This window comes from Phyllostomus discolor, chromosome 12 (assembly GCF_004126475.2).
Source record: "Phyllostomus discolor isolate MPI-MPIP mPhyDis1 chromosome 12, mPhyDis1.pri.v3, whole genome shotgun sequence".
Classification (NCBI taxonomy): Eukaryota; Metazoa; Chordata; class Mammalia; order Chiroptera; family Phyllostomidae; genus Phyllostomus; species Phyllostomus discolor.
The window spans coordinates 19942275-20067715 of record NC_040914.2 but is presented as its reverse complement, the minus strand read 5'-3'; the positions used below and the strand labels follow the sequence as shown (position 1 = coordinate 20067715).

The 125441-nt window shown below is 55.3% G+C and overlaps 10 protein-coding genes and 1 long non-coding RNA gene across 21 annotated transcripts; 5 read left to right on the top strand and 6 right to left on the bottom strand.

Annotated features, from left to right (window-relative positions):
• Positions 1–7250: 7250 nt before the first annotated feature.
• On the bottom strand, positions 7251–20547 carry LOC114511480 (galactoside alpha-(1,2)-fucosyltransferase 2-like). Its single transcript, XM_028530175.2, has 2 exons — positions 19806–20547; positions 7251–8453 (listed from the first exon to the last, which is right to left on the bottom strand). Exon 2 carries the CDS (start codon positions 8449–8451, stop codon positions 7447–7449), a length of 1005 nt encoding a protein of 334 aa, XP_028385976.2. The 5' UTR covers positions 8452–8453; positions 19806–20547; the 3' UTR covers positions 7251–7446.
• A 15244-nt stretch (positions 20548–35791) lies between these two features.
• Positions 35792–37596, bottom strand: LOC114511479 (galactoside alpha-(1,2)-fucosyltransferase 2-like; the record flags this gene model as incomplete). The annotated part of the gene is made up of 1 exon (XM_028530174.2): positions 35792–37596. A coding segment is annotated over one exon (1050 nt), but the record flags the coding sequence as incomplete, so codon positions are not given.
• A 7426-nt stretch (positions 37597–45022) lies between these two features.
• On the top strand, positions 45023–50773 carry NTN5 (netrin 5). Its single transcript, XM_028530173.2, has 6 exons — positions 45023–45736; positions 48577–48765; positions 48905–49054; positions 49470–49523; positions 49739–49819; positions 50325–50773. The coding sequence occupies exons 1-6, from the start codon at positions 45106–45108 to the stop codon at positions 50759–50761; spliced, it is 1542 nt and encodes a 513-aa protein (XP_028385974.1). The 5' UTR covers positions 45023–45105; the 3' UTR covers positions 50762–50773.
• A 3933-nt stretch (positions 50774–54706) lies between these two features.
• LOC118497597 lies at positions 54707–59341 on the bottom strand. Its single transcript, XR_004900130.1, has 2 exons — positions 59163–59341; positions 54707–55203 (listed from the first exon to the last, which is right to left on the bottom strand). It is a non-coding gene; the product is annotated as an uncharacterized LOC118497597 (long non-coding RNA).
• CA11 (carbonic anhydrase 11) lies at positions 58266–64003 on the top strand. Of its 6 annotated transcripts, none has more exons than XM_036012502.1 (10): positions 58366–58858; positions 58945–59019; positions 59793–59905; positions 61745–61930; positions 62139–62234; positions 62408–62480; positions 62571–62725; positions 62926–63091; positions 63596–63734; positions 63875–64003. In XM_036012502.1, the coding sequence occupies exons 1-10, from the start codon at positions 58792–58794 to the stop codon at positions 63993–63995; spliced, it is 1191 nt and encodes a 396-aa protein (XP_035868395.1). In that variant the 5' UTR covers positions 58366–58791; the 3' UTR covers positions 63996–64003. The 6 variants fall into 6 exon arrangements, with proteins under 6 accessions (XP_028386222.1, XP_035868395.1, XP_035868394.1 ...); XM_036012501.1 differs by having other exon boundaries at positions 58367–58858; positions 59763–59905; XM_028530421.2 differs by lacking the exon at positions 63596–63734 and having other exon boundaries at positions 58266–58858; positions 59763–59905; positions 63875–63996.
• Positions 64004–64529: 526 nt separating this feature from the next.
• Positions 64530–70495, top strand: LOC114511583 (D-box binding PAR bZIP transcription factor). The gene is made up of 4 exons (XM_028530312.2): positions 64530–65165; positions 66096–66518; positions 68068–68279; positions 69998–70495. Exons 1-4 carry the CDS (start codon positions 65027–65029, stop codon positions 70211–70213), a joined length of 990 nt encoding a protein of 329 aa, XP_028386113.1. The 5' UTR covers positions 64530–65026; the 3' UTR covers positions 70214–70495.
• A 136-nt stretch (positions 70496–70631) lies between these two features.
• SPHK2 (sphingosine kinase 2) lies at positions 70632–78913 on the bottom strand. 6 transcript variants are annotated; one of them, XM_028530344.2, is made up of 7 exons: positions 78709–78913; positions 77613–77758; positions 73940–74414; positions 73091–73240; positions 72902–72996; positions 72692–72807; positions 70632–72288 (listed from the first exon to the last, which is right to left on the bottom strand). In XM_028530344.2, exons 3-7 carry the CDS (start codon positions 74343–74345, stop codon positions 71205–71207), a joined length of 1851 nt encoding a protein of 616 aa, XP_028386145.1. In that variant the 5' UTR covers positions 74346–74414; positions 77613–77758; positions 78709–78913; the 3' UTR covers positions 70632–71204. The 6 variants fall into 6 exon arrangements, with proteins under 6 accessions (XP_028386145.1, XP_028386146.1, XP_035868393.1 ...); XM_028530345.2 differs by having other exon boundaries at positions 78399–78838; XM_036012500.1 differs by lacking the exons at positions 77613–77758; positions 78709–78913 and adding an exon at positions 75791–75904 and having other exon boundaries at positions 73940–74234.
• Positions 78914–78981: 68 nt separating this feature from the next.
• RPL18 (ribosomal protein L18) lies at positions 78982–82602 on the top strand. The gene is made up of 7 exons (XM_028529534.2): positions 78982–79124; positions 80058–80144; positions 80471–80578; positions 80981–81079; positions 81621–81744; positions 81916–81985; positions 82485–82602. Exons 1-7 carry the CDS (start codon positions 79122–79124, stop codon positions 82558–82560), a joined length of 567 nt encoding a protein of 188 aa, XP_028385335.1. The 5' UTR covers positions 78982–79121; the 3' UTR covers positions 82561–82602.
• A 426-nt stretch (positions 82603–83028) lies between these two features.
• On the top strand, positions 83029–93497 carry FAM83E (family with sequence similarity 83 member E). Its single transcript, XM_028530517.2, has 6 exons — positions 83029–83263; positions 83379–85077; positions 86043–86210; positions 86570–86694; positions 90260–90704; positions 92432–93497. The coding sequence occupies exons 2-6, from the start codon at positions 84604–84606 to the stop codon at positions 92705–92707; spliced, it is 1488 nt and encodes a 495-aa protein (XP_028386318.1). The 5' UTR covers positions 83029–83263; positions 83379–84603; the 3' UTR covers positions 92708–93497.
• Positions 87916–89659, bottom strand: SPACA4 (sperm acrosome associated 4). The gene has a single exon (XM_028530519.2). It carries the CDS (start codon positions 88636–88638, stop codon positions 88264–88266), a length of 375 nt encoding a protein of 124 aa, XP_028386320.1. The 5' UTR covers positions 88639–89659; the 3' UTR covers positions 87916–88263.
• Positions 93498–93633: 136 nt separating the features above from the next.
• On the bottom strand, positions 93634–124693 carry SULT2B1 (sulfotransferase family 2B member 1). Its single transcript, XM_028530236.2, has 7 exons — positions 124517–124693; positions 105424–105563; positions 101965–102173; positions 99546–99672; positions 99026–99120; positions 95376–95556; positions 93634–93855 (listed from the first exon to the last, which is right to left on the bottom strand). Exons 1-7 carry the CDS (start codon positions 124585–124587, stop codon positions 93656–93658), a joined length of 1023 nt encoding a protein of 340 aa, XP_028386037.1. The 5' UTR covers positions 124588–124693; the 3' UTR covers positions 93634–93655.
• Positions 124694–125441: the final 748 nt, after the last annotated feature.

Sequence of the window (125441 nt, the reverse complement as noted above, 5' to 3'; positions counted from 1 at the left end):
GGAATCGAACCTGTGACCCTTCGGTTATGGGACAACGCTCCAACCAACTGAATCACACTGGCCAAGGCTGTGCCAATGGTGCCTCATTATGCAGAAAGTTAGTGGACGTTAGAGATCCCCCCTGAAAACAAGGCAACGAATGCTCGGTACCATGAGGCAAAGGCGACCTCTGGTGTCTTCAGAATGCATCAGGTAGGATTCCATCCTCACTTTCCAGCTGACATCATTGAAAATCAAAGAAGGGGGGTGATATGCCCGGGGCCACACAGAGCGGGGTTTTCCATCAGGTTAATGAGTCCACGGCATGTGTCCTCAGAGTTGAAAAGACGAAGACCCTCCGTCTCTGCTCTGGTGCAGCTCAGACATTTGCAGAGAGAGAGAGAGAGAGCCCCAGCACAAGGCGATAAGTATTTTCACAGCAGTGGCACATGAGATTGCAGGGCCGTGGCTCCCAGGAAAGACCAGAAGCCGTTGGAGAGGCCCAGAGTGGCCAGGGGAAGGATCTTGCTGACATTTCAAGGATCAGGAGGAGCTGCACAGAGGAACCACCTGGAAGCCCGCATCCTTTGGAGGCAGACCAACATGCAAAGGCCTGAGGCTGTGAGGGTCCAAGCCACGTGGGGAACCTTGTGAGGTCAGGTTCCTGGAGCACAAGGTGGGTGGCTGCTGGGTCTTGCAGGACCCTTCAGGTCAGGCTGACAGCTGGTGGGAAAGGGGTGCAGCTGTCAGAACATCAAGAAGGGCCGTGGTGGGCGTCCTCTCTGTTTCCAGAAACATACTTCTATGCCGGTAACTATCTCCATATTAATCTGTTCACATCTCTGCCGACTCCCTGTCCTTGTCACTGCCTCCACCTGTCCTGTGTCCAGAGGAGGGCAGCCTTGGGCTGCGAGCCTGTGAGGCCTGGGAACAGCCCGAAAGTCAGGGGTGGAGGCTGAGGAATTCTCCAGAAGGTGGAGGTTCCAAAGAAGGGGCAGGTGTGGGAGGAGGTGGGTGAGTTGGACCCCAGAACCTGAGGGAAGGGCTTGGATCCTTCACCCTCCGCTGAGGCCTGTGGCCCACCGGCTTCTGCAGACCTTTCAGACCCTCCTTGCTGCCCCTGAGAAGAAGGCTGGGCCTCCCCCAGGGGGGCGGGGAAAACGGAGAGTTGGCCCAATGTTGGGGCGAAGGGAGCGGGAAGTCGGCTGGGGAGTCTGCTGGGGAGTCCTTAGCAGCCATGGGGGACCCCCTGCACCATGCTGGCCATCCTGTGATCACGAGACTGTGGGAGAATGGACATTACACGTGGTTGGACAGAACGCAATAGTGTCACGAGTCGCCCAGCTGTGCTGCATTGAAACGCGTACTCCCTGACTCAGCAAATTCACTTCTAATAATATATCCTAAAAACGCAGTATTAGCTCGCATGCAGAAAGATCTGTCACACTACAGCCGAGAGGGCCTGGCGACAAGGACGTGCTTGTCGGCATTATTTATAGTAACAAAGCCCAACAAACAACCTACAACCCTTCCCTTGGAGAATGCGTGTGCCACCATCGATCAGCTTGATGGAACCATTTGCAACTACCGAAGGGACTGGAGAGATGTTTCTGACGTGGCAGCTTAAAAAAAGAGAGTAAGTTGCCAATGTTTGCAGGATTCCATATTTTAAACCACACACACACACCCCAAAAATGATATTTGAGCCTTTTACATTTATTAATTTTTAAGTTTTTACAGCTTAAGGTTTTTTTTTTTTTCACAAGCATGCTTTTCTCCCCTAGATGGCTCAGTATTGAGTTTGTTAAGAATTTGTTAAGAATCCATCCTTTCCTCCCAAACTTGTAATGCCACCCTCAAAATACATTAAATTCTCAAATGGGTTTCTGTTCATTTCTGACTTTTCTAGGCAATTTCTTTTCATCTGTTTTCCATGTACTGGGATCACACTGTTTTATTTATTGAGGCTTAACGTTATTTTTTAACATCTGGGAGAGCTTGCCTGGTTCAGCACTCTCTACTTGTGGAATTTCTGAAGTTATTCTATTGTTTAACTACTTCTTCTTCTCCTTCTTGGTCAAAAGGGAAGTTTCTGGCCCCAAAATTAAAAATGTGAAAACCACTTATCTACAGTATGTGAAACCGTGAAATCATCCAGGGAGAACCACGGGCCATGGATAGAACCCTTGGGAATGCCAGTTCATGGAAGAAACAGCCCATGACCATGAACATCACTTAACTGGATGAAAAGGGACAGACAGGGTGACAGCCAGCATCCCACTGAAGTTCTCCACCCTCCCCGCTTCCTCGGACACTGCAGTAGCTTCCTAGGGCTGCCCTCCCCCATGCTGGGTGGTTCAGGCCACAGACATTGTCTCACAGTTCTGGAGGCTAGAAGTTCAAGGTCAGGTTCAAGTTTGCAGGCTTGGTTCTTTCCGGAGTCATGAGGGAGAATCCATTCCCTGCTTTTCTCCCAACTTCTAGGGGTTTGGAGGTGATCACTGGGATTTCTTGGCAGGTAGATGCATCATTCCAATCTCTGGATTGTTTGAAAACAATTTTATTTATTTTTAGAGAGAGGGGAGGGAGAGAGAGAAACATCTATGTGTGGTTGCCTCTCATGTGGCCCCTACTGGGGACCTGGCCTGCAACCCAGGCATGTGCCCTGACTGGGAATCGAACCGGCGACCTGTTGGTTTGCAGGCCATCACTCAATGCGCTGAGCTGAGCCACACCATCCAGGCTGCCTTTGTTTTCATTTGGTGTTCTCCTTGTGCATCTCTGTCTCTGTGCCCAAATCTCCCTTTTCTATTAGGCCACGGTCTATGGCTTAGGGCCCTAGAGACTGTTGCTGAACTTGATTAGGTCTTCAAGGGCTATTTTCAAATAAGGTCATGTTCACAGGTGCTGGGGGTTAGGATTTCAACATACCTTTTGAGGGGACACAATCCAATCCACTCTAAGCTGACAGGCCAGGCCCCAGTCCTACATGGGCTGTGGCTGCCCTCTGCTGGCTCAGGCCCCTGCTGGCTTATACTGCACACGGTGTAATTAAAGATCGTCGATATCTGCAGCACGTGGGCCACATGAGCGTATTTACACTGTCTGCAGTTAGTGTTTAAAAATCTGAAGAATGGGTCTCTGGTCAGTGTGGCTCAATGGACTGAACGCTGGCCTGTGAACTGGCAGGTCACAGGTTCGATTCCCAGTGAGGGCACATGCCTGGGTTGCAGGCCAGAGCCCTGTTTAGGGGCACGTGAGAGGCAGCTGATGGATATTTCTCTTGTACATTGATTTTTTTTCTCCCTCCCTTCCTCTCTCTCTCTCCCTCAAACAAACAAACAAACAAACAAACAAACAAAATCTTTAAGAAGAAGATCTGGAGAGTGGGGTTGACATTGAGGTGACAGAGGATGCAAGATTCAGGCTAGAAGCAGGTGAGACTGTTGCTGCATTTGCTGTCCTCTTAATAAAATTCTATACCAGCCTCTCCACCAGGTGGCTCGGGCACTGAGTGGGCACAGAGAGCCGGCGATCAGCCCGGGCTCCCTAGGAGGTTGGGACAAATCTGCCTCATTTTCCTGAGGTCAGCTGGCAACTCCCCCTCCACACATCCCCCTCTGCGTGATTCTTTTCTAGATGTTTCACCCAGGGGTGGGCGGCATTAGGGAGAGGATCTGGGGGCTTCCAGTGGAAGAGGAGGGTCCTGATGGGAGAGGGCTTTTCAGTGGGGGGTTCTGTTAGGAGAGGGGTTGCCAGCAGAGGAATTCTGGTGGGGGTTCTTTATGGGAGAGGGGATTTGAGGGGGGCTGTTCCGGTGAGGAAGTTTGCTGGGAGAGGGCTGCTTTGTTAAGGGTGTGTAGCTGAGAGAGGGGGCTCCAGTGTTTCTTGTTTTATCGTCACCTGAGGACATGCTTATTGATTTTAAGGAGAAGGGAAGGAAGGGAGAGAGAAGGGAGAAAAACATCCATTGATGTGACAGAGAAACATCAGTGTGAGGCAGATACATCCATTAGTTGCCTCTTGCCTACATCCCAACTGGGGACCAAGCCCACAACCTAGCACATGTGCCCTGACTGGGAATCGACCTGGCAGCCTTTCGGTTTACTGGGTGACACTCCAACCAACTAAGCCACACAGGGCAGGGCTGATTTTTCTTCAAAACATCTAGCCCCGTGCCACCCAAGACGCCAGCCATTAGCCACGTGGGCCTATTTAAATTTAGAGTAAAGCAAGTTACATGCAACTTCACAATTCGTTCCACAGTCACCCTGGTCACATAGCACATGCTCAGTGGACAGAGGTGGCCCATGGCTACCATAGTGGACAGCGCGGGTGGGGGACATTCCCACCACTACGTGAAGCTCTATGGAACTGCGCTGCCCTGGGCCTACATGGAAGCCTCCTTCCCCAGCCTCCCACACTGCAGCTCCAGAGCAACCTTTTACTTTCCATTCAAAACTGTGAAATAGCCCTGGCTGGTATGGCTCAGTGGATTGAGTGCTGGCCTGTGAACTAAAGGGTTGCTGGTTCAATTCCCAGTCAGGGCACATGCCTGGGTTGCAGGCCAGGTCCCTGGTGGGAGGTGCACCACAGGTAACCACACATTGATGCTTCTCTTCCTTCCTTCCCCTCGCTAAAAGTAATCTTTAAAATATAATAAAATAAAATAACTGTGAAAGATAACATAGAGAAAAATGCATGAGGCATGCATGGATATTTAACAAATAGTTCAAAAGTGAAGATGCATGGAACTATAGCTCTTTTTAAAAATTACTAGCCCTGGCTGGCGTAGCTCAGTGGATTGAGTGTGGGCTGTGAACCAAAGCATTGCAGGTTTGATTCCCAGTCAGGGCACATGCCCGGGTTGCAGGCCACGACCCCCAGCAACCGCACATTGATGTTTCTCTCTCTCGCTCTTTATCCCTCCCTTCCCTCTCTAAAAATAAATAAATAAAATCTTTAAAAAATAATAAAAATTTAAAAAATAACATGTAAAAAATTACTTTTTTGTTTACTTTTACTATATTTTTCCCCATTATGCCCTCTTTCAGCTCCACCCGTCCCCCTCCCTGGAAGTGCAGTTCTTGAGGTCCCCTGCATTTTGTCCCTCATCACCCTTTCCTGCCTTCCAGACGTCACCAGTGTCCTGAGTTCTGTCCTGGTCATGCCTCTGCTTTTCCTTACTGCTTCTCTGCCGATACAGGGTCTGGCGCAAATACTGCCTATGTTTATGACACAAAAGTCTTGTATTGTACAGTCATAAGCATGTCAATCTGTAATATAACAATATCACCCTCAAGCGCCCCATGGAACACTTTAGGTGAAATGTTTACATTGAGGTCCACCTCGTGCGAGACACTCACGTACCCCACCAACCACACTTGGTGGCCTGACTTCTGCCGGCCCTGTATGTGGGCACCTAAGCACTGGAGTTCTGGTTCTCCACTTTGGGGCTTTAAATAAATGAGGTCACACTGGTGGCCTATACGGGGGTCTGGGGTGATGAGCTATGATTTGGGTTTTAATAAATACTCGGGCTGCTGTCAGGAGAGCCGACCCCAATGTCTTTTAAAGAATATTTTTGAAATGCCAACAGGTGTGCTGGTAAATGCTTAATAACAGGTTCTCAAAGAAGAAGGAGGAAGAGGAGAAGGCGGTGGGGCAGCTGCCACTCTGAAGGGCTATGACAGCAGAGTGGCTGCGGAAGTGGCTAATGGGCAGAGCCTCAGGCAGAGCTGCTGGGTCAGCGTAATTCCCTAGGCGATGGGAGGAGACACAGCGGTGAGGAAGGGTCACAGGAGAAATCAGCTCCTACCCTAATGGCCTACCACCTGCCATCAGCCTCCAGAACCCTAAGTGACCTCAAAAACAAGCCCTGTCCCAGGTTGTGTGGGGTGTAGACAGTGAGCTGGAAAAAGAAGCAGTGTGGCCAGAGGCCACCAAGCAGCGGGGGGACACCGTGGGACAGTGACTGAGGAGAAACTTAAAAATCTGCACGTTCTCCATGCTGATTGGGTATCATTGTGAAGTGTCTGTTTTGTTTTTTGCAGGTTTTCTAGTGAAAGGCTTGCCTTTTTCTTACTGACTTACAGGCATCCTTTGTATGTTCCAGACACCAGCCTTCGGAAATGTAGATATTGTAAACCTGAAGTGTCTTTTAATGAATACAAGCCCTTACTTCTAATGAAGTCCAAAATATCAAATCTTTTATGGTGACTTTTTTATTATCCCATTTAAGAAATCTTTGCCCAACCCCAAGGTCAGGAACCTATGAGTTATTCTCCTATATTTTATTCTAGAAGCTTTATGCTCTCAGCTTGCACGTTTTGGTCTGTGATTCATGGTGAATTAGTGGTTGTGTATGGTGTGAGGTAGAGGTCAAGAGTTCCTTTTTCCATAGGAATAATGGATTGCTTCCATTCATCCAAAAGCTCTTTTGCCCTGGCTGGTGTGGCTCAGTGGATTGAGTGCTGGCCTGCAAACCAAAGGGTCACCAGTTCGATTCCCAGTCAGGGTGCATGGCTGGATTGCAGGCCAGGACCCCAGTAGGGGGTACTCAAGAGGCAACCACACATTGATGTTTCTTTCCCTCTCTCTTCCCTCTCTCTAAAAAGAAATAATATCTTTTTTTTTTTTAAAGAAAAGCTCTTTCATTCTCCCCACTGAACTGCGTTGATGTCTTTGTCATAAATCAGGTGGTCACATATGGGTGGCCCACCAGAGTCCTTCTGGACTCTGTTTTGAGTTCGACTTGTCTGTCTTTTATGCCAGCACCACGTGGTCCCATAACTTTAGCTTTGTGGGAAATCTTGAAGTTGAATCATCTCACTGATCTCCTGGCCTCACTTCCACGATCGCCGCGCTGCCCCGCCGTCTCTGCTTGCTGGCTTTGTAAACCTGTCAGTTTCCTTCTTCAGGGTGTATTTTCAATATATTTTTTCCAGCAAAGCTTTCTTTTCCTTGTGATCCAGATTTATGCAGACACTCTTTAGCTCTCACCCCGGTTAGCTGGAAATAGAGAGGAACCACGGGAACACATGGAAAGGCACAAGGGGGCTCAACCAGCCAAATTCAAGATGGGGGCACTTGTACATGACAGATGATGTAGTTTCATCAACAGATTCATGGCTTTTATTTTAAAAAAAGATTTTATTTATTTACATCTAGAGAGAGGGGAAGGGAACCCTTCCCTCTCACATGCCCCCTGCTGGAGCTGTGGCGCACAACCCAGGCATGTGCCCTGACTGGGAATCGAACCCGAGACCTTGTGGTTTGCATACCAGTGCTCAGTTCGCTGAGCCATGTTAATTAAACAAGTTCCTTGGGACTTCTGTTACTCGCAGCCAGGAGTATTCTGATGCAAGAGGGAAGGGTCCTGGTGTAGGTAACAGTGTGCTGTTTATGCCTCAGAATGGATCTGGAGAAGGCAGAAAAAGAGAAGGTGATGCCAAGGACAGGCCGCTCTCACTGCTTGAGAAGTGGGGACAGGTCTGCGGCAATCCCAATCCACTCCGGCAAGAAGGCTGCCTCTGGCTTAAAGACTTTGAGGAAGGGAGAGTCCGGGAGGGTGTAGTTGGCGAGGTAGATGGTTACTCCACCCACGAGGTAGGCGGCCCAGATCCCGAAGGTCCCGATGGTCATGATGGTGTGGTTGCACTGTGTGAGCAGCGCAAAGTCCTTGCCCGGGGAGCCCTCGACGCCATTGCCAGCGAACACCACGTCGCCCCGGGAGGCATCGATGTTCTGCTGGCACCAGGCCATGCCATTGCTGGTGACCACAAAGATGGGGGCACTGTAGCGGGCCCGGAACCAGTCCAGCGCCTGCTCTAGGTACCGCCGGTCGGCCACCACGCCCTTCCACACCTGCGGCATGACGTGGATGTAGTCCCCCCGGCGCACGTGGACCCCCACGAAGGTGCTCGGCCGGCTCCCCTTCACCTGCAGACCCCGCAGGTAACTCTGGGCCTCCTCGCGCACGTGGTCGTGCAGGGTGAACTCCCGGAGGATCTCGGCGCGCAGGTGGTGGTAGAAGGTCCAGGAGCAGGGGTAGCCAGTGAGGCGCACGTACTCCCAGGGGATGTGGCGGTGCCGCTCCTCCATCCAGTCGTTTAGGTGGTAGTTCCGCCAGGGGACCTTGCTGGCCGTGGTGTCGTGCAGGACCGGGAGGGTGATTCTGAAGATGGGCGCGAGCATGTTGTGCATCTGCGCGGGGATGAAGGCCGGCCGGCCGTTCATCTTGGCCAGGGCGTACAGGGTGGCGTACTCGCCCATCTGGTTCCCCAGGCGGCCTATCGCGTTGACCGTCCACATGCCCCTGGGCGCGTGGCTCGTGCTGTTCACGGTCGTCACTTGTTCCAGCATCTGTGCCTCCAGTATGGGTTGCATCTTCACTATCCGCCGCTGAAGGTGAAATATGAAGGAAGCCGTGAAGACAAAGAGGAAGAAGAAAGGCCCCTGGATGCTGAGCATGGCTGGCCGGGAGGGAGAGCAGGAGAGTTAGCCAGGGGTGTGAGGCCCCGGGGGTGCTGCTCGCTCGTGGCGGGGCAGCTGCGTGTGCACACATCGTGTAGGTGTGTGTGAATGTGGGTTGCTTTTTGTGTGCATGTGAGTGTGAGTACTCAGATGTGTGTGTGCAGGTTTGTCTTTAGGGTATGCTGTGTGGGTGTGGTTACATCAGGTTCGTGTGTGTGCTTGCATGTGTGGGTAGCTAGGCATGGTGTGTGTGCACAGGGCACTTGCATTGTCTGTAGGTGTGTGTGTTGTATACACAGTGTGTGCATACGGGTTTCTGTACATTGCATATATGTGTGTGTATTGTATACAAATGGACTTGTGTACATTACAGTGATGTGTATACATTGCATACATATGGGTATATTCTATACTCGTAGATAGAGTGTGCAGGTCATTGGGAACCTGGTTTGTGTGTCTATCTGAGTGTGTGTCTATATATGTGGACATACATTATGTGCATCTTTATTGTGTGTTTATTTGTGTGTGATCCATATGTAGGTGTCTCTATGGTGAGTACAAGTGTATGAACCTACTGTGTACTGGGGATCCAGTTTCTAGAGATGTCCATCTTTGCACGACCGGCTGTCTGTATCCTCTTTGAAGGGACATTGGCTAGGCCATCCAGAGCTCGGCTCTTGGCCAGCTCCTACTACTGGGCAGAGCAGACCGAGCGTGAGAGTGCCACCTGGTGGGCTCTGCAGTGCCTTCTCCACTCACTGGCTACAGCCTGTGGCAAGGGCAGGCTGGCTCTGTAGGATGTGTTGGCCAATTCTTTCTCTTGAGAATTTTTACTAAAAGGCTCTAGCCCTGGCTGGTGTGGCTCAGTGGATTAAGTGCCAGCCTGAGAACCAAAAGGTTGTGGGTTCAATTTTGGGTCAGGGCACATGCCTGGGTTTCTCCAGCCAAGCCCCAATAGGGGGCGTGTGAGAGGCAGTTGATTGATGTTTCTCTCTCACATCAATGTTTCTCTCCCTCTCTTTGTCCTTCCCTTCCCCTCTCTCTAAATAAGTAAATGAAATCCTTTTGAAACAAGTTAAAAGGTCCTGGCTGGTGTAGCCCCTTGGATTGAGCACAAGCTGTGAACCAAAGGGTCGCTGGTTTGGTCCCCAGTCAGGGCACATGCCTGGGATGTGGGCCAGGTCCCCAGTAGGGTGCATGTGAGTGGCACCCACACATTGACGTTTCTCTCCCTCTCTTTCTCCTTTCCTTCCCCGCTCTCTAAAAATAAATGAATAAAACCTTAAAAAAAAAATAAAGGCTCTAAAGGCAGTTGGCACATGAGAGTTTTTTTCTCCTCTCTGACTCCAGACACCAATCTCCAGTCCAGGGCCATTCGTACTCTGATTGTAAATCAGGAGTTCCCATGATCCCCCTTCAGGTCTGCTAATTCGCTAGAATGGCTCACAGAACTCAAGAAGGCGCTGTACTGACATTTATAATAACGACGACCAGTCGGAAGAAGGAGCACACAGGGTGTTGGTCTCGAACGGTCCCCAACACAGGAGCGTCTGTGCTGGTGGACTTGGGTGCGCAGCCTCCAGGCTCACGAATGTGTCCGCCAACTCAGAGGCTCTCTGAACCCCATTGTTTAGGGTTGTTATGGGGGTTTTGTTATGTAGGTGTGGTTGATTAAAGCATTGGCCTGCTGCCTTCCAGGTGGAGGAATCATAACGCTTTTCCCATACCAGCATGCTCCCCAAACAATGGAAGTGGTTTGTTCAAGACCTGGCCCATTGCATCTCTTCTTCTGGCTGTTGGTGGAACAAAAAATAAGCAAATCTGATCTTTCTGCAGATTTGGGGAAGCTGCAAAAAAAATGCGAAAAAAGAAAAATGATCCTGCCCTTAGGGTTTGGATGCTCTTATGTGGATGGTTGAATGCAGGAAAAGTCGGACAGAAGAGATGCCAGAGCTTCTGTGCCCTCACGTGGCACTGCCCTCCCAGCGCCTCCATGTACCCCCAACCCAGAAGCTCTCTGAATCGAGTGAAACTTTCTATGTTAGGTGTCATTTAAGAGTGACTTTTTTCCCTAATATTTATTTACTTATTCATTAATGTTTTTTAGAGAGAGGGAAAGAGAGGGAAACACCGACATGAGAAACATTGAACGGTTGCCTCTCGTATGCGCCCCAACCAGGGACCAAACCCACAACCCAGGCGTGTGCCCTGACCAGGAAAGAAACATCATTGACCATTGGGTATTAACTTAACCTTCGTTCCCACTCCCTTCCCCAGAGGATGGGGGGTGGCGCAGCAAGTTTCAATCTTCTAACCAAGACTTGGTGTTTTCTGGTGACCAGGTCCCATCCTGAAGCTATCTAGAATTTCCTTATTAGAACAGAAGACACTCCCATCATTCTTATCACTTGGGAAATGCTAATGATTTTATGAGCTCTCCTCCAGGAACTGGGGACGAAGACCAAACAGATATTCTGTGAGACCACAGCGGGTGTAGAAAGAAAGGGTAAGGGTTGGAGTGGCTGGGACGAATCAGTTTGGGGCTGAAGCAGGAGCTGGCAACCATAAAATACCCGGATGTGTGTGCAAAGTCCTCTACAGAGCTGCACGTCTGGGCCTCGAAATCCCAGGATATCCCGTACCTGTGAGCAATTGTGCCATCTGTTCTTATCAGCTCTGATTCTAATGGAAATCATTTCCACGAATGGGGTGGCTGCATAGCACAGAAACCCCAGGAGCACTGCGGACTCACTGTGGCATCACGGGAGTGGGGTTGGGGCACCGGGAACTCCCTGTCCCGGGGCATCAAGCTTGAACCAGGGGTTTGTAAAGTGCAGAAGTTAATCAGTTTGTCCTGGGAACCCTTAGGACAAATCAAAGGCCCCAAAAGGATGAGACTTCGAAGCTGTGGTTGCTGAGCCACAGCAGAGCAGGAGCGGACCTGGTTCTGACTCACCATTACGAGGCCAGGAGCCTCGGCGGAGAAGTAGCACTATCATCCCTGGGCATCATAGGGGTCAAAGAGGTGAGGGCCTTCAGCTCTTCCAAAGACTTCCCTTTTCCTTTCCCGTAAATGTGACGTTCCCACCCACTCCTTTTTTTTTTTTTTTAATTTATCTTAGAGAGAGAGAGAGAAACATCCATTTGCTGTTCCACTTATTGATGTATTTGCTGGTTGCTGCTTGTATGCACCCTGGCCAGGGATCGAACCCACAACCTTGGCGTATCTGGACGACACTCTAACCCACTGAGCAACCCAGCCAGGGCTTCACCCACGCTTTAAAAACTTTCTCAAGAACAGGCTTTAATTGGCTGGGAATCTGGGAGGCTCAGCACAAAGGCAGAGAAGAGGCAAAAGACTTTCAGAAGGTCAGGCTCAGGGCCTGCGTTTCTGGTGCAAGTGCAGAGGGACGCTGGTGCTGAATGAAGCAGGGTGTGACCTGGTTGGACTTTGGGAGCCGCCAGGAGCTATGCAGGTGTGGTCCCTTAGCGTTCACTGTGGCTAAGAACAGTTGGCACGAGATCTGATTCAGCAACATACCTGCTTTTGTGTTATAGTCCCCCAAACACTCAGAGCCCATTAGGATCAAGTGAAAGTCATCTTTCTACAAGAAGCTCAGGTTGGTCGGCTAGGTGCCTGAACTTGAACTTAACCAACTTGACTGGGGGTGCTGAAGCCCCACAGAAATAGACTCCTAGATGGTACCACCCCTTCCACCCCTTGGACTTGAGTGAAAGGAGCCAGAAAGGCTGGGTTTGCTGAATAAGGTTCAGGTCATGGCTCAGCAGACGCCCACGAGATCCTCTTATGGCCCACGCCTACACGTTCCAGGTGGGGTTAAACACACGGACTTTAGCCACGAGCTGCCCATGCCAGGCTCCCACACTCATCAGCTGTGTGATTCTGGGCATGTGACTTCATGTCTCTGAGGAACAAAACTGCCTGGAACATGTACCTGCCAGAAGTTTCTGCTATTATCACATACAACGCAAAAGGTGCTCTTCTGTATGGATCTGGGGCTGGGGAGTGCCACTTTTCATATTGGATATATCTGTCATGGTCAATCTAGGTTTTTATTATTATTATGTTTTACTTTTTAAAAAGATTTGATTTATTTATTTTTAGAGAGAGAGGACAGGAAGGAGAGAAAGAGGGAGAAACAGCAATGTGTGGTTGCCTCTCATGTGCGACCTACTGGGGACCTGGCATGTGTCCTGACTGGGAATTGAACCAGTGAACCTTTGGCTGCCACTCAATCCATGCAGCCACACTGGCCAGGACTTTTTTTTTATTTTTTAAAAAAGATTTTATTTCTTTTTAGGGAGAGGGCAAGGGAAGGAGAAAACCGACATGTGAGAGACACATCAATCAGTTGCCTCTCACACACCTACAACTGTGGACCTGGCCCACGGTCCCTATGACCTTTTGGAGTCAAAGGCTGGTGCTCAACCCACTGAGCCACACCAGCCAGGGCTAATCTAGCTTTTTGACCACAGAGTTCACAGCACAGGGAGGAGCCACACAAGAAATTATGGGGGGACTCAAAAATAGGTAAATTTTAGTTTTGGGTAGTAGCTAATAAGCTTAGTAATCCGTGTGTGTAAAAAGCTATTGTTCCAGGAACTGAAGGTGACCTACCCCGACTGCAGGAGACCAGAGGCAGTTCCACCTTTGTGCCTTGGGAGGCCTGTGAGCCCTCAGGGCAGAACTCAAGCCTTTGCACCCTGGGGTGAGAGGACTGCCACCCAGGACACAGCTGAAGACCACCGTCAGAGAGAATGCTGCAGTCTTTTAAATCCAATTAACTTTTCCCTGAATTCTAAACCCCTTACCTACATTTTGTTCTTTTTATAAAAAGGGCCATTTTTAAATGGAATTTAAGCCCTAGCTGGTGTGGCTTAGTGGGTTGAGCACCAGACTGCAAACCAAAGGGTCACTGGTTCGATTCCCAGTCAGGGCACATGCCTGGGTTGCAGGCCAGGTCCCCAGTAGGGGGGAGCATGAAAGGCAACCATCCATTGTTTTTTTTCTCTCCCTCTCCTTCTCCCTCCCTTCCCCTCTCTAAAAATAATGAATTTTAAAAATCTAAAATAAATAAATAAATAAAATGCAATTTAAGACGGTCTGTGAGGGTACAAACCCACCGTCTTCTCAGATCGCCAACCATCTGAACAAAGCGCCCATAGAGATTCAATCAGTGTCTCTCTGCTTATTGGGTCTGGTAAGTGACCAGCAGCACGAACGCGGGCTGTTGCGGTTTCAGAAGCAGATGGGGACAGACCGGAGGAGGAAGCAATCTCATCCAGAGGTCGTGAATTCTGAAACCAAGAGAGGCAGCCCCCAGCCCTCAGAGGTGGGTGCAGTGGGCGGAGCTCACTTTGGGGATTGTCCCTCAGGGGCCGGTGAGGACTCTGTGATTCTGAGGCTCGCTGCTGAGCTAGGAGAAGTGGACTAGGGAAGCTGAGACGCAAATTTAAGAGCTAAGCAGTTTACAGCCCTCTTAACTTCCCGAGCTAAGGACACTTCAGAGTAAATGGTTTACACCTCTGCTCCCAACCAGAGGGTAAAGACCTTAAATGACCTGACACTGGGAGTTCCGTAGCAGAAATCCAATTAGTGCTGCTTGCCAGCCGCACCCAAGGACAGAGGAAGTTGGAGGAATAAACCCCACTTTGAGACATCAGCATAAAGCTGATGAATATTCTATTGATCCTCCGCTAGAATTCCCACCTTTGGAGAACAGATAAAAACAAGTGCTTACAACTTGTTTAGTAGGTCTTCCAGTCTTTACTGGAAGGGCCGCCTCTTTAAAAAGAGGTAAGAAAAAGGACCCAGCACGCATGCTCTCCCTCTCTGGAGCACTCCTGCGCCCCACTTTCTTTCCCTGGCACTCTCTTTCTACATAAACGTGTGCTTATAGTTTGAGTTCCTTGGCTCTGAATTCTTCCTTTGCCAAACTCAAGAACGGAGGTCCAGTCACCGCAAACAGTTGGTGCCGTTCCACCACGCCAAGCCAGTTACCCCAGTGGTAGCTCTTCTGACACCTCCCGCTGAAATCCCGTCAGGGTGGAAGGATCGCGAGGCCCGGCTTTCTGGGTCCTGGTTCGTACTGAAAAGCGACGTGGAGGGAGCTCTAGCCCTTCTGCTCGGCGGAAGGTTTCTGTCCTCCGTGAGCTCGCCTCAGGTCACCTGCGTTACCGTTTGACAGGTGGAGTTGGTGTGGGGACAATGCAACGCTTGGTGAATTCTGCTTCTCAATGATAGCAAGAGCCGACATCGCAGGATTGAAAAGTGACCTCATGCCCTGGCTGGTGTGGCTCCGAGGATTGACTGCAGGCCTGCAAACTGAAAGGCCGCCAGTTCGATTCCCAGTGAGGGCACGTGCCTGGGTTGTGGACCAGGTCCCCAGTTGGGGGTGTGTGCAAAAAGCAACCGATTGATGGGTCTCACACATCAGTGCTTCTCTCCCTGTCTTTCTACCTCTCTTCTTCTCTGTCTAAAGTAAATAAATAAAATCTTTTTTTTATTTTTTATTTTTAGAGAGGGAAGGGAGGAAGAAAGAGAGAGAGAGAGAGAGACAGAGAGACAGAGAGAGAGAGAGAAACATCAGTGTGTGGTTGCTGGGGCCCGTGGCCTGCAATCCAGGCATGTGCCCTGACTGGGAATGGAACCTGCGATGCTTTGGTTCACAGCCCGAGCTCAATCCACTGAGCTATGCCAGCCAGGGCTAAATAAATAAATAAAATCTTAAAAAAAAAAAAAAAAGAAAGAAAAGAAAAAGAAAAAGTGACATCACTATGAATGCTTGGCCACCATGGCTAATGTTTGATTTTTTTTTAATGGGGTTGAAGGTATGGGATAAAGAGTATGTGTGGTGGGCAAATGAGGGGTGGACTGTATTATTTAGTTACTTATTTATTTATTTTTAAAGAGGCGGAAGGAAGGGAGAAAGAGAAGGAGAGAAACATTAATGTGTGGTTGCCTCTAGCGCTCCCTCCACTGGGGACCTGGCCTGCAACCCAAGCACGTGCTCTGACTGGGAGTTGAACTGGCGATCCTTTGGTTTGCGGGTCTGTACTCCATCCATTGAGCCACAACAGCCAGGGCTGGACTGGACTGAAGTAGCACATTTTTGCTCACCCACCCCACAGACCTTGTTGCAGCCTATCACAGGTTGCATTGTGCCTCTAGAGAGGGAAGGCATATTGAAACCCTAACTCTCAAGGCCTTGAATGTGATCTTAATTGAAGATAAGGTCTTTACCAAGGAGACTAGTTTAAAATGAGGTCACTCTCAGATGCATTCTACTCCAATAGGACTGGCACCTTTATATATATATAAGACAAACAAACAAACAGACAAAACTAAAACGCAGCCCATGGTGTGTCATTTGATACTGGCTCCAGGATGGCCAGCCCATGATATGCATCAGTGGGTCCTGACTCAGGAGAATAAGCCGCACCAAGCAGGTGCTGTCCCTTGGGAACTTAGGGTTAGAAGCACCGAGTGGGGGTGACATGCTGATTGCTGGCCTGGCAGCTAAAGGGTCTTTTCGGGTCCAGCCAGTGTGGCCATGTTAAGCCATATCTAAGTTGACCCAGAGAAATCCAAGAGCAGAGAGAAGTCAGCCCTGAGAATAAGTTAGTAGGCCCACCCCAGCTGGTATGGCTCAGTGGATTGAGTACTGGTTTGTGAACCAAAAGGTCACCAGTTTGATTCCCAGTCAGGGCATGTGCCTTGGGTGCATGTGAGAGGCAACCAACTGATGGGTCTCTCACACATCAATGTTTCTCTCCCTCTGCTTCTCCCTCCTTTCCATCTCTCTAAAGAAAATAAAAATAAAAAGGTAAGTAGGATCACACGAAGGAGAAAGTATCGCTGTGCCCATACGGGCTTCCAGGTTCCTGTCCTCTCCAGGCCACGTGTACTTTCATTCCTGTCCAGGATCCCCAGAGACCCCACCCCAGACCCTGGGTGGAGAGAAACTCTCTGGAGGTTGGGAAGCAGGAGGGAGCTGGGGGGAGGACTAGGGAGCACCCAAGCTGGGAGGAGGAAGAGCTGCCTCCTTCTTCCTGCTTCCCCTGGGCGTTTCTCTCTTCTTTTCTCCAACTAGACTGTGAAGACTTGAAAAGCAATGAGGAAACTTGGCTCCTCTGTTTGCTCCTGATTTGCCAAGTACAGGACATGGAATAGCCAGAGCCAAAGGGAATGGTTGGGAGAAAGCTGAAGGATGAAGGGGAGGAAGGGAGAGAGGGATGAAGAGAGGGAGAGAGAGAGGGATGAAGGGAGGGAAAGAGAAGGGAGGAGGCAGAGTTGAAAAAAGAGAAAGGGAAACAGAGACATAAAGAAATACAGAAAAAGACAGGAGGGGAGAGAGCAGGCAGGAAGACAAAGACACTGAGGCAGAGAGGAAAAGGAGACAGGGGGAGACAGAGACAGGAGTAGGAAGGCAACAGGAGAGACAGAGAGAGTGAGAGACCAAAGAGAGAGGCAGAAGGAAGGCAGGCAAAGACGGCCTGCCTCCAGCTGTCCCATCTTCAGCCCCTGCTGTGTCCCTGCTCTCGCTTCCTCCTTCTCCCTTTTGGCCTCTCTGGGTCTCAGTCTCATACACACAGCTCCGTGAAGAGATGGGGTCCATTCTCTTCCCTGTGTTTCCCCCACAGCCCTCGGAAACTGCACCAGGCACACAGTAGGTGCTCAGGATATATATATATATGTGTGTATATATGTGCATATACATATATATATGCAGAAAGAATTGTTAAAAATAAGGCAACAGGCTCAAAAAAGGCATCACTTATGCTAAGCCCCCTGTCACCCAACAGAGACCGACTTACTCCCCGATTCGGCCCCTCCCAGGTCCCTCAGGAACCTCCTGGTCAGCACCGGACAGGTCCTGTGCTCCCAGACCCCTGCGGTCCCCCAAAGGAAGGTGGTCCTGCCGCAACCAACCCACTTTTTGCCTCGTGTAACTTCTCTCGTCCCTGCTCCTTTCTGCCTCTGAGTCTCTCACTCTGTACGGCGCTTTGGACCTCCTTTCCCTCTGCTTGGGGGGGTGCTGGCCGGCCCACGGCTCATGGCCCACGGCTCACGGAAGGACACCAGTGATATTGTAAGTTTGCTCCGTGGAAGGTTTTTTTGGTTTTTGCTTTTTAACAGAATACAGCTCTCCACCTCTATCACTTCCCCATCTGGCTTCATCTGTGTTTATTTTTTTTTTTCTCCTTCTCTCGCTGAGTCTCTGCCAGCATCTCCTTGCCTCCAGTTCCTCATTTCCCTATATCCTGGGGTGGTGTTTGTTTGTTTGTTTCTTTCTTTTTTGTCTCCGTTCCTATTGCCCTGTAGGTGAAAAACTGAATATTGAAAGAACTCAAGTTCGAAATCAAACATCTTGATTGCTGGACTGGCAGCGGGGGCCCCTGAGTGTCCCCCCAAAATTTGTTTCCAGGAGACAAAAAGACAATAGGGGTAGTTTCTTTGGGTGAAGGAAAAAAAAGGCATAATATTCTAGAACAACATAGGTCAGCCTCCTTATATGCTCCCCCTCCTCACCCAGGAAGGGGGTGGGCCACTGCCAAGGGGCCTCCAGTGGTGAGTGGGAATCGCCTCTGGACTCTGACCCGCTGACCTTGACCGAGGCTGGAGGGAGAGGAGGCACCGGTGGGGAGAGCCTCACAGGAGAAACCCAGGGTCTGGGAGTGGCCGCCTTGCAGTGAGCCTCTGAAAATTGTAAAGCGAAGGAAACCGGGACTCAGAGACTGATCAGAGGTGGTGGGTGGCAAGCGAGGGGAAGGCCAGGGCTGGGGGAGGAGCTGGAGGGGCGGGGGAGGGGCAGCGGGAAAGCCCCTGGCCCAAGTCCCCGGGGCGATCTTGGGGCGTGCCCACAGCGGGTGCTGCAGGGTTCTCTGTTGCAGGGACCGGGGAGTGGCTGCTTTGGGTACATGGGAGGGGCCTGTCATTCCCTTAGCCCTCTGGGGTCAGGAAGTCCACCTGGATACCTGCCCTCAGTCCGTCCCTACAGTTGCCCCAGGCGCTCAGGCCCAGTGCGGGGGAGGCGGTGAAAAGAGGGGTCCGGTCCCCTGGTCCCCTGGGAGGTGTTTTTGGGACATCACAGAAGGGCACAGAATGGAAAAGGGGCCCAACTTTGGATGGAGGAATCCGGCCTCCAAGGTCCGTCAGAAAAGTCGGGCCACCACATCTGCCGCTAATTCCCTTAAACTCGCTCTTCTCGACCGCTCTGTCTACCCCAGTCCCCGCCGCGTCCTCTCCCCCTCTGGAGCCTGGCCCCGGCCTCCCGCCTCCCCCACATCAGTCCCCACCCGCGGAGCTGGCCCTGCCCCTCCCCAGCCCCCAACCCTTCCTGCACTTCCTCTCCCCGCACGCCAACCGCACCCGCGGCCCGGTCACCAGCCGATCCCGCAGAATCACCCCTCTCTCTACTGCCCAAGCGCATGGCGGTCACACCCGGTCACTTGCGGTCCGGTTCCAACTGCTCTGAACGCTCCTCCCCACCCCGTTCCGGCCTCCACCGGCCAGGAAGGCACAGGTCCCCAGATGCGGTCCCGCCCCCGGCCCGCTGCCTCCGACGCGCCCGGGGCAGGTCGGCCCGGTTCACCCCTGCTCCCCGGAATGGGCACTGCGATCACAGCCCGGAGACAGAGCCGAAGACACAATGTGGGGCTACCACTTGCAAGTCCCCGACTTTCCTCTCTGGCCTAGGACAGAAGGGGCGGCTCAGGATGCGGTCAGGGAGCGAGAGATCGGGGCGGGGCTGCGGTGGGGGTGGCCGGCAGGGGCTCCGAGAACCCCTGGATCCTGCGGTGGGTCCTGCCCGCCCTCCCCGAGGCCGGGGAGCAGACCCTAACAGGGGAACCGGATACTCTGGTTCCCACCACCCAGCCCTGGGCATTTCCATCCGCCCATTTATTCTCAAGTTGGCAGCAGGAAACGCGACAGGAGGGACGCGGGGCGGGGGCGGGGCGGGGGGGAGAGCAGGTGGCCTGGGGTGGAGAAGGTGGTAGAGGCGGTGGGGCTCATGGAATCGGTCTGCAGGGAAGAGAAGGGACTGGAGCTGGGGAGGGTGCGGAGGAGGGTGCCGGCTTGCAGATGGCTGGGGTGCTGGGGCGGGGGTGGGGTGCAGGACAGGTGGAAGCTGGGGCGTGAAGGGCTGGAGGGAGGGCTGCTTTGGGAGGCCCCCCGTGGGCACACACCCCAGAGGGGATCAGAGACCAAGGAGGGGACACCTGAGTCACCAGTTGCCAAATCCCTGCACTCAAGTCCGTTCTCAGCTCTCGGCCCCAAGCCAGCGGAGTGTGGGCTCTGGGCTGTAACCTCCCCTCCCAGCTCTCACCTGGTTCTCTGTTGCAGGGACCGGGGAGTGGATGACAGGTGCCTCAGAGGGAGGCTCAGCGGGCTCACTCCTCTTGGGGTCAACTCTTCACGCATAAATCTCCAGAACCATCCTTCCTTATGGCAGGTAAACTCCGCCCTGGCCTCCGGGGAGCTGATGAGAGGCGGGGTGACTGGGCTGCTGGAGCTAGGTGAGCCCGTCCTCCCTGGGCACCTGCCTGCCGAGAGGCAGGCCTGGAAGACAGCCTGGAGGAAGTGGGGCAGAGTCTATCTGGGCCAGGTTCTTTCTGACTCTTAGCCCTCTCGGGGTCCTGTCTTTCTTTATCCTGGCAAAAAACTGTTAGCACTTACCTGGTCTGCCAACCTCATTCCATCCTCACAGATCTGTGAGGTACACACCCTTAGTAGCCCTGTGGTACACAGGTGGAAGCAAGGCACAGAGAGGTGAAGGAACTTGCCCAATGTCACACAGCCAGAAAGTCACAGAAGCTGGAATTTGAAACCAGGCAGGCGGGAATCTTGGAAAAACACTGGGCAGATAGCAACTTTTCTCAGTTTCTGTTACTTCAGAGAAGGTTCTCTTGGAAAATGACCATTTTGCTTCCCCTAACGGTACATCATGGGTCCCGGCAATGCTTGTCTACCACGGCCAAAACCGGGACCCGACTGACGAGGAGTTTCACTGGGGGGCATGAAGTGGGCACCTCCAGAGCCCTCAACAATCTTAACATTGAGAGAGGGACAAGCAGCCCCTCTGGGCCCCCGAGTGAGGTGACAGGAGGTTCCCTGCACCGTCCAGGAATCTCCACCCGATTGCCACCCACCCACCTCGCCCTCCCCCCACAAAGAGCTTGAATCCAATCAAGCCTCTCACTGTAATCACCAGTTTTCAGAAAACAGGAGGATAAAGTTGCCAGTGAATCGACACCGCGAGCACGAATCAGCCAAGTCCAGAATGTGGGACAGTCTACAGGATCAATGACCCGGTTTCCCCAAGCCGGGGAGCTGCACACGCACAGCAGAGTCTGGGCTCAGAGACACAGAAGCAGATTTTTTGCCCATAAGGACATCTGACAGGGTATTCAAAAGCCATGGGGAGGCAGGACAACTCTTCATTATGTAACTTAGTCACCCTGGTCTGGTCACTAAATGTGGTGATAGCTTCGGATGGCCACGGTGACACCTGAAAAACACACCCATGAATTTCCCAAATGCCCCTGGGGACAGTATTCTCCAGTTGAGGCCCAGCCTTCTGCTCTCCTTTTCAGGACCAGGGATGGCTGGCAAATTCTTCACAACCAGGTCTCTGGAGGGGGATAAAACCCCCCAAAACCCCAAACCTGGCTGGTAGAATTTGCAAGTTTCGGAGGAGGCGTAAATAGTGGCCAATTTCAAACAACCAGCGGTGGCACCCCTGAGCCCAGCCTCGGAAAGAGACGCACATCTGCACACACAGAATATTCCTCCGCACAGATACAATAGGCATGAATTACCCCAGAGAGAGGTAATTGTCAAATGTAGTGAGACACTCCGGGGGCGGGGTGTGTGTGATGAGTTTTGAGCATTCATGACCTTTGTTTTTGATGTAATGTTTTCAGTGGTGAGTGATACAATTTGACTCTAGAGGATGGTCGTGCTTCATAACCAGCTTGCAATGTTCCTAGGAATTTAACGCTCAGCTCTGGAGAGAGGCATGTGCCGATGCAACATAGCAATGCTGTGAGTCTGCCTTCATCTTCGGTGCTTCTGAATGGAGTGGTCAGCAGGGGTCTGTCCTCTAGGTCCCTGGAAATAGGTCCCCTTGCAGTGCGGCCAGTGGTGGTGGGGGCAGGGCGGGGCTTGATATCTCTGTCACGTTCTCTTCCCCAGGCTACACCCTCTAGGAGAGGGTTTGTTTTTTTTTTTTCCTTCTTTTTTCCCCTCACTTGAGGACATGCTTATTGATTTTAGAGAGAGGAAGGGAAAGAGAGAACAGAGAGAGAAACATCGATCAGTTGCCTCTTGTAAGCACCCAGACCAGGGACCGAACCCTCAACCTACACATGTGCCCTGACTTGGAATAGAACCGGTGACCTTTCGCTTCATGGGACGATGCCCAACCCAGTGAGCCACACCAGTCAGGCCTATTGTTGTTATTTACTGCTGTACATTATCAACAGCCACAACCCACATGACTCTCCCAACTCCAGGAGGTGGTGACATCCAGTGAACCCCAGAGAGGGACAGACACTTGCCCGAAGCCACACTGCCTGTCACCAGCAGGCCTGGGATTAGAACCCTGAGCTCAAAGTTATTTTCTAAAAAATTTAGGTAAAATACACATAACACAAAATTTGCCATCCTAACAGTGTTAAGTATATTTAGAGTGTTGTGCTTTTCATCTCAGGAAACTAAGACTCTGATGCATTAAACAGCAACTCCCGATTCTCCCCTGCCTCCAGCCTCGGGCACCCACCACTCTACTTCCTGTCTGCCTGACTTGACTATTCTGAGCACCTCGGGTAAGTGGAATCCTACAGGACTTGTCCTTTTATGACTGGCTCATTTCACTCCGCAGAAAGTGCTCAGGCTTCATCCGTGTTGTAGTGTGTGTCAGAATTTCCTTCCTTTTTAAGGCTGAAGAGGTCCCATTGTCCGTCTGCAACCTGCGGTGTTTATCCTGCACCCCCTGATTGGCACTTGGATGGTTTCCATCTTTCGGCTGCCGTGAGTAATGCTGCGATGAACAGGATGCAATCAGAAGTTTTACAAGCCATACTTCCTGCCGTGGCCGTTGTGACTCAGTTGGTTCGAGCATCATCCGGTACACCAAATGGTCGCAGGTTCAATTCTCAGTCAGGGCACATACCTAGCTTGTGGGTTGGATCCCTGGTTCGGGTCCGTGCCGGAGGCAACCTATCCATGTTTCTGTCTAACATCGATGTTTCTCTCTCTGAAATGAAAATAAAGAAAGAAAAGGAACACTTCCTGCTTCTTTAGCACATGAAGCCACTTCAGCTAATAATAAACGCTCAAAAGTGCAGGTTCACTGCACGCTCAGGCAGGCCTGGTATCCAAATGCCTGCACAGAACATGCGCTCGAGATCCTCTTCCTCTTACAGAGGAACCGAAGCAGACAAGCCCTTCCCAGGAGACCACCGCTGAGGTGGGCGGAGCGAGGATCCGAACCCAGGATGTCCTGCCTCAGGGGCCCTCGCACTCCTCCGGGCTTCCTGGCATCCTTCCACCCAGCAAACGTGGAAGTGGCCACCATCTGCGTGGAGTTTGCTGCAGACCAGGGCGCTGCCCTTCAGTAGAAGGGCACGCTGGGCACCAGAGACCCAGGTTCGAATCCCGACTATGCCACATGCGCGCTGAGGGGCTCTGGGTGAGAGTTTGACCTTCCTTGGTCCAAGGAATTGCCAGTGCCTGCTTCAGGGGGTCCTTGCGGATAAGCAGGGAGGCCCATAAGAGAGGCACCAGCAGGCAGACAGTCACTAGTAAGCCATGACGATGACTCTGTAGCCCACTGTGATGGGTCCTGATTAGGAGCAAGGTCCCGCACAGACACCGCCTACATTTTCTTGAACACAGATACCTGCTTCCTGGGACTCCAGCCACCCCACTGTGAGGAAGTCCGGAGGGAGAGAGGCCCACAGGGGAGTGTCCCCACCCTGCCCCCTGCCCAAAGCAGCTGCGAGCTGCGAGGGAGACCTCAGATGACACAAGGTGGAGAGCACCACCCAGACAATCCATATTGTGAGAGGGAACAGATTCTGCACGTGAAACCATTCTGTTTTGGGGCAGCTTGCTACACAGCATCTGCCAACCACAACACCTCCCACTACAGTGACAGTTATTTTGTTTTCATTTATTTTTACAGAAGGGAAAGGAGGGAGAAAGAGGGAGAGAAACATCAATGTGTGGTTGCCTTTCGCGTGCCCCCTACTGGGGACCTGGCCTGCACTGCAGGCCTGTGCCCTGACTGGGAATCCAACCAGCAACCCTTTGCTTCCCAGGTGGGCGCTCAGTCCACTGAGCTACACCAGCCAGAGCTGGTGACAGTTCTTTGAGAGCGGGAAGTGCGACTGACTTGCACCCTACTGTTCCCACTGCCTAGAACATTTCCTGGTGGATAGCAGGTGCTCTGTACATATTTGCTGAGTGAATGAATGAAGGGATTTTCAGAACTCCTCATCCGGGGGTGAAGTCCGTGCAGTGCAGGTGGATCCGGTAGTGCCCCACCAGGCTCTATTTATTATGTATCTTCAGTGCGTGTTTAGGTGAAGTGTATGTATGCTACCTAAACACACACCATGAACACGTGCTCTGTTTTTAACAGAGCTCTATGGTTCTAACTACCTCTTCTCCTAACTTCCTTTTTTTTTTTTAATTTATTTTATTTTATTTATTTATTTTTAGAGAGGGAAGGGAGGGAGATAGAGAGAGAGAGAGAGAAACATCAATGTGCGGTTGCTGGGGGTTATGGCCTGCAACCCAGGAATGTACCCTGGCTGGGAATCGCTAACTTCCTTTTCTCGTCTACCACTTCATGCCATGACTGGTGCAGCGGATGCCAGAAGTTAAGTAATAAGAACTTGTCCTGCCCTGGCTGTGTGGCTCAGTGGATTGAGCGCTGGCCTGAGAACCAAAGGATCACTGGTTCGATTCCCAGTCAGGGAGCATGCCTAGGTTGCAGGCCAAGTCAGGTCCCCAGTAGGGGGCGCGAGATAGGCAACTACACCTTGATGTTTCTCTCCCTCTCTTTCTTCCTGCCTTCCCCTCTGTCAAAATAAATAAATTAAAAAGAAAAAGAACAAGAACTTGTCCCCCATGGCCATGGCTTTTGACCATTTTGCCAGACGTGCCTGTGGGTGAAAAACTTGTTTATGAGTATCTGAGCCCAGGCCATGACCACAGGGCTAGAGGGCCCCGGGCTGTGTGTGGCAACGTGGACAGAACTCTCCCTGTGACTGCAGGGAAGGTGCATGGATGCTGCTGAGCTGAGAGTGAACCGCTGGGGACTCCTTAGACCCCTGTCATCCACGGGGTCTGCACCCATTGGGAGATATTCAGCAAAACTGAAAGGCCATTTTGAACATTCTTCCAGCCTCTGCCGCAAAGCTTACCCATGGATTCTGCCATCAACTGGCACCCCATGGGGTGGGAACTGGGGCTAGGCCACCCTAAGCTTGTCTCCTGGTGCAGGACCTTGGTGAATTTTTTTAAAAAGATTTTATTTATTTATTTTTAGAGAGAGGGGAAGGGAGGGAGAAAGAGAGGGTGAGAAACGTCCATGTGTGGTTGCCTCTCACGTGCCCCCAGCTAGGGACCCAGTCGGCAACACATGCATGTGCCCTGACTGGGAATCGAACCGGTGACCTCCTAGTTTGCAGGCCAGCTACTCAATCCAGAGTCACAGCAGCCAGGGCGAATTCTTTAAAAAATGTATTTATGGAATTTTAATGTAACAACACGCACAGAATGAGAACAGCACAACAGCCCCATCGCTCAGTCTTTCACACGTCGCCAGTCTTGTTTTATCCGTGTCTCATCCGTATTTAAAGATGTGTAACAGCTTGCTCTCCCTCCCCGGAGCACACCCACACCTCCCCCTCTCCCTCTTCTTCCCCCACAGGCACATATGTCCTAAATGCTGAGGGACCCACGAGACCTCCAACCAGGGGAGTGATGGGCAGCGGCAGCTTGTCCCGGGCTCACCCCAGAACCCGTCTCCAAGGCCCCCCTTTCCCTGACTCTCCAGTGAACCAAAGCAGCCCCGCCTGGGTTCAGTTCTCTCCCTGTGACATTTCTCAGTGAGCCAACAGCAGCCCCACCTAACTTTCTCCTGTTGCTCCTTTTGTCCTAAGCCCTTCCTTGTTTTAACATCCCCAGTTTGAATAAACAGACATTCACAATTTAAAAAAGCCCTGGCTGGTGTGGCTCAGTGGATTGGGTGCCAGCCTGGGAACCAAAACGTTGTTGCTAAGACTCCGCGTCAGGGCACAGGCCTGGGTTGCCTGCCGGTTCCCGGTTGGGGGCGGGGCGTGAGAGGCAACCAATGGGTGCTTCTCTCGCACATCGATGTTTCTCTCCCTCTCTTTCTCCCTCCCTTCCCCTCTCTGTAAGAATAAATTTTTAAAAGATCTTTAAAAAATGTGCAACAAACACTATGTCATTCCTAGGGCTAAACATTAACAGAAATCTTAATGTTATATAATACCCCTTAAATTATAATTTCCCTGACGATCTCAGAGCTGTCTCTTTTTTCCCCCTCTTTTAACCACCGCCAGCACACCCTCCTGTGAACATGGGAATCCACTGGTCCCTGCCTCAGAGGTGGCAAGGAGCAGCAGGCTCTTCTCTGGGTGTGAGAATAGCCAATGCTCACCACATGTGTCTATGAACCAGGTGTGGGTCAATTTTAATAAAAGCTTTATTGAGCTTGGTAAAGGCTCACCGGAACTTTAAGCAAACACAATCAGTCAACAGGGTCTGTGGGAGGAGCTGGATTTATGGCAGTATTTGTACTCTGAGGTATCACGAGAACGCTGCAGGAAAAACTCTGTTTATAACACAGCTCTATGGTTCTAACTTCCTCCTCTTCTAATTTCCTTTTCCCATCTATAAATGCCCCTTCACGTCAGCACGCGGGACTGTGCACCTGGCTCGCCGTGTCTGCACGCCCTGGGCGGCAGACCTTCTTTTTCCTGAATTCATCCTTTTTGGTGACGAAACACCTCATTGGTATGATTTTCCAGTCGACAAGATATAATTCACATACTATAAAATCCACTCATTTAAAATATACAATGCAGCCCTGGTTAGTGTGGCTCAGTGGATTGAGCGCTGGTCTGCAAACCAAAGGGTTGCTGGTTTGATTCCCAGTCAGGACACATGCCTGGGCTGTAGGCCAGGTCCCCAGTAGGGGGCGCTCGAGAGGCAACCACACATTGACGTTTTCCTCCCACTTTCTTCTTCTCTTCCCTTCTCTCTAAAAATAAATAAATAAAATCTTTAAAAATTTTTTAATAAAATATACAATTCATTGGTTTTTAGTGGCTTATAGAGCAGAGCGGGTGCCGAGCTGCACACCCACAGTGGCCATCCGTGTTAGGAGCCGGTGCCCAGAGAAGGCATTACTCCCCATTTCCTCTCAGGTCCCTCCCTCCCAGCTGCAGGCCGCCACCCATCGAATCTGCTTTCTCTCTCTAGGGATTGGCCTTTTTTGGACATTTCATACAATGTGTGCTTCCTGGGCCAGGCATTGTTCCAGTCCTCAGAGAGACGAATTCCAGGACCCACCAGCTAATGCACGCAGGAGCCTGCAGTGGGGAGCTGTGTCCAGAGCGTCCCTGAACCACAGAGTGATGTTGAGGCATTGAGATGGGATAGCAAGAAGCTCGGGAAATTCCTGGGCAAGTGGGCTGGGGAAACTGAGACCAGGAAGTGAAACCAGTTCAAACGGTTGGAGCAACTGACAGCCAGAGGGTGAATCGGGTGAATCTTAAAACCTTATCTCCCCTAACCAAGGGCACTTGAGAGCCAATGGTCCGTACCTCTACTCTCTGACTGGAGGATACAGAGCTTCCGGGCCATACACCACAGAGGTCCCGGGAAGGGAGGAAAGCTAATGCGAAGGAGAGATAAAGGCGGAACGAGGGGAGGAGCTTGGGAAGAAGCAGCGTGCCTCCCTGTCGGCTCCTCCTCCCCTTACACCCAAGAGGAAGGACTCCTCTGTGCTCCCCCTAGGAATTCTCCCCCAAACCCCCACGGTTCCCCTGTAGAAACCTGTTTCTGAGAGCTCGAGGGGAGGAGGATGTTGGGGTTTTTACCCGCCACCTTCTCAGGTTGCCAGCCTCTGATATTAATAACGATGCAACTGCAGTCCAGGCCCCGTCTCTGCCTTTTGGCTGAGCGGGGCGGGAAGCCCGAGCTCGGTGGCCCTCCAGTTTCGACAGGTCCTCCCCAAGTTTTCACGTGGCTTAGTGAAAGGAGGCCTGGCGTTCACTGGCCTTATCTGGAACTTGTGGGCAATTAAGACAGTCTCTGAGCATCTGCTGAACTGTGAAATGAATCTTATTTGGCAACCGGCCTTCCTGGCTCCAGTCATTCTGGTCCAGGGGGGCAGGAGGGGGAGGTGTCACCCAGATGTCTATTTCTGGTTGGACTCCACACCCTCCCGTGACCCAAGCAGTCCAGACCTCCCACCCAGTCGGTTCCTTTCAGGTCCAGGCATGTAGTTAACAAGGCTGAGTTTCTTCTGGAAAGAAAACTCTCACACTATCCAAGAGGGCTCTGACGTTTTGAGTGACTAGAACAGAAACAGGGGTGTTGCCCTGGCAGGCCACTCCTGCGCCACATCTGTGTGGCTTCTGGCAGCTGCCAAGGTGCAGCCAGTGCACGCCCTGCCTGACTCAACCCCAGGGCCATCCTGCTAATGGTCACAGGGCTCCACCGTCCGACCAGGAACCCAGGCCCTGGGCCACGGCAGCCAGGAAAGTGTTGTCTGGAGTCTGCTACTGTGCCAAACTGGGAGTTGAGCAGCGACCCAGCATGTGCTCCGTCTGTTGGATAAACACGCCTTACACACTCTTCATTTCCTAGGGTCTCTGTAATAACATAATACAAACTGGGGGGCTTAAAAGAATAGAAAATTATTCTCGCACTGTTCTGAAAGCTCAAAGCCAATCCATGCCTTTGTCACGTGGCATGCTTGTGTGACACCCGGCATGCTGGTGTCAGGGCCCATTCTACTCCAGTAGGACCTCATCTTTACTCGTGATATCTGTAAAGACCCTATTTCCAGCCCTGGTTGAGGTGGCTCAGTGGATTGAGCACCAGCCTGAGAACCAAAGGGTCGCTGGTTCAATTCCCAGTCAGTGCACATGTGTGAGTTGTGGACCAGGTCTCCAATAGGGGGCATGTGAGAGGCAACCACACGTTGATGTTTCTCTCCCTCTCTTTCTCCTTCCCTTCTCCTGTCTTTTTTAAAATATATTTTATTGATTATGCTATTACAGTTGTCCCATTTCCCCCCTTCTCTCCCCTCCACCCTGTACCCCCTCTCCCACCCACGTTCCGCCCCCTCAGTTCATGTCCATGTGTCATACTTATGAGTTCTTTAGCTTCTACATTTCCCGTACTATTCTTGCCCTCCCCCTATCTATTTTCAACCTGCATTCTATGCTACTGATTCTCTATACCTTTTCCCCCTCTCTCCTCCTCCCACCCCCCTGCTGCTAGCCCTCCATGTGCACTCCATTTCTGTGGTTCTGTTCCTGTTCTAGTTGTTTACTTAGTTTCTTTTGGTTTTGCTTTAGGTGTGGTTGTTAATAATTGTGAGTTTGCTGTCCTTTTACTATACATGTCTTTTCTTTATCTTCTTTTCTTAGATAAGTCCCTTTAGCATTTCATAAAATAAGGGCTTGGTGATGATGAACTCCTTTAACTTGACCTTATCTGAAAAGCACTTTATCTTCCCTCCCATTCTAAATGAGAGCTTTGCTGGATAGAGCAATCTGGGATGTAGGTCCTTGTCTTTCATGACTTGGAATATTTCTTTCCAGCCCCTTCTTGCCTGTAAGGTCTCTTTGGAGAAATCAGCTGACAGTCTGATGGGAACTCCTTTGTAGGTAACTGTCCCCTTATCTCTTGCTGCTTCTAGGATTCTCTCCTTCGTTTTTACCTTGGCTAATGTAATTATGATGTGCCTTGGTGTGTTTCTTCTTGGGTCCAACTTCTTTGGGGCTCTCTGAGCTTCTTGGATTTCTTGGAAGACTGTTCTCTTTGCCAGTTTGGGGAAGTTCTCCTTTATTATTTGTTCGAATACGTGCTCAATTTGTTGCTTTTCCCCTTCCCCTTCTGGTACCCCTATAATTCGGATGTTGGAACGTTTAAAGGTATCCTGGATGCTCTTAAGCTTTTCCTCGATTTTTTGAATTCTTATTTCATCATGCTTTCCTGCTTGGTTGATTCTATCTTCCTTCTGGTCCACTGTATTGTTTTGAGACTCAGATTCCTTCCTTTCACTATTGGCTCTCCTCCGCGTATCTTCCTGCATCTCTTTTATGGTAACCTGCATCCTTTTGTCTAAATTGCGCCCCAAATCAATCAATTCCGTGAGCTTTCTGATCCCCAGTGTTTTGAACTGTGCATCTGATAGATTGGCTATTTCTTGGTCACTCAAAAGGATGAGTCCTGGGGGACTGATCTGTTCTGTTGGAAACATGTCTTATATTTTTCCCTATCTCTCCTTTTTTTTTTCCGGTCTGGTCGCTCTTGTTATGGTGGGGGGTGGAGCCTTAGGTGTTCACCAGGGCTGGGCACCCCAGTCGCTAGATTGTGACGTTATATGTGGGGGCGGGGGCGGGAGCAGGGACAGGAGGGAACACTGGCGGTAGTTCCGTTCTCCTGGGCTCAGACCCTTCTCTGGGATCCTGGGCTGTGATCTCTGCCCTGGTCCACAATCGCTGCCTCACTGGGTCTGCCAGCCGCAGCTTGGGTACTCAGAGATCACCACTGCGTTCTTGCACCCCGGATGGCTGTCGCGCCGATTTCGCGCCAAATTTTCCCCGATCTCCGCGCGCCGCCAACCCGGGCCAGCCCCGCACTCGCCCGGCTCGTTGTCTCCTACCAGTCTGGATGTACGGGTCTACTTCAACTTCTTGGCTGTCCGACTTCGATTCAGATAAATCCTCTATCAGTTCTGGGTGTTATTCTATCTGTAAATTATTGTTGTTTTAATCTTGGTTGTGCGAGGAGGTACGGTACGTCCACCTATTCCTCCATCTTGCCGGAAGTCCCTTCTCCTGTCTTTAAAAATAAATAAATAAAATCTTTTTTAAAAAGACCCTATTTCCAAATAAAGTCACATCCTGAGGTTCTGGGGGTTTAGTATTTCTACATATCTTTGCGGGGGCACAATTTGACCCATAAAAAATGCACCCCATGTGCTCAATAACTTCCGGAGCACTAGGCGCTGAGAGCTGTGTCTTTGGGGTGCTTCTGGGCTTCCTTTTGTCCCCTCTGGTAAGGAGAGCACAAGGTATTTACAGGGTTCGCCATCCTCTACTTTGGACTTGCAAATGCAGTAAGGAGCTTGGTAAATATTTGTGAAATGAATTAGTGTAATTAATTATTGGCGGCTGCTCAGTTTTTGCTTTTGTCCTCCCGAAATAAAAGTTGTGAACTTCCTCTTCTAGATCCCCTTAGTGTTTAGATTAAACAGAACTAAAGGAGATATGTCACGCTGCTGCACACAGCTCCCAGGAGCTGGCCGGTGACCATTCTGGCCACCAGCAGGGCCCCTCCTGGGTGGGGACCTCACGAGGGAGACGCCATGGAGGCTGGCCCTGAGGGTGTGTCTCCCGGATCTTCCCCCAGCGCCTCCGTCCCTCACCCCTCAACCCCAGGATTCAGGACAAAAGATGTAAGAAACTGGCGCTCAGCTCTGCAGCCCCAGGAGCTGGTGCTGTGGTAGCTCCAAGGTTCCCTCCTTGTCCTCCAAGTCTATGAGAGCCATCGTACCTCTTCGTTATTTTCTTTTTTTTTTTTAAGATTTTATTAATTTATTTTTAGACAGAAGGGAAAGGATGGGGAGAGGAACGAAAACAGCAATGTGTGGTTGCTTCTCATGTACCCATTATTGGGGGCCTGGCCCACAACCCAGGCATGTGCCCTGACTGGGAATTGAACCCATGACCCTTTGATTCACAGGCCGGTGCTCAATCCCCTGAGCTGCACCAGCCAGGGCACAACTGGTGCTCTTATAAGAAGAAATCAGGACAGAGATGTGTGTTCAGGGAAGATGGAAAGACAGGGACAGTTTGGCCATCTGTAAGCCAAGGAGGCGGGCTTCCTTCACAGCCCTCTGTTGGAAGCAAACTGCGGACGTGGCGATCTCACACTTCCAGCCTCCAGAACTGTGAGGGAGTAAATGTCTGTGCTGTGAGCCCTCCTGTCTGTGGCGCTTTGTTACAGTGGCCTCAGCACACTCTTCACCAGCCTCCGAGGTGGCGCTTGACGAGTCTTTCCTCCACTGACTATTCATGCCCTCGTGTGGTTTCCTCCCACACAGAGTCAGGGCTGCTCCGTGAGATTCCCCAGCACAAGACAGAAGTAACCGTGTGTAATGACTGGGTGAGGCTCAGTAGTAAAAGGCAGTGCGGTGTCCACCTGGGTCTCCTGAATTTCTCTCTCTGGAGGAGCCAGGCTGCCATGCTGTGAGGACGCTCAAGCAGCCCCACAGATGCCCACAGGAAGGGCAGGGGACTGAGAGCCAGGAGCCAGCACCAACTGGCTGGCCTTGGAAACGAACCCTGTAGTCCCAGTCCAGCTTCAGAGTACCACAGCCCTGGCTGGCGGGCACCTGACCCCAGCCTCACTAGACATCTTAGACAGAATCACCCTTCTGAGTCACCCCCCTGAGTCACCCTCAAACTCCTGACCCATAGAAACGTGTGTGAGGTGTTTTGTTTTTTTTTTTTTTTTAAAGATGTTATTCAGCCCTGGCTGGTGTGGCTCAGTGGATTGAGTGTGGGCCTGTAAACCAGAGGGTTACTGGTTTGATTCCCAGTCAGGGCACATGCTTGAGTTGTGGGCCAGGTCCCCAGTAGGGGGTGCTCAAGAGGCAAGCACACATTGATGTTTTTCTTCCCCTCTTTCTCCCTCACTACCCCTCTTTCTTAAAATAAATAAAAATAAATATTTCTAAAAAGGTGTTATTTATTTTTTAATTTGAAAATTTAAAAAGAGATTTTATTGATTATACTATTACAGTTGACTCATTTCCTCCCCTTCACTCCCCTCCACCCTGTACACCCTCTCCCATCCACATTCCCCCACTTTAGTTCATGTCCATGGGTCACACATATAAGTTCTTTAGCTTCTACATTTCCCATACTATTCTTGCCCTCCCCCTGTCTATTTTCTCCCTACCATCTATGCTACTTATTCTCTGTACCTTTCCCCCTTTCGCCCCCTCCCACTCCCCTGTTGCTAACCCTCCCTGTGATCTCCATTTTTGTGGTTCTGATCCTTCTCTAGTTCTTTGCTTACTTTGCTTTTGTTTTTGCTGTAGGTGTGGTTGTTAATAACTGTGAGTTTGCTGTCATTGTATCATTCATATTTTTTATCTTCTTTTTCTTAGATAAATCCTTTTAAAATTTCATATAATAAGGGTTCAGTGATGATGAATTCCTTTAACTTGACCTTATCTGAGAAGCACTTTATCTGCCCTTCCATTCTAAATGAAAGCTTTGCTGGATAGAACAATCTTGGATGTAGGTCCTTGCCTTTCATGACTTGGAATACTTCTTTCCAGCCCCTTCTTGCCTGTAAGGTCTCTTTTGAGAAATCAGCTGACAGTCTTATGGGTACGCCTTTGTAGGTAACTGTCTCCTTTTCTCTGGCTGTTTCTAGGATTCTTTCATTTTAATCTTGGGTAATGTAATTATGATGTGCCTTGGTGTGTTCCTCCTTGGGTCCAACTTCTTTGGGACTCTCTGAGCTTCCTGGACTTCTTGGAAGTCTATTTCTTTTGCCAGATTGGGGAAGTTCTCCTTTATTATTTGTTCAAATAACTTTGCCACTTGTTGCTCTTCCTCTTCCCCTTCTGGTACCCCTATAATTCAGATATTAGAACAGACATCCTGGAGGTTCCTAAGCCTCTCCTCAGTTTTTTGAATTCTTGTTTTTTCATTCCTTTCTGTTTGATTGTGTCTTTCTTCCTTCTGGTCCACACCGATGATTTGAGTCCCAGTTTCTTTCCCATCACTATTGGTCCCCTGTACATTTTCCTTTATTTCACTTAGTGTAGCCTTCATTTTTGCCACCTAATTTTCTACCAAATTCAACCAGTTCTGTGAGCATCCTGATTACCAGTGTTTTTTTTAAGATTTTAAAATATGTATATATTTTTCAAGATGTTATTTATTTTTAGAGAGGGAAGGTGGGGGGAGAGAGAGAGAGAGAGAGAGAGAGAGACATCAATGTGTGGTTGCTGGGGGCCATGGCCTGCAACCCAGGCACGTGCCCTGACTGGGAATCGAACCTGCGATGCTTTGGTTCACAGCCTGCACTCAATCCACTGAGCTACACCAGCCAGGGCTGATTACCCAGTGTTTTGAACTGTGCATCTGATAGATTGGCTATCTCTTCTTCACTTAGTTGTATTTTTTCTGGAGCTCTGATCTGGTTTTTTTTTTTTTTTTTCATTTGGGCCATTGTTTTTTTGTCTCAACGTGCCTGTTATGTATGAGGGGCCGAGCCTTAGGTATTCACCAGGGTGGGGTAACCCAGGTTGCTGGGTTGTGTCGCTGTGTGTGGGACATGGGTCTGAGAGGGAACAATGGCACTTGCTCTGCTGTCAGATTTCAGTCACTTCCCTGGTTTCCCACCAACAAATTGGGCCCTTCTGGTGCTGATTCCCACGTGGGTGCATTTGTGTGCATCTTAGGATCCTGTGGATCTCTCCAACAAACTCTCCTGTGAGGCTGAGAGTTTCTCCTGCTGCCACCTCAACCCCCACAGGAGTTTTTAACCCATGGTTTGAGGCTTTATTTCCCTGAGTTGGAGTCCAGGGCTGCGTGGTCTGTCATGCCCCCAATTGTTCCTCCCAGTTTACGCTCAAATGTGGGGCTGCCTGCTCCACCAGCCACCGCCATAGCCTTGCCAGGTCTGCTGCAGCCTCTCTCGCCCCACTCCACAGTCCGGCACTGGGTCCACCAGCTGCTGCCTTGCCTCGAGTCCTCTCCAGGCGCCCGTCTCTGCCCCTCCTAGATGAGTGTGTTTTCTTTAACTCCTTGGTTGTCAGACTTCCATGCAGTTCAATTTTCTGTCAGTTATGGTTGTTTTTTGTCTTTAAATTGTTGTCCGTCTTTTGGTTGTGTGAAGAGGCACAGTGCGTCTACCTACGTCTCCATCTTGGCCGGAAGTCACATGCTATCTATCTATCTATCTATCTATCTATTTATTTATAGCAAGAGGGGAAGAGAAGGAAAGAATCACCGGTGTGGTTGCACCTGCAGCCAGAGTCCTGGCCCGCAACCCAGGCATGTGCCCTGACCAGGAATCGAATTTGTGAGCTTTTGGCTCACAGGCCAATACTCAATCCACTGAGGCACACCAGCCAGACCTAGTTTGGCATTCTTATGCAGTAACAAATAACTAATACAAGGCATTCCTCCCCAATCTTTCTCCTGCTTGCTTGCTTTTTCAAAAAATATTTTTTTAGCCCCGGCTGGCATAGCTCAGTGGATTGAGCGTGGGCTGTGAACCAAAGTGTCACAGGTTCGATTCCCAGCCAGGGTACATGCTTGGGTTGCAGGCCATAACCCCCAGCAACCGCACATTGATGTTTCTTTCTCTCTCTCTCTGTCTCCCTCCCTTCCCTCTCTAAAAGTGAATAAATAAAAAATCTTTAAAAAAATATTTTTTAAAATTTATTTTTAGAGAGAGGGGAAGAGAGGGAAAAACAGGGAGAGAAGCATCAATATGTGGTTGCCTCTCACGTGCCCCCTATTGGGGACCTGGCCTGAGCTCTCGGTTTGTGGGGCGACACCCCACCCACTGAGACACACAGGTCAGGGCTCTCCTGCTATCTCAGACGTGGGCCCCGTGCCATGATGACACCATCAAAGACCCATGGAAGCAGACTGAGGCCCCACAGGGCTCTGGGGAGATGCAATAATATTATGACACAAAAGGAAAGGGGCTCATCCTCAGAAGCATGCACATAATGGGGACTCAAATAAATAGAACACTTGGAAAGCTTTTAAAACAGGAAAGAGATGAGATGCGATCTCAGTGCTTCCTCATCCAGTGCACCTAGGTTCGGAAGGAATTTTAAATGAATATAATTGCATGTTAAGAGTTTTTTTAATATCCAAAAAGAAGAATGACACCAATAAAAATGCTAGTAGCTCCACACTTTAAAGTACACTGAATGTCAGAAAGCCAGGAATCCCCCCCACCCCCCCCAAAAAAAAGAAAGGAAAAAAAAGAAAACCAGGAATCACTTAATTTGACCTTTGTCCACACTGGGGTTTCTCAGAGTGGCACTGGGGCCTGTAGGCACTGGTGGTGCCAAGGTGGGGGGTCACCTGGGCAGAGGTGACTGCTGACATGGCCGTGGTCCACCCTCTGTGGCCCACTTGGGTCAGCCTGCTGCTCCTCTGTCCCGTGGACTCTGGGCATCTTTGCTAAGCCTGGGTCCTGCAGTCACTGTGAGGCCCTCCCACCCCACCCCTATTTCAGGGGATGCCCCTGGCCACCAAGGGTCTTTCCATGAGAGATCCCGTTTTCTCTCACGTGTTTTCATGATAAGGCCCCATTAAACCCAAAGTGTGAATTCTTAGTGGCCCCAAACACCCACTCTCATTTGGCTGAGGGCAGGAAGGGCTTCGTCGCCAACCCTCCCAAGAGGTAAGGGCAAAATAGTTGGTCAGCACGGCAAAGGAGACAGTGAAAGTCCGATTCCGTCTTCTCACAGTTCAAGGGGTCCGGGCAGCCACCTACGGGCAGCGGCCAGCACTCACTGGGTTGCCCAGGCTCTGAAGGAACTGGCTGCATTCTTACACGAGGCTGCCCAGCTAAGTTCTGGATTACATTTGCTTTTCAGGCACAGAGCAGTTGAGTCACTCGTCCCAGCTTGCCCAGCTGGGAAGCAGAGCAGCCTGGATTCAAACTTGGGTGCTCACCCCTGAGGCCCCGTGCTGCACCCCACACACGGCCTGGCCCCCGAGGTGGGGACACGTGCGGGGCTACGGGCGGCTTTTCCTGGCCTGCCCGAGGTCGGCAGCAATGCCCACCCACTCGGGCAGGAAAGCCGCCTGCGGCTTGAAGACAGCACGGAAGGGGGAACCCGGCAGGGTGAAGTTAGCCAGGTAGACCACGTTCCCCCCAGCGAGGTAGGCGGCCCAGACCCCGAAGGTCCCGACGGTCATGATGGTGTGGTTGCACTGCGTGAGCAGCGCGAAGTCCTTGCCCGGGGAGCCCTGGTGACCGCTGCCCGCGAATGCAACATCCCTAAGGGAGCTGTCAATGTTCTGCCGGCACCAGGCCATGCCATCGCTGGTGACCACAAAGATGGGGGTGCGGTAGCGGGCCCGGAACCAGTCCAGCGCCTGCTCTAGGTACCGCCGGTCAGCCACCACGCCCTTCCACACCTGCGGCATGACGTGGACGTAGTCCCCCCGGCGCACGTGGACCCCCACGAAGGTGCTCGGCCGGCTCCCCTTCACCTGCAGACCCCGCAGGTAACTCTGGGCCTCCTCGCGCACGTGGTCGTGCAGGGTGAACTCCCGGAGGATCTCGGCGCGCAGGTGGTGGTAGAAGGTCCAGGAGCAGGGGTAGCCAGTGAGGCGCACGTACTCCCAGGGGATGTGGCGGTGCCGCTCCTCCATCCAGTCGTTCAGGTGGTAGTTCTGCCAGGGGACCCTGCTGGCCGTGGTGTCGTGCAGGACCGGGAGGGTGATTCTGAAGATGGGCGCGAGCATGTTGTGCATCTGCGCGGGGATGAAGGCCGGCCGGCCGTTCATCTTGGCCAGGGCGTACAGGGTGGCGTACTCGCCCATCTGGTTCCCCAGGCGGCCCTGGGCCTTGATGGTGAACACGCCCCCCTGGGGAAGGGCCCTGGGGGCCAGGACCACGCGGCGCGGGGAGGCCCAGGGCGTGGGCACCAGAGCCAGGCGCTGGTGGCAGTGGAAAATGGTGGACACCATGAGGATGATGAAGAGGAAGGAGATGGTGAAGGAGGAAGGGCAGGTGGCCCAGAATCTCATGGCAGCTGCAGGGAGGAGAGAGGACACAAATCAGGACAGATGGCTGGACGTTCCTCAGATGTCTCATTCACCTCCCCCCACCCACGGCATTCATTCACTCACTCAGCCCATGCAAGCTCCTCTAGTGGCCTCCACGGCGCAGCTCCAGGCCTGCATCTGCATCCCAGCTCCACCCCTCGCTGCCGCTGGGTGACTCCAGGCAAGTGGCCTCGCCTCTCTGAGTCCCCGGACCTCACCCGTTAAACAAGGACGACTAGGTCGGACCATCTGAAGATGCTGATATCCGACCTTACCCCATCGCACGTGGTCCAGTACAACAGACCTGCCTCTTGGGCCTGCATGAGGACACACTTTCGTTTTTAGCACAGGGCCTGGCACCTAGGAAGCGCTCTCTACGTGCTGGGAAACAAATGCGTCCAGACTAGTTATTGATGGATTTCTGTGTCCGGGGCACTCACAGGCCAGGAAGGTGGCGCAGTGTGGAGGTCGGGAGCACAGGTTCTGATGCCAGACAGCTCGAGGTCCCCTCCTGCTGGCCGGGCAACCCGAGCAGGTTCTTCAGCTCCCCGGGCCTCAGTCTCCTCCTCAGTGAAATGGGGTTCCCCACAGCACCTCCACACACTGCGTTTCAAAGAGCCCCTGCACGGTGAGTGCTTCTGATTACCGTTCTTGAGTGTGGTGGATTCAGGCGGGTCAGATTCTCCACCCACTTCCCTCGGACCTGGGCCAGCCTGTGCCTCCCTTGGCCAATCAAACTCGGCGGAATGGACCCTGTGCTGGTTCTGGGCCAGGACCCAAGGGACTGGCAGTGCCCACTCTCTGCCTCTGTGACACTCTCTGCATCGGCACATCAAGCCGCAAAGTTGTAGCTTTTTTCTATGAATGTCTGTGATGAACGTTTTTCATTGTTTAAATTTTTGGTAATCTATTGAGATGCCCCGTAATGTTCAAATACCATGCAATTGTCTCATTAAAAGTGTACATTGTAATGGCTCTCTAGTGCATTCACAGAGGCCTGTGAGCGCTACAATGTTTAGATCTGTATCACCCCAGAAAGAAACTCTCTGCGCTCCCTAGCCTCCCCGCCCCCCACCCCCTTGCCTGCTCCGTACATTTCATATAAATGGGATCACACAGTATGTGGTTCTTTGCGGCTGGCTTCTTTCACTAGGGATCACGTTCTCAGGGCTCCCCCGAGCCGCAGCATGAGTGAGTGCTTCGCTGGTTTCTTTTTATAGCCAACTAGTATTCCGTTGCAGGGATGCACCTCATTCTGTCAGCTCATCAGTTGATCGGACGCTTGGGTTGTTCCTGACTATTATGAACACCGTTACCATGAGCACACACGTACACACCTCTGCGTGGACCTCCGCTTTCATTTCCCTTGGGTATTTACCTAGGAGCGGAGCTGCCGGGTCAGGGGATAACCAAGTTTAATAGTTTCCACAGCAGCTGCCATTCCATTCCCACCAGCAGCGTGTGAGGGCTCCGGTTTCGCTGCACCCTCGCCCACACGCACCCCTGTCTGTCTCTTTGATCGCAGGGGGTGTGCAGCACACTCTCACTGTGCACCTCCAGTTCTGGCCCTGCCTCCACCACACTCTCCCAGGGCTCCACACTCGGCTCCCGTCCTGGTGATGGAGGGATTATCCCTTCACCGGCAGTCTCTCCTGCTCGCACACGGGCTCCCAGAGAGGGCCCTTTCACTCCGGGTCCCCAGTGTGTCCTGACCCACTTTCTCATCCCCCTTCTCTGGGTCTTTCCAGTGGCTACAGCTCAGAAGCCCCCAACCCCATGCAGACACCCTGGATTGTGTGGCCCCCCTCTCTGTCACGTGGCTGCCATCTCACCCCCTCCAGGTCCCTCTCTCTCCTTCCACTGACCCTTTCAGTGTCGGGGCTCAGTGGACCTTGCCACAGTCCCCCTCCTCTATTCCAGGGCTCCTCACTTTGTTACTCTGACCCCTTAGGGAGACCGGAACACTCTAGGGCTCTCCTGGAATGGATCACGCTCCACATGGGTCCCCAGCAAGGTCAGCTGGCTCTTCCCACATGGGGACTAAGGGTGACATCTCATGCCTTCCACTGAGGTGCACAGGCAGTGCCTCAATTGGTTACTCCCCTTTACAGTGGTGCTGAAAGAATATGCATTCAGTAGAAACCACACTCCCAAGTTTGAATTTTCGTCTTCCCCCTGGCTAGTCCTGCACGGTACAACCCTCTCTCCCGATGCTGGGCAGCAGTAGCAAGATGCTCTGGCCCCACTGTGGGCTGACCACGTTCTGATCACGTTGAAGGTCATCTAGGCTAAGCCAGGGCATTTGGTAAGTTAGGTGTATTAAAGGCAGGATCGACTGAGAATATTTTGGACTTTATCGGACGGAACCCCAACGTAAGTTGAGGAGCGTCTGTAAAAGACACATCACGCTCGCTGCTTCAGTTTCTAAGAAGGAAGTGAAATCTGCCCGAGCGCCTCTTCTCCCTGGGCTAGTGGTGACTGGCAGTTCTGGCCCAGCCCTTATCACACTGTCTGCCCACCTCCCTCTGCCCCGGGGTCCTGCACGGAGCAGGACTCCGGCCCCAGCCTCCAGCCGCTCCCCAGCCCAGCCAGAGCGGAGCGGGGACTGAAGCCCGGGGTTCTGGGGCGGAGGGCCCAGCTGGGGCAAAGGCACCGCCACCCAGGGCCACCTCCATGGGGTGCGACCTGTGCAGTCGCCCAAGGCCCTGCGTGCAAAAGGGCCCCGTGTTTGCTTTCATGGTCTGCTCTCGGCGTCTAGAAATACTCCATAGATTCGATCCAGGCACCCTGAGTTTTCGTCTTGCCCTGGGCTCTGCAAATCTGGGAGCCAGACCTGGGGCCACCCTCTGTCCAGGGGCCTCAAGGGCTCCCCCTGCTGGTGCTTCATGGGCCTGAACAACTGAAAAGCTGGGGAAAGGAAGGAATCCAGGCTGAGGTTCCTGTGGGTCCCACCACACACCCGCAGGGTCCCGGTTCTCACTGCTGAGCTACAACTCCTCATCAGCATTTCCCCAGACTGGGGGCGAACCCCAACCTGAACTGCGCCCATCTGGGGACAAAACCTGGCCCGAACCAACGTGTGGCTATCTGTAGATTTCCCTCAGAGTGAATGCCCCGGTGTTTTGCTGAGGAGACAATACGGTTTAACTGTGGGACACTGTCCAGCCCCCGCCGGTGGGGCTGTGTGACATGCTGTCCCTCTGTCTGTGCTCCCCAGCACGGTGTCCCAGCACAGGTTCTAAACTGTCTGGTCCAAAGAGTTTCAGGTACGAGAACTATAGGCCTGTCTTCACGCATTTAGTCCTCATGGTCGCCCATAAGGAAGGAACATTTTTATGTCCATGTAACAGATGAGGAAACTAAGGCACAGAGAGGTTAAGAAACTTGCTTCAAGTCACGCAGCTAAGAAAGAGGTGGAGCCTGGATTTGAACCCAGGCCACTGAGCTTTAGAAAACTCTGTTCTTCATTCCAGCCCTGGACATTTCGAGTATGTCCCGAGGGCGAATACACTTGCCCTTGGGTCACAGGTGGGGTTTGACCTGCCCCACCCTGCCTCGTGGGGGCATCTGCTACTTCTGGGTCCCATCCCTCCCTGCTGAGCCCACCCTAGTGCGGTGCCCTGGGAAGTCCTCTCTCTGTTCTGTGGTGCTGGGAGGGTGCAGGTGCCCAATACTTGAGGAAACTCCCCACCCGACGTCTCCTTTCTGGCTTGGGGGGGATGGTTTCCTCCCCCTCAGGCTGCTTCTGCCCCTCCGGCCCCCAGGCACCTCCAGGGCTGCTAACCGCCTCAGGCAGCTCAAGCTACTGAGAACAAAAGGGGGGAATTCCTCCCCTCCAAGTAGCTCTGGCTTAAGAAACCTCCTGTCCGTGGGTGTGGAGGAAAAGTGAGACCTCACCCTTCCCCCAAACTTTCTCTGGCAGCAAACCCAGCCTTTGCACCACTGTTCCCTCTGCCTGAGTCCTGCCTGCCCGGACACCCATGAGGCTTGCCCTGGCCTCCCTCAGGTGGCAGCCCAAATGTCCTCTCCAGGCCCCCATCCTCCCCACCCACTTCCCTACTTGCTTCTTCCCCAAAGGACCTGTTGCCTTCCCCTGAACTGCTGGTTACTTTTCCGTAGCGATCTCTCCTTGATCCCGGATGCCAGCCGGACAAGGGCGGGGCTCTGCGCACCTGTGCTCTGCAGAGCCGGACGCGAAGGGGGGACCTGGAATGGGGGAGGGTGGGAAACACTGCCCCTTGTCACTGGCCCCTCACACTGCCCGCCCTCGGGTCCAATGTGCGCCCTCTGATTTGGGGGTGTCTCTGCCCCCAATCTCTTGTTCTTACAGCTGATTCCTGCTTAATGCACGCTTTCCCCCCCCCCCAAATCTGATGTCTCTGTCCTGGCTCCGGCCAGGGCTGGCCCCTGCACGGTAGCACACGAGGACCGCTCAGAGCCAGAAGCACGGATGGCCTCGGCTGCGCCCTCCCACCCCAGGGCAGGCTGTGGACAGGGGGTCCCCAATCCCCGTCTGGGTCGGGCCCACGCTGTGCCACCGTCAATGCCAAAGGCACTCGGGGCCACAGCAGCAAGTATCTGGGCCTCATCCTCTGTGGCCTGGGCTTTCCTTGGTGGGAAGTGCTAGGAAACCTTATTGTTCTGGTCGAGGCCGTTCGGTACAGAGTTGACAGGCCCATTTGCAGGGAAGTTTCACGACTGGAGCACTGAGGCCTTGCAGGAGGCCGATGGGCCATGGGGGAGGCTGGCCTCCAGCTCTGGACCCTCCGAGTCCAGCTCCTGCCGGCCGCTGGGACCACCGAGGCCCGGGGCAGCCTCCCTCCGCCCCAGCCCCACCCTCTCAGAAAGCAGCTCGTGCCTTTATGTCTCCCCGTCTCCCCGAGGCTGACCTGAGCCTCAGGGGAACACCGAGTTTAGGGTTTGAGCGCGACTGACCTTAATGCTCAGTTAGCCCACAGCTGACAGAGGTTCCAGAGGGGAGGAGGGGCTGGCTCGGGGTTACGTGGCCAGGGGCCAAGGTCCCATCTCTGCATGAGTGGCCCGGACACACAGACGCCACGCGGTGGGGCTGGGCCTTGCCCTCCGTCCCAGGGGTGAGAGTGAGTACAGTGGGGACCCCAGACCCAGGGGGCCTGGCCGGCCGCTGCCCCATCCTGTCCTACCTGCCTTGAGTGTCCTCCTTGGCCAGCCTGCTCCAGGCTGTCCAGCTTCAGGCCCCCGGTGGCAGTTCTCAGGTCCCACACAGCAGACCGGGCGGTGTGGCTGGCAGGGGTCTCTGCGGGGACAGCGTGGCTGCGGTTGGTGAGGGGGTTGGGGCGGGGGTGGGGGCAGTGGTGGTGTTGGATTCTGCGGGCTCCGCTCTGAGCTCCCGCCCAGAACCCCCAGTAGCCCGGGGCCTGAGAACAGCCAGTCCACACTCACTCCTGAGCGCCCACCCCGGCGGCCGCGGAGGAGCTCTTGCGGGAGGGGAGACCCAGGAGGAGCTGACTGCGGGGGACGCTGTCTTCTCGGGCGCAGGTTTGGCCAGTGTCAGGGGTGCAGGGAGGGGTGCTTGCAAAATAAGCTGGGGAAAAGGCGCCTGAGGCCCCAGTGGACCCCCACCCCGCCCAGGCCTGGCTCCCTGACGGTGGGTCTGATGGGAGCACTAGCCTCTGTTCCCGAGAGGCGTTGGGGGTGGGCTCCAGCTCCCAGAAGGGGAAGGGGCTGGGGGCTGGACACCTGGGTTCCCCAGGCGGGCAGAGGTGGCTTCTGGGTCCCTCGGGAGCCCTGGGGGAATCACGGTCTGGCTGCCCAAGGTGCCAAGGGCCAGAAAGTGGCGCCACCTGAGCCACCCAGGCCAGAGAGCAGAGGTGGGAGGGAAACGGGGCCGGGTCCTTCACAAAGCTGGTGCTCAGGGACTCGGGGCAAACGCCGCCGCTGGAGTGCAAAATGGCGCCAGGCCCCTCTGCAGGGCTGGAGGGCGACGCCCGTCCCTGGGGGCAGGGGAGGCAGCCTCTGTGTGTGGCAACAACAGTGGGGACACCGCAGGCTGTGACATCAGGCTGAGGGGGGATGTCACCCCACCTGCAGCCCCAGGTGCCTCATGGACTCCCAGGCTGGGGCCGGATCCAGGGCCGGGCTTCTGGGCGGCAGGGCCCAGGGAGGCTGCGAGGCCCCCAAGCCTGAGTGAGTTTCTCATTAGGGGGTGCAGGCCCAGGAAGGGGGATGTGGGGGGCATTTCAGGACCAAGTTCTTCCTAGCGCCTCCATCCTGGGGGCCTGGCCTTCTGGCCGCCTTGGACACGCTGGCCTCTGGGCCTGCCCTGTCCCATCTCTTTCTCTCCACCCCCCAATGCCCACCACCCCATCTGCTCCCCGTCTGTTCTGGGGACCTCAGGGTCAGTGGGGAGTGTGGGGGCTCAGATCCCTGGACTCTGGGGCCTAGGATGGCGGACTGGGGGGCTGAGATGATTAGAAAGTCCTCAGATGTCCCAGCATAGGATCATTCCACCTGGAGTCCTAAGGGGGACCCAGCATCTAGGCCCCCCCAACCCACAAGGGTTTCTGCACTCGATTCCCGGCCCCAGAGCGACCCAGGCTTCCAGCCCCACCCGTCCCGGTCCTCTCCCTTAGCACACTGCTCTGGGCTCTGCACCTGGGGGGGAAAGGGTTAAGGGTGGTGGAGGCTGGGGGTGGGTGGCAGGGAGGCCTGGTGGTTTGGCCCTAATCCCCTCCGTGCCCGGGGTGTGGAGAACAAGGTTAGGGCACCACGTGGGAAAGGGCCTCCGCTCTGATCCCCGTGGGCTGGGGCCTGGCCTCCCGCTTCTGATCACCCGCCGGGCACCCCAGCCCCTCCCCCGCCCCTTCCCACGGCCGGGCCCTGGCCCGCCGCGGGGCTGTCGGTGCTCTTGATGCTCTTGATCCTGGTGCCTCCGAGCCCCCAGCCAGCCTGTCTGTCTGTCCCGGACCCCGGGTTCCCCGGGGCCCACTCCCCCTACTCCCTGTGGCCTCTGGGTGCCCGGCCACTGTCTGTCTGGGCCTCCTGGCCTCCCCTGGTGTCACAGGCCTTCCCCAGGCTTGCTTCTTGTCCCCCTGTCTCTGCCTGCCACGCCTCTGTCCCTCTCTGTGCCTTTGTCTTTGAGCTCCGTCCATGTCTAAAGCCCCCTCCCCTGCCCAACTCTGACCCCAGCAGCCCCAGTGCCCTCCCCCCACTTCACCACCTGCCCCCCCCCCTCCGGGGCCCCTGGCCCTTGACACTGACAGATCGCTCTGGGGTGTTAAGCTATGGATTAGTTCAGGCAAAATTCTCGATTTTGCTTGCGTTCTTTCCCCTTTGGGTTGTGTAAACAGTAATTCTCCCCAGATGGAACTATTTTCCTCGCTTAGAAGCAGCCGGGGAGGGGGCTTGGGCAGGGCGAAGGGTGGAATGCCGGGGTCCTCGGGGGGCCTGGGAGAGAGCCTGGCACAGGCGGACACTAGGGACAGCCTGAGGCCCTCAGCCCGCCACTCCTGTCCTCTCCAGGTGCTTGCTCCTGCCAGGACCATGCCCGTGACCTTCACCCTCTTGCTCCTCCTGAGCCAGGCCACCTCGGACCCGTGCTACCATCCAGGGGGCCGCCCCCGCTTCTGCCTCCCGCCGGTGACCCAGCTGGCTGGCACGGCAGTCTCCTGTCCCCAGTCCTGTGCCTCCCCTGCAGTGGCTGAGGTCAGCCCCAGGGCCGCCTGCAACGGCAGCCTGACCCTGGCCCTGGGGGGCGCCTTCCTCCTGACATCCGTGAGCCTGCGCTTCTGCCCCTCAGGCCCCCCGGCCCTGGTCCTGTCGGCCTCCTGGGCCACGGGAGGTCCCTGGAGGTCGCTGTGGCGCAGACCTGCCTGGCCTGGGGCCTTAGGGGGCCCCGAAAAGGTGACCTTCCGTGCCCCATGGGGCACCAAGGCCAGTGTGGTGGCCAGTCACCTGCGAGTGGAGTTCGGGGGCCGGGCAGGGCTGGCGGCAGCCGGAGTGAGAGGACGCTGCCAGTGCCACGGCCACGCTGCCCGCTGCGCGGCCCAGGCCCAGCCCCCCCGCTGCCGCTGCCGCCACCACACCACAGGCCCCGGCTGCGAGAGCTGCCGCCCGTCCCACCGAGACTGGCCCTGGCGGCCTGCCACACCCCGGCACCCCCACCCTTGCCTGCGTGAGTCCTGGGCCCCACTCTCCCGCCCTCGCCCCCCGCCCGGCCCCATGACTTACCGGCAGCGGGCCCCTTGTCCCTGAGGCGCACGGGGCGCTCTCGCCCACCCTGGGCTGCCTGTTCCTTGCTTCTCCCCTCACTGTTCTGCAGCCAGGTCCCCTCTTTGCCTCCCCCCTACCAGCCCCGCATCTCGGCTGCCCCAGACTTCCAGCTGCCCACCTGCCCATTATGGGGCTCCTGTCTGTCCTGACACTCGAGCACAACGAGGGTGACGTGAATATCACTCTCTGAGCACCCAGCCCAGGGCCCAGCTTGCTGCGGGCATCCTGAGGACACTCACTGAGTGATTACAGGGAACAGGGCCGCTGGGCCTTTCCTGACTCATCCAGCCCACCACACGGGGTTAGGGTCCAGTCACCAAAGCCATACGTATTGATCACCTGCTATGCGCTGTCATCAGGCCCAACTTACAGATGCGGAGACTGAGGCTAGAGCTGGGAAGTCCCTTGTACAAGGACACACAGTCGGTCAGTGGCAGGGCCAGAAGCGGAGTTCGGGGGCAAGGGGATCTTGGCTTGTCCTTGCCCAGCTGCTGTCGGGCGCTGTCACACTGGGTGTTCTGGGGCAGCAGGCAGGAGGCAGACTGCCTGGGCTCGAATCCCAGCTCCGCTGCTTGCTGACTGGCTGTGTGATCCCAGGCAAGTGACCTAACCTCTCTGTGCTTCCGCTTGCTCGCTTGTACAGTAGGGGAACAGCACTTCCTTTAAGGCGGATGGAATTCCTGAAATGCACTGAGCTCATTAGTACACGTGAAGTTGTTGGAAAACGGCCCCCTATGACAGCTGGTGCAAAGGAAGAGTTTCTGAGTACCTGCCGAGGTTACCATCCCCCACAGGAGGGAGGCGAGGCCTAAGGGGCCACATCACTTGCCCTGAGCCTCACTGCCAGCAGGGGGCAGTGCTGAACGGGCCTCAGGCCAGCGCCCTGGGCCTTCTGGCTGGACGGTGCTCCTGCTCCACGCCCATCTTCCCTCCCCAGGGCCCCCAGACTGGAGCTTCCAGAGTCTAGGCCCTTCCCCAACCCTCCGGAAGCCCCTTCTCGGAGTCAGCCCTCCTCCTCCTCATCCCTCCAAGCCTGCAGCCCTTGCTGGAGGAGCTGAGTGTGGCTGTTACCAGGCCCTGGGATGTAATTCCTCTCCACCAGTAGATACACAGAGACACACACAAACACACACATTCACTCACTAGAATCCCCTGGACTCCCTTCTCTGCCCCTGACGTTCTTTGCCCCCTTCTCTCTCTATTTCTTCCTGAAATGACTCACTTACAGACCCTTGTCCTCGGTTCTCCTCTCCATCCTCACCCTAACTGGGGTCCTCCGGGGCCCTCCACCCTGACACCTCAGGGCCTCTCTTCAGTTGGTCCGTTCCCACCAGCTAGACCTAACACCCCTTTGAGGGAGGGAGGGGGGACCCACATGGCCGGGGGTGCAGCAGGGCTCATCCTGGGCCTGGGCAGGGTCTGGGAGCAGGGGTGCTCCCATGTGGGAATCACCACATGGCCCTGGCCAAGCAGGGCGCTGCCCTCTGACCCACATAGCACTATGATGGGGAAGGGGAGCCTGACTCCTGCGGTGAACCTGCAGGCTTACAGACACGATATCTGGAGCCCCTTCCCCATGGGGGTCTTCTAGACAGAAGGTAGGTGACGTGGTCACTCTTGGGTCAGAAAGAATCCAAAGGCCACTGCTTACCCACGGTCATCTGCGAGCCCTGCCACCTCTGACGGGCCTGGAGGAAACCTCGACGCAGAGGGGCAGCACCATTCTCAAGAGAACACCTGGTGGCCTCGGCTCCTGGATGACCTTCCCCCATCCTGTGGGTCCTCAGGACCTGCCAGTCTGGACCTCCTCAGCCTCTTAGAGCCCCGAGCCCCTTCAGCATCTCCCAGGAGTGGTCCACAAACCCCCTGCATCAGCATCTCACTCAAGGATGCTGGCTAGAAATGCAGATCCCGGGCCCTGGAATCTGTGTCATTCTTTTTCAAGGTCTCCCTGGGGATTCTGAGAAGTGGTTAAGATTTGATAGCCACTGCCTTAGAAAGCCAGGTGCAGGCGCCCAGGACTGGGTACGCAGTGCTCGCAGGACCCCGGAAGCTGTGCAGGAAGCACTGGAGCATGGTTGCCGAGAGCACAGACGTTGGAGCCGGAAAAAGCCTGGCTTCCCACGCTGCCTCCGACCGCTCCCGAGCTGCATCACCCTGGGCAGGTGCCTTTACCTCTCAGAGCCTCAGTGTTGGCATCTGTGAAACAGGGATGCTGGTGGCGCCAGCCCCACAGAGCTGCCGTGGGAATGCCACACCCCAGGGCACTCAGCACGTGGCCCCCCCACCTGGGGAAGCTCTCACCAGGCCCATGTGCTGTGGGGTCCCACGTTAAGCACTTTCTATCCATTACATGTCCTTGAAACCTCAGGAAGCAGATACTAGAAATTTATAGCAAAGGAAGCTGAGCTGCGCAAAGGAGAAGTCACGTGCCCAAGGAAGACAATGGGACTCAAACACGCAGGGTCTGAGCGTAGCCCCCACCCGGGGCTGCCACTGTCCTTTAAGCCCTCTGGTTTCACACAACTGAGGTTCCTCAGTGCCCCTGAGCTTTCCTGGCCCCAGTCCAGTGCCCCCATTTTAAAGAGGGGAGTGAAGAGGTTCCAAGATCCAGGCTTAACCAGGCACCCCCAGGCAGCTTCTTTGACCCTGTGCCCGCAGTCTGCTTTTGAGGAAAGCGGGGGACAAGCCGGGGCCGGGACACAGGAAGCCTGGGTCTGACGGGCCCCGCCTTGCCCCCAGCCTGTTCCTGCAACCAGCACGCCCGCCGCTGCAGGTTCAACTCGGAGCTGTTCAGGCTGTCGGGAGGCCGGAGTGGGGGCATCTGTGAGCGCTGCCGCCACCACACAGCCGGGCGGCACTGCCACTACTGCCAGCCGGGGTTCTGGAGGGACCCCGGCCAGCCCATCACCAGCCGGAAGGCCTGCAGGGGTGAGTGTGGTCTGAGGCCCAGCCCAGGCGGAAGGGAGGCAGGACCAGACACCTGGGTCTGAGGGAGGAGGGGCCGTGGAATTGAGCAGGAGCGTCTAAGGCCCAGACATCCCCCATCCCAGATTGTCTCTTCACCTAGCCTGCCAGTGCCACCCTATCGGGGCGACAGGCGGCACCTGCAACCAGACCAGCGGGCAATGCTCCTGCAAGGTAGGGGTCACCGGCCTGACATGCAACCGCTGCGGTCCTGGCTACCAGCAGAGCCGCTCCCCCAGGATGCCCTGCCAGCGTGAGTCCTGAGGGGCCCCACGTCCTTGGTGGGGTTGGAGGGAGACATCCCAGATCTCCGATGGGCAGGTGTGATGGCAGCTGGGTCTCTGGGAAGGGAGCTAGAGGCTTGGGGCTGGACTCTGGGCTCCCAAGGAAGTGGGGACAGTGATCCCCGTCTCCTCAGTCTCAGGGTCCGAGAAAAGGCTGGGGGCCTGCTGGACAGCTTGATCTGAGGAAGGAGGGGCTGAGGGTGCAGACTACTCAGTCTGAAGGAAGAAGGGGCTAAGGATCAGGACTCAGGTCCTGAGGGAAAAGGGCAAAGAGTGCTTGTCCTCTTGGACCTTAAAAAAGTATCTGGCTGTCTGGATTCCTTGGGAGATGTGGGTGGGGTGGTGGACAGGAACCCAGCTTAAATGTCTCCTTTGGTCTCTCAGGAATCCCAGAGGCAACGACCACACTTGTCACGACCTCTAGCGTTTACAGCTCCGGTAAGACAAGCTAGCATGGAGATCCCTAGCGGCAAGAGGGGTTGGGGGTGGGCTGATTGGGCCCCCCAGTGGGGATATAGGGGCGGCTCATTGAGCCTAGTCCCAGGGTTCCAGCACCCCAGCTGCCCATCAGGATGGAATGTGGGGGTGGGCAGGGGCAGTGGCTTTGTGGCCCAGGCCCAGGAGCCCCCTGCAGACAGCCCAACCCTCCCCAGACCCTCAGTGTCACAACTACTGCAATATCTCGGACACCAGGGTACACATGAGCCTTCGGAGGTACTGCCAACAGGACTACGGTGAGTGGTGGGGAGAAACGGGGCCAGCCCGGATGACTGCCTCCGCACCGCCCGCTTCTCTGGCCTTCATTTGCTCATCTGACGTGGGAAGGGGTGTTAGGCTCTAAAGGGCCCTTTCTGACACAGGACCTCATGGGCCAGAAGACACATGGTGGGCAGGGGCAGTGGAAAGGGGGTGTTCCCTACCCTCCTATGTCTTCTCTTTCCCTATGTTCTTGGCCTTGCTGAGTTTCGCTCTCTCCTTCAGCCTGCAATGTCTAAGGGAGGTGGCCTCCTGGGGGTGGAAGGAGAATGGGGAGCTGGTTGAATGGAACTGGCCCTTGCCTGCTCTTGCCTACCACAGGCCCTCTCTGCCTCCCTTCAAGCCCCATGCCCACGGAGGCGTACCCTTCCCAACGTGATCCCGTAAGCCCCGCCCCTGGTCCCGGGCCCCGCCCCATCAGGACTGACCCACGGGACCCCAGAGGCTCCCCACCACCCAGGCCTGACATCTTTCCTCCCTCAGTTCTCCACGCGCTGGTGCTGGCGTCTGAGGGGGTAGACCCGGCATGGCAGCGGCTGGCCTTGCACGTGCTGACCGTGTACAAGCAGCGAGCGCGGCTGGTGCACCGCGGTGGCCAGGAAGCCTGGGTGCCCAGCGCCGACCTGGCCTGCGGTTGCCTACGCCTGCAGCCCGGCACTGAATACCTGTTGCTGGGCAGTGCGGCAGGCGGCCCTGACGCCGCACGCCTGGTCCTCGACAGCCACGGCCTCGCACTTCCCTGGAGGCCGCGCTGGGCCAGACCCCTGCGGCGGCTGCAGCAGGAGGAACGGGCTGGGGGATGCCGCGGCCTGCAGCCTGCAACCCTGAGCCCCGGGCCGAGCACCGGAGCCCCAGCGGAGCGGCCTCAAGAGACAACCAATGCTCTTGGAAGAGACCACGAGAAGAGCCTTTTACCTTGATGGCACTGCCCTGAGCGAACCAGTCAGACGTCGAGGAGGCCCTGACGTCACTAGCTGGCGCCAGCACCATGCAGGCGGGAAGGCCTGTTAAACAAAGGCAGCGAACTGCACGCAGGATATTTGGTTTCTGCCTAAGACATTGGGCCTGAGTCCAGTGCAGCGAGTTCCCTCAATAAAGTCTTAAATCTTGAGGAACTTTGGCTACAGACCCCTGATCTGTGCTGCAAGTGCTGTTGAGGGGCAAATGAAGAAGGCCTTGAGAGAGTCAGTGGAGCCAAAGTATGGCTACCGGTCCCTGACAAAATGGCCAATCCAATGAAAGAGCTGATGTGACGTCACTAAGTGCTGGTCAAATGGTGTTGCCCAATGATTGGGTAAAAGCCAGTGGGTGGGGACAGCAGCTGGGAAAGGGAGGAATATGCATTTTCAGGATACCAGGGCCGGATTTCCAGAAAGTTCCAGATTTAGGAATTTTCAGTTCCAGAAGGGCCTCAGGATGCTTTCTGAGAAGGAAATAGAGGGACTTTGAATAAACTTCAGACAAAGGTTCCAAGTGAGGTTTACCTAATCTTGAAGCACAGCCTAAGCCCTTTTTTGAGAGAATAGCCAATTGCGAGCCACAGAGTAGTATGACATCACTTGCTGCTAAGCAGAATAGTGTCCTATCCAAGAGTTGGGTACCTATTGCCCAGGGATGGGGCTTTAAGGCTGGAAGCAGTAAGTGCTCTGGAGTAGAAAGTGGTCATGGCCTAGGACCTTTTTTGCCACCCGAACCCCTGCCCCCTACACTGACAACAACACGATTTCAGTTTGGGGGACCTTTGCAGGAGAGTCCCTAAGAGAGTACTTTGAGGAAGTCTCAGAAGAAGGGATAGGCCTTAAGGTTCATTTGGGCTTAGGGAACAACCCTGTTCCTTCCTTGAGAGAAAAGTGGCCTCTCAGTGGATGGGGAGTCAGGGCGGGCCATAGTGTTACAGAGAAAGGGCCCTCCAGCCAATAAACGTTCAGGGTACCTCTTGAAAGACCACTGAAAGAGGCAGGAAATATCCTCCCTGGGGTGTCTGTTTAACCCTAAGTTCCCACAATATCCTATATCTGGGGAAGTTTGCCACTGGCCTCCAGCTGGTTCCGGGGCAGAGGCATCTCTGAAGCCGGAGTTTGGAGTCTTTGGGAGTTTCTAAGAACAGTTCTCAGTTCCAGAAAAACTCTGTATTCTTTACCTTTGTTCTTTTCGTCCTCTGTTGAAGCCAACTCACTTGGGCATTCACCCCACCACTCCACCCTCACGTCCAGTCCATGAGCAAATCTTGCAATACTACCCACTAAATATATTCATAATGCACAAATTGTTACCACTTTCACTGTTACCACCTTGGTCCAAGCCACCACCACAGGTCGCCTGGGTTATGACAGTGGCTTCCACACCGGTCTCCGCTCTACCCCCTTAGAGTCTTCACACAAAAGGCAGGATGAAGGCTTCCAAACCTAAGTCAGATCATGCCACTGTTATGCTCAAAACCCTTGAGTGGCTTCCAATCTCTTTCAGAATAAATTCCAAAATCCTTGTCCTGCCCTATAAAGTCTTACATGCTCTACCACCATCAGATAACCAACCTCACCTCCTACATTCCCCCTCACCCACACCTCTGGAGCCACACGGGCCTCTGTCCTGTGCCTTTAAAAAGCCCCACACGCTCTGCCCCAGGGCCTTTCCAATGCTGTTCTCTCTTCTTGAGATGCACTTCCTCCTATAATGAGCTAGTTCCCATTCTTCACTGAAGCCCTCCGTGCGTGAGTCAGGTGAGGCTGGCTCTGTTGGCTTGAGCCGATAAAAGTTGATTTCTTGCTCATGTACCTGTCTCGTGCAAGTCAGCAAGGGGCAATTTTCCACAGTCACTCAGGGGTCCAGACTGAGAGGCATGTACCATCTTGTCACTGCAATCTACGGCATCCTCGATTACTGTGACGGGCAGAGAGAGATGAGAGAGAGCACTGAATGGCCCCTCACAAGAGACAAAGGCTTTGGCCCAGGACTGACTGTGGTTCTTCTGCTCGCAGCACAGTAGTCACGATGGTTCTATCCAAGTTTATGAATGTGCGGAAGTAGAATTTTCTTACGTGCAACCTTCGCTTTGTGAGACAATGCACAACCAACTTGAGCCACACCAGTTGGGGCAGAAAGTTCTGTTGATGGCGCTGCTGCAGAGACCATTTGCGTGAAGATCACAGGCTGTGGAGCCAGACTGCCTGGCGTCAGATCCCTCCCTGTCCCTCAGTTTTCTCATCTATGAACTGGGCGTGATGATACTAATAATAGGAAGTAACCCACAGAGCATATTATGAGGGCTAACAGAGTTAAATGTGTATGTCATGGGCTTAGAAAGTTGCCTGGCAGAGAGTAAGACACATGTGAATTTTTAAAAAATGATTGTTAACAGAGAAAAAAATCATTGTTATTATTTAAACATATAGTGGCCATACCTCCTCCAGAGGAGGAGAGCCCAGAAGGCTAAGAACATAAATCGAGATTTTGCTGGACTTCCCAAGGAAGTAGGAGCTGAGAGCAGGGAAAGAGGCTAAGAGGCCAAGAGGGGCTGTGGGAACCACCCAGGCCTGGACGGTCCTGGCCCTCCTGCCTCCCCCCAAGGGGGTGGGGAAGCAGGGGATGAAAGTGAGGAGTGGGAGAGCCCCATATGTTCCTTATGACCCAGACTTTGTTCCCAGCGCCCGAGACTTATAGGCGTGAAATCCACATCTGGGACCCACTTCCGGCCTGGCCATTCCCCCTGCCTCGGGCGCTGAGCCCAGTCTGCCTGTGCGCTAGAACAGCGCAGGTGGCTCCCAGAGCTCAGAGGAGGCCCCTGCCCACCTCAGCATCGCTGATGGCTTCCTGCGAGAACAGACTCCAGAAGTGCATAAGAGCCTGAGTAGTAACCTGCCCAGCAGAGAAATGCAAAAGAGACCTGGCTGGTGCAGCTCAGTGGATTGAGTGCTTGTCTGCCAAGCAAAGGGTCACCGGTTTGATTTCCAGTCTAGGATTCATGCCTAGGTTGTGGGCCAGGTCCACAGGAGGGGGTGCATGAGAGGCAACCACACGTTGGTGTTTCTCTCCCTTTCTTTCTCCTTCCCTTCCCCTCTCTACAAAATAAATTAATACAATCTTTGAAAAAAAGTATTTAAAAAAATTGTGAAACAGCCCCAGTTAAAGGTAACCATTTTTGCAAAGGGCCTGGTGTGATCAAAGAAGAGAGATGAAGCTGGGAACTGGTGGTGTCCAGATCACAGGGAGCCTCCAGGGCCAGGCTGGGGGCCTGAGTTTTTTCCCAGGGCATGGGGAGCTATGGATGGTCTATAAGCAGGGAACCGTATCAGAAACACTTATACAGACAATCATTAGGGTGGATCATTTCACTGGAGGAGCCCAGAGAAGGCTTTGAACCCACCCTGGAGGTCAGATAACTTCTCTCAGAGAAAACGACATCTAAGGGAGGTCTTGAAGGACAGAAGAAGGACTGGGTCTTGACAAAAAAGGCTTAGGGGTGGAAATGTTGTCCAAGGCTGTTGGGAGCTATGGAGTAGCTATGACCAGGGTGAGGCAGGCTCAACTGTAGATGTTGAAAGACCCCTCTGGGGTCTGTGGAGGATAGACTGGAGGGGGAGGGAGGGCCTCACCTCCTCCAGGAAGTCTTCCCTGATCTCCCAGGCTGGGCCCTGTGCCACTCCCTGCCCTGCCACTTCTTCACTGTCACTCTGTGGGGAGGCCATTGGTGAAAGGAAATGAAGTCTGAGCCTGGGCTGGGTGGGCGGGGCCAGAAGGAGAGGAAAATAACACCTATGCCAGGAAGCCTTCCTCTTAACCCCCATGCAAAAGACATTTTTTGAACTCCATTTCTAAATGCCACAGTCACTAGATTTTACTTCATTTACTCACTTATTTATTTGTTCAACACATGGTCCTAAAGTCTCCCTGGGAAATGCCGGGACCGAGACCAAGTCCGAGCTGGGACTCACCCTGGTGGGACGGCAGGGGGTGGCATGGGGAGGGGTGGGAGAGAGACCTGGGCACGGTCTCGTCTGGTGTACTGTGTGACAACGCAGGCGGCACAGGGCCCAGCCCGGGACGTCCAGGAAGAGGCGTGCTGGAGGAGGTAGGGTCCTTGCTGGGCCTTGCAAAAACTTCTAGTGTCTCCCAGGCAGATGGGAGGCAGCCAGGGTCTCTAGGGAGAGAGAGCAGGAGCATCCCCCTCATTTAATCATGCCTGAGGACCGCCACGTGCCCCATGTGATGCGATGCTGGGGACATAGAGGTGGCTTGAGCCCAGGCCCTCCAGGGCAGACACACAGGGACACAGTCACCATCTGATGATATCTGTGCTCTGATGGAGGTAGCCGAGGGCATTGGAAATGTCCACAGCAGGCACTGGGAAGTCAGGGAGGGCTTCCTGGAGGAAGAGAGCTTAACTTTGGGTAGGTCCTGCTTTTTCTGCAGCGTCAGTCCATCAGTCTCTCCCTCCCCATGTATCTCTGGTTCCTTCATTGTCTCTGCCACTGAAGAATTCCATGTTTTAAATTTTGTTCTTTCATCCTTGGGGTTGGCTGCTGTGAAAAACCACCACAGACTGTGTGGCTGAAAATAACAGAAATTTATTCTTTCACGGTTCAAGAGGCCAAGAGTCAGAAATCAAGGTGTCGGCAGGGCCATACATAGTCCCTCTGAAGGCCCCACGGGTCTGTCCTCCTCGCCACCTCCAGCTACCGGTGACTCCAGGCACTCCCTGACTCATGGCCGCATCACCCAAACTGAGTCTTCACATGGCTGTCTCCCCTGCCTCAAGTCTCCTTGTGCCTTTCTCTTATGAGGACCCTTGTCACTGGATTTAGGGTCCACCTGGATAATGGAGGATGACCTCATTCAAGATTATGAACTTAATTACACCGGCAAAGACCTTTTGCTAAATAAGGCCCATTCATAGGTTATAGGTGAATGTATCTTTTTGTGGGGAGAGGGGTGCCCGTTAAACCCACTATGTCCTGGGGGAGTCCCTTCCCTCTCTGAGCCTCGGCGTTCTATCTGTATGACGGGGCTGACTCTACCTCATGGGGCAGCTTTAAGGTTTGAATGAGGCCTCCAAGCCCATAGCAGAGCCCCCAGATCTAGGGAACTCTCGGGGGTGCCTGCCATTTCTTCTGTTGGAGAAACATCTCTGTTAGGGCTGGGTGCTTCAGCGGGTCTTTTTCTGCCGCTTCCCTCGATTTTTGCACATAAGTCTCCATCGTGTGTCCTCTATCCCTCTCTGCTTTGCCTGTGTTCCCTCCTCCTCCACTTCCTAAGTGTAACTGGGCAAATCACCTGTGCCCTCTGACTTGGTTTCCTTGTCTGTAGAATGAGATAATAGCCAATGCTTCACAGGGCAGCTGTGAGGATCATGCCAGCAGTTCACAGAAATCCTCACAATTTGGCCCTGAGCAGTGTGGCTCAGCTGGTCAGGCATCATCCCCCAAAGCAAAGGGTTGCCAGTTCAATTCCCGGTCAGGGAACATGCCTGGATTGTGGGTTCAGTCCCTGGTCAGACACATATAGGAGGCAAAGGATTGATGTTTCTCTCCCTCTCTTTCTTTCTCCTTTCCCCTCTCTCTGAAACTAAATAACTAAAATCTTTTTTAAAACAAGAAATGCTCATAATTTTGCATGGTATGCAGTAGGTGCTAACTATTATTACTGTCACTATGATGATGATGATGTCTTGCTTCTTTTTCCTGTCTCCATAGCGCCCTCTGCCTCTTTGAGACATTCCTGCATTTCTTTTCTTTTTAAAATGTATTTATTTTTATAGAGGGGAAGGGAGGGAGAAAGAGAGGGAGAAAAACATCAATGTGTGGTTGCCTCTTGCACACCCCCTACTGGGGGCCTAGCTCACAATCCACAACCCAGGCATGTGTCCTGACTGGGAATTGAACCAGCGACCCTTTGATTCACAGGCCGGCACTCAATCCACTGAGCCACACCAGCCAGGCCCATTCCTGCATTTCTGTCCTGCATTTCTGATCAGTGTGTCACCAACCTCTAAGCCTCACTGTAAAGGTCTCTCTCTCTCTTCCTCTCCCCACCTGTGATGGTTTGAGAACAAGCCCACAGATGATACTCTTCCCTTCAAGAGGAGGATCCTAAGCTCTTTCTCTCTGAATGCCTGTCTTTGTTTCTTTTTAAAAATTTTATTTATTTATTTTTAGAGAGAGGAGAAGGGAGGGGGGAAGAGAGTTAGAGAAACATCTATGTGAGAGAGCAACACTGATGGGGTTGCCTGCCCGCAACCCAGGCACGTGCTCTGACCAAGAATCGAACCGGCAATTTTTCGCTTTGTGCAACGATGCACCCATCCCCCTAAGCCACACCGGTCAGGGCTGAATGCCTGGCTTTCTGACTCCTTTTAGGTTGGTTTGTCTGTTTCTGGGTCTCTCTCTCTACCTGGATCTCTGCCATCCGTTCCTTCCTGTCATCTGTATTTACAGACGTGCAGGTGTGTGTCTGCCTCTTTCTCCTCCCCCCGCCCCTCTGGCCCTGGCCCTAAGTGTGTTTCTATGCCTCTGTCTCTCTTTAGCATTTGCTGTGCCCTTCTGTCTACTGATCTTTCTGTTTCTGTCTCCCTCCAGGCCCTCCCGCCTGGCATCCTGGCTTGCCGTCTCTGACCTGCTGGCAGACCTGTCTCTGGGTCTCTCTGCTTCCATCTCTGTGTGTCTCTGTGCCTGTCTCTTTTCTCTACCTCCATCTGCATCTCTCATTCTGGGTCTCTCTCTGTCCCTATCTCTATCTTTGTATTTCCCACTCAGTGCGTGTCTCTGTCTCTCTCACCCTCCCATCTCCAGCCTGTCATCTCCCTTCCCCATGCCTCTCTGCATCTACCTCAGGCTCCCCTTCCCTTCCAGGGCCTCCGCATTCTCCCATCTCACCTCGGGCTCTCTCGCATGGGCCTTCCCGGCTCCTCCTCCCCACCTCTCTCTCCCTCTCCAGGTCTCTGCCTCCCCCTCCTGGTCAGCAGCCCTCACCGCACCTCAGGCTCCCAGGGGATCCCCGAGCCTGGTTAAGGCAGCCCCTGGCGGAGGCCCGAGGGGAGCTCTGGGCGGGGGTTGCAGGCGCTGGTGCAGGCTCCAGCCTGGGTCTCCGAGAGCTGGGGGACCTCGGATCCCCCAGGGCCAGGGTCTTGAGCACGCAGAATTGGGAGGTTTCTCCCAGCTCCACCTTAAGCGCCCCCCCTTCCCCCTTCTGAGGAGGATGGGAACCGCCAGCTCCAGCCCCAGGTGTCCGACCACCACCCGCCCCCATGGCCCCAGCGACCCCTCCATCCTGCCCCTTGGGCATCACACACACACACACACACACACACACACACCCCAGCCTGAGGAGCGTTCACTGCTGTGAGAGCACACGCCTGCCCCCCAACAACCACAAAAAAATTAAATAACACCAAGATAGGGAGGGGGAGGAGGGAGGAAGGGACAAGAGAGAAGAGAGAGAGAGAAACAGAAGAGGCAGGAGAGGAGGAGGTGGAGAGAGAGAGACGGAGAAGCTTAGAGGGGGAGAGAGGAGGTGAAGAGGGAGAGACCAGAAAGAAGAGGCAGGAGCAGAGAAGGGAGAGGGGGAGGAGGAGGAGGAGGTGAGAGAAGCAGGATGGGGACATGGAGTTAGGTGGCTTGGGAGAGCTTACTGAAAAGAGCCAAGAGGGGGTGTGGATTAGAGACCAAGAGGTAACCCCAGGGAGAAGCAGAAGGCAGAGACAGCAGTAGGAAGATCAGGAGGCAGGGGGAGACTGGAGAGTTGAGGGGAAGGAAGAGAGACTCAGAGGGGAGGACGGAGAGGAGTGGGTTGAGGGGATCTCAGTCCCCTGCTGGCTTGGTATTTGGGGAACCACGACTCCCCGTAGGGAGAGGAGGAAGGCTGGAAGTCCTGGAGGGACAGAGTCCCACGGAAAAGAGAGGGAAGAGCTGAGAGGGGCCGGGGCGCTGGGAAGGGGTCGCCCCGAGGCCTCCCGGGGATGGGCGGTGCAGCTAGTCTGAGCGCCTCTCGAACGCTGGTACTCTGGGCTGCACTGGGGGCAGCAGGTAAGGCCTGGGGTTGGGGCACGAGCCACTGAGGGAGGGCCGGGTGGGGGTGCCAAGGAGAGAGGTGCAGGCTGCTCTCTCCCCAGCTCACATCGGACCCGCACCTGACCCCGAGGACTGGTGGAGCTACAAGGATAATCTCCAGGGAAACTTCGTGCCAGGTGCAGCCGGGGAGGGGCCCAGCAGTCCAGGCCCGGGGCACCTCCTCCCTCAGACCCGGGAACCCTCTCCTCCCAGGAGTCCCAGCCCCTCCCTTCCTCCCTCCCGATGATTCCCGCCCAGCCTCTGAACCCCAGGGGCTCACCATGGGGCATTATACATGCGCATTTCAAGTGGTGAGTGGGAGTGAGTGGAAGGAGAGTGTGGGGGTGGAAGTGAGAGAGTGTGTGTGTGTGTGTGTGTGTGTGCGCTTGCAGGGGAAGAGGCAGGCAGGTCCTAGCTCCTGCTGGGAACCCAAGGTTCAGTGGCCCCCTCCCTTGCCTAGTCCAGCCCTCTCTGGCAAGTCCTCTCCCTACTACATTCATTATCCAGCTGTGCTGCAGGGGAGACTGAAAGAACTACAACTCCCATGGGCTCTGGGGCAAGGCAGCAGTGGATGAGTAGGCTGGCAGCCCTAGGGCCTGCTGGGAGTTGTAGTTCCTCCCCCAATGACTTCATTTAAGATAGGTTTCATCATGGAGAGGCTTGGAGGTGTTGGGGGGTCTTAAGAAACTCCTCCAAGATTCTTCTAGGGTCCAGGATTCTGGATTCCAGCCCCCTTCTCCCTCAGATCCAGGAGTCTAGGCTCCCAGCCATTCTTCTGGGATTCAGGGGTCCACACCACAGCCTTCTCAGCAGCTGTCAACATTGGGATCCAGCCCCTATTTCTGACTCCCTTTCCTCCCTGCCCTGCCCCTGCCCCCAGGGCCTCCCTTCTGGGGCCTGGTTAACGCAGCCTGGAGTCTGTGTGCCGTGGGGAAGCGGCAGAGCCCCGTGGATGTGGAGTTGAAGAGGGTTCTTTACGACCCCTTCCTGCCGCCACTGAGGCTCAGCACTGGGGGAGAGAAGGTAAGGGGCCTGGAGGGAGGCGTTCCCAATCCAGTGAACCAGTCCTGGGGTGGGCACTAGTGAAGCCTGCGGTGGGGCACTGAGGTGGGCGGCAACCACTGAGTTGGGGGAGAAGGGGTATGAGCTGGATGGAGAGCAGGCTCCACTGCCCTCCCCACACATGGCTCCCTCGTCACCCCATCTCTGGAGAAGCAATGGTAAAATAGTTAAACCCTCTAATCCTCACAGCAGCTCCATGAAACAGGTGCTAACTTTATCCTTATTTTATGAATGCAGAAACTGAGGTACAGAGAGGTTAAGTTATTTGCCTGAAGTCACGCAGCTGGAGAGTGCCAGTGCTGGGATTCAAACCCAGGCAGCATTGTCCCAGCGTCCAAGCTCTTGCTCACCTTGCAATACCACAAAAAAAAAAAAAAGATTTTATTTCTTTTTAGAGAGAGGGGAAGGGAGAGAGAAAGAGAGGGAGAGAAACATCAATGTGTGGTTGCCTCTCACACGCCCCCTATCGGGGACTTGGCTCACAACCCAGGCACGTGCCCTAACCGGGAATCAAACTGGTGACCCTTTGCTTCACAGCCTGGAGCTCAATCTACTGAGACACACCAGCCAGGGCACAACACCACTTTTTCTATGAGCCAGCTCCATCCTTCGCTCAGCTGCTCCAGCTAAAGCCTCAGAGCCATTCCCCATTTTGTTTTGTCCTTCATTCCCACGTCCAGTGTATCCTTGCTAGTCTCCCTGCTAAATATCATTCAAATGCTTTTATTTCTTGTGGCCTCCAGCACCCCCACCGTTGTCTTGCACCTGAACTGGTGTCCCAGCTTCCTTGCTGGCCTGCCTCCCTGCCTCCTGCAATCCATTCTTCACCCTTCAGCCAGGGAGATGTTTAAAAACGCAAACCAGATCAGACTTCCCCTACTGAAAACCCTTCTCTCAGAATAAGTAATAGCACCACTTGCCTGGCACTGTGCCCAGTGTGTTTTATATATATTCAATTATTTAAATAAAAATATAAAATGCCCTGTAATTGTCCATCTGGCTCCCATCACCATTCTCTCCTTTGCTCATGGCTCTGGTCCCACTGGCCTCTTCGCTGTCGCTGAAATAGGCCACCTCAGGGCCTTTGCACTTGCTGTTCCCTCTTCCTGAAATGCCCTTTTCTCCAGTCTTCCAGGTCTGCATTCAAATGCCACCTCCTCAGGGCAGCCCTTCCCTGACCTCCCCCTGCACTCCAATCTAGGCCAGGTTTCTCGTTACGCTTTCTCAGAGTCGCCAGTTCTTCCCAGCATGGGCACAGAATCTAATTAATGGAGCCGTTACTCATGCGAATCAGTATTTGTTGTCTGTCTGTCCCCAGTTCAAACATAAGCTCTGTGAGGCCCAGGATTTTTGTCTGCCTGTTCATTGTTCTCTTCCTGGTATCCATGGCACATAGTCACGAGTCAATAAATATATTTTTAAAGATTTTATTTATTTCCTTTTAGAGAGGGGAAGGGATGGAGAAAGAGAGGGAGAGAAACATCAATGTGTGATTGCCTCTTGCGCACTCCCTATGGGGGACCTGGTCTGAAACTCAAGCATGTGCCCTGACCGGGAATCGAACTGGCAACCCTGTGGTTCATTGGCCGGGGCTCAATTCACTGAGCCACACCAGCCAGGGCTCAATAAACAATTAATTAAGTATAATAAATTCACCACCATTGAGCACCTACCATGGACCAGCACAGAGCCTGGAAAGTTGGTGGTGCTCAAACTGCGCTGAATGAAATGCAGGAGTGGACATGGGAGGAGAGAGACCTTCTCTCTGTGTCCCCACGTGGTCTTCTGCCTTTCCCACAGCTCCGGGGAACCCTGTACAACACCGGTCGCCACGTGTCTTTCCTGCCTGCACCCCGGCCTGTGGTCAATGTGTCTGGGGGTCCCCTCCTTTATAGCCACCGACTCAGTGAATTGCGGCTGCTATTTGGAGCACGTGACGGAGCTGGCTCTGAACACCAGATCAACCACCAGGGCTTCTCTGCTGAGGTGCTGGCCACTGACCTCTGACCCTTGCCCTGAGCCAATCCAATTCCTCCCTTCACCCTCCTCTTAATGCCTCACCACATCCTCCCCACAGAACTGCTTCCCCCCAGCACTTACCTTTAACCTGACTTGGGTCCCCCAAAAGCTCAGAACTGTACCCATTCCTCCCCTTTTGCTGGGGAACCCCACTCTCTCTCTGTTTCCCTCCCAGGTGCAGCTCATCCACTTCAACCAAGAACTCTATGGGAACCTCAGCGCAGCCACCCGGGGCCCCAATGGCCTGGCCATTCTCAGCCTCTTTGTCAATGTGAGCGCAGGCAAGATTCGGAGGGAGGGAGGGACTGGGCACCTGGGATCTGGGGTCTGAGGAAGAGGGAGGCTGGGAGGCTGAGACTCCTGGGTATTGAGGGCAGGGAGGGATGGAGGGCTTGAACTTCTGTGTTCCTACCTCCTCACCTCACCCCCGCCACACACACACAGGTGGCTGGAAGCTCAAACCCATTCCTCAGCCGCCTCCTGAACCGGGACACCATCACCCGCATCTCCTACAAGAGTAAGTCCCAGTGCGCTGGTGGAGGAGGTGCGTGCAAAGAGGGGAGCTCAGGTGTGCCACTCCTCTTACTCTGGCGAAATATGTCTGCAGATGACGCCTACTTTCTTCAAGACCTGAGCCTGGAGCTCCTATTCCCTGACTCCTTCGGCTTCATCACCTATCAGGGCTCTCTCAGCACCCCACCCTGCTCTGAGACTGTCACCTGGATCCTCATTGACCGGGCCCTCAATATCACCTCCCTCCAGGTGACCCTCCGTCTACACCCCCACCCCTTGCCTCACCTAGCCTCCTTCCCCACATTGACTGGGAACTGGAGGGGGGTCACGGGGTGCAGCTGAGCAAGGCACCTCTGATCCGCTCCCAGGGGCGGGACTTCGTGTATGACGTCATCAAAACTTCCATTATTCACTCCCAGTTTCCCACTCCACCCCCCTTCCCATGGCAGATGCATTCCCTGAGACTCCTGAGCCAGAATCCTCCATCCCAGATCTTCCAGAGCCTCAGCGGTAACGGCCGGCCTCTGCAGCCCTTGGCCCATAGGGCCTTGAGGGGCAACAGGGACCCCCGGCACCCTGAGAGGCGCTGCCGAGGCCCCAACTACCGCCTGCATGGTATGGTCCAGTCTGCGCCCCCCCTTCCCACGTCTTGGTCTAACCCGCCTATGTGTCCCCCCCCATGGCGCATCAATATGATACAGTCCTACTACCCTCCTTTGCTGCTTCTGCATGGTCTAGCCTCCTGAGCTCTCACTCGCGCTCTCTCCCTCCTCCCTGTGTGTCCGCGCGCTGCAGTCCACCTCCCCGCCACAGACCATTGCTGGTCCGTGATTTGTCTTTCCTCTTCACTGCTTGCGACCTGCAACTTGTCTATAACCCGAGACTCCTGGCTTCTTTGTGATACGATTAACTTTTGGTCCGTGGTTCCCAGTAGTATGGCTTTCCGAATCCAGATCTATTTCCTGTTTCCATAGGTTTAACCCTATGCTGTTCCATAATCTGGTAGCCCCCCTTTACTGAGAATTAACATGGTTCAATCCCCTTCCCTTCCTACTCCCTCCCCTCGGTTCAGCCCTGTGATCTAAAGGGCCACCTCTCTGACATCTCAACATGGTACGGGCCAGAGCCCCCCCTCCCTGCAAGAATACCTTCACATAGTTCAGCCTGATGCTGAAACGGAACGCCCCTGTCCCACCCTCCTGCTGCTTCTCTACGGCTCAACCCACTGCCGGCCCATTTCTCCCAGCTTCCCAGCCTGGTATATTCCGGTTCCCCCTTCTCAGCCTCCCAGGGGTACAGCCCTACGCGGCCCAGCCCCCGCCCCCTGCACGCCCCCTGCACAGTCCATCCTACGGTGCCCTAAACTAACGTCCCCGAACGGTGTCGTCTGTCTTACAGTGGATGGTGTCCCCCATGGTCGCTGAGATTCCCTATCGAGGATTGCACCTGTTCTTCCCAACCCTACCCAAGAGGGAAGGGGAGTCACTCCCAAAACAAAGCTATTAAAGGGACAGAATAATTCCTGTTTCTCAGTGGTCTGATTCCAGGTGCGGCGGGGTATTAGAGAATAGCAGCCTTCTTCTAGAAACCAATCGCTGTCTTCCTGAACCCCACTATTCGGGTTTCGGCTTCCTGTTTTCCAAAACAGTCGTTTGGATATGCGGCTCCTTTAAGCGGCGCCTCTCCCCCACCCCCCTCCCTACCCCTTACCCACTCTCGGGGTCAGGCAGCACGCGCAGAGCCATGTGCTTCCTCCTACCGCTTGCCTCATTGGCTCGAACTGGGTCACGATCCCGCCCCCAGCGTCGTCATCCATTGGCCAAATGTAGGTCAGTGTCCCGCCTCCCATCAGAAGGCCAGACAACTTCACGTCCTGGGCCCCTCCTGCTTCCCGGGCCTTGGCGAGCCCAGGGGTCCCATTGGTTGTGAGTCTCGAGGGGTAGGGATGCGATTGGTCCGCATTTTCAGCCTGAGGGAGGCACGCGGCTGGGGTGCATGGCCCAAGAGGAGGGCGGGGCAGGGTGGGTAGAGTCCGAGAGGAGGGGTGCTCGCTGTGGCGTCGGGTGTTTTGGTTTGGCTTTTTTTTTTTTTTTCCGCGAAAGAAGTTTGCTTTGGCCACGCCTCAAAGCGGCCGCCTCCTCCTGTCCCCTCCCCCGCCCCTCCGCGCACACCTCTTGGTGCAGATTGCGAAGCGTCTTCCGTTGAGAGAGCTGCAGATTTTGCAAGAGCCAGGCTCGACCACCTTATAGAAGGAGCGCCTTGAGTCCCCTTAAACCCTCTGTTGCAAGGAGCTGGCCGCCTGATTTGATCAAACCCTCACCCAGACTGCATGGTCTCCTGGGACCCTTCAGAGTTGCACGTTTCTGCAGCGAGGACTGCAAATCCCCGTAGCTCCTAGGATTTGCACTGTTCTGGATACTGGAATCTTGCAAGCTGCGCTCGCCTGAACCTGGGCAGACACTTGCCCGAACCACAGGAGTTTACCGTTGAGTGACAGGTCAGCTCATCGTCTCTCCATGAGCCCGTGAACCTGCGGGCAGGTGCCCGGCGATGGCGCGGCCCCAGAGCGACAGGACCCCGGCCCCCCTGCTGCTGGGCGGCCCGGCCGGGACCCCCCCTGGCGGGGGAGCGCTGCTTGGGTTACGGAGCCTTCTGCAGGGGACCAGCAAGCCCAAAGAACCGGCCAGCTGTGAGTTCTATACCCCATCTCGCCCAGCTCAGACACCCTACTCCCTTAGGGACTCCTGGGGGTGGGGGTCCACAGCTATCCCCTTCGGTGCCGGTAGTCCATCCTACCAACCTTTACCAATGTACTAAGGTGTTTAGACCCCCAGCTCCCTCAGCATCCACGACCCCAGAGTACCGGCTCTCAAGCCCCTCCACCCCGAGGACCCAGGAGTCCAGCCCCCTCCATGTCCTTCTCCCAGAGGACCCAATAGTCTAAGCCCCAACCCCCTCTTCCCTTTGGTTCTGAGAGTCTAGACCCCTGGGGTCCAGGGAGGAGGGAGGGGGTGTGTCGGATGCTCACACGGTAGTGACACGGGCCTGGGCGGGGCCTTCTGGGGTCACATGGAGTCTAGGGATGAGGAATGTGCCCCAGGAATAGAGCCCCTTCCTGTCCCTTACAGAGTGTGGGGACGGGGCGGGGAAGGGGTACTTGCGCACGGGGGCGGGGGTAGGTTACAGAGGAATCACAAAGCTGTCATTTTTTTTTTTCTCTCACCTGCCCAACCCTCTACCTACCTCTGTCTGAACTTCCGTTCCCGTCCTGTGTCTGTCCCTTACTGGGTCTCTGTCCCCATCTCTCTTCGCCTCTCTGACCTACCCTCTTAATGAGTTCTATTCCTCTTGGTCTCTGTCCCTCTTGGTGTCTCTGCCGACCCCGTCTTTGACCTTTCTCTATGTGTCTCTCTCCCTCTGAGTCTCTGTCCTCTCCTCTCTCTGGGTCCTTGCCCTCCCTCTCCGGTCTCCTTCCACCCCCGTCTGTCCCCTCTTTCTCTGGATCTCCATCGTGTGGGTCTCTGTTTTCCCTTTCCTCGTGTCTCTCTGACTCGGGGGTCCCTTCTCCATCTCTGTCTTCCTCTCCTTTCCTACCCTGCCCGGTCGTCCTGGCCCCCAGGTCTCCTGAAGGAAAAGGAGCGCAGGGCGGCTCTGCCGGCCGCCACGGTTCCCGGGCCCAGCCTGGAGTCGGCAGGCCCGGCGGCGGGCCCGGCGGATGCCCCAGCTGGGGCGGTGGTGGGCGGCGGGTCCCCCCGAGGGCGCCCGGCAGCTGCGCCTGGCCCGAGTCTGTTGGCGCCGCTGCTGTGGGAACGGACGCTGCCATTCGGCGACGTGGAGTACGTGGACCTGGACGCCTTCCTGCTGGAGCACGGGCTCCCTCCCAGTCCACCGCCCCCCGGTGGCCCATCACCGGCACCTTCGCCCATGCGCACGCCCGCACCCTCCCCGGGGCCCGGTTCCTGCTGCTCGGCTTCCCCTCGCTCCTCGCCGGGGCACGCCCCCGCCCGGGCTGCCCTCGGGGTGACAGGCGGACACCGCGCAGGTGCAGCGGCGGGGGCAGGGCCTTGGGTGGGCGGGCTTAGTCCACAGGGGGCGGGGCGGTGAGACACCCGGGCCAGGTGGTGGGACTCAAGCTGTGTGTCTGGATTCCGGGTTCCCTAGTTGAGAGTGGTCAGAAGAGATCAGACTGGGTCTCCAGGATCAATAGAAAAGGAGAGACTTGGGACCTCAAATTCCAGGAAGTCTGCCTAGTGGGGCGGCAGTGTGGACTTTTCTGTGGGACGTGGGGACTCGTGGAGCCGGGACAACGAGCCCAGAACACTGGAGTTCTTTAGTGGAAAGTGGATTGTGCCCCCATGTTCTGGGCCCAGAATTAGTGGAACTGGGATAGGACCGAACTCCTAGGCCTAGTAGACTGGGGAGAATGCGAGGGCTGGGCACAGACTTATGTTTTTCCACACGTAAGGGACTGCCAGCCCTGGTTTCTAGGTCCCCCACTAGAGACGGGCAAGGACCCTGGGTCCTGCAATCCAGCAGAGGGGAGAAGGCAGAGGATCTTCATTCTAGGTCTTACGTTGGGGTGAGGGCCAAGCTTCCTATATTCCTGGGAGACGAATGGCCTGGGATCCCAGAATCGTGTGCACCCCAGTGGCGAAGGGATTCGGGTCCTGGGGAAAAGATCGTGGGTCGGTTCCCCTGTGTTCCTGAGAGTGTAGGGGGAACTGGATCCTGGAGGTTCAAAGGTTCGAGCTGAGAGGCCCGAAGGAGCAAGAGGAAAAGTGTGCTTCCTCTGGCACCTTGGGGTGTTCAGGGTTGGGCTGCAGGTCCGGAATTGTTGGACACACCTGCCACAGGTCGGACCTTCGGGTCAGACCTCTAGGCAGACCCAGGGCCCTCCCCTGCCCCGCCGCATGCTCCCGCGCCACGTGAGTCCTCTCTTAACCTCCTCTGAGCTTCGCGCACGCGCAGTCATGCTGGAGGGGGCGGAGCCTGGGGAACGTGAGGCAGCCCTAGGCGGCGGGGGCGGGGGTGGGGGCGGGAAAAAGCAGGCTCCGGCACGTGACTGGGCCCTGAACCGGTGTCCTCAGCTGACCCTTGCTTGCTTGCTCTTAAAGGGGCAGGCCGCCAGACCCTTTCCGCTTCTGTTCAGTAACTCATGAGAGCTAATAGTTCTTAAGAGGCTTTTGAGGTGTTTTTAGTGCATGGGAGTCCGTTTCCCGGAGCATCCTGGGGTCTAGACTTTGGCCAGGGACTCAGAAAGGATTCAGGTTAGTCTATGGGGAAGAAGCCATCACTGACCAAAGGGATCAGGATTTAGAAGCAATAGCCCAGACTCAAGGGTAATTTAGGGCAAATCGGGTAATGATTGGGCCACAGTTTCCCTGTTTGTAGAAGTGGAGTTGGTGCCATGATTTCTAAGCATCTTTGTGGCTTAGGGAACCTCAGCATTTTATATTAGGGGTGTTGATCTCTGGCAAAGCTTTACGTTGGCCTTCATTGTGGTGGATATACCTGAGTAGGGGGTGACATCTGGGAACTGCCTTTCCAAAATAAATAAATACAATCAGGTGACACATTCTATTCCCCCCAAGGCCTGACCTCTCGGGACACACCCAGCCCTGTGGACCCAGATACCGTGGAGGTGCTGATGACCTTTGAACCCGATCCTGCTGATTTAGCCCTGTCAAGCATTCCGGGCCATGAGACCTTTGACCCTCGGAGACATCGCTTCTCAGAGGAAGAACTTAAGCCCCAGCCCATTATGAAGAAGGCGAGGAAGATCCAGGTGCCAGAGGAGCAGAAGGTGAGCACTGCTGGATGTAGGACACAGGCTGGGCTAGCGCGGTCCCCACAGCCAGGGTTTCTCACAGTCTGGCCTGGGCTCTTCCTAGGATTAGCTCTCAGTCTTGCCTACAGCCAAGGATCAGCCCTCGTTGGCCATGGGGTACAAGGGGGGCAAGTTTTGGACTTGGAATTTATGAAGATGGTATCACTGTGGGACACAGACTCAGCTAGCCCTGGCAGACCCAGTTGTACACACTTGGTGCCTCTCCCGCCAGCTGGACCCAAGCTGCTCAGTGGGGCAGGCTCCAGGCTCTGCCCCTCTCAGTTACTAAGGACAATGTTTCTTAGCAATGAGGTACCAATCTGTCTCTTCTAAATGGCCAGCCAGACTGGGGCTTGCCTGAGCCCAGGACACAGACTTTGCCAGCCCTCTAGGCCTTGTGTCCTGGGTCTGGACCACCTCATTGGCAGGGGGCCTCAGGGTCCCATTGGCAGCCACAGCCACATTCTGATGTGGGTTCTTAGGACAGTGACAACACACTTCTAGCATTCCGACTTTTCCAGTTCTGGGGTGTCTCCTAATAAGAGATGCCTGGGCTTCTCTCATAAGACTTTGCCATGCCTCCATGGAAGACACAGCTACTCAGGGCAGCTAGGACCAGCCTCCAACAAATCTACGCCGGTGGTTTCTTCTAGCACAGGGCCTTGTTGCTAGGGACTGGATTTGCCCTAGCAAGCAGGAACTAGGCTTTAATTAAATGGGGTTCAGGAGGCATCTTTCAGAGTTCTGTGTGCTCCTTGGGACTAAGGAGTGGTCCTCTTCTGCAGCCAGATGCCAGGACATGTAAGGAGGTCTCAGTATGGACCCTTTGCTAAAGGACAATGCTTCTAGTCATCAGGACGTATTTGGCAGGGGGCAGCTCTCTGGCCTCTATTCAAGGCCAGCAGGTCACAGACCAGCTGCAGTCATTGGGACTACTTAGACATTACTTTTCTTTTCTTTTTTTTTTTATTGATTGATTTTAGAGATACAGAGGACAAGAGGGAGAGTCATATATATCAGTTTGTTCTCCCACTTTATTTATGCATTTATCAGTTGATTCTTTTATGTGCCCTGACCAGGGATTGAACCCACAATCTCAGAGTATCAGGACAATGCTCTAACCACCTGAGCCACTCAGCCACAGCAGACCTTTTGTTTGCTAAGGAGGGGTGAGGTTGCTTTGGCAACCAGGTCTGAAGGGATTCAACTCTGGAAATATTTTATGGGACTCGAAATCCCATCACCAGGGAGGCTAGACTTTCCTTAGCAACCGGAATCTGGAAAGGTGATGTTTAAGGCAGTGCTTTTCACTGGGAGCTCTTACACCCCGAAGGCTTTGTTGCTAGGGAACAAGCATCCTTAGCATCCAGGAACTAACTGCAGGCCCTTTGTCAGGTGAGGAGCATGGGGTCTGCCCTGCACACTGAAGACTTGAAGCCCAGTGGTTTGTGGTGGGAGCTTCTCTCCTGCTTTAGCTGTTGCTAGGGGCCTGCTCTCCTTAACAACCAGGGCCCTAGAAGGGCAGACCCTTGGGCACCCATCCCAGCAGAGACCACTGATGGGCAAAAAACAGCCCTAGAAGTCTTCTACATTCCCTCTGACCCGTGAAGGAACAAGCAAAGTTGTTCCTCCCTTCTCTCGCTGTGGCCAGGGCCCCTCTGAACTTCATTGCTTTCCCACCTCTGTATCCCCAGGATGAAAAGTATTGGAGTCGGCGGTACAAGAATAACGAGGCAGCCAAGCGGTCCCGCGACGCCAGGCGGCTTAAGGAGAACCAGATATCGGTGCGGGCGGCCTTCCTGGAGAAGGAGAATGCCTTGCTCCGGCAGGAGGTGGTGGCCGTGCGCCAGGAGCTGTCCCACTACCGTGCTGTGCTCTCCCGCTACCAGGCCCAGCACGGAGCCCTGTGAGGCCGTCCCCCTTTCCCCACCTGGCGGAGCTCACCTCCGCCTCACTCAGACTTGCGCCCAGACGCCTCCTTCCCTCTCCACCCTGTGGCCCACGGGCCGGCCGGCTGGGTGCCCCAGGGACGTGACGATGCAGATAAATACATTTATATTTTTAAGAAAAAGCGAGCCTCCCCCCCTCCCTCGCGGGGGCGGGGAGAGTCTTCTGTGTGCCCCTGGCACGTCGGGGACCCTGTCCTCCCACCGCCTCCGTTTAACACGATCCTGAATAAATCTTGATAACCCTAGAGCCAGCTGTCGTGGGGGAGGAGGCACCCCCCTGGCCCCAGTTCAGGACCAGCGGGGTCATGGTAGCCACAGTCCGTGGGTAAGTCTGGGCTTCGGGCACTCCCAGGGACTACCAGATGAAGAGATCAGGGTCTAAAAGGAATGAAGCGACTACCTTTATTGCATAGACCTTTTCAAGTGCTTTGAAGATTGGGTTCAGGAAATGCACAGGACACAGAACACGGGCAATGAACTCTGCCTGCACTAACGTGCGGGGCAGGGAGGAACTGTAGTGCAAATGCGAGCGTCGGCCCCGGGGAACCCGCCCCTCCAGGGCTGATTGGCCAGTTAAATAGAGGCACCGGAGTCGACAGGGAGAGATCCTGAATGGCCAGCCCGTGCATTCCAGGCCTCATCATTGGACGACATGTTAAGCCCCGCCCTCAGACGACCTGTTTTTTAATGTGCCGGAAGCGTAGGTCTGGACTGAGTTCTACCCTCCCAGGCGAGTCCAACTTCCTGTGATCCTGATGGCCCCCACCCCCTAACATTTGGGTCACCCTCCAGCATCTCCTCTGGTCCTCTGGGTGAGGGCGCAGTCCTGAGCCAGAACTACAGGCGCTGCACCTCCACCCGAACTCTAGCTGCCAGGTCACACCCCTGAGCCCAGGCCCCGCCCCCTTGGAATGTAGCCCCCACCCGTACCGGTTTCCAAGTTTTGCGAGGTTCAAGGTTCTCGCCCAGGACGGCCAGGAGGTCCAGTGAGCAGTGTACCAAGACGCGGATGCACCTGTGCCTGCAGGGGCCCATACTCCACCCGCTCCCCATCCACCGTAAGCACCCCACGAGGTGTGAGTGGCTCCAGGCGAAAGGCACGAGCCGCCGAGTAGCCCAGCTGTGGGCAGCCCAAGCTGAAGTGGCTACCCTGCTCCATGGCCAGGAAAAGGCGCAGCAGTGCAGCTCGCGAGATGCCGCCACGCACCCAAAACAGGTGCACCAGGCCATCGTCAAAGCGTGCGTGGGGGGCTGCCACCAGGTCAGCCCCCAAATGGCTGGGTGAGATAGCCAAGACCAGCACGAAGTCCTCCTCCAGCGTCACCCAGCCTGGGGGTAGTGGGGCACCCAGAGGAGGGAGCAGGTCGTCTGGGGGACCCCCAGTAGAGGCAGCTACTGGGTCACTGGACAGGAGCCCCGGGGATGCTGTCGTTTCTGGGGCCCCCTCGTTGATGGGTGAGAGTAGAGCTGACTTGGGGGAACCAGGTGGAGACGGCAGCAGTGGGTCTGGGGACAGTGGAGCATCTCCAGCCCCAGCCCAGTCCCCGGCCAGCTCTGGGCCCCCGCCATTGAGGGCCAGGATGGCCAGTGGTTCAGGGGAGTCTGGGGAGGTCAGGGCAGGCTGAGGCAGCGGCAGGGGCAGGTCAGACACGGAGCGATGAAGGGGTGAGTGGGCCACAGGTGGAGCTGGGACAGGCGCCAGGGTCAGCTCTGATTTGGCCCGGGGCAGGCCGTGGGCAGGGGTAGGTGAGGCGGGCTCCACAGTGGCAGGGAGGTAGGAGAGGCGTCCACGGTAGGTGTGCAGTGTGGCGAGGCTCAGCACCGTGCTCAGTGTGAAACGGGCACTGCCCAAGGCCCTGAAGCGCTCACTGTGGATGTCCACGTCTGACACGAAGCCCCAGGCCACAGACAGGAAGGAGAAGCAGCGGGAGCCCGAGGCCAGCGTCACAGACAGCAGGTCCAGTGGGCAGCAGCCGCCCCGGCAGAGCAGCAGGGCGCAGTGCAGCAGCAGGTCGACACCCAGGGCCTGCTCAAACCTTGAGGGCCAGACACAGATTGACACAGTGAGACAGAGGAAACAAGGCTGGGTGAGGAACAACGCATGGGGCAGGGCAGAGACAGACAGACAGATAGCAAGGGGACAGGCGGGCCATATCCCTGGGCCTACCCGCAGCTACTTAGCCACCTCCACACAGACTCCTCTTACTGGGCCGGGTTCCCTGTCAATCCTTGCACGCCACAAGCATTCACTAAGTGTCGCCTGTGTGCCAGGCACAGTTCTGGGCACTAGGGATACAGCTGGGAACAAGACCAGCAAAAATGCCAGACCGATTCAACCTGACAGTGGACTGGCGGAGGGGGTGGCAGATGTGCCGGGTTCCTGTTAGCCCTCCTTCAGGGTATCCTCAGGCTCCCCCAGGGCAAGGAAAGCCCACCTACCCTCCGTGGTGGTTCACAGCTCCAGCCAGGGCGTTGCCTGAGCCGCAGGGCAGGATGCCCACAGGCGTCTTCACAGCCTCTTCCCAGTCGGGGCGATCTAGGAGCCCGTTCAGCACCTGCGGGGCCAGAGACCAGACACCTGAGTGCTTGTCCTGGCCTCTGTGGTTCTCCTGAGACCTGGGGCTCGATGCAGGGTGGCTCCTGCCCTACCTCATACAGCAGCCCATCTCCAGAGACTGTGACAATGCCATCCCATTCACGCAGGCTCAGTCCCTGGACCAGCTCCCGAGCGTGGTTCTGTCGTTCTAATGTAGGGAACCCAGAGGTGAGGCAAGCTGTTCCACTCCCATCCCACCCCTGCTTCCCAGGACTCGGAAATTCGGCCCCAGGCCCCCTTACCTGTCTGGATGAGGTTGAAGGAGAGCCCAGCTTCAGAGATCATGGGCAGCACATGGTTCTTACACCACTGCCAAGCCAGGCCCCGCCCACCAAAGGGATTGACCAATAGAAGCAATCGAGGTGGCCTGGGCAGGAGATGGGAGGTGATTTCTGCAGAGAGAGGGGAGGGAGTCCGTAGAGGCCAGAGGCTCAGGTCCCCCACCTCAGAAATGGTCACTGCACAAACCCTCCAATGCGACCTGGGGAGGGCCGACCCTGGAGCCTCCAGGAAGTTGTTTTTCTTTCCCAGGCCTCACATGCCCAGGCCGCTCCCTTCTGAGACAAAGGCTCAGCTTAAGTGTCTAATCCCATTGCCCTCTGGACCCCCGCTGTGGGAACAGGAATGTGTTGTTTCCTCATTCCTGAGAACACCTGGATCCTAGATCAGGTGGCTACACTCTAAGAGGTTGTGTGGGTCACCACCCAGGCACCCAGCAGGACCCTGGGTGGCACCCCTGCCCAAAAGCCTTTTGCAGACCCCTAGACTAGTTTTAGATGCCACCTCTGAGAACTCTGGCTGCTGACTGTTCACATCTCAGTCTGCTGCTCTCGCCAGCCTGGGAGCCTCTGACTCATCTGTGGTCAGGACCCACGTAAAAGGGGAAGGGATAGAGGCAAAAATGTAGCAAGAGCGCAGCAGACACAAATAATTTTTCTCAGCCTGTGATTTGTTCTTCCTGTAGCCTCTCACTGTCTTGGTGTCACTCTTCCAGCACTGACCCAGGGAGACATCACTCACACACAGAAACGCAGAGAGAGACACCCACAGAGGGGGACCCATAGAGCCACCGAGGCTGCCCCGGACCTCACCCCCGTCCCCCGGCAGCGGCAGTCCACGGAGCAGACACGTGAGGACAGTGGCCCAGCGCTGGGCCTCCGCCCGGTTCTCCTCATAGGTGCCTGCCCCATCGGCCCGGAAGGTGCGTGTGACCCTCCGCCGGCCCCCGCGCCGGCCCCTCGGGTACGTGTAGACACAGAAGTAGGCCGCCGAGTCTGAGGGGCTGCGGCTCCGCAGGGTGCAACAGCCTGAGACCTCGGCCAGTGGGACCAGGCCGCCCCGGGGCCTGGCCTCAGGCTTCGGACGCAGCCGCTGTATGTGCAGGGCCTGCGGTGTGAGAGTGAGGGCAAAGCGCGGGCCTCGGGCCGGGTGGGAGCCAAACTCGCCGTGCAGGAGCGGAGTGCTGGCGGCCAGGGGTGGTGGCGGCAGCGGGGCCATGGCCTCGGCCCCTTCCAGGGCAGTCCTAGGCCTGTGGCCTGAGCTCCAGGTCAGCTACTGGTCTGGCCCCTGTGGGAGGAAGGGCAGGTGTCAGAGTCCAGGACCCCTGTGTCACGTGGAGGGAAGCGGGGGCAGGGCCTGTGGACAGGGGGAGACAATGAGGGGCAATCACAGGTGCACCAGATCGACAGGCCCAGAAAAATGTGGGGAGACCCCGGGAATGCAGGGGAGAGACTGGATAGACTGGAACGTCCACACCCGGGCATGCAAACATTCACTCATTCATTTCCTAAATAATTATTCACTCCCCTCGTGGGCCAATCACAACGCCAGGCCTTGCAAACACAGCGGGGAGCAGAGTGGACCACAAATCCCTGCCTTTGTGGAATTTACATGAGTAAACAAACAAACAAAAAACAAGACAAAAAAGTAAAATATAGTGTGTCAAATGACAGGGACTGTAGGAAAGGAAGGCAGAGGGTCGAAATCAGGATGTTGGAGACACAGGAAGAAACGGACACGCAAAGACGGAGGAAAACAACACGCAGTGGTCTCCAGATGGAGAAAGTAGCAAGGGGCAGACATTTGGATACAAAGTAGAAGACGGGTAAACAGCTTCAAAGAAATGAAACCTAGGGTGACAACAGATACTTAGGAGATTAAGAGAGTTGCAGGGGCTCTGGGAGGCCCTTAGAGGGTCAGGAAGATGAGGGAGCAGAACAGAGAACACAGAGGCAGGAGGTGGAAGGTGCAGAAACCAGGAAAAACGGAAAAAGGGCTGTGATATGAGAGGACTAAGGGGCCAGAGAGCTAGAAGAGCCACATGCAGGCATCTCCCAGGGACAGGGTGCAAGAGCTGGCCCCCTGCTCTTCAGGGAAGGGATGGGAGCTGGCCTGAGGTCCCCTCCCCAGAAGCTCTCCCCCTGCCCTCTGCCTTTGCTTCTGCCTCCTCCTTCTTACTCACCTTTGCTCCCCTCTGCTCCGCACACACAGCCACCTGCCAGTCCTGCCTCTCACCTTCCCCCCTCCTCCAGCCGCCCCAGACACAGCCCCATCTACAAGACCTCGCCCTACAGAGTCAACTCTGCCCTTGTCCTGGGCAGCTGTCTCAGGCCCCGCCTCTTACCTCAAATCAGGTTTAGGCACAGAGCCCTAGATCTTCCCCAGTCCTGGGTCTGAGTCTCTGTCCCTAGGTCCTCGGGTCTCTGTTGTGGTTTCCATTCTCTCTGCCCCTCCAGGTACCCCAGACCTGGGCTTGGGTCTCTATCCATAGGTCTCTCCAATTCATAAGCCTGAGTCTTTGTCTCCGGTTCCCTGGTCCCAGACCTCCACTCCCCCTGCCCCTTGCCGATTTCCAAAAGCCTGTCTCAGACCGGGGTTTCTATTATTCCTGGATCCCCCAGCCCTGGTTCTAGTTCTCCATCTCCATCCCACAGCCCTGGTACCCCAGTCCTGGGCCTGCGTCTTTCCGTTCTTCTTGGTCCCGCAGTCATCCAGATTCGGGTCCCTGCCCCGACCCCCACACCCACCAGATCCTCCTCCGAGTGGCCCCTCAAGTCAGCAGCACCCGCCCCGACCAGGGGTGTGTGTGGGGGAGTGTGCATACGCTCAGCCAATGGCCATGCGGATGGCCTGAGCCGCTCCAATGAGCGCCCACAGAAGGTGGGTCCAGCCGACCTGCGAGCTTGGCACGGGGGCCTGCAGCGGGAAGGGTCGGAATGCTCGCGATACCCGCAGCCATTGTAGGTGAGGGCATAAGCGCAGCAGAGGCGGTGTCACGGACCTCTGCGCAGGAACTACATCGCCATGTTTGTCGAGGGCATATGGGCACGTCCCATTCAGTGGGTTTATAAAAGAGAAGGAGCAAGAGGGAGGTATTTAAATGCAGATAGTGACCAATACGCATAACAAAGACCCAGAGAAACAGAAAGGGGCTTAGTGAGAGAGTCAGAGAAGCAGTCAAAGGCAATAACAGACTTGGAGAGAAAATGACTTTTTTTTTCAGATAAAGAGAATCAGAGAGACAGACACAGAAAAGCAGACATACAGACAAAGAGACATAGACAGTAGAATTAAGAATATGCAAGGTAAAGACTCAAGAAACCCCAGAAAAAGGACAGAGAGAGAGAGATAAGGACAGACACTTTTGGAATGAAAACCAGGGAGAGAGGATTATTAATTCACAGGTTATTAATAAGCCACAGGGATGTAATGCACAACATGGGGAGTATAGTCAATTATATTGTATTAATTCTGTAGGGTGACAGGTGGTAACTGGACTGTGGTGGTCATTTTGCAATGTACACAAATGCCAAATCATTATGCTGTACACCTGAAACTAATATTGTATGTCAATCTTTTACAATGTCACAAACTATTTACCTTGGGCCCAAACCAGAGTGGCAGCAGCGTAACATAAACATCTAAGTAGTGAATGACTCTTGCCTAGTGAATGGCAAGACAGAGACACAAGGAAAGAGGTGGGAGAGCCGTGGCTGGTGTGGCTCAGTGGATTGAGCACCAGCCTGTGAACCAAAAGATCACAGGTTTGATTCCCAGTAGGGGCACATACCAGGGTTACAGGCCAGGTTCCCAGTAGGGGGCACATGGGAGGCAACCACACATTGACGTTTCTCTCCTCTTTCTCCCTCCCTTCCCCTCTTAAAATAAATAAATAAAATTTTTTAAAAAGAAGAGGAAAAAAAGAGGTGGGAAAGATAGTATCTGAGAGACCTCTAGGTCATGAGTGAGTGGGGGAGAGAATATGGAAGGCCCAGAGACTGAGAGGAACTGATACTGGGACACAAAGCAAAGACGTCGATGGAGAGATAGAGAAAGGCCAAGACCTGGTGACACTGAAAAAAAATCAAGGCAAGAATAACAACAGGAGACCTAGAAACAGATGGAGTTGTAGAGAGAAAGACACCTGCAAAAGAAAAAAGGGACAGATCTTTGAGAGATATAAATGGAGGAAGAAGTTCATTTATTGCCAAACAATGCACCTTGTGTTCAACCCAGAACAGCAACAGCTTCAGGGAGTACGTGCCAAAGAATGACTCAGAGAGAAAGGGGGACAGAAACCCAGTGAATTGGAGAGTCAGGGAAATGCAGCACCTGAGCTTTGGGCCCAGGGAGAAAGGCAGACACACAGACCCTAGAGGCTGGGACTCAAAGAGAGAGACCAAGTTACAGAGATGAGGGGACAGGGACAGGGAGGAGGAGGAGATTGTCCGTGGTACGGCGATCTTGACTTTAGTGGACCCTTACCTGGTCGCACTGCTCTTCTGCTTCGAGGCACCCATTCATCCGCCAGTCCTCTGCTGTGTTATCAAGACCCCGGTCCTGGGTCAGAGTCCATGCGAGGGGGTATGGGCAAGGAGGCAGGCCTGCCGGGTCTGGCCTGGCCTTTGACTCTGTGGAAGGGAGGAGAATAAGTAGGAGTATCAAGTGCAGATTACAGGAGGCCAGGCTGGATGTGCTGGAGGCCCAAGGGGCAGGGCCTCCCTGGGGAAGAAGAAAAGAGGAGGAGTTCAACTTTTTCACTGTCCCGACAAGTTCATCTTGTCTCATCCGCTGAGGGCCAATAAGTAGGAATGGAGCCTAATTTTTATTGAGCATTTGCTCCACGTGCAAAGCATTGTCTTAAGCATTTTTACTAGTTTATATAATGAAGAACATCCTAGGTGCCGGGCCTACTGTCATCCTTTTTTTCTGGAGATAAGAAAAGCAAGGTACAGAGAGGTTAAATGACTAGCCCAAAGTCACACTGTTATTAAGTAGCAGAGTCACGATTTGAATTTGAATCTACATCTCTCCTCCTTCTTGGATCGCCATCTTCCCCCTCTTTCTAGGTCTCCTCACCGCCCACCGTCAGTCTGTCCACTGCTCCTCTGGGTCTCCATTCCTACTCCCCTCTTCATCTGTCTCCCTCTAAGTCTCTCCTCCCCTCGCAGAAATTTTTTACCCATCCCCTCTCTCTCCTCCAACCCCAAGCTTGAGACCTCAGTGTGCCCGCTCCGCGCTCTAGGACCATCCACATCCCTCACAACGAACCTGCTCGGCCACTTGCTTTCTCTGGCTGAGAAAAGCAGCCCAAGGTGGCAGAGGCTGAGAAGGGGTCAGGGAGCGGCCCTCTGCGGGCAGAAAGAAGCGGAACCTCAAAGATGAAAATACAGTCCGCTATAATACTGCCCTGCAGCAAGAAGATCTCAGATTAGACCTCAAGGAGGACTTCCCGAGCTGCTGCGGCCGCGCATGGTAGGGGTAGCACAAGATAAGGCAGCCTGATAAAGAAATGACCGGAGCGTGGGGTCAGAGGTTTTCCAGATAATCCAGGCTAGCCCCGCCTGCCCCGCCTCCTTACCTCCAGTACTGGGCCCACCCAATCCTCCGGAAACCACAGAGAGGTTGTCGGCTTCGGGCCAGAGAGTCACCGCGCGACGAGTCCTCCTGGTTCCCCGCGACATCTCTCTCGCTCCCAGATTCCTTTGTCCGGAAGGTATAGAGAACAGGGACTGGGTAGGGCCAGAGAGGCCCCCAACGTGCCGGCCCTTCTCTCCTTGGCGAAGTCCTCTCTCCTCTTTGGTTGTTCCCGCCCCCTATTCCGGAAACGCCCATCTAGCCGGCCGCCCGATTCACAACAGAGAAGCCCAAGTTGCCATAGAGTGCCGAGTCGCGCCTGGCTTACGTCATGCAGGCGCCGCTCGCTGAAGGCTTTCCCCGCCCACTCCGGCTCCGTTCTCTCTTTCCGGACGTGGTGGGACTGAAGGCGCCATCATGGTGAGTGCACTTTGGGACGTTCGGTACTGTACCATCCAGCGACATCCGCTGTGGTCTCGGGCTGAAGGCGCACCGGAGGGAGGCAGGGGTTCCGGGCATGTCCATAGGAGGCGACTCCCGTGGTGGGGGGCTGTTTAGAGGCCTTGGACAGCAAGAATGGATCAGTCGTATCAGCCTCCAGCTCCTCCCGTATTTCTCCATTGAATAGATGTCCAAATTGAGGTACGAGGAGGCTAAATGATAATGATTAAGGTCTAAGTGCCAGGGAGTGGTGGGGCCAGGATTCTGACCCAAGCAACCCGGACCTGTCACTCCTAAGCCTAGAAATTTGGGTTCTGGGGAGTGTCGAAGGTCCAGTGTCCGGGTTTTGGGACCCGACAGGCCTCCGTGCGAGTCTCGGCTCCCTGCCAGCGTTGCGATCTTGCTTCCCCAGCCCGTTCCCCACTTTCTCCATCTGTTTGATTACACAATTCCATTTCACAGATCTGAGTTGGGAAGAAATCAGTTGCAGAAGTGCCCATTGTGGGTTCTTGTAAACGTTGCGTGGGTTAAACAAGAGCTCTAAAGTAGTCCCTTACAATTGACGAGTCTGTGAGAAAGGAAACCTCACGGGAGCCGGCGGGGAGTGTGTTGGGAACGGTGGGCTTGAGTTACAGCCGCTGCAGTGCGAAAGCTTCTGGGGGTGCTGTGTCGTGGGCTGAAGGCTTGGAGTGTAGAACCAGCCCCTTTCTACAGAGGGCTCATTTGAGGTCCAGAGGGTGGAAGTGACTTCCCCAGGCGTCTCCCCGTGCTGGGCCTGGGATCCGTGGTCTCTGCAGAGACCGAGGCTCGGGCATTGTCTAGGAGATAGACAGTAATGGACAGCGTCCGCGGATGGGTGGGGGTGATCCGCCAGGGCGGAGCTGGATCTACAGCCTCCTCTCCTCAATGCAGGGAGTCGACATCCGCCACAACAAAGACCGCAAGGTCCGGCGCAAGGAGCCCAAGAGCCAGGACATCTACCTGAGGCTGTTGGTCAAGGTGAGCCTGGGGTCTGTGATCCGTGGGCGGGGCCCCCCCACACCTGCAATTCCCTGGGCCTCCATTCTAGTGCCTGCAGGGCAGGCTCACATCTCCGAGAGCTTCTGGAAGTTCAGTGTTTTTAGCTTTTGGGCTGCGACCCGCAGCGGGTTAGGGGGGCGGTCTCTGCGGCCTTGACCAGGATGGACCTGGGCCAGCCAGCTCTGTCCCGGCAGCTCGTTGGCACAGGGGAAAGCCCACAATCAGTTGTTTGCCCGTTCCTTCAAAAGTTAGGAGGGGTGCGGTGGGCTGCCCTGGGTTCTCAGTCCTGCTTTCTCCTTGTCCAGCTATACAGATTCCTGGCCAGACGGACCAACTCCACCTTCAACCAAGTCGTGCTGAAGAGGCTGTTTATGAGCCGCACCAACCGGCCGCCTCTGTCCCTTTCCCGGATGGTGAGGGGCTGTTAGGAGCGGGGCCAGCCTGGGGAGACCTGGCTCGGGTCTGGAGTTGGGGTCTTCAGAGGGAGGGTGGGCTTGGAGTTCTGACCCTCAGGTGAGACTCCATTTCCACTGTCTCAGCTTCTTGGCCTTATTTTCCTTCTCACTGTTGGGGGAATGCTTAGAGGGGCTTCATCAGGTTGTCCAAATCATATAACACAAGTCTTAGCTTGTAGGAGAGGTCTGCTGAGAATTCTGTGCTTGAGCCTGAGGTCCGGCCTGTGCTGGTTCAAGAGGTGGCCGCACAGGCTGGTTTCACTGGTTGGGGCACAGCTATCTTCATTCGGCATACTGGAGGCAACGGGTTTGGGTTTTGAAAGGTCAGGCGGGGCTTAATGTGCCTGTCCTCCCCCAAAGATCAGGAAGATGAAGCTTCCTGGCCGAGAGGGCAAAACCGCAGTGGTGGTGGGTACGATAACCGATGATGTGCGTGTCCAGGAGGTGCCCAAGCTGAAGGTGAGTGAGGGGCTGTCAGCGCAGCGGTGGGTCAGGTGCACAGGCTGGGGTGGAGTCCCACGGACCTGGCTTGGCCTTGGCTGCTGTGGTGCCACCAGCCTCCAGCAGCATCCTGGCCTCATCTCCAGGGTTACTTAGGCATCACACCTACTGGGTGGCTTTTGAGTCAAAGGTGACTTGTGGCTGGCGTCACTGATGGGGGTGTCCCTGGGCCAGCCCCTCTGGGGCGGTGCTGGCTGTTGAGCCAGGCAGCCAGGGTTCGAGTCTAGGTTTCTCTGCCATTTTATCAACTTCTGGACAGACTCTGAAATCTCTTTATGGCTCAATTTCCTTAAATGTAATGGCTTCCAGTTGTTGTGGCCTTAGAGAAGTTTCTAGGAGTCAGGTGGTAAAAACAGCTGTGAGCAGCTCAGGAGGCCCTCTAACAGGTGTTTGTTGTCGGGACTTCCCTGTTGGGCCAGGGCAGTGACCAGTAAGTCCCAGCAGCCCCTGGGTGGCCATGCAGGGGCCTCTGACTGAACCTGTCCTCTGTGTGCCCTAGGTGTGTGCACTTCGAGTGAGCAGCCGAGCCCGGACCCGCATTCTCAAGGCCGGGGGCAAGATCCTCACCTTCGACCAGCTGGCCCTGGACTCCCCCAAGGGCTGTGGCACCGTCTTGCTTTCTGGTGAGCCATGTGTGGTCTCCTCCGGTGGGCTGGGGCCTGCCAACAGCCTTCCCCCTCCAGGTCTGGGAGGTCAGGGACCTCGCAGTCAGCCGGAGCCCTGGAGAGTGGCGCCTTGCAGGTGTCCTGGGTGCAGGGTTTCTGCCTGACCGCCCCCTCTTTTTCCGTCCCCAGGTCCTCGCAAGGGCCGAGAGGTGTACAAGCATTTCGGCAAGGCTCCAGGAACCCCTCACAGCCACACCAAGTGAGTGTGCCCACCCCTGGCTCTCCCCCCGGCCCCCGCAGTGCATATGTAGGTGCAGCTGCTGCTGTTTTTCACACTGGTCCAGCCTCAGGCCTCCCCAGAGCTCCCCACCCATCGCACCCACTTTCCCTTTGGGGCTCAGCTCAGAGCTCTGCACCCCTGGGTGTTGAGCTCCCCGGCAGCCAGTGTGCCAGGCGCAGGCTCCGCCTCAGGCTGAGTTGGCATCTGCCCGGTGGGGCCCGAATTTTACCCAAGCCTCCGGGCTCTGAGGCTGGCACCCCCAGGCCTGGCGCTGGCTTTGCCGATCCCTCCTGCCATCAGCTTCCCGCACTGCCAGGCTTTTGTAGCGGCCCCCTGGTGTGTCACCTCCGACCCGTCCTGGGTTGAGAGGTCCCCTTGTGGTTCTGGGTCACTCCGCCAGAGCCCGAGTTGCTGGCTTAGCCCCCAGTGTACATCAGGCCTGGCTCCATCTGTATGTAACTTCTTTCTCTTCCCGCAGACCCTACGTGCGATCCAAGGGCAGGAAGTTCGAGCGGGCGAGAGGCCGGCGGGCCAGCCGTGGCTACAAAAACTAACCCCAGATCCTACCTTGTTATTAAAAAGATTTTGGATGCTGACAGTCCTGTGTGTTTTATTGGGATTGGGAGGGGAAGCTGTGGGCCCGAAGGCATTTGTTTTGGGGAATTGGACACCATGCTGTCTCCATGGAGACAAGTCCCTCCAGTTGTGTGGAGGCAAGTCCTCGCCCCCTCACGTCCGGTCCCAGGTGTCGGTCCGTATCAGCCTGCGGGCGCCCTCTAGCGGTCTATGCGTGGGCTTCGCTGTGCTGGGCCTCTCTGCACCTGTTGGACCCTTGCAGCCCACTCTTGCGGAAACCCTACCTGCTGAGGCCAGGTGTCAGCTGTTCCCCGCACCTGCTTCCCAGAATTAGCCACACCCTGTGCTTCCCTGCCCAGCGCTAGGGGCATTGGGCGGTGCTAGGACAGGGAAGTGAGAAGGCGGGGCTGCGGTGGGGAAGGGATGTGTGGGAACAGGTGAGGCCCTCCCCCTCCCACCAAACCTGAGTCTGGCTGGCCACAGGCTTCCTGGGAGTGCAGCCTGGTGACTGCGTGCTCCTGGGTCTGGACCTCATACCCTGAGCCCCACACCCCAGACCTCCCTTAGGGACCTGCGTGGGCCCTCCCTTGTGTTTACACAAGGGGCTGGGTTCCCAGGATCTGAGGGCGACACCTGATGAATGAGGCCAGTCTGCCGGAAGAGCGGCCGAAATACAAGCAGGTCTGAAGACCCGGATTACACCGTCCCCCCAAAAAGGCAAGGGGAGACCAAGGGGGTGGGGAGCTGGCCGGAACCAGAGGGGACCACGCTTTATTCCTCTTCTTTCTCCTTGCAGGGCTGGTTGCTGTGCTCTGGAGGAAGTGCTTGGGTGCTGGGGTCGGAAGGCGGGGCTGCTGGGTTGCACAGGTCAGGGGGACACAGGCTAGGTCAGGAGCCTCGCACAGAGGGGTTCTTATCCTTACTCCAGTAGGAATGAGTGGACAGTCAGCAGGAGATAGTGGGATTCAGGCCAAAGAGATGAGTCAGCTCAGCCAGGAGTCAGCATAGATCAGGGGGGCAGCCAGTCCCACGGACGGTGGCCAGTGAGTCTGGCCTCAGCCTGGATGGCTTGTGGAGAGCATGGGCTGGTGCCACGGTGATGAGTCCCTTCGCGGGGCGCATGCTACACTGTAGCAGCCTGAGCAGGGCACGGAGGCCAGGCCCGGGAGCAGGGTCCTCCATCCGCAGGGGAGACTGACCTAGTTCCCTGGCTGGGGAAGGGGAAGGGCAATGCCAAGGCTGACAGCTGGAGTGCATTTCCCCAAGGCTCAGAGAGGAGGAACCCAGAGCGGGCAGCCAGTGGGTGCTGGTGAGCTAGCCACCCAGTTGTTGGGAGAAACAGACCCCCTGCACACAGCTGGGAGTGCCACCGGGTGTTCAGCTGGGGAGACAGTCAGCCAGAAGCGATAGATGCCTTCCAGACAATCAGAGAGACGGCCACAGACGGTCAGTTAGATGTGCTGCCGGCCAGGGGCAGACCGGCTGCCAACTCTCTCCCTTTGGTGAGGGACATCCAGGTGGTTGCAGACAGGCAGACAGCCTGTCCCCAGGAGGTGGTCAGGCAGGCAGCAGACTGTCAGCTAGGACAGGCCCGTCCAAGCCTGAAGAGTCCACTGGTGCATTGTGTGCTGGCAGGCTGGATGCCGTGTGCTGGAGCAGAGATGGGCAGCTGATGAGTCACAGAATTTGGAGACAGTGCCAGGCGGTCAGCCTAGCCCACAAGCAGGGCCAGTTGTGAGGTCGGGCAGATCATCAGGGACAGCTGGCAGGAAGGTCAGAGGGCCAGCCAGTCATGGTGGCTGGAGGCTGGCGGGCAGTTGGTCTGCACGGCACTGGGCAGTCAGTCATTCGGGAAGTCTGTCAGTGAGCTGGGACCTCGTGGGGAGCCCTTTGGACTTCCCTAGGGCTGCCCTGGGGGCCCTGCACAGGGTCTGCCCACAGCAGACGCCACATGGTCAGTGCCTCAGACACAGGCAAGCCCTCAGACACCCAGCCTCCAGATCCTCCCACCGGGTGGCCCGATGGCAGCCTCCCAGCTTGCGGCACTGGAAGGAGTGGATTCAGGGGCCGAGGGGCTGCCCCCGACAGAGACCAGCCTGGGCTTCCTGTACTCCGAGGGCCAGCGGCTGGCCCTGGAGGCTCTGCTGAGCGAGGGTGCGGAGGCGTTTGAGGCCTGCGTGCAGCGTGAGGGGCTGCAGCCCTTCCTGAGTGGGGATGAGCTCCGGGGCCTGGCAGCAGCGGCCGAGGACTGGACAGCAGCCAAACAGGAGCCCAGCAGGGCGGCGGAGGGAGCCTCGGTCGCCAATGGGGCCTCCGGCAGCCTGACCTACTGGCCCGGACAGTCGGAGGAGCCAGTGCCCGTGCTGCGGCTGGGCTGGCCGGAGGACTCGGGCTGGAAGGGCATCACGCGGGCGCAGCTGTACACCCAGCCACCCGGCGAGGGCCACCCGCCCCTCAAGGAGCTGGTGCACCAGGAAATCCAGGCCGCCTGCAAGGTGGGGGCAGGGCCTCAGGGGCCTGGGGTCCCTTCCATGGGCGTTCTCACGTGCAGACTCCCAGACCTGGGAGAGCGCACATCCCCTGGGACTGGGGCTAGTCCACACTCCCAAGACTTTATCTTCCTCCTCTCAGATGTGAGGGTCCCTCGTCTTCTCCCGGGGATCTGGGTGCCCTCAGGCATCCATGTCTTTTGGACCTAATCAGGACCCCCTTGGCTCAGTTGTCTGCTCTGCCCACGCTCCCAGCAGGGTAGGGTCCTCCCCGCCCCCACCCCAGGGAGGGCCCAGATGTCTCCCTTGCACCCTACCCCTACCCTGGCCAGCCTGTTCTTAACAGATTTCGTGTTGGCCAGCTCCCATGCCAAGTACTGGACCTGGGTTAACATGTAATTCTCACCAGGACCCTGTGAGGTTAGGACTTACTACGTCCATTGAAGAGATGGGGAAACTGAGGCATAGGAGGCCAGGAAGTGGCCAGGCAGAGACATGAACCAAGGCTCTCTGACCCATGGGTCAGGGCTCATTGCCACTGCCTTTTCCAGCCTGTGAGATCCCAACCCTTAGTCACCCCCTGAGTCCCCGGAAGTCCCCTTGCTGATCTAGCAGGCGGCCCTCCCATCTGCCCCGCCCCCTCAGAGATCCCGGCAACCCTGGATTCCCAGGTGTGCAGCTTCCCACAGTTCGCTGCAGAGGCTTCCAGCCCACCGACCCCTGGAGCAGGGCCCCCATGTAATGTCACGGCTCGGGGGACGCCATGCACCGTTGTACACATGTGACCAATGGCTGTTTCCCAGCAGCTGGAGGACTGTTCCTTTCTCCTTCACAGACAGGCTCTGTGTGAACACCCCACAGAGGCCAGGCCGTTAAACCCTCAGTTTCCAGAGCATGTCACCCCCAGCACCCCACCTCTGAGTGTCCCCTGAGCCCCAGGCTCTACCCACAGCCCCTCTCCCCACCTCCAGCTGGTGGCTGTCGTCATGGACGTATTCACTGACCCAGACCTGCTTTTGGACCTCGTGGAGGCAGCCACGCGTCGCTGGGTGCCTGTCTACCTGCTCCTGGACCGCCAGCAGCTGCCCGCCTTCCTGGCGCTGGCCCAGCAGCTGGGGGTGAACCCCTGGGCCACTGAGGTAGGGGCCTGGCTGCAGGGACTGCTGAGTCCCCTTCCCGCCCACTGGTGCTGGGGGTACCAGAGGCAGACCCTCCCACGGGGTCCTGGGTCATCGAGGTGGGTGCCAGCTGAGAGGGTCCCCTGAGATAGGATGCCCCAGGCATTGGGGGAAGTAGGGTGGGCCAGCCACAAGGGTCCCTCTGAGTAGGGGGAATCTCCAGGAGACCCGTAAGGCCCAAGATTGGTGGCTCCGGGGAAGCTGGGACAGACCCTTCTACAAAGCCATGGGGCCCCCAGGTAAGACCAGCCTGGAGGGGCCCCAACTGCATGCAGGTCCCATGAGGTTAGCCTGAGCAAAGGTGTGCCCCCACCTCCCAGAACCTGGACATCCGCGTCGTGCGGGGCTGCAGTTTCCAGAGCCGCTGGCGACGGCAGGTGACCGGCAGGGTGCGGGAGAAGTTCCTGCTGCTGGACGGCGAGAGGGTCATCTCGGGATCCTACAGGTGAAGCCCCCCAGCCACACCGCCCTGGCCACATGGTGTCCTGTCCCCAGCTCTCCCGTGGCATGCTCAGAGAGCACTCGGGTCCCCCTTCCAGCCTCTCGTTCCTCATCGGTGAGGTGGGTGGAGACGCCCTGCCAGGGGAGGAGGCGTCCTTGGGCAGAATGGGCGTGGGGTGGGAGCCGGGCCTGCCTGTGCGGCCCCAGCCTCTCGGCCTGGGGCAGGTCTGCGTCTCTCTGACCGGTTTTCTCACCTGGAAAACGGGGTCTGCAGTTTGTGTGTGTCACTTTCAAAACTGGGAGGACCTGGGTTGGAGTCCCAGCTTTGCCCGGGGTCACGCCGCCTGCCGGAGTGTCTGGGAAGAAAGGCGTCCGGTGCACAGAAGGCCCGTTCCTTGGGCCATCTGATGCCCCCCTCTGCTCTCTTTGGGGTCTGACCGTCCCTGGTCCCCAGCTCTGCGTCTTCCCAGCTCTGCAACACTGCGTCTCCCTCACTCTGAGCCTCAGTTTCTCACCTGGACAGTGAAGAATGAACAGCTGCCTCAGTGGGTCCCAGCAGGCGGGGGCAGGGGGCAGCGATCTGGGCACAGATGGCCTTGGTTCAAGGCCTTGCTCTGCCAGTTACTAGCTGGGTGACTGTCTCCACCCCTGTGGGCCCCCGCAGAGCGGGGTGACGTGATTAGTGACCGGAGAGTGAGGTGTCACCACAGAGGCGCTCTCTCGCTTTTGGGACCAGATGACTGTGGTGTGGGGGAGGGGCTCTCCTGGACGTTGTAGCTGCGTCCCCGGCCTCTCCACCCAGCAGATGTCGGTAGCATCCCCTTCCCCAGGTATGACAACCCAGAACATCTCTAGACATTCTCAGGTGCCCCCCTGTGATGGGCAGAAGTGCCCCCTGAGTGGAGGGCTGCTGCCCCAGACCAGTGGTTTTAGCCTTCAGCATGCTCCAGAGGGCTTGTTAACACACAGATTCCCGGGCCCCACCCCCATTCAGCCTGCCTGGGGCGGGGCCTGGGGATTGGCATTTCTAGCTAGTTCCTGGGCGACGCTGGGCTGCTGGTCTGGGGACCACCCCCGGAGGACCACCAGGGTCAGAGCCGAAATGTTTCCAACAGAATCTGCCTTCCCAGCCTCATGGGAGGATTCCTCAAGGTGACGACGCTCCCGACGCTCCCTGGCGTGTAACACACACCAAGCACTTCAAAAAAAACCCCCAAAAGACGTGCTTCGTAAATACCAGCTGGAGTTTATTATATTTTTTACTATATTTCATCGACTTTAAGGTGCCACCCATGAAAGGAAGCATCCCCCCAATCAAAACGTGGAAAGTTGTGGGTCTTAGGACCAATGAAGTACCACAGTGCCCTCACACCCACGGGGCACGGCCCCCACCACTAGGGCGGGCCTCAGGGTGCATCACGGAGCCCACGTGCCTGGTGGGCAGGCCTGGAAGCCAGGGCCACACGGGGTCGTCCAGGGCCTCTGGCCATTTAATGGGGAGGGGGGAGGAGGCAGGGGACACGGGGAGCAGCAGGGCCTCGAGACCAGTCCCAGGCCCTGCCTTCCAGGCTGGTCACAGCCCACGGAGCAGCAGCACGCCCAGTGCCAGGCCGGTGGGGGTTCCCACCGGCCGGCTGCCTGCGGGGACCGGGGCCCTGTTACACAGGTTGCCGTAGCAGCAGGTGGAGACCAGGCTGTAGGTGACGCCCTGGTAAGTGACAGGCTCCTCACGGCCACAGGAACTGGACTGCACGCAGCCCTTGTTGATGATGGGGCTGAGGCCGGGGGCCGTCCCCTGGCCCGTGAAGCAGTCCTCGTCGTTGCCGCAGTTCATGGGGATGCCGGGGCAGCTCAGGGAGTCAGTCAGCTCACAGAACAGGCAGTTCTTGGTGCCTGTCGTGCCTGGGGGCAGAGCCATGCCCAGCAGCAGCAGCCAGCCGAGGACCATGGTGGCCTGGCGGCGGTGCCAGTGCCCGAACCAGGCCGAGGGCGCCTTGGGCCTCGCAGAACTGCTGAAGGGCGCTCCTCACGTCCACAAGGCTTGGGCCCCTGGCTCTGGGCTCCTGCCGTCAGCACGTGGTGTGTCCTCAGTTCCCAGTGCTCCAAGTCCCTCTCAGGAGCTTTGCGGTGACCACAGATCTCAAGTCCCTGGGTCTCAGAAGCTTCTTTCCCGGGACAGAGATGAACCAGTGGCTGCCGCCCGATAAGAAGCTTTGTGGAGTGGAATGGGGTGACCTCACAGACCCTTCAGGGCTCCCACTGGCCACTCTGGGGGTGACATCATAGGTGGGGGAGGGGTGTCACAATCTGAGGGGCAGGATGGCCGGCTGATCTGTTAGGGAACGAGGACAATGCCACTCAGCTGAGGCGAGAACGCTCGGGCCCAGCACTTGCCTACCTGCCCACTGAGTCGTCCAGTCCGCTGGGTTCTGGGCTCCGGGCGCTGCGTCTGCCGAGTGCCCCTGGCGAGCCCCCTTGTGCAGGTGGGCAGACCGAGGCTTGGGAGGAGAAAGTGGTGTGAGCTGAGGTTGACTTAATTCCAAAAAAAGGCATTTATTGAGCACCTACTGTGTGCGAGACCGGTGCTAGATGATTTCAATAGCAGCCACTACGATGGCAGACTAGCAGGCTTCCCGTGCTGGGCATGTGCTGGGCACCGTGCAGGGAGCTCGACCCGTGTCCTCTCGTGAGCACCTTCCTGCGTTCCAGCTCTGTCTGTCGGATGTGCAGACAGGCGCCCGGAGCAGGCACAGCCAGAGCCTGGCACATAGCAAATGCTTAATAAATGGGGGTCCTTATAGGAAGCAGCTGAGTCTCAAAACAGTCCCCACCCGTGTCAGAGAACAAACCCTGTCTCTTTCCAGAGGGGAAACTGAGTCATCCCTCAGTGGGAACAGGACGAGCCCAGGTTGAAACTCACGTCTGATTCCAGATGCTAATTTACATATCTTTTTTAAAAAAGATTTTATTTATTTTTATTTGTAGAGAGGGGAAGAAAAGGAGAAAAAGAGGGAGATACACATCAGTGCGTGGTTGCCTCTCACGTGCCCCCTACTGGGGACCTGGCCCACAACCCAGGCATGTGCCCTGACTGGGAATTGAACCTGCAACCCTTTGGTTTGCAGGCCAGCACTCAATCCACTGAGCCACACCAGCCAATTTACATATCTTTTTTTTTTAAGATTTTATTTGTTTATTTTTAGAGAGGGAAGGGAGGGAGAGAGAGAGAAACATCAATGTGCGGTTGCTGGGGGTTATGGCCTGCAACCCAGGCATGTACCCTGGCTGGGAATCGAACCTGGGACACTTTGGTTCCCAGCCCACACTCAATCCACTGAGCTACGCCAGCCAGGGCAATTTACATATCTTAACATGCTGTCCTCATGGAGGAGGTACCTTGGTGGCTCCCATTCTACAGAGGGGCATATTGAGGCGGGAGTGTGGCAGGATTTTCCCGAAGTCATGGTCACACAGCCTGCCCTGTGACTAGGTGAGGGACGGGTGATGGGGGCCAGGCTGGGTCTCCGGGGCCTCCGGGAGGTCCTGACTGCCCTCCCCATGCCACCCAGCTTTACGTGGAGCGACTCACGCCTTCACCGAGGCCTGGTGACCCTGCTGACCGGCGAGATTGTCGATGCCTTCAGCCGTGAGTTCAGGACCCTGTATGCGGCCTCCTGGCCTCTCCCACCTGCGCCCACTCCGGGCCCCTTCATCAGCACCCTGGGGGGGCTGAAGCTGGCCCACAGCCCTCACTCTGTGGCCCGCCGCCTCTCTGTGGCCCCGGTGTCACCGCCGCTGCCTGATGTCTCACCACTGGCCCAACGCCTAGCTGCCTGCCGAGTCTTCGACAGGGACAGGCAGGAAGCCCCGGCCATCCCAGGGCCGGCGCTGAGTGACATCCTGAGGAGCATCCAGCACGCCCGGACCCCCAGCGGCCCTCCAGCCAGGCCCAGCCGGTCCCTGTGGGATCTGAGCCGCCTGTCCCAGCTGTCGGACTCCAGTGATGGTGATGAGGTGAGACCTGGTGGCCATGAGAATGGCCAGAAGAGGCCCAAAAGGATGAAGGTGCTTGTCCAAGGTCACGAAGCTGGGCTGGAGGGTCCCTGCTCTTCTGAGGGCCTACTATGTGCCTGACCCCGGGGAGGTGGGGAAACCAAGCTGTTCGTGAGTTTCTTTCTCTCTTTCCTTCCTTCTCTCCCTCTCTCTCTTTCTTTTTAAGATTATTTATTTATTTTTAGACAGATGGGAAGTGAGGGAGAAGAGAGGGAGAGAAACATCAGTGTGTGGTTGTGTCTCATGCCCCCACTACTGGGGACCTGGCCAGCAACCTAGGCATGTGCCCTGACTGGGAATCGAACCATTGACCCTTTGGTTTGAAAGCTAGCGCTCAACCCACTGAGCTACACCAGCCAGGGCTGTTCACCTGAGTTGCTAATCATACCACCTGCTTCCTGTACCCACACTGTGTGCAGCGCACTCAGTGGCAAGGAGCAGAAGCCCTGAGAGCCCTGGGTGCGAATCGCACCGTGGCTGTGAGAACCGAGCAGGGTGGGGGTGGGGTGGGTTTGGTTGGGAGTCTGCTTTCTCTGAGCCTCTGTCTTCTAGTGAATGGGCGGAGCGGTCGCTTTGTCCTTGGTTTGCTTGGGAGGAGAAGTCATCAGAATGAAATGGACCCATAGTCGTTCTATGATAAATGCCCCAAATAGAATTTGTTTCACCACATCCTCCTGCCAGGGCAGTGAGGCCAGACGCCCGCCCTACGAGTGGCTGTGGATGGGAAAGCTGAGGGCCAGCGAGGCTGTGGAACTCGCCGAGGCCGAGACCACCGTCTTCCTCGGCCCCTTCCCAGGCGCCAGGCCCCACGCCAGCGCCTTCGGGATCATGGCTAAATTCAACCTTTGCCACAGTCCTGGGAGGTGGATGGTGTTATGGCTCCGCACCCACGCATTTCGCAGATGGGGAAACTGAGGCACCAGGGAGGCTTGGAACTCAGCCCTGGTTGCCTCCCAGGTGGGGCTTTGAAGTCCTCTGTGTGCTGCCTCCCCAGATTTGAGGGTCATGAGCTCAGGGGGTCCCCTGTCCCCCAGCTGCCTAGATGCTGAGGTTTCAGCAGGGCCTGGCCGGTTCTCTGGGGCCCCTGGGCAGAGCCTCAGTGTCCTTGGCTGTACAGTGGGGCGCTGAGAGGACAAGAGACTGGCCCTGGGTGCAGGCTGACTCGGGAGACCGGCCCTCTAGGAGCTGTGCCCTCTCTGAGCCTGTTTCCCATCTGCTAAGCGGGAGCTAGAGGCCTGTCCTGAAGGTGAGGGAGAAATTTCCTAGGAATTGCCTCCCTGGTCCCAGATGGGTGGGGCGGGGCCAAGGTCCTCACCTCCACCTGGTCCTCGGCCGCCGCCCTCACCCAGCGTCGCCTCCCTTGGCAAATATTTGCTCCCCCAGGGGGAGCTGCTGGCTCCTTCCTGTTCCTCCCGAGCTGCAAAGCAGCCCGCAGGTGGGACACCCCTCCGGGCCCCCACTGGGAGTTCCAGGACACCCTGCTCCTGTCCCTCCTGGTTCTGGAGCTCCGAGCCTTCTCACCTCCCCTCAGAGTGTCACGCCCTCTTCCCTCCCCTCCGCCTTCTGGGTCGTCGCTCCCTCCTCTCACCTCCTCCCTCTCATTCTCCGTCTGCCTCCTCTCGCTTCCACCCGCTCCCTGAACTCGGCCCCGAGAGCCCGCTCTCACCTCCCTCTCTTTCCCTCCACAGCTCAGGAAGTCCTGGGGCTCCAAGGACACCCCAGCCAAGGCCCTGATGAGGCAGAGGGGCACCGGGGGCACCGCCAGGGGGGAGGCGGATTCCCGGCCGCCCTCTGGGCCCCAGCCCTGGGGCGGCCCCCGGCCTCTCATCCCTGCCCGCCGCTTCCGCTACCTGTCCCCGACCCGAAGGAGGTTTGGGGACGATGCTGCACCCAAACCCCCGGGACCCAGAGGCGGCCGGCAGCCAGACTGGGCCACCGGGGCAGGACTCAGGGGGCGACCCTGACAGGAGCCCATGCTGTGCTGGGCTGGCCCCTCCCAGGAGACTCGAGGACAGTCTGCTCAGAGCCCCCGCCTCACCTCTGAGTGTGGGAAGCAGAAGGGATTTTCTCCCACTCATTCAGGAATGTGGGCAACTCCCACACCCACTCAACCTCAGTGTTGTGGTCTAGAAGGTGGGCACACTGTCTCCATGAGCCGGGATCCTGGACAGTGGACACCCCGACCCAGCCTTGTCAGAGCCCCCCCCCCCACCCCCGCAGCCCAGGGGAGGTCTGGCTGAGCAGCATCCATGCTGGCTTGTGTGGGTGGACGATGGGGAGTCCCCCGGGACGCACCGGCTCCGGGGTGTGAGCTCAACTGAGGGGAGGAGAGACCCCCAATCCAGGGAGCAGAGCTGAATAATGGGGGACTGGGGATCAGTGGGGACACAGCTGCTGGGGACCAGCTCAGGGTCCTGGAGAGGCACTGGGCAGATGCTGGGACAATTTTGTGGGTGCTCAGGGGTGAGTGGTTGGGGTTCCCTTTTACCTCTGCTCAGAATACACCTGCTTCATGTCAGAAACTCGCATTTCCATGGCCTAGCAGGAGACCTAGGAGTCCAGGCCGCTGGCCCCTCCTCCCTCAGACCCAGGAGACCAGGCCCCCAGCCCCTCCCCCCTCCAACACTGGGGTCCTGGTCCCTGACCCCCTTCTTCCCAAGGACCCAGGAGTCCTGGCGACAGCACTCTGACCATGGGGGAGTCAGGTGCCCAGCGCTGCTGGGCCTTGGGGCCACCGACCCCACTGACGTGCCAGGAGGGGAAGAGGGCCTCGCCCTGGGGAGGCCTTGGTGCTGGGGGAGGGGTCCCCACCCAGCCTCCATCCGCACTCCCGCGCGCCCCCTGCCGTCCTCCCGTGGCATGCCACCTCCATAACACAGCCAGGAGCCGCGGCAGGAGCGATGCGTTTATTCTCAAGGTTGTGGAGAAGGGTGCTCGGAGGCCCGCTCTGGGTTGGGGCTGGGGTCAGGGCTGGGGTCCGGGTCCGGACTGGCATCCTCGGGGTCCTCGTCCCAGGGGAAGGCCGGCAGCCCCCGCATCCGCTCGCGGTAGACACGGTCGAAGGCCTGACTCTGCGCCACGGTGAAGTGGTTCTTCCAGTCTCCACAGACTCCTGGGGTGGGGGTGGGTCGTGCAAGATGAGGACCATTGGGAGCACCGGCCCAACATCCCAGCACCCTGTTTCCCACCTCTGGAGCTTATGCCAGAGCCGCCGTCCTCCCCCCACCCCCGCCCCATCTCCATTTTGCCCCTTTCACGCCTGTGTTGCTGACTCGAACACTGGCCACGGGGAACCTGTCCAGACCCCTGGGTACCGTCCCTGCCCCCTGCTCATCCAGCCAGCAGACCACTTTCCTGCCCCCACTTTACCCTGACACCTTCAACCTCTGCCCAGAACACCCGCCTCCCCATCTAGCCTTCCCGCACGCCTGGCGCAGCCCCTGGGGTCTCGGCCCCTGTGACCTGTCACTAACCTGAGGTCTAGAACAGGGCCTCCTCACCCCTGGGCGTTGCCTCGCCCTCTACGGCTTCCATTACTGCGCTGACACTGGGAACCGTGCTTCCCCCACCTTACTCACTCACTGGGGCCATGTGTGCTGTAGAAGGTTTTCGACCTTCACAGCAACCCAGCAGGCCAGGGGCGGGGCCCTGCCACCCTCCCCACCTCCCCAGCCCTCGGTGTCCCGGCCTGGGATTCTCCCAGTCTCAGGTCATCACTGGGCTCCGCCCCTTACCTGGAACCCTAGGGCCAATGTTACTTGGGTGACAGCATTTTGAATGTTAGCAGGTGCCCTCACCACATGTTCCGTGACACCCCTAGTGAGGTCTGAGGGGGCTCCCTGTGTCAGGCTGAGTGATGACTGCCCCCCCTCCACCCTCGCCAGATGTCCTCATCCTAATCCTTGGAACCCACTCAGAGGTGACCTTCTGTGGCAAAAGGGACTTTGTAGATGTGATTAAGTCAAAGGTGGGGAGAGAATCCTGGTTTATCCAGGGGGACCCCACTCCATCACAAGGGTCCTCGTAAGAGGAGGCAGAAGGGTCAGAGTCAGGCACGAGGCTAGGCTGCAGGCTTGGGGGACCGAGGGAGCGGCCGGGAGCCAAGGAACGCGGGCCGGACCGGAAGCTGGCCCCACATGACCGGAAGCCGGAAAGGCGGGACCAACGCTGCCCTAGAGCCTCCGGAAGGAACGGGAGCCTGCTGACCATTAGTGTCAGTGCAGTCAGACTGATTTTCAACGTCTGAGCTCCGGAATTACGAGAGTAAATGTGTGTTTGTTTTCAGCCACTACGTTTGTGGACATTTGTTACAGTAGCCACAGGCAACTAACACGTTTCCGGCCCTCGCCAGTCAGGCCACAGCTGAGTGTGTGGGTAGTCCATTCCGTTCAGAGCCGCCTGGCCTTTCCTTCCTATTGGTAGCTCTCAGGGGTGGGGGGGGGGGGTTGAGGCCTGGGGCGACAGGCACGCCCCCAGCCCCTGCCGAGCCCCTGCCGAGCCCCGTGTGTGAGTGTGCCCGCCCAGAGCCAGTGCTGAGTCCACAGTGACGCTGTGAAGGCAGTCCTGCTCAGGGAACCTCCCCCCAGTAACAGCAGGGGCAACTGAGGCCCGAGCCACACAGCAGTCCCGTACCTTTTCGGAGGAAGGCCCCACGGCGCTGGTCCAGCAGGCTGGGGGGCAGCAGCGTGAAGTTGGACATGGGATTGGCCCTCATGGCCTCAAAGGCCGAGTGCGCCACCACGGAGGCCAGCGCCTCCTCGCTCAGCTGCCAGCCCAGGAACTGGCAGACACGCCGCACGGAGCCGGGGAGGTCCTGCGGGCAGAGGGGAGGGGTCAGGGGGCTAGCAGAGAAAGGGGATCCCAGGCAAGGAAGGAACCCCAGACCGAGTTTGGATGTCGGAGCTCCAACCCAGACTTGGCTGCGTGGCTCCACACTGCTTTGCCTAAGTTTCCCCAGGCCAAGGGGTTGGGCTATGGCCTTGGAGAGTTCTGTGCTGGGTGGGAAGGGGTGAAGCAGGGTCAGAGGTCACAGCAGAGGTCAGAGGTTAGCGCCTTATGTGGAATCATCCTCCTTGAGGTTTGAAACGGGGTGTCAGCCAGTCTGTGCCCCAGACCAGTTCCTCCCCCAGATCTCCATCCCAGAGCAGCCCCATGGCTCACCCAGTCACCGACTGGGCCAGACTCCTGGCCTGGCCAACCCCCTCCCCTCCCCCCTCTGTCCCTGTCAGTCACCAGCCCCACCCCTCTGACCTTGACTCTCTCTGCCACGTCCCCTGTGTCCCTACAGCCCTGGCACTGGTCAGGCCTGATTCTCTCTCTATAAACCCTTGCCCCACCTCCTCCCTGGCCTCCCTGCCTCCAGCACCCCACACCCAGACCTGGGCCTGCTCCCAGCCTTCCTCTGGCTCCCTGGTGCCCAGGGACAAGAGTTCCAGTCTCCAGGCCTGGCTTTCAAGGACAGGTGTAGTGGCCCTTCTGAGGTGCTCCCCTCCTCCCAGGGGTACACCATCCCCTGCACTGTCCTCCCCCTTCTGGGCATGGGGCTGCCAGGAGGGCCCTGCCCCCACTCCTGTCCCACCTGGCAACCCTCCCCATCCAGATGCAGTGCAAGGACCTCCTGCCCGTGACCTCCACGATCCAAATCACTGTGGACTGAGTGCCTGCTGTGTACCCAGCCTTGGTCCAAGCCCCGCAGGTGCATCTGCATTGATCCTGCCCATAGCCTTGCAGAGAGATGCCAGCATCTCCAATCAGTACACGGAGGCTCAGAGAGGGGAAGACACTTGTCCAGGGTCACACAGCCCTCCGCTCCACCTCTCGGCCTACCCCCATCTGTGCCCACCCAGGACAACCAGCCTCCTGGTCAGCTCCGCCCGCGCCTCGGCCCCAGTTTTCCAGGTCATGCCTGGTTTCATAACCACCCAGCCCTTCATCCTGTAGAACCACTGACGTGCCCCAGAAATTCTAACAAGTTGGCAGTCCCTCACACCCAGGGGCAGCCCAGATGCTCTGTCAGGCTCCATGGCCCAGTTTTGGGTTTGGAGAAGAAAGCTGGATGGAAAAGGTGGAGGAGGGGTAACTCCAGAAATCTTTTCAGGATCTTTCCATCAAAAGACATTTACCAGGATGAAGAAAAAGAAACCACCCATGGGGCCCAGGGGTTGTGTGCCTCAGACTCTCTCTAAGTGATAAACCCCCATTTCCTCCTCTTTATTTATTTATTTTTAGCAAAAGGGGAAGGGGAGGGAGAAAGAGAGGGAGAGAAATATTGGTCAGTTGCCTCTCACACACACCCTGGACCAGGGACTGACCCTGCAACCTGAGTATGTGCCCCAATTAGGAATTGAACCAGCAACCTTTTGCTTTGCAGGACAACACCCACCCAAGTGAGCCACAATGGTCAGGGCTGTTACTGCCTCTTAAAATGGGAATAATAACACTATTGGGGTGAACCATATAAAATTACCAAATGTCAGCAAGTTCAGGTGGTTCAGTGACGTGGTAGCTCACCTGCCTGCACTTGGTGAGGATTAAATGAGATCGATAACCTGTGTGTAGCGTCCGGTGCACGGGGTTTGCTGTTTCTGTTGTTACGAATCAGGCCCTTGCTCAGAACCTGATCACTCTTACTTTTTTAGTGTTTTTTTTTAAAGATTTTATTTATTTATGTTTAGAGAGAGGGAAAGGCAGGGAGAAAGAGAGGGAGAGAAACATCAATGTGTGGTTGTCCCTCACATGTCCCCTATTGGGGACCTGGCCCACAACCTAGGCATGCACCCTGACTGGGAATCAAACCAGCAACCCTTTGCTTCACAGTCCGACACTCCATCCACTGAGCCACACTGGCCAAGGTGGAACCTGCTCCCTCTCACTTTGCACACTATGCTAACATTCTGGCATCTAACCCGGTCGGGTGGTAACAACAGGCTGGTGCTGGGTACTGTGGCCCTCACAACAGTGCTGTGAGGGTGCATTTCCCACCCATTATAAGGATGAGACCTCTGAGGTTCTGAGAGATTTGAACTGCTTCCCTGGACACCAAAATCCAGTCTCTTCCCACTACAAAAAGTACTGACAGAAAGGAGAGCCTAGAAAATACACGAAGGGTACACAGGAGAAGGGAACACGCCTGGGGCCGTTGGTGAAAGGACACGTACTGGGAGCATCCCCAGCTTTGGGACTCTGGGGACAGATTAAACACCTAGAACGGCTGAGCACGTTTGCTGTGGACTGTTCCTGCTAGAAGCCCAGCATCCTCCTTGCAGCTGGACAAAGCCCTAGGCATTTCGAATGGCCCCTACCTCCAGGAAGCCCTCCCTGATTGTTCCAGCCAGAAGGCGTCTCTCTCCTGGGTGCCTGTCCCAGGTTACCCAGACAGGATTCCAGTCTAATGCCAAAGTTGTTTCCTCCCACTGCTTCCCTCGGCCTTTCAGGTCCCAGACACCAATGAAGGTCACCATCCACGTGCCACGGTTTCTCATGATGTCGTCGATCCCATCACCTCCCCTGCTCAGAGTCCACCTAGGGCTCCCACCTACTCAGAGAAAAGCCAAAGTCCTTACTGTCTGCCTTCATTTCCCACCCCACCCTCACTCACTGGGCCACGAGGCCTCTTTCCAATCCTGGGACTACATTGAGCACGTTCTCACCCCGGGACCTTTGCACTGGCTGGTCTCTCTGCCCAGGACACTTTCCCAGATACCCCCGTGGCTCCCTCTCCTCTTTCAGATCCTTGCTTAGCTTAAGTATTATCTTTTCCTGAAGGTCTTAACTCCCCTGTCCTGGCTGGTGTGGCTCAGTGGACTGAATGCCAGCCTGCAAAACAAAGGGTCACCAGTTCGATTCCCAGTCAGGGCACATGCCTGGGTTGCAAACCAGGTCCCCAGTAAAGAGGCGTGTGAGAGGCAACCACACACTGACATTTCTCTCCCTGTCTCTCTTCTTCCCTTCCCCTCTCTCTAAAAATAAATAAATAAAATCTTTTAAAAAATTGTCACCTCTCCTGACCACTCTACTTAAAAGTCCCACCCACACATTCCTTGCCTTCCTCTCTCTCCTTTTCTTCTTAGCTCTTCTCCCCAACTGCCATCTATTTTGTTTATCTGTCCACGGCCCCTCTCCCGCTCACGGGCTCAGGGACCCCATTCTGTTCACCACTGTGTCCCCAGTACCTGGTGCATCCGCAGCAGCAGAGTGGCCTTATGGAGGGGAAGTGGGAGGGCGTGAGGAGAAGAGGAGTTGGGGAGAAGGGGGTACTGGGCGAGGCGGGGGCGGGGAATCACCTTCTGCAGCTCCTCGTAGGTGATAAACAGGAAGTTGTCTTTGCCCTGCATCCGAATCCAGCCTTTAATGTGGTCGAACCAGGAGCCGAACTGCACTGCGGGCAGAGGGGCGGAGGGGTGAGGGCCAGGCAACAGGGCCACCCTGCTGGGGCTCTGAGGGACCTGGCTAGCCCCCATGGTCCCTCCGAGCGGGATGCCTCCCCCTAGCCCCTCACATCTGGTGCCCCGTGTCTCTCTCCCTGTCTCTCTGTCTCCATCTTTTCCTACATTTATTTCTCTGTCTCTCTCTCTCTGTCTCTGCCTTAGTCTGTCTCAGTCTCTGGCTCTTGCTCCCTGTTTCTGTTTCTTTTTGTCTTTGGTCTCCCTCTCCCTCTCCCCTTCCCCCTCCATCCATCTCTCTCCGTTCCTCTTGGTCTCTATAACGCCCTGTCTCTCTGCCTCTCTCCCCTCCTCCGCCCTCCCCTGTCCCTGTTCTCTGGCCCGCTAGAGGCTCCCGCCACACCCCCTCCTCTGTGCTCACCTTCGCCTTTGAGGAAGTTCTGCAGGAACTGGTCAGGTGTGCCAGGGTCCTTCAACTGCCCGGCGATCTTGGAGTAATGATACAGCGACACCACCACGTCCCGGGGGTTCCGGCCCATGTAAATCACCTGTATGGGGATGTCAGGGAGAGGGGAGAAGGTGTTGGACACAGCCAGGACCCCAGCCCCTGCAGACTGTGTGCCTTGAGCTCCTGTCTTCTGACTCTGCAGCAGGAAAGCCTCAGGGTAGACTTCACAGGGGACTTCCCAGCTTCCTGATAGCTTGGATCATTTCAGCTCATCCTAGACAGAGGACGGGGAGACCTCCCTCCAACCACATTCTAGGAGGAGAGAGGGGCTGTTCCTGGGTCAGGTGGAAGGACTGTTTGGCTTCAGGGAATGAAGAGTGGATTAGAAAGGTATGGAGTTCAGAATGGGGGTGATCAGGGTGACAGGTGTTGAGCAAAACAGAAGAGAAGCTGCCCCTCCTTCCTGTTGCCAGAGCCGAGGCCCCAGTCTCCTTCCCTACCTCCTCCCCAGCCCCCCAACCTCCACGTAGCCCCAGTGGCTCTTTCTTCACCCAGAGCTGACCCGCCCCCTCCTTGGCTCTCCAGCTCCCCAGGATCGAATCCCTGAGCCTGGGTCTGCTGCTGTTTAAGGCCCTGATTGCCTGGCTCCAATCTGTTTACTGGGTTTACATTCTGCAACCAGCCCCCTCAGTCCCATTAGATATGTCCTTTTCTGTCAACGGTTTCCTTTCACAAGATCAAGGTCAGCCACATGGTAGTCAGCCATGTAGGTATATGTGGCCAACTTCCAGCAAAAACCCTGGACACCAAGGCTCGGATGCGCATCCCTGGTGGGTAACTCCCTAGGCTTGTTGTCCCTCGTCATTGCTGGGAGGGCTAAGCGCTGTCCACGGGAGTCCCCTGGGACAAGCAGTGGCAGCTCGCACCAGATCTCTGCCCACACCACGTGCCTCTTCCCTCTGTTAAGTTTATTCATTTTTTTTATTTTTTAAAGATTTTATTTATTTCTCTTTAGAGAGAGGTGAAGGGAGAGAAACATGGATGTGGGAGAGAAACATCCATCGGTTGCCTCTCACACGCCCCCTACTGGGGACCTAACCCACAACCCAGGCATGTGCCTTGACTGAAAATCGGACAGTTGGTGGGACGATGCCCAATCCACTGAGCCTCACCAGTCAGATCCGCCCCTCTGCTGATCTTAATTTCTGGCCTTTCACTGTGGTAACTGCAACTGTGAGTCTAACTAACTCTGAGTCCTTCTAGTGGATCCTGGAGCCTGAGGGTGGTCGTGGGGCCTCCTGGGCTCCATTCCCTGTCCCATCTCTGTCTCCACTCACCTCCTGGGTGACCCTGGCTTTAATGACTCATTTCGTTATCTATCTGCAAATCGCAAATATATGTGCCCAGCGCAGATCTCTCTTGTCAAGTCCAGATTCGTCCACCTCACTGCCCCCTGGCACCCTCCACCGGGACATCGATGGGCCACCGTGGGGCTCGCACCTTCCGCCGAGCCTCTCCCTGTTCGCTCCCGCTCAGCCCCATCCTCCCACTTCCTGCAGTCAAACGCGGTGGAGACAATACCCCTGACTCATCTGTTTCTCTTACACACCCACATCCAATCTGTCAGCAAGCTGTCCTGGTTCTACCTTCAAAATACAGCCCTTTTTCTTGACTTCCATGGCCACCACCCTGGTCACCTGAATCCACGCCTCTCACTTGGTCTCTCCCAAAGTCCGCCTCCCTGCTTACTGCCCTCGTGGCGACGGGCGGTTCCCCATCTCTCCAGCAGAGGGCGCCAGTGAAAACCCAAGTCTCCAGTCTCTGCTCAGAGCGCTCGCGCTGGCTCAAGTTCCCGCCACAGCCCACAGGGCCCTGCACATTTCGGCACCCCCCACCCCTCGTCACCTTCCTGACCTCATCTCCACTCCCCTCCCCCTCTATCACCTGGCTCCAGTTTCCCAAGCCGTCTCGTTCGTCTTCAGGCACGTCACACCCAGCGCAGGGCCTTTGCACCTGCTCTTCCTCTGCCTGGAATTTTCTTCCCCCAGACCGCCACACCCCCTCACCCCTGCATCCTCTCACCTCCAACCGGCTTCTTCCTTCACCTCCCAGGTGGTACATACTCAGATGGGACCTTCTCACTGGGGCCTCCCTTGCCCACCCTACTCACAATAGCCACGCCCACCCCTGACCTTAACCCTCACCCTCTCCTTCACGAGATCAAGTTTTCATCTTGGACACAGTCAATAGTTGCCTTATTTATTCCATCTATTCTCTGCCTGTTCCTCTTTAGAATGTGGGCGGGGCTCCATCAATATGTGCTGAATTCATCATTGGTTAGTTATGCCCTCCCCCCCACACGCACACCTCCCATCCCTCCCTCCCCCTGCACCTTGGCCTTGGAGGTGAAGAAGGACTTCGTGAAGAGCTGGATGGGGAGGTGGGAACTCATGAGGCGGGGGTTGGACTCATCCGGGAGGCTGAAGGCGCCCACGACGGTCTCGCACCAGGGTGCCCGCTGCCATATGGGCACCGAGCGGACCCAGGAGGGGTCGCCGTCCTTTATGATTAAGCTGAGGATCTCGATCATCCAGTTGGTGCCTGGTGGGAGAAATTGGGCAAATTAGTCGGAGGTGGAGAGGGGTGAAGAGAGGGGATTTATCATGGTTGCGTTTATTGCACAAATGGCCACGTAGTTGGTGGCGCAGATTCCTCACAACCAGAGGAAGTGGCGGGGTTGGTTATCTCTATTTTCAGAGCAAGAAACTGAAGCTCAAAGAAACGAGGTCGCTGGCCCAGGTGGCAGAGCTCGGAAGGTGGTGCGTGGTGGAGACCGGCTAGCTGTCTACCCAGCCCCGTTCCATTTTCCTACCAGGAACATGATGGGACTACACAGCTTCCCCTGCAGCTGCTCGGGGCCATGTGACTGAGTTCTGGCCAAGGACGTGCAGGTGGCAGCCATGTGCAGCCATTTCCAGGCCTGGCCCATAAACACCTCCCACGTGATCTGCACTCTCTCGCTCTCCTGTCTGCCGGCTGGATGCAGAGACACCAGTGGAAACTGGGGCTCCCAGGAATGGCTGAGCCACAGCCCAAAGGGGCGGGGCTGTCTGAGATGGCCGGGTCACCCCCCATCCCGTCCGTGCCCCCCACCCCCACTTCCCTGCATCCCTCCTGCACTGGCGGGAGTTCACAGGGTGAAATAAAGCTTCTATGGGTCTAGCTTCTTAGATTCGGAGGCCCATGGCTTAGGGCGGAAGGACTTGCCAATACATAGGAGAAGCTGGAATTGAATCCAAACTCGGCTCTTTTCACGGCCCCTTTCTGGGAGTAATGCCCTGGTTGTGTGAGAAGCCACAAATGACATGTAGATGGAAAGGACCTCATTCATGACCCAGGTCACAGGTGTGTGGATTCCAGGATTCTACAGGCAAGTCAGTCCAGAAATAATAATAATAATAATAATAATAATAATAATAATAATAAATGTTAACAATCACCTATTACTAGTATTATATTGTTTTAGATTCTAACAACCACCCTGTGCCAGTCTCAGTGCGTGGCCTTGCCGCCCTAGAGCCACACTGTTGGTTGATACTGGGACTCAACCCCGCAAACATTCTTCCTTTGCCAGCCAGCGCAATATCACGCTCTGTCAGTAGAGGGCGCCGGAGGACCCTTGCAGGAGGATGGGGTTTCTCTTCCCGGTTTTTGTGGGCTCCTCTCTGCCGGCTCCAGTGATGGAGAGTGACCGGCAGTGCAATGGATCCAGTGACACTTACTCCGCCCGCCCCCCCCCCCCGCCCGCCCCTGTGCCCGCCCCCAGCAAATTTCCTTGGAATATCTGCTTCAGCCACACAGCGTGGGTCTGTTCCCTGTATTGGCGCCTCCTGTGTCCATTGGAGTTCTTGTGACCCTTTGGTAGTTTAATCCCCTGTTACTAGTTAATAAATTTTTGTGTGTGTGAGTGTGCGGTCAAATAAACAGAACACGCAATTTACCGATTTACCCATTTTAAGTGGGAAAATGAACAGATCATAGAATTTGCCAGTGTAGTCATTTTAAGTGTACAGTTCAGTGGCATTAAGTACATTCCTGTGGTTGGGTGAACCTTGCCGTCCACATGGCTTCACACGCAGCCCGCTGTTTGGGGAGCAGATTTCGACAACTTGCATGGAGGGAAACTTGGTTTATCCATCAAAATGGTTTGGTTATCCACCGAACCTTTGACTAAGCAGGTCCATATCTAGGAGTCTATTTTCCATGTAAAAAAATACGTGTGCAAATGCATGTGTGTGCCTGCGGTGCACACACAAGATGGGGGATTGTGCATAAAGTTTACGTCGTGCATCCAGGCACAGGATTGGAGCCTAGTACCCACTAATCAGCGAGGGGCTGCTTAAGAGGAGCCTTGCGAGCATTATGCTGAATGAAAGGACACGTATTGTGTGATTCCTTTATATGGGGTGTCCAGAACAGGGAAATCCACGGAGAAAGTAGATTAATGGTTGTTGGGGGCTTGGGGACAGGAATGTGGGTGTTGGAAGGTGATGGCTAATGGGGACAAGGTTTCCTGTTGGAGGGATGAAATCATTCCAAAATCGATTGTGGTCATGGTCGCACAACTGTGAGTACAGCCATAGAACTGCACACTTTATTTATTTATCTTTATTTTTAAAGGTTTTATTTATCTATTTTTAGAGAGGGGAAGGGGGAGAGAAAGAGAGGGAGAGAAACATCAGTGTGTGGTTGCCTCTTATGCACCCCCTACTGGGGACCTGGACCACAACCCAGGTATGTGCCCTGGCTGCGAATCGAACCAGCAACCTTTTGGTTCACAGGCCTGTGCTCAATCCACTGAGCCACACCAGCCAGGGATGAACTGCACATGTTTAAATGGGTGAACCGTCTGGCATGTGAATAGTATCTCAAAGCTGTTACCCCCCCCCCAATCTTCACAGAACTCCATGCTGAAAGGGTGAATGCCATATTTTGAAATTTTTCAAAAATATTCTGAGAAAAAAGCCAACCCCATCATTTTAGAGAAGAGAAGGCTGGAAGTCGTCTCTCCTCTCACTGAACCCTCTCCGAAGAATTTTGAACGAAGTCACCACACAGCCTGTCTCCCTCCCTTCCTCCCTTCTACAAATATCTATTGAATATTTATGATGTGCTGGCACTGTTCCAGGCTGAAAGAACATAGCAGTGAAAAGACAAACTAAAAAATCTGCCCTCGTCACCCTGACTGGCATGGCTCAGTGAGCTCAGCGTCATCCTGCAAAGCTAAAGGTCACTGGTTCGATTCCCAGTCAGGGCACATGCCTGGGTTGCGGGTCAGGTCCCCAGTAGGGAGCGTGAGAGAGGCAATGTTTCTCTGGCACATTGATGTTTCTCTCTCTTTCTCCCTCCTTCTCTAAGAAAATAAATAAATAAAATCTTTAATAAAAAGGAAATATTTGCCCTGTTTGTCCTCAGGGAGCTCACATTTTAGTGGGGAAACCAGAGAGTAAATCAAAAGATAAAATGCAACATAGCAGCTGGTACTGTTACGTGGAGTCAAGAATGAGGTTACTTAATGGGACAGAGAGGGACAGGATGGGGATGCTATTTTAGCCACTGAGGTCAGCAGAGGTCTGTCTGGGGACGTGACTGCTGACCTGAGGCAGGAGAGGGGTCTGGGGAGAGGGTCCTCCGGGGTGGGGGGGCCTGCCAGTGCCAAGGCCAATTCACCCCGCTCTGAGCAGACCCAGCACCCCTTTCCTCTTCCCGTTGTCTTTGGCATGCCCTTGTCACCCTCCGTCCATGCCCCCCAGCCCCAGCCACACCCTACCCCACCCCACCCAGCAAGTACCTGACTTGGGGTAGGTGACCACGAAGATATCATCGTCCCGCACCTCGGCGTTCTCCGTGCTGCTGATGCTCTCGGGTGAGTAGACGGCCGGGGGGAAGGGGATGCCTTTGTACCAGAAGTATTCACCTGACAGCTTCTGGCTGCAAGAAGGTGAGGGAGACACCATGAGAACCAGGAAGAGGTGAGGAGAGAGGTCACCTGGGCGGGTGCAAGGCCAGGGGCCTGCACTGGAGTGCCCTCTAAGGTCCCAGGAGACTGTAGGGTGTCCAGCTTTGCAACTGAGGTCACTGGGAGACATGGCGGTGGAAAGCGGCAGAAGAATCTCCGGGCGGGAGGGCGGGCGAGCAAGGAGAAGGGTGAGGAGCACCCCACTCACTAGTGGGACCTTGGCAGGGGGCTTCCTCTGTGCCTCCTTTTTTCATCTGCACAGTGAGGATGGTTTGCTGAAACCTCAAGACAACTCTGTGAGGTGACAATGATTATTATCCTCATTTTGTGGAGGAAGAAATAGAGGCACAGAGAGGTTGTGTGACTTCCCCAAAGCCATACAGCTGGCGGGATGGAGAGCCCTTCCCCTCTGCAAAGTGGGGCTGAATGCTTTCCCACACACTGACTCTGCACCCCAGCTCTCGAGGAAGACGCTAAGCCACGACCCCATTTTACCAGTGAGGAGACCGAGGCCAGAGAAGTCAGGGGCCCTGCCCACCCCTGCGTGGCCACAGAGCGGCGCAGCCCACCCGCTGACGCAGACGTGACGGTCTTCAGCTTCAAGACCCTTGCTCGAGTTGCTTTTCCAAATCCCCTGCAGCATGTTCACATGGCCACGTACAGAAGTAAAGGCGTCCGAAGTGGGGTGTCTTAAGAACTCTGGGTTCAACCCGCTGTCCCTTTCTCTTGCAGCCTCCCCTCCCCCCAGTCTTCTGTTTGTGGTGTGGGAGAGGGATGCGTATTTGGGGGACCTGACTAAGGTGGAGTTGAGTTGGGGAACACATTTCACTAGGACACAGTTGTGGGGGTGGGGTACTGATGAAATTCACAGTCACGACTGCGACGGTTACAGCGAGCCTGCCGGGTGCAGGGATTGAGCATAAGGCTCAGGGACGGCGAAGTCTCACGTTCCAGGGCACCGGGCATTGGAAATGTATGGTGGAGGAGGAGACTCGGGTTGGAAGCGTGTGGATCCAGAAGCTGGTGTGTTATTTTTCTGGAATGTTTGCACTGGGCATCAGCCTTCAAAACGAAGGAAGTTGCTGGGATGTTTTGTCTCATTCTGATTAACCATCCCCTCTACCGAAGGTTATCGTCGCCTCAGGGAGAACCCCCTCAAAACGACATCAGCTTCAAGCCCCACAAAACCTGTATCTGCCAAGCCTCAGCTGCTACACCACATGACCATCCATTTGTGTCTTTCTTTTTTTTTCCGTTTATTTATTGATTTTAGAGCGAGGGGGAGGGGGAGAGAGAGGAAAATAACCATCAATTACTTGTTCCATCTATTCATGCATTCATTGGTTGAGTCTTGTATGTGCTCTGACCGGGGATCGAACCCACGATCCTGGCATGTTTTGAGGATGCTCTAACCAACTGAGCCACCTGGCCAGGGCTATTTGTGTCTTTATAGAATACGTAGGACAATACAGTGAAGTGGGAAAATATTGTAAATAGGTTATATCTGTGGATTTTATTTCAACATAGCAAAGACGATGTTTCAAATCCTCTGTTATATAAAGAGGGTTGGGGGCCAACAGCACAGATAAAAGCCCAGAAACACTGTTGACTGAAGGATGAGGGACATAAGAGCATCCAGATCACCTGAGTGCAATCACAGGAGGGTCAAACACGGGAGAAAGTGCCCTGTGGTGTTAGAAGGCAGATGGAGGTTATCCTTGGGGGAATGGGTGATTGCAGGGTAGGGGCAGGTGGAAGGCTGATCACATGGTGTGCCCACTTCGCAAAATTCCCTGAACCATTGCATGGTACTCCTGTGCATTTTACTTTAATAAAGCATTCACTGTCCTGCCTGGTGTGGCTCAGTGGATTGAGTACCAACCTGAGAACCAAAGGGTCACAGGTTCAATTCCCAGTCAGGGCACTTGCCTGGATTTCCAGCCAGGTCTCCAGTAGGGGGCATGTGGGAGGCAACCACACATCGATGCTTCTCTCCCTCTCTTTCTCCTTCCCTTCCCTTCTCTCTAAAAATAAATGAAATCTTTTAAAAAGTTCACTGAATGAATGAGTAAAATGTTAAAGGAAAAAAAATACTCTTCCCATGGAAACAACTGCTGTTAATAAAACAGGAGGCGAGGTGTTGGGTTCAGTGACGTTGAAAACCCAGCTGGCTTGCAGAAGCCTTTTCTGTTAGTCCCTCCCTGTCTGCCGAGTTGACAGATGAGGAAACGGAGGCCCACTGAGGACTGTGACTTGCCCGGCAAGCTCCTGGTGTCTTCCCTGAAGGCCTCCACCAGCCTCGGAGATTTGTGGGTTGGGGAGTTTCTCCAAGGCCTGGCATGAGGGTCGGGCTTGGAGCCCAAGGACAAAAGCTGGAGAGAGAACTGGGTCCTCTGCCTGGGGTCCCGGGAGGGATCTGTGGAGCCCCAGTGAGACTCCGCCCAGCCAGCCAGTGTTCCCAAAGGGCAGCATCCTGACAGGGTCAGAGGGGGGCTGTTTGGGAATCTTGGGTGTGTAGTCTATGATTTGCTGGTGAAGGCCCCTTTGTTCCTGACTGGGGGGCTGTTCCCCAGGGGACAGGGAAGGAGAGCTGGTTATCTCAGAGGGGTGGGGGTGAGACTTTGCTGGCCATGCTTCTGAGTAACCAAAGTGGTACAGGTATGAATAAAAGTGCAGTCTGGGCACTGGCCAGGTAGCTCAGTTAGTTAGAACATCATCCGCATCTGTCAGGGTTGTGGGTTTGATCCCTGGTCAGGGCACATACAAGAACCAACCAATGAATGCATCAATAAGTGGAATAATAGCCCTGGCTAATGTAGCTCAGTGGATTGAGCGTGGGCCTCAGAGCCAAAGGGTCGCTGGTTCAATTCCCAGTCAGGGCACATGCCTGGGTTTCGGGCCAGGTTCCCAGTGTGGGGTGCAAGAGAGGCAACCATACATTAATGATTCTCTGCCTCTCTTTCTTCTTCCCTTCCCCTCTCTCTAAAAATAAATAAATAAAATATTTAAAAATATAAGTGCAACAACAAATTGCTGTTTCTCTTTCCTTTCCTCTTTCAAATCAACCAATAAAACCTTTTTTTTTAAAGTTCAGTTCTGGAGTGGAGCCGCACGCCTTGGGCTCAGAGTCTGGCTTTGGCACCTTCCAGCCGAGCTGAGGTCAGGTGCTTAAACCACCCTGTGCCTCAGTTTCTACAACGGTAACATGGGGGTAAGAGAAGTAGCACAGTGTCCTGGTTAATGGCATAAACCCGGAGCCAGAATATGCAGGTTTGAATTCTATGTCCTGCCAGCTGCGTGGCTGTGGGCCAGTCACTCACCCTCTCTGTGCCTCAGTTTCTTCATCCATAAAATGGGGATTAAAATAATCATTACCTTATAGAGAGTTTTTTGTGAGCATGAAAAAGTGCTAAGAGCTGTGCCTGGCACCAAGAAAGCTCTATAGAAATGTTTGTTAATTTTTAACAATAGGAATCGTGGGAGGGTTTAACGGGCCAATAGCAGTAAAAATGATTGGCTCATGGTATATAGTCAATACTCCGGGCTAAAATTATTATTACACACAGTAATAGAGGCCACACTGGACATTGTGTGAACCCAGAGGAGGGGTTAGTTAGCACAGCGTCTGGCACTCATTAGGCTCTCAGCGCACCTAATTACTTTAATTATTCACTGATGTTATCAGGTACCCCAAAGGTGGAATGTGAGCGTGGTCTTAGTGATATCACCGGTTGCCAGGCAGATTTAGCCCAGTGGGTGGGCGCTCTGAGGTCATCAGTTACTAGGCAGATTAGCAGCTAAGTGCCTAGGCCTTGGCTCTCTCTGTGCCTTAGGCAACAGATTGGACTTCTTTAAGCCTCAGTTTCCCCATATGTCTTGTAAGGTTAACATTCACCTCAACCTCAGGACTTTCCTCCTACTCGAGGGTTCAAAGATATAAAAATGTGAAGCACCTGGCTGCTGCTGAATGCTGAGGAAACTGACACTTTCGTTAGTCATCTGTGTTATTTTAGCCTTTGCTCCGGGAAAACAGCTCCTTAGGGAAAAATTTCCTCCCCAGTTTGTGGGAGAGGAAAACGGAAATGACAAATTGGAAAATATCCTGTGCCCTTCAGGAACCCCTGGATATTCACCGAAGGCCTTAATGTCCTCTAAATCCGGTCCAAGCCATGCCCCAAGAGGCCTGGGCGGGACCTGCAGTGCTGGGCACCGCCTGTGCTTGGTTTGGCTGACTGAACGAATGTGTGAGTGAATGAATGTGTGATGAATGGATGTGGGAATGCAGGAAGGGCTTTAGCAATAAAAAAATGAAGGAAAGTCAGCCCAGGCTGGTGTGGCTCAGTGGATTGTCAGCCTTCGAACCAAAGGGTAGGCAGTTTGATTCCCAGTCAGGGCACATGCCTGGGTTGTGGGCCAGGCCACCAGTAGGGGGCATGCAAGAGGCAACCACGCATCTCTCCGTCTCTGTCTCCCTCCCTTCTCCTCTCTCAGGTATGTCCACAGTTTCTTAGTTCAGCTGCAGGAAATTTGGCATCCCCTTTAGAGACTCCCAAAGCTGGGGCCCCCTTCCACTGCACCTGGAGCCCAGGACAACAAGCTGCTCAATACAGGCATCAACACTCCCTAAATATGAGGCATGAATAGGGGGAGATTTGGCCGAGGCCACACAGCAAGTACCAAGCCGAGCTGGGGTATGAACCTCTGAACCTCTGTCCTGTTGACAGTTTCGGTCCCAGTCCCTCCTTCCGCCAGCACTGAGCACTAGCCCCACCTCCCGGCCTTTGCATCTGCTATTCCTCCTGCCAGGGATGCTGTCCCTGAGCACCTCCCCACCACCGCCTGTTTCTGCATTTGCACATGGAGGCCAGGGTGGCCCCACCTGGATTCCTGCCTGGCTAAACCCTGGCATGTCCTAAAAACAGGTGCTTTGCGCCTGCTCTCCCACCTGGGAAATCCCATCTGGCCCAGGGTGACCTTTTCCCCTCCCCGGGTCACAACCCCGGTTTGTTCCCACACCATGTCCTGAGCCTGGCATGCAAGCGTCGCTCGACTAGAGCAGAGGAATGAGGACGGCAACTGAGCTGGGTCAGAGGCTTGTGGTGGGAGGGACCGGCCCGCGTGACCAGCAACTGGCAGAGCACCTGCTTAGCCTGTAGAAGGTACCCGGCCCTCCCTGCTCGGGAGACCCCAGGACTTGAGACTCTGAGGGTGGGCCACCACGTAGGCCCTCCTGCCTCCACTCCCAGTCCGCCAGGCCCCGGCCCTCCCTCTCCATCCAGCACATGTCTCCTACTTGGGCCCTGGCCCCTCGGCCCCGCCCCCTCCCTAGTCTCCGGGTCTCCGTGCTCTCCCTCTTGTTCATCCTCCACGTGGCCACAGCTCCTCGGCCCAGGACGCAAGGCCCTGCACAGCCTGGGCCTGCCCATGGCTCTGGCTTCCTCAGACCTCCAGCACCCTGTCTGACTTCCCTCTGGTCCCAGCAGGGGCATGGGGGTAGAGAAGCCACATTTATGGAAATTCCATGCCAAGGACACGCATTATCATGAACTTCTCCCAGAACCCCATGAAGTGGTTATTGGGAGCACCCCTTTGTGTCAGAAGACATGGAGGCCCAGAGAGGTTAATACCTTTCCTCAAGGTCACACAGCAGTCTTGAAAGGATGCCTCAGTAGAGACCTGTCATTGAACCATGCCCCCCCCACCCCGCCTGCAACTAGGATACAGTGTGTCTGTCTCATTCAGTGTCTGGCACATGCCAGGTATGCAGTAAACAACCGGTCCCAGGTCAGCATCCCTGGCGGTGGGGCCTCCGTCGCCCACTCCAGAGGCACCCCAGCCCACCCAGTGGGGAAGGAAGATGGGCTGAAGTTAGACAGATTTGGGATTTGAACCCAGGCTCCACTATCCACTAGCTGTGTGACCTTGAATATATAGCTTACCTTCTCTGAGCCTCGGTTTCCTCATCTGGAGAAGGAGGAAAGAAGGCCCGCCCTTGAGGGAATTTGGTGAGGGTTAAGAGCTGCTGCTGACTCTCGCCTGGATTAGGGCTCCTTACTGACCTCCCCCTGAGTCAGTGCCCCGACCCCCACTGCCGCCACAGGCCTGAGTGGGCTTCTGCCCATCATCTCTGCTCAAAACCCTCCCCTCTCACTCAGGGTAGAAGCAGAGTCCTCACGGTGACCGCAAAGCCCAGCACAATCTTCCCCGATCCCTCTGAGCGTCAAGGTCTCCCCTCTCCTCTTTGCTTACTCTGCCGCAGCCACCCCGAGCTCCTTGCTTTTACACTTCAGGCTAAGTCCTGCCTCAGGGCCTTTGCACTGCCTATTCCTCTGTCTTCTCCCATCAGGCCTGTTGCTGGCATCCTCACCTCTTTCGGGTCTTTGCTCCGATGCCCTGTGTACAACTGAACCGCCCACTCCCCACCCGGCTTGCTGTCTCGCAGCACCTCTCGCCTCTGAGATGCTCTCATGGTTTGCACATCACATGGACTGTCTGCCTTCCTGCTCCACTTGTGTGTCAAGTCCACGAAGCCACAGATTTTTTTCCTGTCTCTCTTGATTGCCAATGTATCCGAGATACCGGCACACACAGAGGGTGTGTCAATGCTTGTTGAAAAAATAAAAAGAACACCAAGAGTGCTCTCTGGCACAATACTCCCACTATATTAGGTGCCTTAGTTCATTTATTTTCTCAACAGCCCTGGGAGGTGGGCGGTATTGCTATTCTGTGTTGCAAACGAGGAAGTCAAAGCTGAGAGAGGCAAAGCCCCTTGGCTAATGTCACACAGCTGCAGAGGACAGAGCTGGAATTTGAACGCAGGCAGTGTGGCCCCGCAGGTAACAGCCCTGCCCACCCAGTGCCGTGGGGCAGTGCCCCTGGCTCCCATGCACACACGGTTCTCCCCAGGTGTGCCCACCATGGGCAGGGGCTGCCGGGTGTTGGGGGGTGGGGGTGGGCTCAGGAAGACACAGGTTTGACTTCGGGCAACTGCTCACACGTTTACAGCTACAGTGTTTATAATCGTCCCAAACTGGGAACAACCCGCATGTCCTTCAACCAGTGAGTGGACAAAGAGTGTCCCGGTTACACACGCAGTCCCCACTTGGCACTGACAAGAAATGAACCACGTGGATACCTGCAGCCTATCGGATGAGTCTCAAAGGTGCTGCACGAAGTGAAGGAAGCCAGCCCCAGAAGGTCACAACCTTTGACCCTGTTGACAGGGCTGTGGTGAGCTGAATAACGGCCCCAAAGAGGTCCCTGTCCCAATCCCGGAGCCTGGGAATTTGCTGCACTGCACAGTGAAAGGGGTTTGGCCTTGGAGGTGACATGAAGGATTTTGAGATGGGGAGATGGTCAGGGAGGGCCCTTAATGTAATCACAAGGGTCTTCACAAGGAGGTATCCCTTGGCAGCCTCTCGAAGCTGAAAAAGACCAAGAAATGGACTCCCCCCTGGAGCTGTCAAGAAGAATGCAGCCTTGAAGTGTATGACAACAATTCTGAGCTGTTTCAAGCCTCTTGGTTTGCTGGCATTTGCTGCCGCAGCCGTAGGAAACGGTCACGGCGATGTTTTAAAAAAGACACAATTGTATAGACAGAGAACAGACCAGCAGCTGCGGGGCGAGGGGAGGGTGTGGCAACAGAGGGTGATGGACAAGTTCTGTGTATTGATTGTGGTGCTGGTCACCCAAATCTATACACGTGTCAAAATGCACAGAACTATACACTCCTAACACACGCAACAATCAATCTCACTGCAAGATTTTTAAAAAGAACCTCATATAAATGCTTAACGCCCGTCAGCCACGATTATAATCAGCGCCCATTTGGCTGGCGTGCCTCTGGGCTACCCAGAGAGGTGCAGAGAAGCTACTCCTGCCTAGGTTACAGGCCTGCCTCAGATCTGCTATGTGATCCCAGGCCACTCTCTAGCCCTCTCTGGTCTCACTTGAAGAATGAGCAGTGGCGGGGGAGGGGGTTGCCAGGACTTCTTTTCCAGACCCGGACCTCCCAGTCTGATGTCCAAAGAGAGCTTTCTGTCGCTGGGAGCTTTAGATTCGTTTGTTTGTTGGCCTCAGATGAGGCATATTCTTCCACACAGCCCACAAATATTTATTGAGCATCTACTATGTGCCAGGCCCTGGAGGTTACAGCAGGGAGTGCAAGTGGCAAAAAAACCTACTGCCGCTTACATTTGATTGAACAATGAGTGGAAGGCGATGGGAAAAAATGAAGTGGGAGGAGGGGAGGGGGTGTCTGGGGGCGGGGGCTGCAGCTTTAGAGGGTGGAGCCAGGGGACGGCCCTCTGAAGGGCTGGCATTCGAGCCACCGTGAAGGAGGTGAGAGGAGGAGCCCTGAGGGTGCCAGTGTGTGCAAAGGGGGTGAGCGGGTGGGCTGCTGGCACCCTGGGGTCTCAGTGGGGCTGGAGCTGCCGCCCTCTTCCCGCCCTTCCAGGAGCGCCATTGGGCCAGGGGCGACTTTCTCGGCAGCCCCGCTGTCCCGCTGACTCACCGAGGGCACCTGTGGTCAGCCCTGCTCGCCTCTCTCTGGGTGACGGGCTCTGCCAAGACTCTGCAGCCCGAGCTGGGCTCGAGTCTCCTCACTCCAGAGCACACGGTGCAGTCGGCCTCCTGCGACGCGGCCTGCCTTTCCCTGGGCTGCTCTCTCTGACAGGGGTGCCCTTCCTCACCTCCCAAATTCTGCTTGGACAAGCGGCCCCTGCTCTTCTGGGCCCCTCCGCTTAGGCAGAATGATTCATGCCTTGGCCAGAGTGCAGAGAAACCACCTCCCTCTTTGTCCTCCTCTTGGAAACTTGACATTTGGGAGACAACTTGACATTTGTTACCTAGGGCCCTGGGGACACCCATCCATGTATCTGGTTACCCATTACAGTGTCCTGTTTCCTTCTTCTTCCTTTAATACTTAGTAATTATTTTCTTTGTCTATTACCTTCTATAAGTCAATCTTCTCCCCTAGTAGGAAGCAGAGGGAGCAGAAATTATCTGCCTACTTAGTCCCACCTCCAAGAGTCATCACATTGTTCTGGATGCACAAATGAACGTGACCCGCAGAAATTCAGGGCATAGGCGCCAGGTGAGGAAAAGTCCAGTGAAATATACACCAGGATGTCCATTGCAACATCATTTATAAAAAGAACCTGAACAACAGGGGCCCCAACATTGGAATGCAGCCATTTCCAAAGGAGGTGTTTGTCTTGATAGGGATTCGGGTAACATGCATATTTCTCAAAACGGGCGTGCTTTAGATTTCCGCAGAATATCATATGTCAACATCACCTATGAAAGGAAAAATCCACAGGCAAACATTGAAGTCTACTTCATGCTATGCAGCCTAGAATGGGGCGGGCAAAACGCTCTAACAGTCTCTGTGGCTGCCTTTGAAAGGCATCGCTAGTGAGAAGTACCGATGGATGGGCACGGGTGTAACACAATAAAATAATGAAGTATAGTAAAATCTGGGTGGGGGGGGATGGGAGTGTTCCCTGGATCCTCCAGCATTTTCATACGCTTTGAAACTTCTGTAGGAAGGGTTGGAGGGGTAAGGAGGTGGTATTTATTTGGCTAGATATCCAAGACACTACAAAGTAAAAAGGCCAGGAGAAAGACAGATATAAAGTAGTATCAGAGTTATGTTTAAAAATAAGCAAAGACAGCCCTGGCTGGTGTGGCTCAGTGGATTGAGTCTGGATTGAGTCTCAGTGGATTGAGTCTGGATTGAGTCTTTGGGTCTGTGAACCAAAGGGTTGCTGGTTCGACTCCCAGTCAGGCCACATGTCTGGGTTGCATGCCAGGTCCCCAGTGGTGGGAGCATGTGAGAGGCAACCACACATTGATGTTTTTCTCCCTCTCTCCTTCCCTTCCCCCTCTCTAAAAATAAATGAAGTCTTAAAAAAAATAAGCAAAGACCAGATATACACTTTGAAGTAATGGCACCTGCATTAAAAGTGGTTACTCCAGGGATGGGTCTGGGTAGCTGTGGGGACTAGAATTTGCCACCTCACACTTGTCTATACATTTTGAATTGTGAACTGAGGACATAGGGGCAGTGACTGCCATGTGCTTGCCCTCTGCCCTCCTGGCTGGTGCGACCAGAGCCATCTAAGGGGACATAGGAGCCACAGATGGAGGACGGCAGAGCCCGGCCCCCAGACCACGTGCCCAGGAGAGCCACGTGGGCCTGGGACGTCAGCCTACCGTGAACTTATACTGTGCTAAGCCCCAGAAGTGTGTGTGGGAGGGGAGGGTTGGTTGGGCAGGTGGGGGGCGTGTGTGTTACATCCCCCACACTGCCTGAACACAGACACGTATACGTTTTTTTCTTTTCACAAAATCTAATTAGGAGAATAAATTCTTGGTTCCTATGTCTATATCGATTGATCATCTGGGTATATTAATAAGTTCATGATCTTATCACAGTCGGCCTCAGGGACCCCAGGACCACCAGCGTGGTGTGTAACTACTGTGGGTGCAGAAGTACAAGCAAGCACATTCCCATGGCGGGGGATGGGGTGAGGGGGGGCTCAGATGCTGCCTCTGCGCCTCCTTCTCCTCCCCTCCTCCCCTCCTGTCTCTACTCTTCTTTCCTTTTTCCTCTAATAAAAACTTTAATTATTTATTTTTTAAGAGAAAGTTTATTTAGAAAGTTGCAGAGGTAGAAGAAGTGAGCCAGCTGGGCTGCACGGGCTCAGGAAAGAAGTTACAGAGGCGGCAGAAGGGCTCTCAGAGCTCAGGAGAGACGGCAGAGATACCTCATCCAGGGGAAGGGGAGGGGGGAGGGAGAGGGGGAAGGGGAGGGGGAGGGAAAGGACAGTGCCCTCCTCTGCTTCCTTCCAAACAGCACTGATGCCACACTTTACACTTTGCTCCCTGCCTTGCTTATTTTTCAGTTACTAACTCTATCATGATAATCTTTTCAGATCAGCCTGCAGCCCTCTCGGTCTTTTTTTTTTTTTTTTCTTTCTTTCTTAGGGAGGAAAGGTGGCTGATCTCTGAAGGAGAAGGGCCAGGAGCCTGTTCCTCAATGGGCTTTTATTGGGATCATTTGCACAACAATACAGATAAAGCTCATTAATCATAGTCAGGCAGTAAGGATCAAACAATAGATAATAAAGAACTCTGAGGTCCTATTTTGAGTCAGGGTCAGCTAGCCCTCTCATTCTTTTTAAAACCAGCCGCAAGACACCCCACTTTCATTCTTTTAAAATTATTTTCTTGTCCTGACCTGTCTGGCTCAGTTGGTTGGAGCATCCTCCTGTCCACCAAAGGTTACAGGTTTGGTTCCCGATTAGGGCTTGTACCTAGGTTTCAGGTTCCATCCCTGGTCGGGGCACATGCGGGAGGCAACGGATCAATGTTTCTCTTTCTCTCTCTCAAAAGCAATGAAAACATGTCCTTAGATGAGGATAAAAAAATAAAATTACTTTCCTTTTGAGGAAATGCACTAATCTTTTTTTCTTAAATATTTTATTTATTGATTGATTTTTAAAGATTTTAATTTGTTTATTTCAGAGAGAATGGAAGGGAGGGAGAAAGAGAGGGAGAGAAATATCCATGTGTGGTTGCCTCTTGGTGGCCCTACCAGGGACCTGGCCCACATCCCAGGCATGTGCCCTGACCGGGAATGGAACCGGCAACCTTTTGGTTCCCACGCTGGTGCTAAATCCACTCAGCCACCAGCCAGGGCTTATTCATTTATTTTGGAGAAAGAGGGGAAGGGAGGGAGAAAGAGAGGGTAACATCGATGTGTAAGAGAAACATTGTGTGCTTGTCTCTTGCGTGCCCCCGCTGGGGACCTGGCCCACAACCCAGGCATGTGCCTTGACTGGGAATGGAACCAGTGACCTTTCTGTTTGCAGGCCGGCACTCAATCCCCTGAGCCCCACCAGCCAGGGCATGAAATGCACTAATCTTGAGTGGTCTTTGACTAGTGCATAGCACCCCCATGCCATCCAACTCCCTACTCTGATACGGAATAGTGCATCGCCCCCAGAAAGCTTTCTGGAGCTTCCTCAGTCCCTGCCCCCATGCCACAAGCCACTGTTGCTCTGCGTTGTCCCCTCAGAAATTGAGTCAGCTGGTCTCTGTCATCCTAACGAGATGTGCTCTTTGGCACCTGGCTTCTTAGGTTCAGCATACTGTTCCCGACAGTCATCTGTGTTTGCGTGTACATTAGAGTTCGTTCCTTTTTACGGCCGAGTAGAATCCCACTATCTGAAGAAATCTCTGTGTGTTTATCTGTTTGCCGCTCGCAGTTGCCTCCAGGTCAAGCTATCTTGCTTAAAGCCGCTGCACCGACCTTGCCTCTGTGGGGAACATACGTTCTCATCTGAGGCACGTAAGCAGTGTAGAAACGGCTGGGTCATCGAGTGGGGCTTGTATTGTTTGGGTTATGATGCCTGTACAGTAGGTTTTCAGGTCCGACTGGGTAACTCACCCCTCCCTGTTCTTCCCCTCACCTTGGCAGTTCTTGCACATTTAAAAGCTGTACAGACTTTTAAATGATTAAAAAGAAAAACAATTGATAATATATCACTTTGATGTGTTACTTTTAGGATCATGCTAATCATACAGAAAAATCTAGCTAAAGAAATTAATCACCCTCTTCAAATTCTCAGGGCTCTGTGTACCGCATCCCTGGCGGTGGCCCTGGCAGCCCAGCAGTTTCCCTGCGCCCCCGGGGGCCTGCGCTGCCCCACCTCCAGGCCCATGCCAGCGCAGCCAGAGTCTTCCAGTTCTCACTACCAAGTTCTGCTCGTTCCGGCACACTCCCTGCTCCGCCCCAGCATGGGGGTGTCTGCGTGTGCCAGGCCTTTAGCCCGAAGGCTCTTCTCAACCTTTTCCTCTCCTTCCTTTCTGTCTAAGCTTCCTTTCTCTCTCTCCCTGCCACTAGGTATTTATTAAGCTCCTACTGTGCATCGCTCCCTGCCCGTGGGGCATTCACAACTTGGACACGTCCCCCAACAGAACTTTGCATGATGAGGGAAACGGTCCATTCTGTGACTTGGGCTGTATGTGGCTATAGAGCCCTTGAAAGGCAGTTGGTGTGGCCCTGCGGTATATAGTTCAGTGGTTTGAATGCTGGCTTGCAAATCAAAAGGCTGCTGGTTCAATTCCCAGTCAGGCCACACGCCTGGCTTGTGAGCCAGGTGCCCAGTAGGGGGCATACGACAAACATTTTGTGTTTCCTTCTTTCTCCTTCCTTCCCCCTCTTTCTAAAAATAAACAAGAAATTAAAAAATCTAAAATAAAAGAAAGAAAGAAATGCAAGAGGAGACCTCAACTTTTTAAATTGTATTTAGTAGTTATTACAGATTGAATCACTCGGTGACTACTGAAACACTGGCACCGAAGTCAGTTATCGGGAAACTTTCAAGGCTGGGCTGGAATAACTCAGGCCTGGAAATTGCCTGTCAGGTGGCCGGGGGGTGGGATCTGAATACAGGCCAGTCTTGACCACAGAAGCGAGATCCCCACCATGCATATGCGTGAGAACACGCACACGCCATTTCGGGGGACTGGGAGGAAAAGAAGTCAAATACTTCATCCATTGTTTTCGCTGTTGATTACACATCGAAATGGTACTATTTCAGATATTTCCGCTTAACTACAATACTGAATTAAAATTAATTTCACCTGTTTCCCTTTCCTTTTTTCCCCCCTGATGTGGCTGCTAAAAAAAATGTTTCCGTAGAGGGCTCTTGTTTTGAATCTGTGGGAAGGCACTGGTCTGGAGGGTGGATGGACAGACAGACCACAGACACACGGATCCCATGTGGGGTGACAAGGCCCCTGGTAGAGGCCATGGCCCCAGAGGGACAGCTTCCTCCCACAGTTTGAGGCCCCTGCCTTGTCCCTTTCTCTAGCATGGGGATTAAAAGTGAGGTTTCCTCTGACTGGTGTGGCTCAGTGGATTGAGCACTGAGCTGAAAACCACAGGGCTGCTGGTTTGATTCCCAGTCCCATGGCTGGGTTGTAGGCAGGGTTCCCATGGGGAGGTGCTCGTGAGAGGCAACCACACATTAATGTTTCTCTACCTCTCTCCTTCCCTTTCCCCTTGTCTAAAAATAAATAAATAAGATCTTTAATAAAAAGGTTTTTTTTAAAGGAGTGAGGTTTCTGGAGCAAATCTCGGGTGTACAAGTTCTCTCTGGGCATCAGTCTTCCCATCTGCAAAATGGGAATTAGGCATGGGTTCCCCGGAGACTGAGAGAGCTCGGAGGATGGGGCTGGCTCCAGACGACCAGCCGAGGAAGGTCCTAATTATTACCACTCCTCACGCTGACCTCGCCCTCCTCAGCACCTGCTTCCCGGCAGGTAGAATTAGAGGAGGAAAGAAAGACAACCGGACAAACCCTGACTCAGCAGAGCCCCGTCCAGCCCCTCCCCAGGCGTCGTCCACCGCGAGAATTGCTCAGATTCACAGCCCAGGCAGCCTCTGTGCCTGCGGGTCCCAGCCGGTGAGCGATTCGGGTGGGACAGGAACTCAGGGCTGCCTGCCTGCGCAGTGTGACCGGGTCCTGGCTGTTCCCACTTCCCCGGCCCCTATGCAGGACCACTGGGCATGCCGCTCACCTCCCCACCCTCTCCGCTCGCTCCGCAGACCCTAGAGAGTCAGTGGGAAGCAAAACACATCTTCCCTTCTCTCCCCAAGCCTGGCTCCCTTGCGGGGGGGTGGGGGGCGGGGCTGGGGGAAGGGGGCCTGTGAACGTCTCGTTCCATTTGTTACCGAAACGCCTTATTTACTTGTGGCTGCCCGGAACCCCTCCTCTCTGCTGGCCCGAATTCCACCCAGGCGACTGGGGCCAATGCCCTGCTCTGTATTTATGGCTCAAATTCTTTTTATTGGCGCCCTCCTTCCCCTTGGAAAAAGCAGGGCTGTGGCCATAAAATCGTTCGAGCGCGGCTCAGCCCTCGCGCAGGAAGGAGGGGCTGGGGCTGTAAAACTGGGGCTGGGGACCTCAGCCACTAGGAGACCAGGATCGGAATGGGCCTGCACGTGGACTCCAAGATCAAAGGGCTGGGGGCGAGGAGCAGCAACACAGGTCCAAACGCCAGCTAGGCTTCTTTCTGGCCTTGACCGTCTGCAGAGGGGGCGATCAGGCACAGCCCAGCGCCCAGGCTATCCCAGGAAACACAGAAGGCCAGAGAGCCTCTCAGAGAGCCTACTAAGCCTCGTACCTGGGCAGGGGCTGCCTCCATGACCCTACCCCTCCCTCATCTTGCTCACCTTCTAATTCCTTACACACCTGTCCATCCAGTCTGGGGCGTGAGAGAGTCAGCCTGCCTTAGTTCAAATCCCCACTCCACCCGGCTTGGCAGCTGTGTGACCTTGGGTCAGTCACTCAACCTCTCTGGGCCTCAGTCATTCACGGGATGCTAATAGTTCATCTCCAAAGGCTGTTGTGAGGACTGAATGAAGTAATACGCGGAAAGCACTCAGCACAGCAAACACTTAAAAAGTTCTCCAGGGATTAACGTCCCCTGGGCTTGTCTCCCCATCGGCCACCAGCCCTGCAAACTGAGCCCTCCCGTTGGCATTCTGCCTACCTCCCGCTTCTAACTTTTTCCGGATTTTTATTTCGCCCTTACGCTCCTTTTTTAGTCAGCTGCATACATACAAGACACATGGAACACATAAAATTTATAAAGCGTAACTGATACCAAACGCTGTGAACTAGAACATTCTGAGCGATGTGTCTTGCTGGTGTCTCTGGGCCCCTCCTTGTCCCATGGGCCTCCTCTGCACAGCCTCTCTCCCAAATTAAATCCTTCTTGGTTGCTTGGGTTTTTTTTTCTTTTTAAATTTAAATTTAAATTTTTGATTTTAGAGACAAGGAAAAGGAGGGAGAAAGAGGGAGACAGACATCGGTGTGTCAGAGAAACATCAAGTAGTTGCCTGCTGTACGTGCTTCGACCTGGGACAGAACCCTCCACCCAGGCACACGCCGACCGGGAATTGAACCAGCGACCCTTTGGTTTGCGGGACGAGCCCAACCAACTGAGCCACGCGGTCCGGGGCAGTTGCTTGGTTTAGAGGGACAGTTTTCTCACATAGTATATGGCCTACACAGTATATGGCTTAGCTTTTTTTGTCAGAGGAGGATGGAGACTTACAAATGGAGCCAGGCTGCAGATACGGCCTTCTACTTGACATTCAGACTCACACTTGGCATGCCCTGGCTGGGTGGCTCAGTTGGTTGGAGTATCGTCTGGTGCACCAAAAGGTTGCGGGTTCAATTCCTGGTCAGGGCACATGCCTGGGTTGCGGGTTCAATCCCCAGACAGGCTGTGTACGGGAGCCAACCAATCAGTGTTTCCCTCCCTCTGTCTAAAAACTGATAAGCATATCTTGGGTGAGGATTAAAAAAAAAAAAGAATCACTTGTGTCTCTACTGTGTAATAGTGGTCTGCCTGAGGATTTTCCATTGACTGGTCCATCCCCTCACATCCACACAGCCTCTCATTTCCGTCTCAAAGCCGCTGCACTTTGCCCCTCCTGTCTCGTCTTCCTGCCAGCCCTGCCCTTCCTCACCCGTCCGCTCCTCCTGACTAATCCTTCCGCAAGCTTCAGCCGAAAGGTTGCCTCATCGCACCTCCAGTCATCCCCTGACACTATGCTCGGAGACGTCACAGGCACCCTGGAGCCAAGGACCGCAGAGGTGGTCCCCATGCTGTCCTTGTCTGTGAGCAGGTCAGCATGTGGGTGCTCCGGGGTGGGCATGATTGGGACCGACCTAGGGTGGCCGAGAGTCTTAAGCTGTGTGAGCAGTTTGGAGAGAGGTCCTCCCAGGCAAAGGGCACTTCAGGTGCAAAGGTCCAGGGGTGGCTGGCCCCTAGCTGCAGCAACCTTGGAAGCAGCTGGATGGGGCCCAGGGGGCAAGGAGGGTGGGGGCTGTGGGAGCAGAGAGGTGAGGCTCCAGAAGCAGCAAAGCAAGTGGCAGGACCCCATTTTTTAAATGAGAGCAGCTCCGCCATGATCTCTGTGACAGAGTTCCGTTTGGGAGCAGGATTTCTCATGGCCACAGGTATCTGTGTCTGACAAATGTTTTGGAAACCATCACCAAAGTGGACACTGGGGAGCCCTGGAAGGGACTTGAGCTGGGGATGGCCAGGAGTAGAGTTGGAGATTAGAAGAGATTTCTCTGGGAATGCCTGCAGGAGGGAGCCGAAAGTGCAAAGGCACTGGGGCAGGGAATGGGGGCATGGCCAGGAAATCTGACGTCATGGGCCAGATGGAATGCAGGCTAGGGAGGAGACTGAGCTGGGAGGCTGGAGCGCCAGGGCCTGGAGTTGCTTTGGGACTGGCAGGAGGGGAGGAGCAGCTCGGGGAAGGACTGGAGGCGGGAGGCGAGGGTGAGGCTCTGGGGGCCAAGAATGGAGAGAGGCAGGTTACAGGCGAGTGGGGTTGGGCAGTGACAGGCTGTGGGAGGGAGAGGAAGGAAGGGACAAGGACCGTGCCTGGGGGTCTGCCCTGGTGACTGATGGGCCCATTCCCGAGCTGGCAGCTCAGGGGGAGGAGCGATGCAGGGGGAGCCCCAGAAGGCACATTTGGGCCCTGGACACTTCTGGGTCCAGGGGCTTCCAGAAGCTCATGGAAAAGCAAGTCTGAAAGCCTAAGAACAGCACCCAGGGGACAGCAGATGTTCGGGGCTAGAAGGGTCTTACAGATGAGAGTTGTTTACCCCCGTTTTTCAGATGAGGAAATAGAGGCTGAGACCTCCCTACAGGTGGGAATCAAGGGAGGAGCCCAGCTACCTCTGGAGCGAGAAACTGCGGAACCCTACCAGGTCTGGGGAAGAGGACGCTAGGACCTCCCTCAAGCAGAGCGGGGACCAGCCTGGGGGGCAACCCCAGCTGGAGAGGCCCAGAGACACTGTGAGGCTTGTCTACGCCACACAGCAAGTAGACAGAGTTCAGCTGCCCTAGTCTCCGGAGTCCGGTGCACCAGGGGGACCTTTCTATGCCCCAGCACTGGGCTGAGGGAAGGGAGGGGTGGCCCGAAGCAGTAAGTCCCGAGATGCTGGGAGGGGCCCAGAAGGCCAGAGGGAGACCCTCATCTGGTGGAGTGTGAGATATTGGCAGTTGGACGGAGATCATCTAAGTGGCTTGCTGTGTGATCTTGGGCGGGCCACCTGCTGTCTCTGAGCCTCTATTTGCCCAATTGAAACATGGAGCCATGGGGAAAGGGTATTACCTAGGCTGTTGAGGAGAGGAGAACCCACAGACTCTGGGGTCAGACGGACTGTGTTCAAATTTGCTTCTGGCTGTGTGCTCGAAGTCACTGTCCCTCCCAGCCTCAGTTTCCCCATCTGGAAAACGGGCACTATAAAAGTGTCTCCCTCATCCCCAGGAACGAAGGAGTCATGCGCGAGAGGTGGGGAGTGCTCTGTCCTAACCGCTTCTAGGAGGGGCCATCTTCCGGCCCCTGGACCCCAGGACACAGCCTCCGGGAGGGATGCAGCTGCATCCCGAGCCCCACCCACCTCTGCTCCCCCATCCTCCCCGACAGACAGCTCATTCTGAGCCCCTGGGAGGGAAAGCACCCTGATGGGAGGAAAGGGGTAGAGCGGGTTCTCACGTTTCCTGAGCAACCACTGCACGTCAAGCACTCTGCTCTCAGACTCATCCAGCCCTGGGTCAGGGAGATGGGTGGTTTGTGAGCCCCTTTGACAGACAGAGGAACTGAGGCCCCCAGAGGGACACGGACACTCCAGCTGGTGACTCAGGACAGCCCAAGTCCCTCAACTCCCTTCAAGGAGGAACCTGTACCCCAGAGTGGAGGAGCCGGCCCAGCGCAGCCAGCCCAGACCTCCGGGTCTAAAGCTGCAGGAGGCCGGGCCAGCTTTGCAGAGAGGCCCCTGGCTCTTCCCTCAGGCCACCTCCTGGGGTGGGGGCGGTAGCTTACCTGATTTCTGAGATGTCGTTTTCTTCTGTGTCCCACAAGGCCTGGGTCTGGGGCTCAGCGGGCCCGTCCATGGCAGGCCGGCAAGGCTGGGGAGGGGAAGGCGTGCAGGGAGCAGACGGCGCGGGCACGGGGATCTGGTGTGAGTGGCAGTGGCGTCTGCCACCCGGGGGAACCCGCCAGGTGCCTACCTCCACGCCCAAGGGGAGGGGCAGCACCCAGCCGGTTCTCCCAGCTGCTACCCACGCCTCCAACCGTGGGGAGCGGCCAGGAGGGAGCCACCCATCTCCGAGAGTGGGGAGGAGGGGAGGTGGGCAGTGCTAGGCATCTGGCGAGTGCGTGGGGCAGAGTCCAGGGGTTCAGTGTCCACCCCGCACCAGGACCTCTCCAGCTGCTGGCCCTGGGCTGGTCTGGGCCTACCTGGAGCCCACGTTTGTTCCTGTGATGAAGGAGCCAATCCCATCTCAGAGAGTTCATTCATTCATTTATTCACTCACTCATTCATTCCTTTATTAACTCAAGAAATATTTGTTGAGTACCTCCTGTCTGCCAGATGCTTTTCTAAGTGCTGGGACATGGCTGGGAAGCCGGCAGACAGAAACTGCCCTCACGGGCTGGCCCTGTACGGGACTCTGGGGGAACTGGACTGAGAGCCAGAGAGAGATGCGGCCAGGGCCACAGTGGCGCGGGCGAGAGAGAGACCGAGGGAGGGCAGAGACACTCCCAGCACCAGGGACAGTGAGAGACAGAGACCAGCGGAGAGCCAGGGGCACGCAGAGAAGGCCGGGGACAGCGAGAGACACAGAGACGGAGAGAGCGAGAGGCCGAGGACGAGACAGGAAAACAAGAGGGTCACAGGGAGTTGGAGACAGGGACACACAGAGGCACCCAGAGGTGCCAGCTGACGCCAGACGTGGTTGGTGGGGGC

Bases quoted from the DNA above. Each gene is read 5' to 3' on its own strand.
- SULT2B1 (XM_028530236.2), bottom strand. From the start codon at position 124,587: ATGGACGGGCCCGCTGAGCCCCAGACCCAGGCCTTGTGGGACACAGAA. The intron at 105,564-124,516 runs GTAAGCTACCGC...ACCTTCTTGCAG, and splicing joins AACGACATCTCAGAAATCAG to CCAGAAGCTGTCAGGTGAAT. The intron at 102,174-105,423 runs GTACTTGCTGGG...TTCTCCCACCAG, and splicing joins GGTCACCTACCCCAAGTCAG to GCACCAACTGGATGATCGAG.
- RPL18 (XM_028529534.2), top strand. The intron at 80,579-80,980 runs GTGAGGGGCTGT...CCTCCCCCAAAG, and splicing joins CTCTGTCCCTTTCCCGGATG to ATCAGGAAGATGAAGCTTCC. The intron at 81,986-82,484 runs GTGAGTGTGCCC...CTCTTCCCGCAG, and splicing joins ACCCCTCACAGCCACACCAA to ACCCTACGTGCGATCCAAGG.
- LOC114511583 (XM_028530312.2), top strand. From the start codon at position 65,027: ATGGCGCGGCCCCAGAGCGACAGGACCCCGGCCCCCCTGCTGCTGGGC. The intron at 65,166-66,095 runs GTGAGTTCTATA...CCTGGCCCCCAG, and splicing joins GCCCAAAGAACCGGCCAGCT to GTCTCCTGAAGGAAAAGGAG. The intron at 68,280-69,997 runs GTGAGCACTGCT...CTGTATCCCCAG, and splicing joins AGGTGCCAGAGGAGCAGAAG to GATGAAAAGTATTGGAGTCG.
- FAM83E (XM_028530517.2), top strand. From the start codon at position 84,604: ATGGCAGCCTCCCAGCTTGCGGCACTGGAAGGAGTGGATTCAGGGGCC. The intron at 85,078-86,042 runs GTGGGGGCAGGG...CCCCACCTCCAG, and splicing joins AAATCCAGGCCGCCTGCAAG to CTGGTGGCTGTCGTCATGGA. The intron at 86,211-86,569 runs GTAGGGGCCTGG...CCCACCTCCCAG, and splicing joins TGAACCCCTGGGCCACTGAG to AACCTGGACATCCGCGTCGT.
- SPHK2 (XM_028530344.2), bottom strand. From the start codon at position 74,345: ATGGCCCCGCTGCCGCCACCACCCCTGGCCGCCAGCACTCCGCTCCTG. The intron at 73,241-73,939 runs GTGAGGTCCGGG...CTCTCTCTGCAG, and splicing joins GCCGCTGCCGGGGGACGGGG to AAATCACCTCCCATCTCCTG. The intron at 72,808-72,901 runs GTAGGGCAGGAG...CTGGCCCCGCAG, and splicing joins GAGATGGGCTGCTGTATGAG to GTGCTGAACGGGCTCCTAGA.
- LOC114511480 (XM_028530175.2), bottom strand. From the start codon at position 8,451: ATGCTCAGCATCCAGGGGCCTTTCTTCTTCCTCTTTGTCTTCACGGCT.
- SPACA4 (XM_028530519.2), bottom strand. From the start codon at position 88,638: ATGGTCCTCGGCTGGCTGCTGCTGCTGGGCATGGCTCTGCCCCCAGGC.
- CA11 (XM_036012501.1), top strand. From the start codon at position 58,792: ATGGGCGGTGCAGCTAGTCTGAGCGCCTCTCGAACGCTGGTACTCTGG. The intron at 63,092-63,595 runs GTATGGTCCAGT...AACATGGTACGG, and splicing joins CCCCAACTACCGCCTGCATG to GCCAGAGCCCCCCCTCCCTG. The intron at 63,735-63,874 runs GTATATTCCGGT...TCTGTCTTACAG, and splicing joins TCTCCCAGCTTCCCAGCCTG to TGGATGGTGTCCCCCATGGT.
- NTN5 (XM_028530173.2), top strand. From the start codon at position 45,106: ATGCCCGTGACCTTCACCCTCTTGCTCCTCCTGAGCCAGGCCACCTCG. The intron at 49,055-49,469 runs GTGAGTCCTGAG...TTGGTCTCTCAG, and splicing joins CCCCAGGATGCCCTGCCAGC to GAATCCCAGAGGCAACGACC. The intron at 49,524-49,738 runs GTAAGACAAGCT...AACCCTCCCCAG, and splicing joins CTCTAGCGTTTACAGCTCCG to ACCCTCAGTGTCACAACTAC.